This window comes from Rhinoraja longicauda, chromosome 13 (genome assembly GCF_053455715.1).
Source record: "Rhinoraja longicauda isolate Sanriku21f chromosome 13, sRhiLon1.1, whole genome shotgun sequence".
In the NCBI taxonomy this organism is placed as follows: domain Eukaryota; kingdom Metazoa; phylum Chordata; class Chondrichthyes; order Rajiformes; family Arhynchobatidae; genus Rhinoraja; species Rhinoraja longicauda.
Window position 1 is genome coordinate 37,376,999 of NC_135965.1, and position 143,498 is coordinate 37,520,496.

The following is a 143,498-nucleotide window of genomic DNA, read 5'->3' on the forward strand; positions in this document are numbered from 1 at the left end:
GGAGTCCATAGCAGGGAGGTTGGTTTGTGTGATGGTCTGGGCTGTGTCCACAATTCGCTGCAATTTCTTGCGGTCTTGGATGGAGCTGTTCCCAGCTGGTTGATGGTGAATGCCGATATGATAGTGGTGTTTAAGAAGCTTTCAGATAGGCATATGGATGAGATGGACAGATAAGATCAGTATATCTTGGCATCAGGTTCGGCACAGTTCAAGTGGGCTGAATGATCTGTTTCTGTGCTATACTATTTTAAGGTCTATGTTCTTTGTTGATCTTAACCACATTTGAGGAAACATCTTGTGAAACTGCAACTATGACCTTGCCTTTGCAATTGTGTCTGGTGTGAAGTCATTCCTCTCTTTTTGCAAAGGTCAACATGCGCAGAGAGGGTTTCCGATCCCAGAGGGTTTCCTCCTTTCCACCTCATCCGCCAAGGTCTTGAGAGAGCACGAGAGAATCTCCGAGTATGGTTGTACCCACGTTCTACTGTCTCTCCGGACGAGCTGCACAGGCTTCCACAACTGATTATAGCCGCAATTGACCTTCAAGAAATGCAGGCTTGGTTTTGCTCTGTGCCATCGCGTGCTAGAGCCGCCCACTCAAAAGACTCAGATGATTTGTACACCAAGGCCACCAACAGCACAGTTAGTACTGTTTGCTCAATCAAACCCTTTTATTTTGTGTGCAGTCCTTCGCTGTATCAAATGGATACGCTGATCTACATTACAGACCCAGTACAACTCTTCCAGCGCCCATCTATCTCTAAATGCTGTTCTGAAAGGTTTGGAGGAATCCAGATAAGTACATATGATGGGTGCGGAATTGGGCCATTCGGCCCATCAAGTCTACTTCGCCATTCAATCAAGTCTGATCTACCTTTCCCTCTCAAACCCATTCTCCTGCATTCTCTCCATAACCCCTGACACCTGATGTCCTTGTACATTGAAAGTTAACATACCGAGAAAGCAAACAATGAAGAAGAGATTACCCTTTGCTGCAAGAGGATTGAGTGCATGAGTATTAAACCTTTAATGATATAGGCCCCTGGTGAGCTAACATTGGTATTCTAAACCACTCAAAGTGCTGTGGTTCTGGACCCTTTTTAAGACTGATTCTATATGAGTCAATCAGCAGTATTCTATATTTGCGTCTGGGGCCTACCTAAGGAAGTATATACTTGTGATAGAGGGCGTACAACAAATTCTGCAAATTAATTTCTGGGATGGCAGATATCTCCGAAGAAGGGAAATTAAACAGAGGACAAAGAATCGGAGATGTTTGAATTGAAACGTTCAAAATGCTTGTTTCGCTGAACATCTTCGCTCAGTCTGCTTGGACCTATCTGATCTTCCAATGCCAAACACTTTAATTCCCCTTCCCATTCCCACACTGACCTTTTTGTCCTAGGCCTCCTCCCTTGTCAGAGTAAGGCTAAATGCAAATTGGAGGAACAGCATCTCATATTTCACTTGGGCAGCGTACAACTCAGGGCTATCAATGTTGATTTCTCTAAATTCATAACCCTTGCATTCCCTCTCTCTCCATGCCTCCCCCACCCAAGTCACACCAGCTTCATGTTCTCACCTAGCAAACAGCTAACAATGGTCTTTTTTCCCTTTATCGTCATTACTTTTTGCATATCATTCATTCAATTGTTCTGTACCTCTCTACTTCATCTCTTTCTCTCGTTTCCCTTTCCCCTGACTAGTCTGAAGAAAGGTCTTAACCCGAAACATCACTCATTCCTTCTCTCCAGAGGTGCTGCCTGTCCCACTGAGTTATTCCAGCATTTTGTGTCTATCTTTGGTTTAAACCAACATCTGCAGTTCCTTCCTATACATACTTATTTCTGTGACCTCAATTCTTAACATTAAAAAAATACCCCTGCACTAGTTTGATCCAGTGACCCAGTGAGGTGACAATTGTGCATGTATTAGTTAAGAAGTCGTACATGGATTAACTGTGAATAAACTTGCACAATGTATCATCATGGTGGCGATCTCAATGTGCCAGTTCTCAACTGGAACCACTGTTGGAAATGCCGAGGTACCACTGTTCTTGGAGGGCTGGGATGAGCACAGGTGTTGGTACCTGCTGCTCCAATGGGAATTGTGGCAGAAGAAGACACCTGGGGGAGAGAATCTGAGGAATCAGAGTCACTCTCCTTGTACAAAATGCCTGAACATAGATGAGAAATCTGGTCCATTTACAGCATGAGAGCTGAATCTTTTCATGTCCTTACTCCAAAGACGTACAGGTATGTAGGTTAATTGGCTGGGCAAATGTAAAATTGTCCCTAGTGGGTGTAGGATAGTGTTAGTGTGCGGGGATCGCTGGGCGGCGCGGACTCGGTGGGCCGAAGGGCCTGTTTCTACGCTGTACCTCTAAATCTAAAATAAAACATAAAAAATCTACTGACGGCTTCTCAATAATAGTTCACATCAAGTCTGCTCCTGTAAATCATCCACTAGAGGGCCACTTTGTTCAATTGCAGCCTGTGTTCAATTGCAGCCTGCATTTCCTATCATTACCTATGTGATATTCTCATCACACATTCCAATGATGCATCAGAAATTGGTTGAGAGATTTCTAGCATCCGCAAGACAATCAAAACTTTGCAGGCACCATGGAATCAGTTCTCATGGGACCCATATCCATACACATGGATGTCAGCAGATATCATCTATCTCAATGCATTGGCCTCCATTAATACATTGAGCCCCAATCCATGGTCATGGACTTCATGATAGTGAGTTCTTCGTCGGCACTCCTCCCAGCCCATCAAAAAGTTCTAAAGAGAAATTTCAACTGTAACTTATGAGAGAAGTTTGGGATAACAGTGCATAAAATAGTTGAGGAATGTTATGTAGAAGAAAAAGAAGATAAAATGGAGTAAGCAGAAAATGAAAAACAGTAGAAAATAATAAACTTTTAAAGATACAAAACGATTTGGCAAAAATAAGTTTAGACCACTTGAGAATAAAGGAACGAATTTAGTGGAGGAGAGGGAGAAGTTGAGTGGAAATATCAACTCTTAAGTTTTGCATGAGGTTTTAGAAAATCCTGAAAGTATGAAATTAAACCAGAAAATAATGTAAGAACAATAAAAGTTTTTTCAAACATTTAAAGGAATAACTTTGGTTATTTCAAGAAAAAAGGAAAAAAATAAATAAAAATTCCGATGTGGAGATATCAATTCCAAAATTGATGTTGAACACGAGAAAAACAGGTTCCTGAATGAAGGAGAGTGGATCTCTGAAGACATGAGCTGTAGAAATGGAACCCGTTATAAGTCACTGAGCTGTGTTGATAAGCACTAGTTTGTTGCACTTAGTCGGAGAGATAATAAAGGCTTTCACCACGTTTTTTACTGTTTGTTAAATATGCAAATTCTGCAGCAGAGCTGCTGTGTAGCCATTAAATCATAAAATGATAAATCATTTCTCTCCTGGCCTCCTCCATTGTCGGAGTGAAGCCAAATGCAAATTGGAGGAACATCACCTCATATTTCGCTTGGGCAGCTTACAATGCTGCGGTAAGAATATTGATTTCTCTAACTTCAAGTAACCCTGGCATCCCCTCTCTCCATCTCGCCCCCACCCAATTCATTGTACTAGGTTCAAAGTCGTTTTGTTGAGTCTCATTTTCGCCTAGCCCAGAGCTAACAATGGGCTGTTGGACCATTCATCATTACTTTTTTTTGCAGATCTTTCATTCATTTGTTCTACATCTCCCTATATCACTGTCAATGTCTCTCATTTCCCTCTCCCCTGACTCTCAGTCTAAAGGAGGGTCTCTACCCGAAACGTCACTTATTCCTTTTCTCCAGATTCGCTGCCTGACCGCTGAGTTACTCCAGCTCTTTGTGTCTATATTCAGTTTAATCCAGCATCTGCAGTTCCTTCCTACACATTCAGAGAACATGTTTTTATAATGTTCGATATTTTGAATCGATATTTCAAGACAATGAGAAAGCATTTGAAAATCATATGCATTATGAACTTGTGCATTGATGATTATTGAAGAATATCTTTACTTCTGCAATTGTTGACAATGGGGGGGAGGGAATTTAATGCCCCTGGGGAGGAGAGATGGGGGTGTTTCTGATCCCACCATAATTGTGGAAGAAGTGCTGGTTTATGCAGTAGCCCATGCATTTTTGCCAATCTTCAGTTTGAAACTCTTGCAGGTAATTTATGGTTGAAACTTTACAATACAATGGATTTATGAAGGGGAAATCCTGCTTGACTAATCTTCTGGAATTTTTTGAGGATGTAACAAGTAAAATGGATGAAGGAGAGCCAGAGGATGTAGTGTATCTAGACTTTCAGAAAGCCTTTTATAAGGTACCACAGGAGGTTGGTGAGCAAAATTAGAGAACATGGTATTGGGGATAGGGTATTGACATGGATAGAGAATTTGTTGGCAGACACGAAGCAAAGAGTCGGAATAAACGGGTCCTTTTCAGAATGGCAGGCAGTGGAGAGTGGAGTGCCGCAAGGCTCGGTGCTGGGGCCGCAACTATTTACAATACAATACAATATATCTTTATTGTCATTGTACAAGGGTACAACGAGATTGGGAATGCGCCTCCCATACGATGCAATAAATTAATTAGCTAGTCAGTATTAATTTAAACAACCCAATGAAACAAATTGTAACAGTTTTAAATAGAATAAAGTGCAAGTAGATCTGTGCCGGTTCACTGTGCGATGTGACCATCCGGCTCAGCAGGACCAGTTCATAGCAGCTATGGCCCTGGGGATGAAGCTGTTCCTGAGTCTGAAGGTGCGGGCGTAGAAGGCCTTCCCGATGGTAGAAGTTCGAACAGACTGTTGCAGGGGTGTGAAGAGTCTTTGTGGAGATAATGACAGGTTAAAGATCCTGGTGAATACCTCAGCCAACTGTTCAGCACAGTCCTTAAGTACCCTTCCTTGAACTCCATCTGGGCCTGCAGCCCATTTGACCATAATGTCCATTTGTCATTAAAGTGTATCAAAAACTTGGCAGCATATTAAGCTCCTTATTAATTAAACAACCCGAACTGAAATAAGTAGATGATGCATAGCTCCTACTTGTGTGACACCTACAGAAGAAGGAACAAACTGGAGGCTTGAGTCCCACCCCACTTGCTGATGAATTGGCAGGATTATGGAGTTGAAGCAAATTACATCTGTCTCTTGCAGCTAGGAACAAAATATTAGATCTGGTGGTTTGAGATTTCATGATGTCTACAATTTCCATGTCCATGATTTTCTACCTTGGTTTAGTTTATGTTTAGTTTGGTTTAGATACAGCCCCGTAACAGGTCCTTCGGCCCACCAAGTCCACGCAGACCAGGGATCCCTGCACACGAGCACCATCCTACACACTTGGGACAATTTACAATTTTACAAAAGCCAATTAACCCACAAACCTGTACGTCTTTGGAGTGTGGGAGAAAACTGGAGCACCCGGAGAAAACCCACGTGGTCACGGGGAGAGCGTACAAACTTTGTACAGACATCACCCGTAGTCAGGATCGAACCCGAGTCTCTGGTGCTGTAAGGCAGCTATTCTACCACTGCACCACCATGCCGCCCTATAGAACGCTGTAAAAAACAATATGACCTTGTGTCCTAAAACAAAGGAACTTCATTCTAAATTTGCAGTTTACTAAATTTGTTCTCAAAAACAAAGCTTTGCCTTTGCAAAATTGAAACTGAGTAAACATTAGTTCAGCAAGAGCACAAACCCAACAAAAAGGCAAAAAGCACATTTTTTACCATGATGATCATTTGAGGATTATGGTTTAGATCTGATGTGCGTAAAGACTGATGCAAAGCAACACTCATTTAGCACTGATGTCAGTAAACAACACTAAATATAATTTATTTCCAATAAAACACAGGAAGTTGTGGTAATGTTGAACCAAATAGGCAGACATCAGTGAACATCTGACAGAACATAAAATGTGTTTGGCTTAATGATTGATTGTCTGTTGAGTTGGAAGATTCAGGGCTGAAGTCCAGAGACTTGAGCAAAGGTTCCAATGCTGAGAAAGTGCTCCACTGTGGGAAGTGATGTGAAATGAATGATATTTGTGAATATTCACAGTGGTGGGGAAGGGCATGGAAGCTGACCAGTTCAGGGGAGAGAACACTTGTATCCTGAAGCATATCAATATTACAATGGAGGAGGTAGTGGGCTTGAAGTGTACAAAGGTGAATAAATCCTTGGCGCCAGATCAAATGTACCCTGGGACATTATGGGAAGCAAAGTGGAGATTGCTAGGTTGCAATTGCAAAGATTTTTGCATCCATGGATGGGGTACCAGAAGACTGGAGGGCGGCTGATATTGTGCCTTCATTAAAGAAAGGCTACAATGAGAAGGCAGGGAACCACCGGTTAGTGGGTCTATTGGAAGGTATTCTGAAGGACAGACTGATGAGTGATCATCAGCATAGCTTTGTTCATGGAAGATCATGTCTCACAAATTTGTTTATTTTTTGAGGCGATGACGAAGAGGATTGACGAGGGCAGGGAGATGGATTATCTACATGGATTTTAGCAAGGCCTCTGACAAGCTCTTGCGCAGGAGGATGAGGGGTGATCCTATAGAGACGAATAGATCGGGTAAATGCACAGTCTCTTGCCCAGAGTAGGTGAATCGAGGACAAGAGGACATGGGTTTAAGGTGAAGGGGAAAAGATTTAATAGGAATCTGAGGGGGTAATTTTTTCACACAAAGGGTAGTGGGGGTATGGAAGAAGCTAAATCAACTGGGGAAAGTGGGCAAGGAAACAGCAGGTGGCATTTAACTCTAACAAATGTGAAGTTATGCATTTTAGGAAGTAAAACTGGGCCAGGACATTCACAGTGAATGGAAGGGAGCTGCATCATAAGGTCATGTGATAGGAGGAGAATTAGACCATTCGGCCCATTGGGTCTATTCCGCCATTCAATCATGGCTGATCTATCTCTCCTAACCCCATTCTCCTGCTTTCTCCCCATGTTTTTTTACTTTCTCCTCATATTGACCATCACTGTCTGTCCCTCCCATGGAAAGAAAGTGAGCTGATTACTCAGGAAGCTGCACGTATGCTGTTAGTTTTAAATGTCCTGCTGTAAGTAAAGGATCCTGGGTAGCTCAGGTGGTAGAGCATTAGGCTTTAAATCTGCAGGGTCCAGGGTTCGAGTCCCCGTCTAGTCCTAGGTGAAGTCCATCTGCTGACCTGTCAGGTTCAAGTGGAACTGCTCACTTCCTCAAGCTGACTGCCCTCTCAAAAAGGCGGCACGTCGACACAACTGGTCGACCCGCTGCCTCACGCTGCCTCACAGTACCAGAGGCTCGCGTTTAGTTTAGTATCAGAGATACAGCATAGAAACAGGTCCCTCAGCCCACTGAGAATGCGTCGACTAATACACATACACCCTAGTTATCCTACACGCTGGAAAATTTAGAGAAGCCATTTAACCTACAAACATGCACGTCTTTGGAATGGAATATAATCCTTATATTCTTATGTAGAATTATCTGCAGGAAAAAGAATGGTGCAAAAACAAGAGTGGTAGGTAGCTGGAATGCACTGTGCCAGGAGCGGTGATCGAAGCAGATACGATAGCAATGTTAAACAGGCGTCTGACAGACATAAGAACAGACTGGAGATGGAAGGAGTGCAGAGGCAACTTTATTGAGGTTTATAAAGTATTGAAGGGCATTTATAGATTAGATTGTCAGTCTCTTTTACCGGAATAGACGAGTTTAATACAAAAAGTGAGAGTGAAAAGAATTAAAGGGGATTTGAGGGGCAAGTTTTTCCGCACAGAAAGTGGTGGATGTATGTTACAAGCGGCCAGAGGAAGAGTGAAACACATAGTGCTGAAGTAACTTGGCAGGTCAGGCAGCATCTCTGGAGGACAAGGATAAGTGATGTTCCAGGTCTGGACCTTTCTTCTGACTGACCTAGGGGGGAGAAAACTTTAAAAGTGGTGGGGGCGGTACAAAGTCTGGCAAGTGATAGGTGGATACTGGTGAGGGTGGTTTGGATAACTGATGGGTGGACAAAGGCTAGGAATGAAATGAAGACAAAAAGGGTGTCAGATAAGGAGAGAAGAGAAGTAAACTGTAACGCCAGAGGGAGGGGTATAGGTTGAAGGGAAGGGGATGGAAAGGGGCAGGATAGTGGGATCAATGGATGTGCACCAGGGTGAGGGGCAGGGGCATATGAGGGAGGTAAAGAGGGGATATTATCTAAAATTGGAGAATTTATTGTTCACACTACTGACTTGTAAACTACTCAAGTGGGTGAGGTGCAGCTCCCCCAGTTTGAGACGGCAGTCAAACTAGAGGAACAGCATCTCATGTTGGTCATTAATTGGATACAATTAAACTGCCATAGCATCTATCCAACCAAACAAAAAGTAACAGACAGGTGGTTTAAGTTGTGGTTGTTCACTTTTCACACTTCACCTCTGCACGTCAGCCTAGCTACAACGCTCTGGTTTGGCTCTTACTTAAACAGCTCTTCGGCCGATCAACGGCAAGAAATATAATGGAAAATGGTTCCATAGTTTCAAATGGCACACTGTTCTTTGAGAACACACTGTTTGTTTCTGTGTATGGATTGACGATTGCAGTCGGATTACCTCTGAACAGCTTTTCCTTATGGGTGTTCTGCAAAAAGTTGAAACTACGAACGGCTCCAGTCATTTACCTGACTAACCTGGCGATTTCAGATCTACTCTTCATTCTCTCATTGCCGCTCAGGGTGTATTACTTTGCAACTAACCGGTGGATATTTGGAAATGTTGTTTGCGTTGTGACGGAAACTGTGTTTTCATTGAATTTCTATACAAGCTCTTTCTTGATTGCATTGATCAGTATTGATCGTTATCTGGCTGTAGTTTACCCGTTGAGGTCGAGCTTTCTCAGAAGTCGTAAAGCAGCCATCGTCGCCTGTGCTACTGTTTGGACGATTGTCGCTCTGATGAGTTTTCCCATCGCTTTTGCATATCATCAGAATGATCCGAAAAACGAGACCAAATGCTATGAAGGATATACAAAGGAAACTTGGCAATCTGCTGTAACCCTCATCTTACTGATAACAACCCTTGGATTTGGGGTGCCTTTTGTAATTATTATCAGTAGCTTCTTGGCTGTTGTCAGATTTTGGTTTCGAACCGGAAAGGAATCTCAAGCTTTTAAAAGATACAATATCATACCTTTGTTTCTACTGAATATTGGGGTCTTCATCGTGTGCTTTTTACCTTTCAATGTTGCTTTGGCATTCTACGGACTGCATCAAGCCGGATACTTCTCGATGAAAGGGAGCTTCCCAGTTCAAGCTGTCACCATGTGCCTGGCCAGTATCAGCAGCTTTATGGACCCTATTGTTTACTATTTTACCTGTCAAGCGTTCACAAACATTGCAATAAATAATGTGAAGGAGACTTGCAGTGCAATGGATTTAGCAAAAAGAGGACATCAAACTACTAAAGAAAACCCCTCACTTGGCAACTGAGTGAATTGCAGGTTTGGACGAGCATGAATAAGAGCTGGAATTAGTTGAATTATGGATGTGCATTTGTGTGATATGTAACTATTGAAAAGCAACTATGTTGAATTAAATCCTTACCTTTTCTATTTTGATCAAGTGAAACACGCTCATTTCAATGGTGCAAATAGTAAGCGAGCTTTTTTTGTTATTAAATTTGTCTAACTGTTTTACAAATACCCTGAATTTCTTTATTCAGTGGTGAAGCAAATGGTTCTGCAGTTCGGTCTGATTGGAACTGAAATGAGCTTCAATGAGTTGGCGTTCAGTGAGAGAGTGCTGCATGATTGCCCCTTGAAACCAGATTGATGAGCAGAGAATTGACCTGATACATTTTACCTGCTTTTTGAGGGTGCTACAATGAATATTTTCTACAGAGAGAGGGGGGCCATTGAGAACTTATTAATTGTGAACGAAATTTGTAAATTGTTTTGCCCCACTTGCAGCTTTTGGTTTGTAGCCTTGTAAATTGGAGTGCTTCAAGCAATTGTCCAAATACTTTTAAAATATGATGAAGGATTCTGTCCACGTCCGCATTCTGAGTTTTAGAACCTTCCCACTTGCTGAATGGATTTATTTCTCGTCAACTTCATTCTAATAATTCAACCCATTACTTTGCTTATGCCGGGGAACTTTCTATTTTGTCAGATAGATGCCATTAAACTTTAGACTTTAGAGATACAGCACAGAAACAGGCCCTTTGCCAACTGAGTCCATACCAACTTGCGATCGCCCCGTGCACTAACACTATCCTACACACCAGGGACAATTATTACAAACCTGCATAACTTTGGAGTGTGGGAGGAAACCGGAGCACCTGGAGAAAACCCACGCGGTCACAGGGAGAATGTACAAACTTTGTACAGACAGCACCCGTAGGCAGGAACGAACCCAGGTCTCTGGCGGGTCTTTTTTACATCAGCAAGACCAAGTGTAGACTAGTTGACTGTTTAACCAAACTTGCACGCAATCCGCTGAGGCCTGCCAGATCTCTCGGTTGCAAACCATTTTAACTCCCCTTTCCATTCCCATATTGACTTTTCTGCCTTGGACCTCCTTCATTGCCAGACTCAGGCCACATACAAACTGGAAGAACAGCGCATTAATGCAGTTTATAACCCAACAGTATAAACATTGAATACTCCAACTTTGAGTGATATCCCCCTACCACCTCTTTCTATCCTGCATCTCCCACGCACAGTCACACTTGTGCTTTCCCATCATTTGTATATTCATCTCCCCTCCCCCTGTCCCGATCCACCCACATCACTTTCTTGGTTCAGTTGAGTTTATTGTGGAATAGAATACTTTATTGTCACATGTGACTAGACACAGTGAAATTCTTTGCTTGCATACACAATGTACACAAATGGCAGCCACCTACGGCGCTGACAAATTTACAAAGCACGCCGGCTCCCCCTTTTGTTCTCCTCCACCCACCCCAGCGGTTCCCCCACACCAGGTCCCCATTGTCCTTTGTTCTCCCACCCTCCCCAATTGTCCATTGTTCTTCCCCTCCCCCCTCACGGCGGTCCCCCCATGCCGGGTCCTCCATTGTTCTTCTCCTCCCCCTTCACGGCGGTTTCTCCACACTCTCATCGAGGCCTCACTGCTGTCGACGCCCCACTTCATGCCTCCGTGGTGCCAACCCGGGCCACAGCCGCAGGCTCCGTCGGCCACTCGGCCAACCCGGACTCTGACCAGCTCCGCCCGGCCCCTCCAACTGACCCGCGAAGCCCCGACCTGGGCTTCTACATGGCAATCCAGGAGGCACGTGTACTTTGGGTTTGCTCTTCACTCCTCATCTCCTTATCTGACACCGTTTTATGTCCTGTTCGCATTAGGTCCTGACTCAAAACGCTGTCTGTCCATTCGCTCCCCAGATGCTGCCCAACCCATTGAGTTCCTCCACCACTTTCAGCCTGGCTGAATATTGTTTTTTTAAATGGTTGTTTTAGTTTTAGTTTTTAGAGATAGAGTGTGGAAACAGACCCTTGATGAGTCCCCGCTGACACGCAATCACCTATGCACTAGTTCTATCGTACCATTAAGGACAATTTTTTTTCCTTTACTGAAGCCAATAAACCTACAAACCTGCACACTTTTGGATTGTGGGAAGAAACCGGAGCACCCGGAGAAAAACCACATAGTCACAGGGAGAATGTGCAAACTCAGTACAGCCAGCACCCGTAGTCAGGTACAAAACCCGGATCTCTGGGGCTGTAAGGCAGCAACTCTGCCACTATAACTATGTTAAATGTTATAGACCCCAAGAGATAAGGACCAATGTGGATATGGTGGCATTTTGATTGTCACTACTAGTTTGGTAACCAAGAGCTTGGGCCTACTGATCTGGAGACATGAAATCAAATCCTACTGCAGTTGTTGTATTGAATGAAATATAGTTGAACAGATATGCATTGTTTTCTCTGGAGTGTCAGAAGCTGAGAGGAAATCTCATTGACGATGCAAACATTATGAGAAGCATAGACAAGGTAGATGTAAGAAAATAACTGCAGATGCTGGTACAAATCGAAGGTATTTATTCACAAAATGCTGGAGTAATGCAGGTCAGGCAGCATCTCAGGAGAGAAGGAATGGGCGACGTTTTGAGTCGAGCGAGACCCTTCTTCAGACTGAGGTAGATAATCAGTTTTTTATCATGGAGTAGAAATGTCAAATACTAGAGGGTCGAGCTTTAACATGAGATGGGGATATTTAAAGGAGACTTTCATAGCAAGTGTTTTTTTATTTAAAACTGCCTGGAACTGGCTGCTAGGACAAATGGTGCAAGCAGTTGTGACACGATTAGGAGCCATTTAGACAGACACATTACTGGTAGTGAATTGAGGGATATAAATCACGTTTAGGTAGATGTGCTGTTAGCACAGACATGGTTCACGAAGGGCCACTTCCTGTTCTGTAGATCTGAAATAAAATATTCCGATTAACAAAGAGAACTACACCAAATAATCCCATTACAGTTCCATCTATAGAAGTACATGTGTTGATTATATGAATGATTGTTCTTGTGTTTAAGACTGAGATAATAAACATTCTTTGGTCAAACAGCTTCACATCATTCAGAATGTTTTGATGTTGATCGACTTCAAATAGCATTAAATCATCTGAGTACAGTGATAGTGTTCCACTGCTTATGTGTGTATCCACACATAGATACACAAATATATTAAAAAATATATAAATATATATGTATGCGCACACACGTGCAATATACGCATCCACTCATGCTCTATGTATATACACACACACACAGGCAGCGCAGCAGTAGAGTTGCTGCCTTAGAGCACCAGAGACCCAGGTTCAATCCTGACTATGTGTGCTGCCTGTACGGAGTTTGTACGTTCTCCCTGTGACTACGTGTGTTTTCTCCGGGAGCTCTGGTTTCCTCCCACATTCCAAAGACGTGCAGGTCTGTGGGTTAATCGGCTACATTGGGTTAATTAGTATATGGGGTAATAGTCAGTCAGCATGGACTCGGTGGACCGAAGGGCCTGTTTCAGCGCTGTATCTCTAAACTAAACACACAATATATACACTATATACATACACTATGCACACACTTATATTTGGATGTTCTTTACATACTAGTGTGCACACACACACACACACACACACACACACACACACACACACACACACACACACACACACACACACACACACACACACACACACACACACACACGGAAGTTGATATCAATAACTCACCTTGTTTCCTGAACAAATCTGAACAGCAGTCTTCACCACTGACGGAAACATCCGTTGGCCATATCAGAAAAACAAGCTAAACCAATTGACAGGAAATGCACTCTATAAGATGAATTAATTTCATCAATATTTCTTAATGAGACATTTTGGTCCATGTGCTTTAAGTTAAGGTCAAATGATCAAGTGCCTTCAATGTATGAAGAACCTTTGACGTAACGTCCTTTAGATTTGGCTCGGGAATTTTCAGCCCCAAGGCACTTTGCCCAGTCAAAAGGTCACAAGCAGCATCTTCATGAAGGGGCACTGTTCTGAACCATTGATCCTCTACAGACACTGCTCACAGATTCTCAGCATCTGCAGATCTCTTGTTGAAAATCAAGAACTAAGAAAAAGAGAACTGAAAATGACAGGCAAGTTCAGTAGATGAATTCTGTGTGGGAAATAAATGAAAGGAAAGAAAGATGAGATAAGAGAGAAAAGAAAGACAGGAGAACCAAAAAAACAAATAAATTAGTAATTTAAAATATGATATGTTTAAGGATTCAGAAACTAAGGGAATTTAACTTGACATTCACAATAGATACTTCGCTGTGCCAGAAAGATTCGTAGTCAGTAACATTTAACATATTATTAAAAGGAAACATTAAATTAAAATCTCAAGACTTAAAACTTGTGGGAAGTTTTACTGGGCCATTAATAGATAACAGGAAGTTTCTTTAAAAAAAAACCATGTTAAAGTCAAGTTATATTTTTTCAAAGCACACACTAAAACATGAGCAATTCACACTTTGCTATGCATCTGTCCCTAATTTGGTGCTGCTGTATCCCCTACCATACATTTTAAGTGCATTAAGAAACACCTTGCGGAACATTGAGATCTGGTGCTATATATATATATATATATATATATATATATATATATATATATATATACCATGTGCCATTACCATAATCAAATTGCCTTGATATTCAATAATGCCAAAATCTAAATGTAAACAAGGTGATGAAGGTACCATCATGTATGAACGTAGACAAATCTCCAGGGCCTGATCAGATATCTCTGAGGACTTGTGGGAAACTAGAGAGTAAATTGTAGGAGCCCTGGTTGAAATTTATGAGTCGTCTTTCAACATAGGAAATAAAGAGGTGCCAGAAGACTGGAGAGTGGAAAATGTTGTGTTTCTATTCAAGAAGGGCTGCAGGGAAAATGCTGGGAACTACAGGCCACTGAGCTTAACATCTGTAGTCAGAAAGTTGCTGGAAAGTATTCTGAGGGATAGGATATGCAGGCATTTAGATGGACAAGGGCTGAATTGGGATAGTCAGCATGGTTTTGTACTTGGGAGGTCATGTCTCACAAATTTGAGTTTTTTGAAGATGTGACCAAAAAGGTCGATGAGGACAGAGCTGTAGACGTATATATGGATTTCAGTAAAGCATTAGACATGGTTCCACATGGTAGGCTGCTCTGGAAGGTTAGATCGCATTGGATCCAAGGAGAGATAGCTGAATGAATAGAAAATTGGCTTCATGGCATACCTGTGCCCAAGAAGTCTTCTCCATCCTGCTTCAACGACTACCGCCCTGTAGCGCTGACTTCAACCATCATGAAGTGCTTCGAGAGGCTGGTCATGAAGCAGATCAGATCCAACCTCCCCCCCTCCCTGGACCCGTTTCAGTTTGCATATCGAGCTAAGCGGTCCACTGAGGATGCCATCTCCTCTGCTCTACACCCAGCCCTCACCCACTTGGACACTAAAAACTCATATGTTAGGATGCTGTTCATAGACTTTAGCTCAGCATTTAACACCATCATCCCCCAGCAGCTGGTTTGTAAACTAACAAATCTGGGCCTCAGCCCCCTTCTCTGCAACTGGCTGCTGGACTTCCTCACTGCCAGACCCCAGTCCGTACGGGTCGGCAGCAACACATCGGACACCATCACGCTGAGTACGGGTGCCCCACAAGGATGTGTGCTAAGCCCCCTGCTCTTCACCTTGCTGACCCACGACTGCACACCCACCTACAGCTCCAACCACTTCGTCAAGTTTGCGGATGACACAACAGTGGTGGGTCTCATCAGCAACAACGACGAGACCCACTACAGGAAGGAGGTGGACCAGCTGGCCGCGTGGTGCACAGACAACAATCTCTTCCTGAATGTGGAGAAAACAAAGGAGATTGTTGTCGACTTCAGGAGAACGCACACCCAACACCCCCACCCATTGACCATCAATGGTGCTGCTGTGGAGCAGGTGAGCAGCACCAAATTTCTGGGGGTGAACATCACCGAGGATCTCTCCTGGAGCAACAACATCACGTCCATCGCCAAGAAAGCCCAGCAGCGCCTCTACTTCCTCCGCAAACTGAAGAGAGCGGGAGCCCCCACACCCATCATGTACACTTTTTACCGAGGTGCCATCGAGAGCATCCTCAGCAGCTGCATCACTGTGTGGTTCGGAAGCTGCACAGCCTCCAGCCGTAAGACCCTGCAGCGCATAGTGAACACTGCTGAGACGATCACTGGCGCCTCACTCCCAACACTCCTGGTCCTTTACACCACCCGCCTCACCCGCAAAGCATTGAGCATTGTGGGTGACCCCTCCCACCCCTCCAACAGCCTCTTCACCCTCCTGCCTTCAGGGAGAAGGTTTCGCAGCCTGAGGTCAAGCACCACCCGACTAAAGAACAGTTTTTTCCACCAGGCTGTCAGGATGCTGAACTCTCTCCCCTCCCTTCCTCCTCTCTCCCCTGCCCCTATGGGACCTGGACTTTAACACCCCACACACACGCACATCCAGCACCAGACACTTTAAAAAAATAAAAAAATTTGAAGTGACTATATTTTATATTTTATATTTTATGTTGATTGTTGTTTGCTGTGCCTTTTGTTTTATGCACTTTGTTCCTCGGGATTGTGGGAAACGGTATTTCGATTTTCTGTCTGTGTAAACTGGCTGAGGATTGACAATAAAATTGACTTTGACTTGACTTGACTTGACTTGACTTCATGGAAGGAAGCAGAGGGTGATGGAGGAAGGTTGCCTCTTGGACTGGAGGTCTGTGATTAACGGTGTGCCTCAGGGTTTGGTGCTGGGCCCGTTATTGTTTGTCAACTACATCAATGATTTGGATGAGAACATACATGGCAAGAAAGTGGGTGGTTTTGTAGATAGTGAAGATAGTTGGGAAAATAGCAGCAGGATCCTGATCGATTGGCCAGGTGGGCTGAGGAATGGTTGATGGAATTTAATACTGAGAAGTGTGAGGTGTTGCATTTTGGGAAGTCTAACATGAGCAGGGCCTACACAGTGAATGGTAGGGTTCTGGGGAGTGTTGTACAGCTGAGAGATCTAGAAGTGCAGGTGCATAGTTACTTGAAGGTGGAGTCACAGGTAGATAGGGTGTTCAAGGCCAGGGCCTGATCAGTCTGAAGAAGGGTCTTGACCCGAAACATCACCCATTCCTTTTCTCCTAGATGCTGCCTGACCTGCTGAATTACTCCAGCATTTTGTAATACCTTAGGGTGTTCAAAAAGGCTTTTGACACATTGGCCTTCATCAGTCAAGGTATTGAGTACAGAAGTTGGCAGGTCATGTGGCAGTTGTATAAGACATTGGTGAGGGCACATTTAGAGTGTTGTGTTTAATTCTGGGCACCATGTTATAGGAAAGATGGTGTCAAGCTGGAAAGGGTATAGAGAAGATTTACGAGGATGTTGCCAGGACGAGAGGGTCTGAGCTATAGGGAGAGGTTGAGTAGGCTGGGTCTCTATTCCTTGGAGTGCATGAGGGGTGATCTTATAGAGGTGTATAAAATCATGAAAGGAATAGATCAAGTAGATGCACAGAGTCTCTTGCCCAGAGTAGGTGAATCGAGGACCAGAGGACATAGGTTTACGGTGAAGGGGAAAATATTTAATAGGAATCTGAGGGGTAGCTTTTTCACACAAAGGGTGGTGGGTGTATGGAACAATCTGCCAGAGGAAGTAGTTGAGGCTGGGACTATCCCAACACAGTTAGACAAGTACATGGACAGGACAGGTTTGGAGGGTTATGGACCAGATTTAGGCAGGCGGAACTAGCGCAGCTGGGACATGTTGGCCGGTGTGGGCAAGTTGGGCCAAAGGGCCTGTTTCCACGCTGTGTCACTCTATGACTCTGTAACAAAAAATGCATGAATTAAGGGAAATGATAAAGAGAGAATTATAAATGATAGAAAAGATGGAAAAATAGATCAGATATGATTGAATGGCGGAGCAGACGCAATGGCCTGAATGGTCTAATTCTGCTAATGCAGTACCAGAGATTGTTAAGGGATTGGACAGGCTAGATGCAGGAAAAATGTTCCCGATGTTGGGAGAGTTCAGAACCAGAGGTCACGGTTTAAGAATAAGGGGTAGGCTATTTAGGACTGAGATGAGGAAAAACTTTTTTATCCAGAGAGTTATAAATCTGTGGAATTCTCCGCCACTGAAGGCAGTGGAGGCCAATTCACTGGATGTTTTCAAGAGAGAGTTAGATATAGCTGTTAGGGCTAATGGAATCAAGGGATATGGGGAGAAAGCAGGAACGTGGTACTGATTTTGGATGATCAGCCATAATCATATTGAATGGTGGTGTGACACGAATGGCCGAATGGCTTACTCCTGCACCTATTTTCTATGTACCGCAAGCCCTGTGATCCTGTGTCACATAGCAACCCATGCATGGTGCCATATTAAAATGCCTTTTGAAAATGTAGATTTGTTATATGTGCCAGTTACTCTTCTGTAGCCTGATAGTTTACTCAGGAAATTCCAGTCTACGTATCAGAGATGATTTCCATTTTATTAAACCACAGGATTCTGCCAAATCAGTTTATGATTTCTTTTAACCACCATTTATGATGTCAGGTTAAAAAACCATCGGATCTCTTCTTTCCACTTTGTTTCTTTAATGAATGTCGGTGTTCTATTTGTGGATTTGCCCACACGGTGAAATTTGGACGGTCATCGATAATGCGTCTAACATCTCTGATGATATCTATCATCTGCAGGTCATCCACTTCATTTTAAGATCTGTTAAATTTTCCAGTTCTTTCTTTTAAATTATTTTAAATACTATAAGTTTCATTTTTTCCGAAAAACCTCCATGTTCTGCCATGTTTATTGTTTCTCCTGCAGTAAGACAGGTAGAAAACATTTAATCAATACTTTAGCCATTTCTTTGTTCCCCATTATAATTTGTTCTGCTGCCGTCTCTATGAGACCCATGTTTATTTATATTCCGCTCTCTTTTTACATAGTAGCAGAAGGTATTGGTTTAATATCGTCACGTCTACCCAGATCCAGTGAAAAGCTTTTGTTCGTGTGCTATCCAATTAAGTCCGCTAATGCCTTACATGAGTACAATTGAGCCATACGCAAGTACAACGGGCAGAACAAAGAGAACAAAACCAGGGTGCAAAATATAGTTTTTCAGCATTGCAGCTTTAGAGTTTCAAAGAAAAAGTCCAATGTCTGCAATGAGTTAGGTTGGAAGCCCACCCTACCCTGTTGGACGACATCTCATTTCATAGTTTTTTTGATTATCTGTTACTGGTTCCTAAACTTGTCCCAATCCTTGCACTTTCCACCTTTCCTGTACATTTTATAAGCTTCTTGTAATCTAATATCATCCTTAATCACCTTACTTCATTACAGATATACCACCATACAATCAATTTTAATTCCCATTGTTAAACAATATTTTTTGGAAGTTGTTCCCCATAGCTGCGTAACTTCCTTTAATTAAATTTCAAAGTATATTTCCGACTAAACTATGCCCTTTTTGAGCTGAGTATATCTTTTTAATGCTAAGTAGCTCAGAGAAGAAACCACTTGCTAGTCTTCAAACCACAGGAAGTGTCACGCTTCAGTCACATGCACCGAACGTAGTAGATTGCATGCAGGAAGGAACTGCAGATGCTGATTACACAGAAGATAGACACAGAATGCTGGAGTAACACCAACGGGTCAGGCAGCATCTCTGGAGAAAAGGAATAGGTGATGTTTCGGTCGAGAGCTCTTCTTCAGACTGAACTTCAGGGGAGAGGGAAACTAGAGGTATGAAAAGGTACTGAATAAATCATAGCAGGCACGGATGACCCAGGAAAGGTGGAGTACGTGGTCTTAATGAATTTCAGGAAGTCGGTACCTCCCACTCCTTCATCCTGTTTTAATGTGACAAACACTAATTAAGATCTGAATCGACAATCTGTAATTCACAGAGACAGCACCCAACAGACTGGAGGCAATGATGTAAACTGGATTACTGCCAAAATTAAAATGTCACACATCCACAAATCTAAATGGAGTGTCAGCATGGGATGTGTTTCGCGAACACACATATTTTTCAGGGCAAATCTACATCGTTTATCAACCTCACTGACTGGAAGTTTTGGCCTTAACACAGTGGGGATTAAACAGTGGTGGAAACTGGACAGAATGGCAGCTCTGTTGTCAATGCTGCTGCCTCACAGCTCTGAGGATCTGGATTCCATCCTCACAAAATTATGAGAGGAATAGATTGGGTAGAACCAAAGAGTCTCTTGCCCAGGGGAGGGGGGATCAACCTCCAGAGGACCGATTGAAGCTGAGGGGAGGGAAAGATTTAATAGGAACCTGATGGGTACGTTTTTCACACAAAGTGTGTTGGGTGTATGGAAAGAGCTGCTGAAGGAGGTAGTTGAGGCAGATACCATTGCAGCGTTTAAGAAACATTTAGACAGGTACATGGATAGGACAAGTTTAGAGAGATATGGGCCAAATGCAGGCAGGTGGGACGTGTAGAATGGACATGTTGGCCGGTGTGGGCAAGTTGCGCCGAAGGGCCTGTTTCCACTGTAATACTCTATGACTCACCTTAGGTGCTCTCTTTGTGGCCTCTGTGTGTTTTCCCTTTGATCACATGGGATCACATGTACCAAAGACTTGCTGGCTGTTTGCTTAAGTAAACAACAATGTGCTGGAGGAACTCAGCGGGTCAGGCAGCATGCGTGGAGGCACTGTGCATCATGGATTTACGAAGGGGAAATCATGCTTGACTAATCTTCTGGATTTTTTTGAGGATGTAACTAGGAAAATTGACGGGAGAGCCGGTGGATGTGGTGTACCTCGACTTTCAGAAAGCCTTCGACAAGGTCCCACATAGGAGATTAGTGGGCAAACTTAGAGCACAGGGTATTGGGGGTAGGGTACTGACATCCACAGTTTAAGAATAAGGGGTAGGCCATTTTGAACGGAGATGAGGAAAAACCTTTTAAGTCAGAGAGTTGTAAATCTGTGGAATTCTCTGCCTCAGAAGGCAGTGGAGGCCAATTCTCTGAATGCATTCAAGAGAGAGAGCTAGATAGAGCTCTTAAGGGTAGCGAAGTCAGGGGGTATGGGGAGAAGGCAGGAACGGAGTACTGATTGAGAATGATTAGCCATGATCACATTGAATGGTGGTGCTGGCTCGAAGGGCCGAATGGCATCCTCCTGCACCTGTTGTCTATTGTCTATCAGGGAAGAGGGATGGTGTTATTTGAAATTGGAGAAGTCAATGTTCCTACTGTTGGGTTGTAGGCTACCCCAGCAGAAAGTGAGGTGCTCTTTTTATTCCAGTTTGTGTGTGGCTCCATTCTGTTCCTAGAACCTATGAACATGAACCCTGGCTTTACATTTCACTCCCCGGCTCCTTTCCTTGTCTGACACCCTTTTACATCCTTTGAATAAAATGGGTATGGGGAGAAGGCAGGAACGGGGTACTGAAGAAGGGTCTCGACCCGAAACGTCACCCATTCCTTCTCTCCCGAGATGCTGCCTGACCTGCTGAGTTACTCCAGCATTTTGTGAATAAATCGATTTGTACCAGCATCTGCAGTTATTTTCTTATACTAATGATCACATTGAATGGCGGTGCTGGCTCGAAGGGCCGAATGGCCTCCTCCTGCACCTATTGTCTATTGTCATTTACTCCACCCATCTGCCATTGATTCTCCACCCCCTCCCTCCCCGTTTATTAATCTGAAGAGGATCCCGACTCTAGACACTTTGTTTCTTGTTCGCTCAAGAATCCCGCTTTATGTCTGGCTGCTGTATGGCTTGCCTCCTGTAAATAACCAAATACCCCTCTGGTGGAGGTTTGCGACCAACAGAATTCAAACTGGGCATTTTGGGCATGTGACCTCGAGTGAAGTGCAGGAAGGAAATGGGACAAATGCGATTGATTGTTCTGCTGGAAGCTGGCATGTGTCCAGTGGGCCGAATGACTTCCTTCTGTGCGGTGCAGATTGAAAACTGGACTCCCCAGTTTGAGAGGCTTCACAATACACCGCCTTATTCCAAAACCCTTGCGTGAGGGATTTCAAATGCCATTTTTTTAAAACCGTGCTTTGGCTTGTGTTATTTTTTTCCATAACTACCCCTGTTTTTTTAATCTCTTCCATGCAACGTTAGAAAAGACCAAGCGAGCCGTGTCGCCAGCCTGGTCGTTAATTGCAGATAAGCACGCAAAAGGATTCATCACAATTACGTGACCGCAGCCTTGGGCAAACGGGACCTATCTGATGTTACTGCTTGAGGTTCAACTGAATGTGAAAGCAACGGAAGAGCGGGTGAAGTTGGAGAAATCAGACTGACTGCTCTCTCCACGACCATGACGTGCAGCATGAACACCACCACCGACTCCCAGTTTGTGAAGACCTTCCAATACGTGGTCCACATCCCAACCTTCGCCCTGGGACTGCTCATCAACTCAGCGGCGCTCTGGATACTTTGCTTCAGGTTGAAGAGTTGGACGGAGTCCATGATCTACATGACCAACCTGATATTTTCCGACCTGCTGTTGCTTTTCTCGCTGCCGTTCAAAATGCACGCCTACCAGAAAAGTGGAGAGTGGCGCCTGAGTCCCCGCTTCTGTGAGTTTGTGGAGTCCCTGTACTTCGTCAACACCTACGGCACCATCCTGTTGATCATGCTGATCTCCCTGGACCGCTACGTCGCTATCAGGCATCCCATTCTGGCAAGAACCATCCGATCGCCAAAGAAAGCCGCCGTCGCCTGCACTGTTGTGTGGCTCTGTGTGTGGTCTGCCAGCATTCCCAATTACCTGCAGGCAAATCCTCTAAACCACCAGTGTTTCTCGGGTTTCGGTGAATTTTGGGACCGCGGAGCAATTCCCCTGGCCATGCTCGCCCTGTTTGCGATTGCTGCGTTTGTTGTCATTGTCTGCAGTGTGCGGATTCTGCGAACTTTACGACGGGTGGTCGTGGAGAGAGAAGGAATAAACATGAGCACGTCTATGAAAATAATCACTGCCAATCTGATAACTTTCCTTCTCTGCTTCACACCGTATCACGTCGCCATGTTACTGTACCTCTTGGCAAAGAAATGCTACATGCCAGTCGATTACCAGGCACCGCTGCGGGTGTTTCTCCAGATCTCTCAGTTTCTGGCGACGACAAACTGTTGCCTGGATGCCATGTATTACTATTTGATCATTAAGGAGTTCTGGAAATCGAAACAGCGAAGGATACAGTGAATTGTTGAATTATTTCAGTCGGTATAAGATGACTTCCAAAATGAAGCGACCCCTCATGTTAGTGGATCAAATGTTTCTCTCTTAATTTTGCTCTGCAGCTCTCGAGACAATGGGAGCTGGTGATGAAAGTGGACTCATGGAACTGTACCAACGCATACATTCAAAGTGTCTTCCTAATGCTTTGTAACCTATACTTTTGTTGTTGAAAAAAAGTTACTGGGGGTCTTATTTCTACAAGGCAGACCAAAGAGGACCCTAATGCTTGACTATATTGTTTCAGTGGTTGGACCAGTCCTCGACCTCTGTATATTTATTCCAGCTCAGCTGGAAAAGCAGTCTTTCCAAAACACGCAGTGTTGGAGGAACTCAATGGGTCAGGCAGCATCCTGTGGGGGGAATGGCCAGGTGATGTTTCAGGTCAGCATCCATCATGGGTCTTTGCAGCTGGTTTCAGAGAACAAAATGTGAAATTTCAGATCTCCTCTAGGCTGATTCCTGATTCCTTTGTGTGGTTGGAAATTGGTTTAGAGCAGACAGGAAGATGCTGGGGTTGCTGCATCACTCAGTAAAGTGAAACATCATGTTTCCACCCTTGCATAAAAAATGTGCTCCAAATTATGCTCAGTCTGTCTCAACCAGTTTGGTCTGTGCATCAGATTGAGTGTGATTTATGGCTCTTTTTCACGTGGCGATTTTGTATGGTGACTTTGCATCAGTTAAGGATTTGTGAATAAGCTGTGAATGAACCTATGCAAAGTCTCATCATGGCTGACTGGAATGGACCAGTGATGGAATATTGAGGCACCAAGTTTAGAGGGAGCTGTTCAGGGAGTGCTGGGATGAACGCAGGTGTGACTACCTGCTTCCCCAATGCTGGACTGGAGGTTGTGTAAGAAGACAACACCTGGGGAGTGAATCCAAGCAATCAGAGGCATTCACCCCCCCCCCCCCACAAAATCCAGAGGGACTCACTTGAACAATGATGAGAAATCTAGTTCATTTGTTGCAATGGAGTTGCATTCATCAATGTCTTTTGTGATCGACTTCTTAATAATGATGCAAGTAAAATCTGTTCCTAAATGTTACCCACTATAAAAATCTACTTTCTTCTGTCACAGCCTGCATTACGCATCTGATATCTTCACAAATTCGCAATCGAATGATGCAGTACCAATTGCTTGTGAGAAATTTGTTTTTGTTTAACCAGTAACACAATTGATAGGCATTGTGCAATCAGTGTATCCATCCATCTGAAGGTCAGCAGACATCCTTTATTTCAGTGCAGTGCTCGGCACAGATACACTCCATGGCAATGGAGCTCTTCGTCAGCAATGCTCCCAGCCCGAATGGAACTTCGAAATAAATTTTGAGTTAAGAGGGAGGCAAATGGTAAAGTTTGTGTGACGGTGCGTCAAGTAATCATGAGGAATATTAAACAGAAGAAAAGGCAACCTAGATTGGATGAAGCAAAATATGAAATGAAACAAGGAAATCATATAAGAACAGTAGAATACTTAGAACATTCAAAGGAATTGCTAAAGCCAGGTGTGGTTATCTCAACTATAAGGGGCAAGTCTAATAGAGGAAGATGTAGAGATATCAATTCTAAAACTGATGCTTAAACTGAAAAGATAGCCTTCCATTAAAAGATTATGGAGGTCTGAAAGGGCTCGCTGCAGAAATTGTTATTATTGAGTTACGGGGCTGAAGTCTGAAGAAGGTTCTCGACCCGAAACGTCACCCATTCCCTCTCCCCTAGATGCTGCCTGACCTGCTGAGTTACTCCAGCATTTTGAGGTACCTTCGACTTGCGGGGCTATATTGACGCACACGCTGGGCTGTTAAATGAAGCCAAAGAGATGGCTGAGTGTATGTCCACATGTTTGGAATGTTAAATATGTAAATTGTGCAGTGGGACTGCAGAGGAACCGCTTATTAGTTAAAAAATACCCCACAGAGAGCAAAGGCAATCTTTGTTCTACTGCTTTAACTAATTCTGGGAATCCATCATTCAAAACAAAATGAGTCAGCAAGTGCAAATTCATAGAATGATGGTGCTTACCTTGTTGATTCTTTGCTCTTACAAGCACTGCAAAATGCTTGTATAAACATGATAACTGTTGACACAGGTGGGTTGGATTGAACCTCCTAGAGGGGATATTCAATCGCACCGTACTTGTGGAGAAAAAGGCAATGTCTGGTGCACCCCCTTTGCATTTCTGCCAATCTTCAGAGATGAAAATTTAAACAAAAATTCCAGATGGTGGAAATCTGAAATAAAATCAGAAAAAGTTGCCTGGCCTGCAGATTGTGTACAGCACCTGTGGAATAGAATAGAATATAGAATAGTTCCTTTATTGTCATTGTAACATGAGCCATGTACAACGAAATTGTAAAATGTCAGCCAGTCAGTGCACCATTCAAACATTTCTAAAAGCTAACGATACATACAAGGTAAAATATTTTAAAAAAGATAAACAACTAAAATAAATATCATGAAAATAGCACGCATAAACACCCAACCCTACATCCTTCTGTCGATTTCACAGTCTCTTATTATGTATCGCCCCTGCGTTCCTTGGCGGCTACATTTAGTGCCTTTATAGCAGTGGGGTAAAAACTATTTTTAAGTCTGTTTGTCCTTGTCCTTGTAGATCTGTACCGTCTGCCTGACGGTAACAGTTCAAACAGGGAGTGTCCGGGGTGGGAAATGTCCTTTATAATACTCTGGGATTTTTTGATGCAGCGGGAACTGTGTAAGTCCTCCAAGGTAAGTAGAGGGCAGCCGACAATCCTCTGGGCGTTGTCAATGGCCCTCTGGAGCGCTTTCCTCTGAGCCGCTGTGCAGCTGGTGTACCATACGCATACACAGTATGTTAGGATGCTCTCAATGTAGCACCGATAAAAGGACAACAGCAGTCTCTGAGTGATGTTATTCTTCCTGAGCACCCTCAGGAAGTGCAGTCTCTGCTGGACCTTTTTCAGCAGCGCAGAGGTGTTCACGCTCCACGTCAGGTCCTCCTCAATATGGATTCCCAGGAAGCGGAAATCCGCCACCCTCTCCACACAGTCCCCTCTGATAGTTAATGGTACCATGTCCGTTTTATTCTTTCTGAAGTCTATTATTATTTCCTTTGTCTTTAAGGTGTTGAGGAGCAGGTTATTTTCTCCACACCACACTGTCAGCTGCTCCGCCTCATCCCGGTAGGCGTACTCGTCCCCCCCGGTGATGAGTCCCACCACCGTAGTGTCATCCGCAAATTTGACAATGGTGTTGCTGTGGTGGGCGGGGGTGCAGTCATGTGTATAGATGGTGTAGAGCAGGGGGCTCAGCACGCAGCCCTGTGGAGAGCCGGTACTGAGGCTGAGGGCCGTGGATGTGTGATGGCCCACTCTGACTCTCTGGCTGCGAGCTGACAGGAAGCTATTTATCCACATGCAGGTGGAGTGTGGAAGTCCCAAGTCCCCCAGTTTGTCCACCAGTTTATGGGGAAGGATTGTATTAAAGGCAGAGCTGTAGTCCACAAAGAGCATCCGCACGTAGCTCCCCGGCTGCTCCAGGTGGAACAGTGCAGCATGGAGGGCTGTGGCTATAGCGTCCTCTGTGGATCTATTCGCTCTGTACGCAAACTGGTGGGGGTCAAAGCTTCGGGGCAGGAGTGATGTGATATGACCCCGGACCAGTTTTTCAAAACACTTCATCACCACTGGTGTGAGTGCGACTGGCCGGTAGTCGTTGAGGCTGGAAATGTGGGGTTTTTTGGGCAAGGGGACTATGATTGCGGACTTCAGACAGGATGGAACAGTGGACTGGGCCAGAGACTGGTTGAAAATCCTCGTACAGACTCCAGCCAGCTGGTCAGCGCAGTCCTTCAGCACGCGTCCAGAGACGCCGTCGGGTCCAGTAGCCTTCCTTGGATTGATGGCCCGCAGCGTGCGCCTCACCTCATGCTCCTCTATCTTGAGGGTTAGGCTGCTGTGGACCATGTGGTGTGATATGGCTGTCTCGGGTGGCTCCACTTCAAAGCGAGCAAAGAAGAGGTTCAGCTCCTCTGCCAACGAGGCGTCACCTTCAGCAGCTCCAAGGTTGGTCTTATAGTTGGTTAGATACTGGATCCCCTGCCACACCTGCCTGCTGTTGTTACTGTCCAGGTGGTCCTCTATCTTCCTCCTGTAGTCTAATTTGGCCTCTCTGATGCCTCTCTTCAGGTTAGCTCGGGCCATGCTGTATAAAGCCCTATCGCTTTATAGAGTGGATATTAAAGACCTTTTCATCAGCACTGGAAAAATGAGAAAAGATGTAAAAACTGCAGAGAGTATTGGGGAGGGATAGGAGAAGGGATAAATGATAAGAGGAAGCATGGGTTGCTGAAGTGATGTTTCAGTTACTGGATGTTTTTAAGAGAGAGTTAGATTGATCTCTTGGGGCTAACAGAATCCCCAGGGATATGGGGAAAAAGCAGGAACTGGGTACTGATTTGGATGATCAGCCATGATCTTATTGAATGGCAATGCTGGCTCGAAGGGCTGAATGGCCTACTCCTGCACCTATTTTCTATGTTTCTATGTTTCAATGAAGCTTTTGTAAATAATGTAAGAATTCATGGCAAAGAATTGTCACAAAAGTACACCAACAGCGTGCTATCATGTAACGTTTGTAACTGAAAGTGCAAATAAATGTGAGATTTCAGAATGTATTTGAGATTCACTTTAAACTGAGACTGGTCTGTTTCCTATCTGCAAAATTAATAGTTCCCCAAACTTCAAATATTCTTTGACAGAGTTGCTTCCTCTTCTGTAGACGGAGGCATGGTGTGCAGAATTGTAAAGTGGCAAACTGCTAAAAGTGATTGTGCTTCTTTTACATTTTCTAATGTATATGCGTGTACTTGTGCTCATTAAGATTGTTTACATTTGGTCAAGGCAACTGAATCGAGTAATGGATAACTAGTAATGTGCGGAGTTCTCGTTGGTCTGAACTCGGTGGGCCGAAGAGCCTGTATCTCTAAACTAAACTAAAAAACTAAACTCAAGTGGTGAAACAACATCTCTGGAGAAAACAAAAAGAGATGCTGCTTCACCCGCTGAGGTAATCTAGCATTTTGTGTCTATCTTCGGTATAAACCAGCTTCTGCAGTTCCTTCCTACACAAGTAATGGATAACCCTAATGTACGTCTTCCAACTAGCCAGAATATTTAGATGTTAGTCTTTAGAGATACAGTGTGGAAACAGGCCCTTCAACCAGCGATCGCCCCCTACACCAGCATTATCCAACAAACCAAGGACAATTTGCAATTTACAGAAGCAAATTGATCTACAAACCTGTATGTTTTGGAGTGTTGGAAGAAACTGGATGTGATCTATATCCCTTCTTCAGACTGCTGTCGGGAGTGGGCGGAGCAGAGATAAAATGTAGTCGGAGACAGTAAGACTGGTAGGAGAGCTGGGAAGGGATGGAAAGGGAGGGAAAGCAAGGGCTACTTGAAGTTGGAGAAGTCAATGCTCATGCCGCTGGGGTAGAAGCTACCAAAATGACATATGAAGTGCTGTTCCTCCAATTTGTGCTGGGCCTCACTCTGACAATGGAGGAGGCCCAGCACAGAAAGGGCAGTGTGGGAATGGGAGGGGGAGAAAGTGTTGAGCAACCGGGAGATCAGGTAGGTTTAGGGATTGAAATTATTCCTCCTCCACTGCATTCGATCATTTCTACCCATTAACGTCTTATGCTAGGGGAGTTTTTCGCTTTGTCAATGTTGGTGTGTACATGAACATTTAAGCAGGAGATGCACATGTCCCCCTTTAGAGATACAGCATGGAAATAGGCCCTTTGGCCCACCAAGTCCACGCCGACCAGCGATCCCCGTACCCACCAAGTCCACGCTGACCAGCGATCCTCGTACACTAGCACTATCCTACACACTGGGGACAATTTACCATATTTACCGAAACCAATTAACCTATAAACCTGTATGTCTTTTTTGGAATGTGGGAGGAAACCGGAGCACCTGGGGAAATCCCACACTGTCACTGGGAGAACGTACAAATTCCATACGGACAGCACCCGTAGTCAGGATTGAGCCCCAGTCTCTGGTGCTGTAGGGCAGAAACTCTACCGCTGTGTCACAGTGAGATGTTGTGGCCTACAACCTTTGTCATATACGGTGAATTCATGTGTTTCTTGATATCATGTGCAGTGTTTTATTTTTAAAAAGAGTACTCCAGCTTTTGTACTAAAGAGCTGACTCAATCAGTGAATGAAAATAAAACAGAACTGCAGGTGCAGTATGCTCATTGAAATTGATATTAGCTTTTGCTGCACTGGCACAGAAGTGAAGCTTAAGTGTGTGAGGCTTGATGTGTGGGAGATGTGAGTCAAGTCAAGTCAATTTTATTTGTATAGCACATTTAAAAACAACCCACGTTGACCAAAGTGCTGTACATCTGATTAGGAAAAAAAATGTAACATGCAGTAGCACGCAAACATAACAGCACATACAAAACAGTTCACAGCGCCTCCTCAATGAGCCTCAAACGTTAGGGAGTAGAAATAGGTTTTGAGCCTGGACTTAAAGGAGTCGATGGAGGGGGCAGTTCTGATGGGGAGAGGGATGCTGTTCCACAGTCTAGGAGCTGGTGGGTGTAACATCACCAAGCAATTACAGTATAAAATGACAGGCAAATGTCGGTACACATCTCATTCTGTTCATTGCGTAGTGTCTTAGTGGTTAGATTTGACATTTCAAAACTAAGTTGGAAGCAAAACGTGAGGTATTTTTGCAGAGCTTTGGGCAAAGTTATGTTGGGGGTATTTAGGGGAAGTATGCCAGTGACTGAACAGAGAGATTAGAGGATCCTCAATATTGCACCACAAGTTTCATTTCATCGTGCGTGGCATGATGCGAACAGAGAGCGGGTAGAAGCTACCTCTTCTCAAATCAAACGATCGATTGATAAGAAAAAGAACCCACACAAAGCGCTGGAGTAACTCAGCAGGTCAGGCAACATCTCTGGCGAACGTGTATAGATGATGTTTCATGTGGGGACCCTTCTTTAGATCCTGAAGAGGGATCTCTCTCCATTTAGATAATATGCTCCTTGTCTTTACATTTCCTGCCAAAATGGATCATTTCACCTTGACCTGCGTTACACTCCATTTGCCAGATCTTTGACTGCTCATTTTACCTATCTCTGCCTCTTTGTCAGCACATTTTGTCATTTTCACAACTTGATTTCCTTCAAAGCTGTCATTCGCATATTTAACAAAAAAAGCTGAGGCCCCAATAGCCATCCTGTTGCTACCCCTGCATGTACAACCACAAAGCCAAACACTGCTGCAATCTATTTTAAAACAGCATCAACGTGCTTCAAGAGGAAGGTGGGGGGGCTCATGAGATCACCAGGCACCAGCATTCAAGTACCTGCACCATAGTTAATCCAGTAAACTTGTCTGCACATGCTTGGTCTTAGTACTCAAGAAGGGGACTGAATTCACAGGTTAAAAGCAATCGACAATCACCTCATTCAACTCTTTTTGTTGCAATCTTCTCTCAGTCAAGCATTGAGATTATTTTGCCAAGTCCAGCAAATGTGTCTCTTCCACATCAATCATGTGCCCCTTGCATTTTTTTCCCCATTCCATGGAAACAGATTCTTAATGAAACAGTATCCCATTGTAGAGGGTCATGGCTCATCCCACAACCCTTTCAGGTCCTGACCCGAAATGCCACCTATCCATGTTCTCCAGAGATGATGTCTGACCCAATGTGTTACTCCAGCAAGGTGTGGTTTTCCTTGGTAAACCAGCAGCTGCAGTTCCTTGTTCCTACATGGAAATGTTTTTATTTGCAGTTGTGTCCTCCCTGAAGCTCAGCGTTCAGTTCATTAAGTAACCATGAATGACATTTGAGTTGTGGTTCAAAACTATTTTGTGCACAGTAACATTGAGAGCCTTTCACTTGCAGTTCTCAGCTTGCCTTCGGCTGATGCAGGGGTGAGCATGTGATGAACGGTGTGGAAGGAGCAGTAAATGTCAGTATTGTTCTGCTGAATTGAGGAGATGTGCTGTGCTCTTCGTGGTTTCCCAGAGCGTTCAAAGTAGACTCCACCAGTGGAGCTGAGCAGAACAAACCTCTGAAAATGTGTGACAATCCAAAGTTGTTTCCACAATGTGACTGATGAGAGAAAAAAGTCCACTCCAACTGCAAGAAGACTGAGACAGGAAACCAGCTGATTTTTTTAAATTCAAGAAATTTTATTCTCAGTTTTCTCACGCTGCATGTACAATCTAAATGCACACAACACTTATTTTTGGCTGAGATGTACATTTCTCTCCTTTCATATTAATGTTTTGTTACATGGGGAGGGGGTAGAAGTTAATCATTTTAATCGTGTTAGAAACAATATAGTAGTATCTGTGCATCATCCTCCACTCCTGAAATTTTGTTCGACTTAAGGGAAAGAGAGATCAGCCATGATTGAATGGCGGAGTAGACTTGATGGGCCGAATGGCCTAATTCTGCTCCGAGAACTTATGAATAGGATTGAGCACTGATTTAAATAGAACCAAATAGTCCTCATATATTTCTCTGCTTCTGAAATTTGAACCAAATTTCAGAAGCAGAAATGTAGGAGCGCAACTCAGTGGCATATTTAGTGAAGGACAAATTTCCACTCATTTTATCCATTTTAAACTGAAACATTTTAATGATACCGTGAATTACATACTCCCACTTCAAATGTTCGATAGTGTTAGTCGTGCAGTATTGGAGAGGGAGGAAAGACGGTCCCTTGTTACGATTTGTTCTTCAGCATCGAGTGTGTTAACTGCAAAAGCAACTAATGCAATGTTAAAATGCTCATGTGACTACTTAATTAACAGCGTTACTGAATCATCTCAAATACATGAACAAAGAGTGCGGCAAACTAATACAGCATTCACTGCAAGTGCACAAGTAACCTCAAGCAGCTGTGCCTGAAAAACACAGTCAGTGTGAGCGGTTGGCTTCACAACTTCACTCCTTTTCACAGATGGATGCCTCGACGACAAATATGTTGACAAGATGCCGTATACGACGGCAATTCTTGACGTCACGTTTATCAATGGCTGAAACACAAAATTAAATTATTGTTGCCTTCTAGATATGGAGACCTGTTGACTCTTCAATTAACAGAGGAAGGATTCAAAAAACCCTTACTGAACAGTTTACTTTCACATCTTTCTTTTTTTTTCTACCTTTACTGGTTATTCTCTCACCTCAATATACACAATAATCAATAAGTGTAATGGCTGTGTGAAGGATGATTAGATTAAGGGCATTCATTAGGTCAGGGAATGCTGATATAATGTACTCCCCATTTCAAATGATGATGCTCTATAAGACTTTGGTACGGCTGCATTTGGAGTATTGCATGTGGTTCTGGTCTCCCCACCTATAGGAAGCTGTGGAGGCTTTGGAGTGGGTGCAGTAGAGATTTACCAGAATGCTGCCCAGAGTAGACGGTTTCAGCTACCGGGATAAGTTGGATAGGCTTGGATTGTATTCTCTGCAGCGATCATAAGTCGAGGGGAGACTTGATAAAAGTATGTAAAATAGCCAACACTAGAGGCCAAAGCACATTACAGTGAAAGGGGGAAAGTTGAATGGAAATGTGCTGGGCAAGTTTTTTTTTTTTACAGAGAGAGAAGTGGTGGACCTGGAACTCATTGCCAGGAATAGTGTTGGAGGCAGAAACAATTGTGCCGTTTTGCCAGACCAACAGAGATCACGGCCTCCGAGAGGAAGCGAACAGTCCGCCGAGGAGCCAAGATATGAACTCGGCCTCTGAAGTTGGCTATGGGACCTGATCTACTGGCTCGGACCATGCGGAGTTCCAGAGCCCCGGCCGCAGAGGGCAAGTTCCACTCGCCGATCGGCACTGAGGTTCCAGGGAGGTAGAGGTTGGACACTTTACCTGGCCTGGACACCACATTTTCAGGGGGATTACAAGTGCGCTTTTGTAATTTTTTCCCTATTGAAAAGGGTGCCGGATCACCAGTTGCCAGAAAATCGGTGGTGGCCCCCATAGTAACATGTATAAATGTTTTTCAAAGCATGTGGATTTAGCTCTTTCTTCTCATCCAAAACAAAATTAACCTACTGATGTCAAATTATTTCCAGTCATAAAAACATATTGATAATTGTTTTGAACTTCATCCTGCAATTAAAGCAGGGTCCAATCAACAGGCAGGTTTATTTGCGTAGCACTTGGATCAAATGCAATGCTTGGATTAATGACATGGGGCATTGGACAACTGGCATTGGGTTCATGGGCTGAAGGACCTCCTGTGGTGTACGATCATCATTCAATGCATGTTCTGCACCAACTAATAGATGTGGCTCGGTACCCATTGTGCTCAGTTAACCAGTCTGGTTCATTTCCCTGCATGCTAAGGCATTCAGAACGGCTGGTTCAATAAAATGAAGACTGACTGCAATGACTAGTACCCTGACTGCAGGTTGAATCAATGGACTATTTGCCAGGATCGATGGGCATTTCCAGTATCAGCAGCACTAGCGATTTGCCAAGTAATATTGGAGATAATTTGAAGAGGAAATGAATACAATTGTATTAGCATTGGGCCCTTCTAACAAATTGATAATCAGTGGGTAAAGGTCACGTCAACACTTCTGACTCATGTGAATGTAATTTGGCTGAAATGATCAAGTACTCCGGGTGCCAACAATGTAAGAAGCTGCAGGACTCACTTCTCTGCACATTCTTGCGTTTCAGTTTGTAAGTCTTCTTTCCACTGCACAGTTGGCGGATGAAGGATCCCAGCTGGTGTACATTGCCGATTTGTTCTGTGACTTCCATCTCCTCCTGAATTATGTACGTCTGAGGCAGATAGGTTCCCAGCTGTGAAGATCAAAAATTGAATGTGAACTGTTAACTCTAAACCAGCGATAAGAACACAAGCCTCTACCTTGGGACAATTTGTTCTGGAGTTAGCACTCATTTCGAGTCTTATTTCATTTTAATAATAATAATAATCCATTTATTTTATATAGCGCCTTATCACATGCTCAAAGCGCTTTTGAGTCTCATTTCGAGAGGGGAGTGATAAATTAATGGTTTATCATCTGATGAATGACAAAATGCTAAATAGTTATGTTATGAGGAATGGATAACATCAGCAATGGCAGTAGTTATTAGACTCTAGAGGTACAGCATGGAAACAGGCCCTTCAGTCCATCGTGTCCACACTGACCAGCAATCCCCATACACTAGGACTATAGTAAACACTAGGGACTATTTCCAATTTTACCAAAGCCAATTAACCTGCAAACCTGTACATCTTTGGAATATGGGAGGAAACTAGAGCACCCGGAGAAAACCCTTGCGGTCATAGGGAGAATGTACAAACTCGGCACAGATACCAAATACAGGACAATGTGACATCACCACCCCGTGCCCCATGTGACCTCACCCAGCCAGCGGCCGCATGCTCCCGCTACACCAATGGCGGCCGCCCAGGCCGGGAGGCGGGTCGCTACGCAACCTCCGTTAGGCGGACCTAGGTCTACACTGTCCGGAGCTAAAATGTCGGAAACCTTGAGTGTGGGGGCCCAAACTGTCGGGACCTACAGCGTCCGGGCCTACAGTGCCCCCCCCCCGGGACTAATACGGGACAAGGGCGGTCCCGTACAGGACAAACCAATTTAGCCCAAAATAAGGGATGTCCCGGCTAATACGGGACAGTTGGCAACCCAACTTGCGAGGCATCCACTGAGTGAGAGGAGTGTACAGGATTTGGATGAAGTACTGAAGAAGACTTTGAAAGATTGTGAACAAAGATGGTGAAAGGTGGTATTTCAGTATTTCACAAATACTGAAGCTTCATGCACAGTGTACCAGCAGAGCAGAGAGTGAATATTTGAAGTGTTGGTTTTGGTTATTTGATAATGAGAAGGCTTTGGTGAACAAGCTAGTGGGTCAACCAGCTCAGAAAATTGTCAGATAAATTGCAGAGCTTCAAGAAGACAGACTGCAAGGGATAGGGATTGGTAGAGTGCTTAAAAATGTTTAAAGTCCTCTTCATGTGTTGTAATAATTATGTGTTTTAAAGAAGGTTGAAACTGAGCATGTGTAACTGAAACTCACTGCAGTCTACTTTAGTCAGTTTCTTTTCTCCATTGCCAAAGGACAAATGGCAATCGTAAAAAAAAAAAATAAGGTCGAAAGGGGAACAGGACATTTGCTTATCTGTAATGGTGTGGAATTGGGCTGTGTTTACTCGGCTGTGTCTTTCAGTGGTGCATGATGTATATTTGTTACAAGACCATTTGGAAGATGGAAAAGTACTAACGTGCCTTCTGCAATCAATAAAACTTCAAAGGAAAATTCTGTATATAAGGAGTGGATGAATCTTTGTTTATTGAGCAATCTCCTAGATTGCTCCCAGTGATCACTGTATTTGGTGCTCTTAAATAGAGTCTTGATTGTCTTGCCCGATCTTTGTGTTGTGTTTTAATTTTTTTGAAGGAATATTCAGCCGCTAACTTACTTGTGTAACTGCGGTGCTTATTTGGCTGACTGAGTTATGTTTTGTTCAATGGTGACTCTCGCGATGGTTTTGATGGGAGATTTAACAATGCCAATCTTTTTACTCTCAGAATACGTGGTTAGTCTCCCTGGAGATGCTGTGGCTGATAACTGTGTAACTTGAATGCTTATCACTCTGTCAGTTCAAGCCTAAATAGCATGTCTGTGAACAATTCAGGCTAAGTATCCCCTGCATCAAGACCAAGGAAAAATGGCCAGTACATAGCAGTCCGAGGGCATGATGGAACAGAGGCTGGGAAACTGAACCATATGGGCAGTTATAACTAGATTGGGAGACAGGGAGTGAGAAGAGATGGGAAAGGAAGAAGAAATCTGGGAGGGGGCAGGGGGTGGGGGAGACTAAAGGGCCTGTGCCACTTAGGCGATTTTAAGGCGACTAGGCTGTTGCTGACAGTTCGCCGGGGTGTCGCGGGCATGATCGTGAGGAGTCTTCAAAGAATCGTAGTGGATCTCGGCATGTCGCTAAGAAATTAACCAGATTGAAATTTCTCGGCGACAGCTGGCTTGTCGCCAGGTATCGTTGCTTATTGCGGGCGCTGTCGCATTCTGTCCCCAGGTTTGCTAGGTTGTCGCAGATGCATTTAGAAGCACGTAATATTAAATTAAGTAAAGTCACTTGAAGATACCATAAAATACTTGTGTTTAACCAATTTATTTACCGTCAGGACATTTGACAGGTAGATTGGAGGCGACCGTTTGACGGTCAGGTAAGTGTGGGAATTTCGCAAAGTTTATAGCCATCAGCGATTACTTTTAAAGTAGGCTCCCAACCCAGATATGCAACCCAGAAACCAGATATGCATCTCCCGTACTTTTTCATAGAATGCCCACACTCGCACAAAAATTCATTTAACCACCTTTAAAATTAAATTTCTTAATACTGCTATCAGTAAACTGGAAGTCAATCCAGTTTATGCCTTGTTACCGTGAAGCTTGGTTTTCAAGTAACCCGGGCAAGATGTTATATTTCAAAACTCTCAAGTAATTACAGACTAATCAGTGATTTCAGCGAAAATTAGGACACCGGAGAAGCATTGATATGCGTGGGAATTTCGCGATGTTTCCGAAGACGGTGTAATCTCTTAGCCAGGGGCTAGTTTCACAAAAAAAGTGACTTGTATCGACCTGACTCGGCATTGTCGTGGTCGTTGTTGTAGGGTAAAAGAAAATTTTGGCGATCTGCTACGACTTTGACAGTCGCCGGCAGTCCCCTAAAAAATCACCTAAGTGGGACAGGCCCTTAACACTGGGACTGTGGATTACCTGAAATTGGAAAATTCAACATTTCCGTTTCTGACCTTTTGCTGGAGTGACGCTGTTTGATGAAACAATTAAAGATGCTGGAGACTAGGACACTGCCCTGAGGATCCCCAGCAGTAACGGCTTTGGATTGAGATAAGTTTAACATCATATTTTGCAATCAGTGTGACATCAGCCCACGGAGTTTCCCCAACCACTGTGTAGGCAGTGCTGCTGGTAGATGCTTCACAGCGTCTGTGTGCAGTTTACACGTTCTCCCTATGACCGCCATGGGTTTCCTCCGGGTGCTTCAGTTTCCTCCCACATTCAACAGACTGCAGGTTTGTGGACTAATTGGCCTTTGTAAAATTAGCCTGACTGTGCGGGGAGAGGATGAGAAAGTGGGATAAAGTAGCATTAGTGTGAATGCTACATTAGCGCTGGTCACTATGAACTTGGTGGACCGAAGAGCCCGTTTCCTTGCTGGATCACTAAACTAAGCAGTTCAACATGCGTAGGAAGGATCTGCAAATGCTAGTTTATACCAAACATAGACACATATTGCTAGAGTAACTCAGCGGGTCAGGCATTATCTCTGGAGAAAAAGAACAGGTGACATTTCAGGTCGGAAGAAGCAATTCAATATCCGTTCAGGTTTACTACTATCCCGTGATGTCATGTGGGCCAAATGCTGCTGTGACATTTGTCACCAGGTAGAACATCATGTGCTTCACTAGGTGACAGCAGTGAGGAATCGTATTGAGGCAGTCAACAGTTAAAATATTGAGTGGAATTGAAATTATATTTAAAATAAACATGCCAGTGATGCCATTAAAACAAAGGAACAAAGCAAGGAAATTTTAATTAAATATATAAGCACAATTTATAAAACAGTTGTTTTAATTTTTGTGTTAGAGATAGAGCATGGAAACAGGCCCTTCGGCCCACTGAAGATCACCAGTTCTATCCTACACACTAGGGACAATTTAAACAAGCCAGCACGTGTATACAAACCTGCAGGTGTTGAAATGTGGGAGGAAACTGGTGAAAACCCACATGGTCACAGGGAGAACGTGCTAACTCCGTGCAGACAGTACCTGTAGTCAGGTCTCTGGTGTGGTAAAGCCGCAATCTACCATTGCGCCACAGTGCTGTCTCTTCCTCCCAGCTCCATTTGGTTGTTAGGTTAATTGGCCACCATAATTTACCACTGTGGTGTAGATGAGTGGCAGAGTCTGGGGTGGTGGGGAGTAGGACTTGACGGGAATGTAGAGAAAATAGAAAAGATGGGGATAGGACTGGTATAAAACTGTGTGCTGAATGATCAGCCCAGACTCATTGTGCTGCAGAGTTCAAACAAGGTATTTTATAGATCTTAAAGAGTGCAAAAAATTGAACTTACCTTCATTTTAGCAAGCAGCTCCCAGAGATTGCGAGGAGGCAAAATAATGGTTCTGTTGAGCTCAATGATATAACATCTATCCAACGAGAGGTCATGGTAAGCTGTCAAACTCTGCAACAAGAGGCAATTATTGTTTTACAGAGTCGGAGTCATACAGTGTGGAAACAGGCCCTTCGGCCCAACTTGTATACCGACCAACGTGTCCCATCTACACTTGTCCCACCTGCCTGCGTTTGGCCCATATCCCTCTAAACCTGTCCTACCCATGTACCTTGCACTGGAAGTTATTTTCTCTTCTGCTTCCAAATGCATTGTAGATTGGATTTAACAAATTCAAACAGAAGTGAAAAGCTTAATTATTAGGCAGAATCTCCCTCCTTATTTCCTGCAATTTTCTACCATCCTCCTGAGAGTTTAGGCTCCCAATGACAGGCTCCACGGATAGTCTCAAAGCAAATTAGTGCATAACTATCCCTGTTCCTGTGAAACCAGCAAGTACTTCAGAACATTGGAAACGCAACTGCCCTTGGCTTAAAATCTCTCTCATTTGGCTAAACGTCGGACATTAGAAGGAGCCAAAAGGATCTAAAATGACTGTGAGGCTGCGCCCTTCCAATGGAGCACAGATTACTTGCATCACCAAGGAGATGCAAGAAATCTGAGCCTGTGTTTAAAGTTTGGTATTTAGCGACCAATGTTTCTTTGGGTTTTTCCCTTCATACCAATCAAATTACTTTTAGATTTGTTCAATACTCACTTGGTAGAAGTCATGGATGATGTTGGCAGCATCTCCACCTTCAAACTCAGGCACAGGGACATTGATCAACTCAACGTCATCATCCAGGCGAATTTCCACATCCTCCTCCAGTTGCATCCGCCCTCCTTTTTGTACAGAGATGGCGTCTTCATCATACAGGACCGTACAGTGAAACAAATTATCTCTCGGGGCCTATACAAAGCATAGAAACAAGTGTCAGAAATCTCCAGTGTAGCTAACAAGCATGAATAATACAAACATCCTCTGCTGAATCCTTTCCACATGAAAACATGGAAGAGAATATAATGTATTATGTCTAGAAATTCATTCTCAGATGGCAGTGTTAAATGTATTATATTCTCATGGTCAACACTTTGTACTCTGCCCTTAAAATTCACTCCATTTAAGGACCGATTTTCAAAGGCAGATTACAAAGCAGCAACTTATTATAGCTCTGCCAAACGGGAATTCATTTCTCAAAAAGCTTTTTCCTAACTTTCCATATACCATCAATCCAGCCATCTCACAGATTTTCCAAAAGATATTGTCAGGTAGATAAAGGGGAAACTCCCAGCATATCTGGGTCCAATCCTAATTTTTCATTTCAACCTCCAATCTAATTTCTTGCATCGTTACTTTGAAGAAAATTTCACTGACCCCCCTCTTCCTAAATCTCAAAATAGCTCAATGTCTTAAAAGGAAGACTGATATCTCTGCAGAAAGTGTTTTTGGTTTAATAGTAAACGGCAACAGAAACTAGGTCAATGGAAAATAACAATTAGACTATGGATATCCAGCAAAGTAGATCCCACCAATGTCCCGTGATTGCTCTGATGTATTAGAAAAATATAGGAAGCAGAATTCTTAAGGCCCACTGGTCCCCAAACTGTTGACATCTCATCCTACTTCTTGCTAGGGCTCCATTCTATTCTCCCCGTCTGTGTGATAGAGACACGGAGATCTGATTACTCAGGTGAGGTGGAAGATCTAAAGAGACAACTACTGGCCTATGCATAAATCCTTAGCACTAAAATGTCATGTAGTCAATATTGTTTGGTATCACATGAGATCTTACCATACGGAAATTAGCTGCCTTTTTTTCTTACACTATCACATGGGCTACATTTCTAATGTTTAGTTTGTTTGTCACATGTACCGAGGTACAGTGAAAAGCTTTTGTTGTAGGCTAACCAGTCAGCGGAAAGACAATACATGATTACAATCAAGCCATCCACAGCATACAGATATATAATAAAGGTCATAATGTGAATAACGTTTAATGCAAGATAAAGCCAGTAAAGTCCGATCTAAGATAGAGATAGTCCGAGGGTCTCCAATGAGGTAGATAATAGTTCAGAACTGTTCTCTTGTTGTTGGTAGGAAGGTTTGGTTGCCTGATAACAGCAGGGAAGAAACTGTTCCTGAATCTGGTGATGTGTGTTTTCACACTTCTATACCTTTTGCCAGATGGGAGAGGGGAGAAGAGGGAGTGGCCAGGGTGCGACTCATCCTTGATTATGCTGCTGGCCTTGCTGAGGCAGCATGAGGTATAAATGGAGTCAATGGAAAGGAGGTTGGTTTGTGTGATGGTCTGGAGTGCGTCCAAAATTCTCTGCAATTTCCTAATGTTCTTCCTTATTGAATAGCATTTGGGATTTCCAAGGTGAAATATAACTTGAGACTTTTTAGATGATGAGACAGCCTTTTCATTAACAGTTGTAACTTGCTCCATTTTCTACAGCCATATCCCACAGCATAAGCTGATGGCATCATGGATAGTCTTGGATTTGACGAGATGAGGATGACCCTCGTCTGAAGAGGAAACTGGCATTGCTTTGGTTGGTGTGGGGGCAAATTAAAAGAAGGTGGTGAATGGGGCCTGGAATGGTGTAATGGTGCACCATTCTGTAATGGTGCAACAAAGTGCAAAATGAACCAAGAGCGGCTTCCACCTCATATCATGAAAATTAAGCAAAAGAAAGATCGTTGTTAACAAATCTTCCAGTAAATCATTTGAACATCGCCGGTTAAGCTGGTTTTGGCCAGTATCAATTATATCAGGATCATGTTTCAATAACGTTCACAGAGGCAATAGCAGTTGCTACTAGAAACTCAGGTCATCAAAGCAATGCATTGGGCATTGAAGAAGTGATTAGAAATTCATCGAGCCATGGTTTCACGGGTTGGAAATATGACATAGAGCAAGATTGATGTTGGATTGATATTCCATTTCACACAATGCCTGCAGCATTGTGCACTGTAAACCCCCTCCCCCGAAATTCTCAAACGTGCACGAGCTAGTTCCTCTCTGCTCTCGAGTCGAGGTTATTGTTAAATGCATGTCCATCATCCCAACAGGGTAGAGAGTGCTGGGCGGATGGATGGAATTAGTGGGGTACAATAATCAGGAGGAAAAGATTATGGTGGAGAGGGGAGGATTTGATTTCTGGGGAGAGGATAAAGGAGGAGGAAGTGGAAATTGGAGAAGAAATAAAGCAACTTGGGAAGGAAATGATTGGCGATTGTGGGTACACAGTGAAACAGTAGTATAGGGGAGGAGATTGTGGGGACACAGTGAAACAGTAGTATAGGGGAGGAGATTGTGGGGACACAGTGAAACAGTAGTATAGGGGAGGAGATTGTGGGGACGCAGTGAAACAGTAGTATAGGGGAGGAGATTGTGGGTACACAGTGAAACAGTAGTATAGGGGAGGAGATTGTGGGGACGCAGTGAAACAGTAGTATAGGGGAGGAGATTGTGGGGAAGTTGAGTGGTACTAGTGGTGGGAATACCCAAAGTGCCATTGAGGGCATCAACAAGGAATGGATACCAATTACGACACAGGAGTATGTTGGTGAGTAATGTTGTGATGTGGCTAGGCGATGAAACCCATAGAGAAAATAAAAAGGAGCCCAAAGTATACAAGATCACTGCCTAAAGAACAGGCTCCTTAATCCTTCAATTAACACCTGCTTCTTTGATTAAAACCAATGCCATTCGTGAACCACGTACGTACAGCCCAAAAATGCACTAGCACTGTAATTTATAATGTAAGAAATAGCTGGCCAGTCACCCATAAGCCCATCCCTCCAGTCATCATAATCACAGCTGATCTTCTAGTTCAGACACCATTCTCCTGCCCTATCTCTGTATCCCATATCGCTTGATTTATTTCTCAAAAGTAAACCTAAATATAACCTATCAAACTGTTTTGAATGAACATCATGGCTGAGGCCGTAGAGAATGCCAAAGATAGACCACTCTCAGTGACAAGAAGTAGTTTCCCTCATTCCAGTCCCGAACATCCAACCCCTCCTCGCCTTGATCAGCACAGGTTGGTCTGCAGCAATAAAGTAAATGCAGGCTGGCTGCGAAAATAGGTTGGGCCAACCAGTGGTGAAATATAGTGGATGTAACATTGTCTAATTTCAGAGACCAACACGAGTCGCCCTCATCTAATCCTACAGGTATCAACCCTGCAGGAATTTTGTGTGTTTCAAGTGAGGCCAGCATTCATTTTTCAAATTTCCAGAGAAGAAAGGCTGACATACTCAGCCTCACGTCGGAGAGTCTGAAGAAGGGTCCCAACCAAAAACATCATCCATCCTTTTTCTCCAGAGATGCTGCCTGGTCTGCTGAGTTACTCTAGCACTTTGTGTCCTCTATGTCTCTCCTCAGATAACCAACTTGCCACCTGGTGAACCAGTCTGGTGAATTCCTGCTGCATTCTATCAAAAGCAAACATCTCCACTTCGAGGGTGGCACAGTTGGTGCAGCTGGTAGAGCCACTGCCCCACAGCGCCAAAGACCCAGGTTCGATCCTGACCTCGGTGTGGAGTTTGTACCTTCTCCCAGTGACCCCGTGGATTTCCTCTGGGTACTCCGGTTTCCTCCCACATCCCCAGGACGTGCGGTTTTTCAGGTTAATTGGCCGCTGTAAATTGTCCCTCATGTGTAGAGTGGCCGAAAAAGTGGGAATAACGTAGAATTAGCGTGGAATGGTCAACATGGACTCGGTGGGCTGAAGGGTCTGTGTCCATGCTGCATCTCCAAATTAAACTAAAGTAAACTAGGTAAGGAGACCAAAACTGCATGCAATATTCCAGACATGATCTCACCAACTCACCATGATCTCCCAAATGATTGTAGTAAGGCACTGAATAACAATTGATATGCTTCTCTGCATGTGTCCTAAACACACAGTGATCTGGGACAAATTTACATACGTACACTATCGTGTACGCAACACAAAATTTCTAACGTTTCGCAAACAGGTTTATTTTAACATATTTTAAAAATTGTAATGTGTACAGAACGTGTTAAAAAAAAACAATGCTCTAATTTTTTTGCATAAAAGTGATGGATAGAAAATGAAAATCATCCCTTGCTAATCAATGCCACGGACTCGCTGATGCTGAAGCCTTTTCTATGTTTAAAGTTATCAAGCAACACGTTTGCATTCTTTAGGAATGATCAAACTTTAGACAATGAGATGTGTGCAGTACCTGAGTAAGATGGTAGTACTTGTAGGTGCATATTATCCCCAAGACCATTGTAGAAAGCAGAATAACCAATGCAATTGTAACACACAAAATGCGACTCAGGGTGGGCGTCTGAGATCTTGCAGGGACCGTCTGCACATCCTGAAAAAAGAAAAATGATGTGACTCCAGTGCACAACTTTCATCAAGTGACACAGATATATATATGCCAATTAGCAATGTGGGCCACGCATGAAGCATCTTCCATTACATCGATCATCTGGTAGCTTAACAATGGGAACAGGCCTTATTGTGCTTGTATAGATATAGCAAGTATCCACAGATGAGGGAACAGTTCCTTATTGCCTCGTAAACTTTTGGGCTCAAAATTAAATCAACGAATCCAATGACTGAAGCAATAAGGCACCATTGACCATTGAATGGGACACAATTTCTGTGATCTCGCAAGAGAATTCGGAGGAAGAATGGTAACACCCCCAAAAGGTGATGCTACGGACTTCACCTTAACCCCTCTTAATTCAAATTTTAATCCACTTTCTGTTAAAATATGTAAAATATTAATAAAATAGTTGTTTTTTCACTTCCTGTTTTGCTGCCTGTGTGAATCCTTTTGGACTATTTTTTCATCAATTGCACACTTCAGTATGAAACTGGGAACCTCATGGAAATTGTGTGTCCATGTGTATGAATACACCTTATTTTCTACGCTGTATCTCTAAACTAAATTTAAAGAAAAAAGTTATATTTTAGTTAGAGCTGAGAGCTAAACAAAGCCAGAGAGCATTCTCTTTATTTACTGTTTAACTAGACCAAGTGGGCCCAAACCTCTCCTGCATTGGTGCAGCACCCTCTCCTCCCCCTCCCCTCTCCTCCCCCTCCCCTTCCCCTCCGCACCCACTCCATCCCCCTCAACCCCCCTCCTCCCCCCCTAGGAGATACATTTAAACTTTAAAATGTGAATAACGTAAAAAATATAACACCGATTTCAATGAAACTTCTTCCATTAGCACCAAAGGGATGACGGTGAGTAAGGTGGGCCTAAAATTGTCGCGCTATCGTGTACCGTTTTGGCTGTAGTTCAGGAACAAACAAACGAGTTTTAGTATATAGATGGGTTAAACTTCTACCAAACTCTCTAAAAAGTCTTAAGTTAAACAAGAAAGGAATTCTGGTATGCGGGACGCTAAAAGTAAATTCTAGTCTGTATATTTATTTTGTGATTACAGCAGAGGAGGTCATTGGCTCCCAGTGGAAGAATATGCCATCAGTCTGACTTCCTCTTGTTTCCCGTGTCACCCTTGAGTCTTACACACTCTTCAATTCCCCTTTGATTCTTTTGTCACTTACCTACACTGAGTGCTAACTAAGAGCAGCTCATTAACCTACCATCAAATCTTTGGCATATAAGAAGAAACGAGCGCGTGACAAAAATCCAAGTGGACACATTGTATGCTTACTAATTACACGCAGACTGCATCGAAGGTTAAACCCAGGTCCCAATAGCAGTGAAGGGTCTGCACTAAATGCTGCATTCCTATGCCTATCAATCCCCAAAATAGTCCAAATATTTTTCTTCTTGTTCTATCCATGGATCAGATCTTATCCATCCATTGCAAGGGTCTGAGTTCCTCACTAATTCTACTCCTATTTCTCACCATAACAGCATTAGTGACAACATTATGATCCCTTACATAAATCACTGGCAGAGAGGCAGTGCTACAGTTTTAAAGGAGAGAAAATTGCAAGGCCAAAACAAAATAAAAGCCGCAATGCATGATCGTAAGTGATAGGAGTAGAATTAGGCCATTCTGCCCATCGTCTACTCTGCCATTCAATCCTGGCTGATCTATCGCTCCCTCCTAACCCCATTAATCTGCCTTCTCCCCATAACCTCTGACACCCATACTAATCAAGCATCTATCTCTGCCTTAAATATATCCACTGACTTTGCCTCAATAGCCTTCTGTGGCAAAGAATTCCACAGATTCACCACCCTCCGACTAAAGAAATTTCTCCTCATCTCCTTCCTAAAAGAACATTTTTTAATTCTGAGGCTATGACCTATCAATCAATCAATCAGAGTTATTTTAAAGACCCAGCACTGACACCAATTGTCAAAAGGTTTCTTTATGCTGTGGGATTTTGATAGCATTCCATCGATCCTCCTCTAAAACAGGGGACGAAATCGTGAGCATCAGCTATAGGGGACTGACTGCTTTCATATTAGAACGAGAAGGTGTACGAATAAGTTAACAGTTCATAACACTACATTGATTAAGTGCAATTCCAAATATTAAGCATCATTAATTATCTGTCAAATTACTGACCATGTGAACTCTGTAAGCACAATCCCAGCATCAGGCATCACTTTCCCCTGCAACCGCAGGAGATGCAACACCTGTCCCTTTACCTCCCCCATCGACTCCATCCAAGGACCCCGACAGTCTTTTCAGGTGAGGCAGAGGTTCACTTGCACCAACCTCATCTACTATATCCGCTGTTATAGATATATCTGCTGTTCCAGGTGTTGAGCAGGAATGATTTCATTCAACCAGGCTCGGCAATCGTTTAGCTGAATACCTCTGCTCAGTCCGCCTAAACCTACCTGATCTCCTGGTTGCTCAACACTTTAACTCCCCATCCCATTCCCACACTGACCTTTCTGTCCTGGGCCTCCTCCATTGTCAGTGTGAGGTCAGTACAAGTTGGAGGAACAGCGCCTCATATTTTGCTTGGGTAGCTTACACCCCAGTGGTATGAATATTGACTTCTCTAACTTCAAGTTGCCATTGCTTTCCCTCTCTCTCCATCCCCTCCCTTTTCCCAGTTCTCCTTCCAGTCTTACTGTCTCCGACTACATTTTATCTCTGTACCAACCACTCCCCTGACATCAGTCTGAAGAAGGGTCTCGACCCGAAACGTCACCCATTCCTTCACTCCAGAGATGCTGCCTGTCCTGCTGAGTTATTCCAGCATTTTGTGTCTATCAGGCATCACGACAGGCTGAAGGTACCAGTTACCTCTAATGATGATGAAGTATATCATTTGGTTCAGAAAACTATCTGTCCAGATTCAGCCTCGCAGCATTGTTATGAGGTTTGTATTACCATGGAGAAAGATGAGGCAGTACAGTTCGTCCTGAATTTTTTTTTTTTTTCCTTTTTGGAAGGAAGAACTAATTGGTGAATCATTTATCTCAAAAACATGGCAGAACCATGAGAATAAAGATCTGAGACTCGCAGGTCAAAACATTCATAGATCTTTATTCTCACACAAATAAAAGTTAGTAATATATCATCTCATGATTTATGGATGCGAGTTCCAAGTTAAAATATATATCTTTCCTTTCCCTTTCTTATAGAGACTTCAAAGAGGAAGCGGCACGGTGGCGCAGCAGTAGAGTTGCTACTTTACAGTGCCAGAGACCCGGGTTTGTTCCTGACTATGGGTGCTGTCTGTATGGAGTTTGTAAGTTCTCCACAGGTTCTGACCTGTGTGGGTTTTCTCCAGGATCTTTGGTTTCCTCCCACACTTCAAAGACATATGGGTTTGTAGGTTAATTGGCATGGTAAAATTGTAAATTGTCCCTAGTGTGTGTAGGATAATGTAAGCGTGCGGGGATCGCTGGTCGGCGCGGACTCGGTGGGCTGAAGAGCCTGTTACCCCGCTGAATCTCTAAACTAAAGAAAACTTAGTTAAGTACTATACTGTACAACCTAACAATATTGTCTCTTGGCTGTATATTTTCACTCCTCTATCAGTTTTAAGCTCCAATGTCACATTTAATTTTTTATGAACTATATAAAAAATTTAGTGATAACTATATTTTTTCAACTTACAAAAAAAATGGATTACAGAACACATCCAGAATATTGAGTCATTGTGACACAATTTTCAAGCAACAAAAAATCTTTCCTTTTCTAACTTACGCAAATGAAAGATATTCATTGCTTATCAATCCTGTCAAATTACAAATTCTGTAATTTGTCAAGGGACACGCGGTCACAGGGAGAACGTACAAACGCCGTATAGACAGCACCTGCAGTCAGGATCACACCGGGATATCTTTCGCTGTAGGGCAGCAACTCTACCGCTATGCTACTGTGCCTCCGGAAGCAGGAAGAATCAATGGACGTGTCATTGTTCAATTGAACCAGGACGAGTCATTGTTCAATTGAACCATTTTTCTTTTGCATAGCCTGTTCCTGTGAGATTAATGTCCAATCTGACAAAATGAACTATCCTGTATTATATTTGCTGCACTGTATGCCATCATATGAACCGTCCCCTCAACAATTACACTTCAATACAAAGTCAGCCTGAAGAATGGTCCCAACCCAAAATGTCATCGATCCATGTTCTCCAGAGATGCCGACTGACCCACTGAGTTCCTCCAGCACTGTGAGTCTTATTTTAGCTACAATTAGTCATCAGTTGGAGCTGGATAATACATTAACAACATGGTGCACACTCAAAAGTTCAGAGTCACAGCTGCTCTTCCTGAAAACAAACACATCAGCGTAAAGATACTCAATTCCACGACGAAAATGTCAAAAATCCACAACCATCCTTGGCAAAAATAGTGAGGCTTCAATGCCTGTGATTTATACTGAACACAGCATCTGGTCTTTCAAAATGACACACACAGTCACTGAAAACTTTTCATCTCCACGACAGAATGACAAATCAGAATGGTCATTCCTTCTCCCTGCTCAGATCTGGCAGAAGGTACAGAAGCTTGAAGGTGTGCACTACCAGACTCAGTCACAGCTTCTCCTGAATGGTTCTTCCATAAACCAGGGTAGTGCCAATTCACCTCTGCCCCATTGAGGATATTGGACTTTGCCTATTGAACTGATGCGCTACAATGCTGAGAACTGCATTCTGGTCATAACTCACTTTTTGGTCATAACTCACTTATTTTGGTCATAACTCACTTCTCTCTGCCGCCCTTATCTATGGGTGAGGTATTGTGAAGAATGCAATGGCAAGCTGCATGCATATCACTGTGCAGCTGGAGAACATGCATGGGTGCCATTTTAATTTGGGATCCTTCTTGAGCTTTTCTACATTCATGCACTTGGATCTGTTAGATATGATCCCTAAATCCAAGTCATCGATACAGATTGTGAGCAGCTGGGCTGCAGACAACTATTCTTACAGGTCACAGTAAATTTCCCCGGTGTGGGACGAATAAAGGAATATATTATAGAATACCAAACCAAAAAGGAACTATTTATTCTACTCTCTGTTTTCTGTTTGATACCCAGTCCTCAATTCAGGCCAGTTTATTACCCACATTGTGTTCTAATTTTGTTTAACACTCTCTTGAAATTCAAATACACCACATCAACGTAACATTCTTATCTGGTCTCATTTGCCTTTACTTAAGATTACAACCTAAATAAATAAATGCAAAAAGACATAAAGAGCTGGAGTAACTCAACAAGTCAGGCAGCATCTCTGGAGAACATGGATTAGCAACATCTTGGGTCGGGGTCAGTGGGCCGAAGGGCCTGTTTCCACGCTGCATCTTTAAACTAAACTAAATAACGTAAATGTTACTGTAACATCTAATTCACAAATAGAATAGATCAGGTACTTGGAGGAAAAATAAAATACAGATATTTGTGAATAGAACTATGGATTGTTACTAATGAAATCGCCCCTACTTTGGGGCTACATATGTTCCTTCAGCTTTGTACTGGATCAGCAAACTCTCATTCAGCAGAAAAGCGAGATTCTGTCACAACTCAAATCAGAAAGCTGTAGAATCTGCCTTTTTGCAGATTCATAAGAGTAGAATACAGAAAAGTAATTAGAAGTTAAGCTATGTGCATCGAGCACTGTGATCCCCATTGTTGTGATGAACCAAAGCCTAGTCTTTACTTTGCATTTGAGGACAAATTGTACTGATTAAATTGTGATTCTAATTTTAACTGTTGGCCATTATGTTTACGTGCTGTAAAAGTAAGCAGCTTAACATTTCAATTCCGGCCTCATTCACTAAGTGTCTCCGCAGTCTGTCTTTCGTTTAGTTTGGAAATACAGTGCGGAAACAGGCCCTTCGGCCCACCGGGTCCGCGCCGACCGGCGATCCCCGCATATTTACATTATCCTACACACACTAGGGACAATTTACACATACACCAAGCCAATTAACCACCAATCCTGCACGTCTTTGGAGTGTGGGAGGAAACCGAAGATCTCGGAGAAAACCCATGCAGCTCACGGGGAGAACGTACAAACTCTGTACAGACAGCACCCGTAGTCAGGATCGAACCCGGGTCTACGGCACTGCGTTCGCTGTAAGGCAGCAACTCCACCGCTGCGCCACCGTGACCGCCCTTGTCTTCAACAAAAAAAAAGCAAAACTGCACATGGAGGCACATGCAAAAGACATGTTGATCAGATTCAAGGCTGCAGCAGTACACTTGCTTCACCCATGAGATGTAACCCTCGGTCGGGTAGTAGAACAGACTACCCGGTCCGGTTAGTAAGCTTGCAAATGACAGAAAGATTGGTGCAGTTGTGGATAGTCAGAAAGATTATCAATGGATACAGAAGGATTTAGCCCAGTTGGAAATTTGGGCAGATAAATGACAGATGGGCTTTAATCCAGATGTTGCACTGTGAGAAATTAAATGTAAGAAAATATTATACAGTAAACGGCAGGATCCTCAGGATTAGAGGGGGTGGAGGATCTCAGTCTGAAGAGGGGTCTCAACCCGAAATGTCACCTATTCCTTTTCTTCAGAGATGTTGCCTGACCCGTTGAGTTACTCCAGCCTTTTGTGTATGTCTTCGATGTATAGAGAGTCTTGGGCTAACTTGCTGAAAGTGGTGACACAAATGGATAGGGTGGTGAAGAAAGCTTGTGGAATGCTTGCCTTCATCAGTCGGAGCACTTGGTATAAAGGATAGGAAGTCACGTTGCAGTGTATAAAACTTTGTTTTGGCCACATTTGGAGTATTGTATTCAGTTCACACCACTGGAAGGGTGTGGAGGCTCAGGAGAGGTTGCAGAAAAGGTTCACATGAACATTTGTGCAAGAAGGAACTGCAGATGCTGGTTTAAACCGATGATAGACACAAAAAGCTGGAGTAACCCAGAGGGACAGGTAGCATCTCTGGAGAGAAGGAATGAGGGTCCAGTTTTTTGTGTCGTCACCCATTCCTTCTCTCCAGAGATGCTGCCTGTCCCGCTGAGTTACTCCAGCCTTTTGTGTATATCTTCGGTTTAAACCAGCATCTGCAGTTCCTTCTTACACATTTTGTCTGCTCCACTGCGAAATCTCCTCAAGGTATCTCTACTTTCAAGAAGTTCTCTTCCTCTCTCCGACGAGAATTCTGCAAAATCCTCTCTCGCTGCTCCCCCTCTGTGATCTCTCGTTTCCCTTATCCCTAACGAGTCTGGTCTCGACCCGAAACGTCACCAGAGATGCTGCCTGTCCCGCTGAGTTATTCCAGCTTTTTGTGTCTATCACCTGAACATTGCCTGTATTGGAGAGCATTAGCTTCAAGAAGCGGTTAGACAAACTTGGACTGTTTTCTTTGGGGTATCGGAAGCTAAGGGAAGACCTGATAGAATTAAAATTATTTAAGAATTATGTGTACAATTATACGTATAGATGGGGTAGATCGTCTTAATGTTTATTCCAGGGTGGAAATGTCAATTACTAAAGGGCATCGTTTTAAGATGAGCGGGGGGAAAGTTAAATGAGATTTGTGAGACTTTTTTTGTTTTTACACACAGAAAGTGGTAGACGTCTGCAACACACTTTATGGAAGAAGGTGGAAACAGATGCACAAACAACATTTAAGAGGCATTTATACAGGCACATGCAGGGAATAGATGGTCACAGACCAAGTACAAGCAGATTGAATTAGGGTTGGCATCATGGATGGCAGTGTGCTGTATAATTCTGTGCTCTGTGAAAGCATTGTTATGTTTTATAGCAGAGAAAATAATAATGGTTTTAGTTAACCGAAGTATATGTGAAACAACCTCATTCTTCAAGGTTCAAATAACCCTCTGAACTATAGTAACTTTCATCCAACAAGGTAACATATAAGGAAATAACAATTATTATAATCAAAAAGGAAATATAAAACTACAGGTTCTGCAAATCTGAAATAAGAACTGAAAATACTTAGGGAAATAAAATTAGCAGGTCAGGTAGCCTGTGTGGAGAGAAAAACAGGATTCATGTTTAAGGCTGATGAACTTTCATCAATTCCAATCAATGCAGCCTCAATAGCTTAAGTTTAGGTTTATTATTACCAAGGTACAGTGAAAAGCTTTGTTTTGCATGCTATCCATCAAATAAGATAATAATATACATACATACAATCAGGTCAAACCCAAGTCCAATACGTTCTCCCCCTGACCTGCGTGGGTTTCCTCCCACACTCCTAAGACTAACAGATTTGTAGGCCAATTGACTTGGTATAATTGTAAATTGTCCCTAGTGTGTGTGTGTGTGTAGGATATTGCGTTAGTGTGCCGGCATCGCTGCGTGGCACGGACTCGGTGGGCCAAAGGGCCAGTTTCCACGTTGTTTCTCTAAACTAAAAAAATGAAAAAGATAGAGCGAAGGCAAAGATACAGAGCGAGGAATGTAACTCTCAGCATCGCAGCGCATTTCCAGCTTACTTGATTAAAAGATTGTCACATAGCATTTTGTCACATGCTGAATATATTTCTACACGTACAGCTGATGAATTCAGGATCAACTGCGTGATAAACCACCCAAAGCATTGGGTTGAGTCAAGAGATTTGAAGATATGCCTGGATGTGGCCAAGTGTTTTGGTGTGCTGCAGGGTGGAACTTAACCACAGCTGTAGCTGAGACTGAGCAACTTGTATTGAATTCTAAAGCTGCTTGTGGTCCTCCATGAGTTTGTGGTCCTCCATGAGTTACAGCACTAATAGAATAATAACTAAAACAATTATAAGCAGGAAACTTAAAAACATGATCATATTTCATTTTACAAATTGACAACAAACAGAAAACTTAGCAGTGTAACTGGGAGAACTGGGATGACAAATGTTTCAGTCAGATTGTTCTTCTGATAAGAACTATGACGGCAAAACTGCCTGCTATTATAGGTCTAGTAAATAGTGGGACTGTTTATACAATTGTAGGGGGCTTGATTCATTTTTTACATGAACATTTAGAATCTACAAAACATTTCATGGTGAACAACAAAAGCCAGAGAAAAAAAATTACTCTACATTGCAGAACTAATTATAAAAAACTAAAAAAACTAAAAAACCATAGGGCCCAAGGTAATACAACATTTTGGATTGGAGACAGACTCACTGACAGGAAGCATGTGGTTGGTGTTGGGCTATCAGTATTTTAGTGACTGAGGTGGGGTTTACGGTTTAGTGCTTATCATTCATGATACACACATTGTAATCTGGATTTAAATGTAGGGAGTGGTCTGAGTTTAGTTTAGTTTAGAGATACAGCGCGGAAACAGGCCCTTCGGCCCACCGAGTCTGCACCGACCAGCGATCCTCGCACATTAACACTCCCCCACACATACAAGGGACAATCTTACATTTATACCAAGCCAATGAACTTAGAAACCTGTATGTCTTTGGCGTGCGGGAGGAAACTGAAGATCTTGGAGAAAACCCACGCGATCACGGGAGAATGTACAAACTCTGTACAGGCAGCGTCCGGAGTCAGGATCGAACCCGGGTTTCTGGCGCTGTAAGGCAGAGGCTCTACGGCTACGCCTAAATATTTCATATTATATTTGCAGATAAAGGAAAAAAATGCCTGTGTCGTTGCGAGTGAGTGAAAAGGAAAGAAAGGTATCAGGATAATATCAATGTATTGGTCAGGTAGTGATAAGAAGTGATAAATATAATTTAATTCAGGAGAAATGAAAGGTAATGCTTTGGGACTCAGCAAACAGGGTTCATGTATAATCAATAAAAGATAAACTACTGATATTATTAAGAAAAACTGAAACATTGAAATGCAAGTTGACAAATTACCAAGGGCAGAAGTACAGGAGATGAATCAGTTATGAAAGCAAACAAACACTTTATTGTGACGATAGACACAAAAAGCTGGAGTAACTCAGCGGGTCAGGCAGCATCTCTGGAGGAAAGGAAAAGGTATTTCAGGTCGAGATCCTTCTTCAGACTGAGACTCGGGAGATTGGGGAGTGAGATATATATACTTTCTTTTATTGGAAATAGCTCCTGTGCACATTGGCCTATGTTGGCTACCAGTTAAACAATGCCTTGAGTTTAACACTTTCATCCTTGTTTCAAATGATTATGTCCTGTCTTCTTTCATTTCCGTAGTCTTACTAGCTCTATAACCTTCAAAACACAGCACTTCTCTAATTCTGACCACTTGCAGTGAGCTGTCAAATTTTGGTTAATTCCCCGTGAAGCACCTTTGCATATTTTACTACATTAGAGTCTCTACATTTACCAAGTTTTTGTCCAAGTTTTTTATCATAAATATAACGTCCCATCTTATTGAAAGGCTCAGTTCACAGACCTAAGCTTTTCATGTTCGTAAGTTCTAGGAGCAGAATTAGGCCATTCGGCCCATTAGGTCTAATTAGCCATTCAATCATGGCTGATCTATCTCTCCCTCCTAACCCCATTCTCCTGCCTTCTCCCCACAACCTGTCTTTACTAATTAAGAATCTGACAATCTCTGCCTTAAAAATATCCGTTGACTTGGCCTCCGCAGCTGTCTGTGGCAATGAATTCCACAGATTCACCACCCTCTGACTAAGGAAATTCCTCCTCATCTTTCTAAAGGTATGTGTTTTTATTCTGAGGCTTTGCAACAGTTCTTCTTTAAAGCAGCTTTGAACATAGATTATAGAACAGCACTGCACAGGAACTTGCTCTTCAGCACATGATGTCCATGTTGAACAAGATGCCTGTTTAAATGAATCACTTCTGCCGACAAATGTTCTGTATCCCTCCACTCCCTGCATATTAATGTCATAAGTGATGGGAGCAGAATTAGACCATTCGGCCCATCATGTCTACTCCACCATTCAATCATGGCAGATCTATCTCTCCCTCCTAACCCCATTCTCCTGCCTTCCCATACTACATTATATGTTGTAGAATAGAATGGAATACTGATTCACTATTTCCATAAAGGGTATATAGTAACAAGAAATCATAGGAACATTTTTTTTAAGGCAGCAGTTGTCAAGTCAACCTTTTGAGCTTGTAATTCAATACATTCACAGCTGATCCACTGTCTCAATGCCGTATTCTAGCTCTCTCCCCATACCCCTTGATACTTTAGTGTGAATAATCTCTCTGTCTCCTGCATTAATCGTCAATGAGATCCCCTACGCTCTTTGCTGCTACCAAATCTCATAGGTTCGCTATCACTGAGCACACACAGATCTTCTCCCTTAACTTCGTCCAAGGCCCCTGGCAGTCCTTGCAGGAGAGGCAGAGGTTCACTTGCAATTCATCCAATCTTATCTAATGTATCTGCTGTTCCAGGTATACATCGGCAAGAACAAGCGCAGACTCGGCGATCGTTTCGCTGAACATCTCCGCTCAGTCTGCCTAAACCTACCCGATCTCCCAGTTGCTAAACACTTTAATCCCGCCCATTCCTGGGCCATCTTCACTGTCAGAGTGAGGCCCAACGCAAATTGAAAGAACAGCACCTCATATTCCGCTTGGGCAGCTTACAACCCAGTGGTATGAATATTGACTTCTCTAACTTCAATTAACCCTTGCTTTCCCTCTCTCTCCATCCCTCCCAATCCTAGTTTTCTGACCAGTCTGACTGTCCACCTTATTAAATTTTACATTGTATACCTCGTCATCATCTTCCCCTAGTTAACAATGATTCTACATTTTCCGTGATATTCGTCCCCTTTGATCTCTCGTTTTTTCACACCTTACCCTTCCATATCTCTCGTTTCCATCTCCCCCGAATCTCAGTCTGGACAAGGGTCTCAAACTGAAACATCATCCATTCCTTCTATCCAGAGATGCTGCCTGTCCCACTGAGTTACTCCAGCATTTTGTGTCTATCTTTAGTCCTGAATTTCTTACCCCATATCGTGAGACTGTCACTCCTGGTTCTAGAGCACCCATTCACCCCACCATTCACCCCCCCCCATCTTCTGTCTTCACTCCCTCCCTCCCTCCCGCCCGCCATTTCCTTCCCCTTCCCCCACCCTCTCCCTTGCTACATCAATCAGGGTTTGCATTATTTCTCATGCAGTTTTACCTCTACTGGATACATTGCATGGAACACTGTAATGTGGGGAAGGACTACCATCAAGACTACCTCCAAACTGAGATAGTAGCAACATTATGATCTGCACTATCGATCAAGCTTGAGGAACATTGTATTAAATGCCAGAAACAGCTCCCTTTAGATTATTTTACTCAACATTGAAAAATTAAAAGATTGAATTCAGATGTGAAATATGACTTTAGACATACCAGAACGAAATAAAACATTACTTTTGTATTTTTCTAAAGCAAAAAATTGGGTCATAACAGAAATTATGTAGACAATCATCATCATCAATTAATAATTCCAACAACAGATTTTTAAATAATTAATTGAACTACAAGACTTTTTTAAAAATCTATTGTGCTTGTTGCTCGAAACGGCAGTTAACTGCAAGAGATTGCAGATTTTATAAATTAGATCAGTAGAGAATATTTTCTGTTTCAGCTGGGATTTGTAAATTTGTGTTATCCATTGAGGAAGAGTTTGCTATAATGAGATGAAAGGAAAAACAACGAGAATTATGAATTGTAGTTATTTTGCGTTAACTGAATAAGTGTCTAATTAGTCAATAATTCACGACATAACATTTAACAAAGGCTAAGGTGCACAGGGGTGAACAACACTAATTTATTTATGAAACACTGCCTTTCCATCTGCATTTACTTTTGAAATAGTGCCTTAGTCCTTCCTTAGTCCCGTGTGTTTGTCACCAAAACTTCCTGTCTGAAACTTAGCCTTCAGCACTTCCTACTGAATTATAAACAGTGATGTCATTTCTTCCCAAGGTAATTTAACCCAAGAAAATATGTCCAGTTCCTGAAACAACAAACCTATTAACTACTCCCAGGAGGGGGGGGGGTTTAATGGATTGTAAATAACTAGCGTCAAAAAATATATTTATTTTAACCTGTTGGCAAAGGTAAAGCCGTTTCTGGCGCATGAATAAAGTTTAGTTTGATTTTAAAAAAAAATGTTTTCAATATACCGCAGAGTCTTTTTTTTAAACCCAAAGATACACTGAGCAGTAGACATTTCCCAACCCCTAGAATTCTCTCCAACAACGTCATTGGTTTGTTCATTAATGTGAGTTTAAGAAATCGAAACTCAGGATTTCGCACATCGACTTAAACACGAGCGAATGAGCTTCACAACAAAGGAAATGTATTCGCCTCAAAATTCATCCTTGTGTCCGATATGAGGGAAGTGGGGAATGGAGAGAAAACGAAAGAGGGAAGCACCGCGGTTAGATTCAACCCCCCCCCCCAGTCACTGCCTTCCCAAAGCCGTGTATTGCACCTTTCCCACAGTCAGACCCTGGGTTGTTGCCACATCCCGCGATGTGCTTTGTTGCCGGGTTGCCCACTGGACCGTGGACGTGAGCACTGTGATGTTTACAGCGGTAACTCTGCCCCCCCCCCACGACATGTATCTGACAAACACTGAGATGGACTCACATCAGCCGCAGGGATAAGGATTTCGGTTTTGTCAGCTTCGCCTTCTGCTTTTTCTGCCTTCTGCCCCAAAGTCGCGGGGAGCGAGATCTTCACCATTTTGAGGAAAGATAATGAACACCCCTCTCTCCTTCTCCCTCACACTCTCTTTCTCTCTCGCTCAGCTTTGGAAAATAAAACACAACTAAAATGTCGCCAGCTATCTGCGCTTCCTGCGTCTGATCTGATCCTTCGGATTCCGGAAGTGTGTGCCTGTGTTATGTAGACAAGGGAAAGCCTTTGAGTTGAGTCTCTAAGGCGAGCAAGCGAAGGGGGTTGCACCTTTGGAAGGCAGGTGAAAGCAACCTTCGCTTAGTCACGGGAAACTGACAAGAACGAATAAATGCGACAATTAAAAAAAAAAAAATTACACTTCTATTTTCATTTTATGTTCGAATATTGAATATCAACTCAAAATTTGCTTGGCTGTAAATCAACCATACAAAGCAGACCTACAATCAGACCATTTCCATCTTGTTTGAAGGGGGATATCCATATCATCAGGATACATAATGTGTGCAAAACAAAAACATTACTTAAAGCAGCACAAAACAATATTTGACGCATCTGTAACAATTTATAAGAGCTTTCTTAGCCTGGGTCATGATATCAATAATCCTGATCTAAAAGCTAGTTTTGTTCATTCAATGAATTTACAGTATTCCCTGTAAAATTAGAATGGATTAACCATTGCCAAGTTTTCAAACTACAAAAAAACAAAAAAAATGTCAAACTTCTATAATACTGAGCCCAAGTAATCAGGATTAGCACACCCTTCACATATTCTCATAACTAACTTGTACAAGATTTAATACGAAGCTGCATTACATTTTTAAAAATATCTCCCTCCCCTCACAACCACAAGCTAAAACTATATTCAGCTAATTAAGGAGATTTAATGCAAAACATTAGAGAAAACTTAATTTTGTATTCTTATTGTACATCAATTGTATTAAAATTAATATGGAAGCGACAATCTTGTTGGTGGGCTTGGGGGTCACTTGTTCTGATATCTCCCCTTCTACCTCATAAGGAAATCATTGAGTCATTCAGCAAAGAAAAGGAGGCCCTTCAGCCTACCATGTCCATGCTAGCCCTCAATGACCAACTATGGTAAACCAAGATCCCAGCATTGAATCGGCAGTCTTGCACACCTTGGCCTTCAGTTTATTGTCACATGTACCAAGGAAGGTACAGTGAAAATCGTTTTTTGATGCATGCTATCCAGTCACCGCTAAGACTATATACGATAACAATCAAATGCATCCACAGTGTACACATACAGGATAAAGAGAATAAAGTTCAGTGCAACATAACGTCCAGTAAAGTCTGATTAAAGATAGTCCGAGGGTCTCCAACGAGGTAGATGGTAGCTCAGGACCACTCTCTAGTTGTCTAGTAGTTGCCTAATAACAACTGAGAAGAAACTGTCCCTGAATCTGGAGTTTCACTAGTCTCTTCTAATGATTTTTAATGTGCACTCTCCCATTAAGTCACCACTTTTTTTAAAAAAACTATATAAATGTTGATGGACTAAAGTTATTGTTTTTAAACATAACCTCTTACCCTAAATCCTTGCCCTCTACTTTTAGCTACCTCTACTATAGGGACAGGTTTCCTACCACCTACCCTTTCTATGCACCTCATATGTTTTACTCTTCCCTTGGGACTGCCACAGCACTCTTCCACCCTAATATAATTAAAGAGCTAAACCACTGTGTTTAGTTTCCCTGATGGACAATTGTTGGATTGTGCTGACAAATGAAGATAGTAGCCATAAAGAAGAAAGCATTTCATCATTTGGAGTTATACCTCGTACAAAAGCATATGATTGTTCTTGTTGGAGGTCAGTTATCCACATCCTAGGATTCAGGATGGCAGCTGCCATATTCAAGAAGGTAGTTCATCACCAGCTTCTCAAGTTATTCAGGATGGGAAATGAAGTGCTGGCTCAGTCTATGAAGCCCACATCCCTTGAACAAATGATAAAAAATACTGCATAAGTTCATGAGGAATACATCCTTGGCCCACCAAATGGTAACATGAAATCTATTGAATCACACCGCATGTGCTCTGTAGTTGCAGGAAGGACGAGAGAGGGTGCAAGGATATTTACAAGGAAATTGCCAAGGCTGAAGAATGAGGAGAGACAACTGTGGAGGATTATTTCCATATTTTCATTAAGCAATTTGGATGGAAATGCAATGGGTCTGATTAGTTACTTTGCAAATAGCCCAATCTTTGGTGGAATTGCATTTTGGTGGAATTGGGAAAGATTGAAATGACATAGATCTGTTGGATGGAGATCTTTGACGCCTCAACTTCAGGGTAGATGTAATGCAAGTTTTGTCAGTGTGTGAGTTGATGATAATTTATTGATGGATGGATGGATTTATTCTCTTACCACCCATTTATAGAGGGGACAATTTCCAGTGACCTCCCAACTAATTTTAGAATATGGGAAAAAACTTGTACATACCCAGGGAGAATATGCAGACAATGATAGACACAAGGAACTGCCGATGCAAGTTTACAAAAAAAGAGACAAAGTGAACATGCATAGGGGATGTTTTAAGGTCAGGGCCCTACAGAGCTGGAGGAACTCCGTGGGTCAGCCAGAATCTCTGGAAGGCATTGATATGCAACATTTCATGTTGGGACCCTTCTTCGGGCTGATTGTAGTGAGAAGAATGCTGGAAGAGAGGTGGGGGGTGAGACAAGACTGGCCAAGTGATAGGTTGATGCAGGCGAGGGAGGTTTGAGTGGCAGATAGGTGGACAAAGACCAAGGAGGCACAGGAGACAAAAGGCTGCAAGGACAGAGGAGGTGTGGAGTGCAAGGCCAGAGGAAGGGGTATAGATGGGGATGGAAGGGGTATAGATGGAAGGGGACAGGGGGAGGGGTGGGTGGGACAAGATAGTGGGAGAAAAGGGAGTACATTCAGTTTGGGTGCAGTGAATGGAGGAAGATGGGCTTGTTGGTTAGTTACCTAAAATTGGAGAATTCAATGTCCTGTAAATCAATCATTCCTTTGAAGATCAGTAACATTTCTGAATATTTATCTATTTCTTTGACTATAATAACTTCTCCGAGAGATTCTATTATAGCAAGTTAAAAAAAACATTTACTGCAAATACAAACGGGTCTTTAACCTGCAGTAGTATGATGCTTAAAATTAAGTACAGACCATCTGGAGATAAGTTACCGTGATCTTACACTTTATGGTTGCTGTAGGATTAATGAAGAACGACTTGGAAAGATTTAGATGACGGTCTATGATTCAAAGTAGTTTTCCTTGGTACTGCTCCAAGAAATGAACTCTGAGTGGTGTTAAATACCCTTGGGTGTTTTTTGTCAGCATACTTAGCCAGTATTAATTATAAACTGTTTATACCCAAATAAAGTTGAATAATATAAATCTTCTCCGACATTCGCATTTTTAGTTGAATGCTGTAGACTAAGGAGCTGAGAATGATACGTTCGGTGATTAGGTATCATGCATTTCACATTTTCCAATCCAATTTGGTCCAAGAGAAAAATAAAGTGTGTTGGTCTTTAACCAAAAAACACAAACTTTGTTCTTTAAATTCCAGTTTCTGGTATCTGAATAAGGAACTCTTTTGGGCCATCTGGAGAGTTGCTGCATCACATTGGGACAAAGCATCTAATAATAGATGGGGACCATTTTAAATCAGCCTAAGGAAACTGGTTATTTGCAAGAGATTCAAAAGAGAGAAGTGCAGATATTAGATACACATTACTGCTGAAAACATTCAAAATGATTCAATTGCATTTTCCTCGACATAATTCTTGGTTTAAACTAGAAAATCAAAACACTGAAACATTGGATGTTTAATCAAAATTTATTTGTATCCTTGGGGCCAGAGGTTCTGATGTTAAACTATGTTTTCTAATGAGACAGGACATGTTTAAAAAGATTTACTATTTGTAAATCAGTTCTAGTTGTTCAAAAATTGTGCTCATATCCTGCAGAAATATCTTTGGAGGGCAATATTTCACAATTACTTGAAGATTCCAGTGTAACAGCTTCATATTATTTATAATTGCAGCATCATTTGAATATACATATGGCTAACCTGTATCAGCTTATGAAGGTTTTAACTAGACTCATGCTATCTTAAGTTGTTCATATATTTGGCATCTTCCTAAAGTGAACTCATGCTTTCATATACAACCCAATTGTGATTATGGATTGCAAAGCAAGTTATTACTCAGTAATGCATGGCTTCCAATTCTTAGTACAATGGCATACTTGCAGAACAGCCAGTAAAGTAAATGCTTTCCATTGAGTATGTCGCCATCAAATAAAAAACAATGCCTATCGACATTCCTAATAAAACAAAAGCCGTTTCCAGATACAGTGGCGGCTCTACATATATCCTTAAAAACTCTGTGCATGTGTGAATGAGGTGGCTAAACCGTATACAGAAACACAGAATGCAGACATAAGTATCCAGGTGTAAAATATAAGCAATATCACTGCCAAGTTGCAGACGAGGGATAGATTATTAACTCCTCCCACACTGACAAAACTTGCATTACATCTATCCTGAAGTTGAAGCGTCAAAGATACCAATATTAAAGGGATCTTTAAATAATCTAGTTCTGCAGTAACTCTATTTCTAGAATCAGAAGCACAAGATCCTTTGATTTAATATGCAATTGACAAGAGGACGATAATAAAATATTTCATGGTGGTTTTTGCAATGTTTTAAAATTATTTTTCTTTAAAGAGTGTGGTCAGTGTACATTGGCTGTGGAACATTTACTATATCTATCTCAGTACATCCCAAAAGAAAACATTGTAGCAAGGATGTTTTTTAAAAAATTATACAAACTTCTTTCAGATATTTTCTATCATCCGAGTTCACAAAAGTGAAAAGCCTGTTGCTCTGGAATCTAAAAGCCAACACACATTTCAAGGCAAGGTCTCAGTGTTTAAAAATTGGTATGGTAACATTCGATATTACAACCTTTAGGTAAACTTACATTAAGGACACATAAGCAAAGAACTTTTCTGCAGGATTATTTAGCCAATTTTAAGGTCTCAAATATAGTACCTGAATGTGATGGGTTCACTGTTAGTAAAGATAAATCCAGTTTTTTTTGGCAAGGTGAGAGATGAAGGGTGGTTGCATCCAGTTAATATGTTAGCCTATCCTGATCATGGCAGCTCTTCAACAAATAGCTTAAGTATGGAATTTGTGTTTGAGTGCTGTTCTACTACAAATATTAAATCAGCAATTTCATGGGATCAGCAGAAATATTCAAATTACATACCAGCATTCATATGCAAAACTCAATATTAAGTAAATAGTTAGACTAATACAATAACATTCCTCCACTGTACAAAATTATTTTTAGAACTGAGCGGCCTAAGAGTTATGTACAAGGAACTGGCAAATCCCTCCAATGAAGTGCAGAGTTGCAAAGCTAACTCCAAAACAGAAAATAGTTTTAATTAAAATTAACATGGCTAAAATATGTTCGAATGCATCTATTCTGTCAATTGTTGAAAATCAAATGACCTGCAAAAATCTATAAACTAATGAAATGTGTATGTACATCATTCTCCCTGCAAGAACAACCCTTATCACACAAATTTGTTCTCCTTAAAAGTCAGCGAATACTCTCAGGGAGACTATCACATCCCACAGTGGCCTGGGGTGGGGTTGGGAGGGAGGGACGTTTCACAGATCGACAATTCTTTGCCAGGATTATGAATTGTGTACAACTATGCAAAAAAATCCTGCTGGCAAACACACAACATTCTGTAGGAGGAATGTGTGTGTTTGTGGTGTGATGCTGGTGGGGGAAGGTGGGGAAGCGAAGCAAGAAAGAGAGGTTGGGAGGTGGTGGCAGCATTTTATCTGTATCAATTTCTTCATCAATAAAGTTTCCCTGGTATCACAGAAGTGCTGCATTTGGGGCACACTTGACTCGAAAAACACCAGGGAAAACTCTATGCCACAATATTGTAAGCCAGATTCCCCCAGGGCTGTGAAACACAGCATTGCATGATGGAAAGTAGGGTATTCATTAAATTCTCTCCCCACTTCACATTAGGGTTGAGCCTACTTTAAATTATATTGTGAGCAAATGCTATTAAAAGACTTGAGCAAACAGATCGTAGAAAAATATTCCCAACTAAATTAAATCACAAGTTCAAAAAGAAAAATCAACAGCATGGCGATTCAACACTTTAACCCCTTATGACTGTGGTGAGGGTCTTTAACTGTTAGTACAGATCAAATCCATTACCAGTTTATATCTCAGTTGCTAAGTGGATTAAAAACCTGGCATGCAACTTTGGTTTTACTGTTGTTTACCTTTTATCAACCATTCTAATTTTCTATCTCTTTACATAAAGTGCCCTCCATGATGTTTGGAACAAAGATCCATCATTTATTTATTTGCCTCTATCCTCCACAATTTGAGATTTGTAATAGAAAAAAACCATGTGGTTAAAGTACACATTGTCAGATTTTAATAAAGGAATTTTTTAATACATTTTGGTTTCAACATTTAGAAATTACAGCAGTATTTATACATAGTCCCCCCATTTCAGGCACCATAATGTTTGGGATACATGGCTTCACAGGCTTTTGTAATTGCTCAGGTGTGTTTAATTGCCTCCTTAATGCAGGTACAAGAGAGCTCTCAGCACCAAGTCTTTCCTCCGGTCTTTCCATCGCCTTTGGAAACTTTTGTTGCTGTTTATCAACATGAGGACCAAAGTTGTGCCAATGAAAGTCAAAGAAGCCAAAATGGACTGAGAAACAAGAATGAAACTGTTAGAGACATCAGCCAAACCTTAGACTTACCAAAATCAACTGTTTGGAACATCATTAAGAAGAGAGCACTGGTGAGCTTAATAATCGCAAAGTGACTGGCAGGCCAAGTAAGACTTCCACAACTGACGACAGAAGAATTCTCCCTATAATAAAGAAAAATCCCCAAACACCTGTCCGACAGATCAGAAACACTCTTCAGGAGTCAGGTGTGGATTTGTCAATGACCACTGTCCACAGAAGAGAACAGAAATACGGAGGCTACATCGCAAGATGCAAATCACTGGTTATCCGCAAAAATAGGGTGGCCCGGTTACAGTTTGCCAAGAAGTACTTAAAACCACAGATCTGGAAAAAAGTCTTGTGGACAGATGAGACGAAGATTAAGTTATATCAGAGTGATGGCAAAAGCAAAGCATGGAAGAGAGAAGGAACTGCCCAAGATCTAAAGCATACCACCTCATCTGTGAAACACGGTGGTAGGGGTGTTTTGGCCTAGGCATGTATGGCTGCTGAAGGTATGGCTCAATTATCTTCATTGATGATACAACTGCTGATGGTAGTAGCATAATGAATTATGAAGTGTATAGACACATCCTATCTGCTCAAGTTCCAAAAAATGGCTCAAAACTCATTGGCCGGCAGTTCATTCTACAGCAGGAAAATGATCCCAAACATACTGCTGAAGCAACAAAGGAGTTTTTCAAAGCTACAAAATGGCAATTCTTGAGTAGCCAAGTCAATCACCCGATCTGAACCCAATTGAGCATGCCTTTTATAAGCTGAAGAGAAAACTGAAGGGTACTAGCCCCCAAAACAAGCATAAGCTAAAGATGGCTACAATACAGGCCTGGCAGAGCATCACCAGAGAAGACACCCAGCAACTGGTGATGTCCAAGAATCGCAGACTTCAAGCAGTCATTGCTTGAATGATTGCATGCAAAGGATATGCATCACAATACTAAACAAGACTACTTTCATTTACATGACATTCCTGTGTCCCAAACATTATGGTGCCCTGAAATGGGGGGACTATGTATAAACACTGCTGTAATTTCTACATGCTGAAACCAAAATGTATAAAAATGGCCTTTATTAAAATCTGACAATGTGTACTTTAAGCACATGTGATTTGTCTATTACAAATCTAAAATTGTGGAGTACAGAGGCAAATAAATAAATGATGGGTCTTTGTCCCAAACATTATGGAGGGCACTGTTTTCTAAGAACCCCTTCACCAATGTTAAACCATAAGACAGTGTGTTTGATTCGTTTCAATAACAAAAAAAAACTCCAGAGAAAGTCCGTGTTGTGCTCTAATGTGCAGGAAAGCAGCAGCTAAATTTCATCTTTGAGTTCAAAACAAAAAAAAACAAAAACCGTTCACTGGACAGCAGATTAGCAGTAATCCTTAAGAATCGAGTAAGGGTGCTTGATGTTCAATAATAGACAGCAGTTGCTTAAGTTCTGTTTGATAACATAGCTTTATGATTCCTGGGGAGCCGGTCTCTTTAGATCTCGGATCTGTTTGACCAAGTAAGTCTTCTCATCATTGAATTGTTCATCTTCGGTCCTGTCATTCTGGAACTTGCTGAGAAACTCTATGAGTTTAGTCTGGTTTTTCAGCAAGATATCCAGAATTGGCTGAGTCTTATTTGGATTGGCCACAAACACCTAAAGAGAACACATTAGATCTTTGGATTAGCATTCTTCAAATAAATTGCTGAACGTATGTAAATACTAACCTTATTTCAAACAACTGTATATTTACACAAATTCAATCTTTTGTTTTAATTAGCAACCAACCTGCAATGATAATGTAGGAACTAAATTCCTCATGTAATCATTTTGATATACATATACAGAGTTCAAAAGCTTAAATTATTCTTTGCCAACATGTTTACCAATGAATTTTGACAGATGGAATTTACCTCGATCAAAGTGTTGCATTTTGGCAAATTAAACCAGCCTTACATCATAAATGGAAAGGCACTAAAGAGTATTGTAAATCAGCGAGATCCAGGTAGAAATACATAATTGTCTGAAAGTTGCAACACACATAGGGAGGTGAAGGTGGTGTCTGGCACATTTGCTTGAATTGGTCAGTACATTGAGAATAAGAGTTGAAAGGTCACATTACAACTGTATTAGAGGTTGGTGAGACCACACTAAGGATTAGTGTGCATAGTTGTGGTTACCTAGCTGTAGAAAGTATGCCATTAAGCTGCAACGGTGTAGCAAAGATTCACAAGGACCTTGCGCTACAAGGAGAGATTGGATAGGCTAGGTCTTTTAGCTCCAGAAGAGGCTGAGGGTGACCTTACCAAGTCAGTAAAAAAACACAAGAAAACAATAAGGGGAATGGTCACTATCCTCTCCTAGGGTAGGGGAAATCTAAACTTAAGGGGCATTGATTTACGGTGAGGGGAAAGATTTAAAGGGATCTGAAGGGCAACTTTTTTTAAACAGAAGGTGATGGGTATGTGGAACGAGCTGTCGGAGGAAGTGGAAGAGACAAATACATTTACAACATTTAAGTGACATTTGAACAGGCACATGGATAGGAAAGGTTTAGAGGGATATGTGACAAAAGCTGGCAAACAGAACTAGTTAAGGTAGGCAACTTAATTAGCATCGACAAGTTGGGCAAAAGGGCCTGTTGTGTTGTATCACTTTATGACTGATTAATATACATTGACAGTTGATACCAAATATCCAGTTAATACACAGTTTTATCCATTCTTAAACAGAAATGTATAATGCATTGGTTTTTACAACTAAATGCACCTATTGTGCAACTGGTTTAATTGGATTCAACAGTAGTTTTGTTTAATCCCAAATTTTGCTATCCATTGCAGCTGGTGGAGTACAATATTGGAGAGTAAAATGACGATGCACTTGATCACATAGGTTTTTTTCCCATTCACTGTTGGGTTCAGTGGATGGTTTGCAGTTACACTTCAAAGGAGGCTGTTGCTGTACAAGCTAAGTGGAATTCTTTCTCCTGCACACCCTCAAAAAACTAACTGCCAACCACATGTGGTGCTCGAAACATTTTTAACCCATTAAATTAATCTAGTAATTTAACTGTTGTGGTGAACCCTCAGCAAAAAACACATCGAACTCCCAGTGAACTAAAAATATGGTAACCAAGTTCTACCCAGGGGAACGGAAGATGGCTGTGCTGAATTTTTCAAGCAGACTATAAAGTGACATGAAATCCTAAAGAACTTGATGGTACAAACACAAGACTCTCCCTGGACGCTTGCATTGTGGTAACGCCACCAGAAATGTACAAATGGGCATATAAACAAGGTGCTTCTGTTGTGCCTGCTTCTAACCCCAACAGACCTTTGAAGTGGTAAAGTGGTGTAAATGTTCAAAAGGTCAGAATCACTGTAGTGAACCGCATCCACCAACCTTGCAGAATGTAAAGATGATTATCACTCAAAGCATCTTTATTGTGATAATCAAACATTTGGACACAATCTTTAGCAGATAAACAAAATGACAGTTTCAAAGCAGGTTGTGAACAAAGTGATGATGGGTGTGCACTTTCGGATTGGAAAGCAAGATGAGTTTAGGACAAATCTTGGCGCCGAGCAGATAGTCAAGGATGAGTAAACTGCCTGCACAGTCAGAGTGAAGTATATTTGGTATTAACAGCTTGTAAAGGAACTGCAGACAGAGCTGACAGCACAGAGTTAGATAAATATGTGTTGTAGTTGTCATTTGGTGAAGTGTTAAGGCTGTTAGATACAAAGTGCAGAAGTCAAAATAATGTACAGCCGTTTATAGTATTTTACATGTAATCTTCAGTAGTTTCTTGTCATCTTGTTTCTTTTTTGCAGTGTTTTCCCTGCTTTAATAATGTTTTTAATAAAAGAGATGGGTTGTTCTGTTCTGTGAGATTTGACTAATATTATCACAAAGGGATTGGTTTCAGCCATTACCTACATTGTTGGGAAATGGTAAAAATCATTGCCACAAAATAGACTCAAAAGCAGGGTAATTGTATGCACTACATTCATGCACAAACCAAAATAGATAAATTCAATAAGGTTAGATAATTGGCATCTAGCAGCAAGTTAGTGCTGTGCTACTCACTTTAGGTAGAAATAGAAAGATGTGTTTTTGATTTAAACAAAGACAAATAGCAGAATTGGCTTTTCCCTAATCCAGAGGGTTGACACAGGCTGAAATGTTCATACTTGCACGTTATTTATAGAGATTGCTTATAATAACAAATAAATAATGTCATTATACCTCAAATTCTTCAGAAAAGTTCTGTTGCTGATTGAATGTGTATTTTGAACAAGGGAATGATAGAGGACCATTTAGCTTCATGTTTATTCTGACAGAGATCGTGAATGATCTGTGTTAAACATCATGAACCATTCTACCCTTGATGCATTGACAGATCTTTGATAGTCATTTAAAATTAACAATCGACACACAAAATGCAATTTGCAGAGTAGCCCATAAACAAAAAGCTCACTTACTCTATCAGTTTTCCTATATACGATAACTATTAAATCACACCTTGATATTCTAAATTCTACCCAGCTCCAATTTATGTAATCTTTTAAATGCAACCCTTTGTAGCCATCTTTCACATTAGCCTAAACAAATTCATTTTTCAAAGTTTGACACGTATTCAATTTAGTCTTTGAGAATATAGAACAGCAATATTTTTTTCAAAACTGCTCAATACAAAAATTAATACTCAACAAGCAATATTGGCTAAAATCTCAATGCTGGATTACTTTTTTGCAAAGACCAAATAAACCAACTATGCCACTTTTCCTTTTGATATCATACTACAAATCAAAAGCCAAATACCTCACAAATTGTTTCTGCTCTGTTGACACAAAGAGCACCCAATTTGTACACAAGCAGCAACGATTAAGTAATTGCAATTATTTCAGTAGTGCATATAGAAGACTAGTGGAAAAGGCTAGTGTTCTCCTGTGTCCGAGACAAAGCCAGGACACAGGAGAACACCCCTATTTGTTCTGTGGAATTTTTTTATGGCCATCTAAACAGAGAGACAAATTCTTAGTTTACTATCTGCTTGGCACTGGCAAATCGTGGTATATTCGTGTTAGTTTGTGTTTAACGTCAAGTGGAATTTCTGCTCATGACTCTGACACAGAGACAAGAGCCAGAGTGATACTGACACATAACCAAGACATCACTAAGCTTTGTGCTTTATAACTTTGCGTGCTCCTATCCCCAAGGTAAATGATTGTATGGTTTTACCTTAAACACATGGAAGGCCTCAAACTGAATGTTGCGGCTTTTGTCACGCAGGAGATTCATCATCAACTTCAAGTTCTCTGGTTTGCTGATATATTTTGTCATAATAGTGAAATTATGTCTATCCAGTAAAAGTTCCCCAAGTAACTACATAAAAGCAAATAAATTGTCATTTTAAAAAACTGATCAAGTTAACAAAATGTAGACATTTGCCAATGGCTGATACATGAAAATTCAAAATATAACATTTGTAATTATATATTTATTCCAAACTGGGAGCTCCATTTCAAAAGAACAAGATATTTGAACAGGACAAGGGGAGTCCTGATTGTTAGTCTTAAGTTATAATCATTTAGAGACAGTCACACTGTTTTGCTTTATCCAAGGGACCTTCTCAGCATTGACCAACATGTGTTGCCCATCTAAAGGTGATAGTGAGTCATCTTCTGGAATCATTGCAGTTGCTCAAGAAAGTTGAAGGTGTTTCATCACTGTACAAATTTATTCTTAATAAGTGCAGAAGGGTCTTTGCAACTTGAGGCAAGTCACTCACCAAAGAATATGCAACCTTTGGATCTCTTCAATGGTGATAATAATCATGCCACTAAATATCAAGTGCAACCTATGTGGGAGATGGTAATTTGTCTGCCACTTGTACAGTCCAAATTTTACTTGCCTCGTTATCAGTCCAGGTCCAATTATTCTTCAGATCTTCCTTTATGTTCCATATCAAATGTCTCTATTTGATATGTCTCTATCAAATCAGATAGAGAACTCAATGTCATCATTTTTGACTTTATAACAAAGGTAAGATAATTGAAGCTGAACGTCCTTGTACCTACAACAATGCCATTGGGATTCCTGCAGCTATCAGCTTGATGAATGAATAAGTTTATTGGCCAAGTATGTGCATATACAAGGAATGTGCCTTGGTGCTCTGCTCACAAATGACAACACAAACATTAGAACTTCCTCAGAAGTGGCTTTCACCATGTTTGAGAATATACGGTCATAAGCGAGTGATAGGAGTAGCATTAGGCCATTCAGTCCATCAAGTCTACTCCGCCATTCAATCATGGCTGATCTATCTCCCCCTCCTAACCCCATTCTCCTGCCTTCTCCCCATAACCTCTGACACCTGTACTAATCAAGATTCTATCTATCTGTCTTAAAAATATCCACTGACATGGCCTCCACTGTGGCAACAAAAAAAACACAGATTCGCCCCCCTCATGACCTCCAAGCAACCAGTTTACCACTTCACAATTATTTTTGAGGAGCAAATTATTTATTTTTGCAGGCTAAAATGTAAAGAAATTAACTAGGGCATACAATTCAAATCCATTGCATTCAAATTGCATAAAAAATATTCAACCCAAGGATACAGCCGTCCTGATGAGAAACATAACATGGTTTCTGGTTTACTTTCGGTCTGGTTGTGATTCAGTAGTAATTACACATATCAGAGCAGCCATTTAAACTAGTATTTTGAACATCCGTGTACTGGCATTGTATGCAATTATGCCTTGAGTGCAAGATACATGTAGTGGTGCCTGGGACAATTTTACGTTCCAGCGTCTTTGCATCAACATACTTACATTTATTTTGCTAAAGTTATTAGATATTATAACTCTGCTGCTCCACGTGCAAAATGACTTACCTTCAGAGACTGCCTTTTTGTGACGTAGTTTTCTGAATGGAGCAACTTCTCATATTCGCTAAAGAACTGCAATAAATTACAGATGGTTAACCCGGTCAAGTATCATGACTTGTAATGTTAAGACAGAAGATAACTTATTCCTCTCAAAGCAGCACAAACTTATAAATGCATAGAACAATAGTAGACCAAATAACATGCCAACATATTTTCACCAAGCTCAGGTTCTGTTTCTACAAGGAAGATAGAACGATGCAAAGAATTATCACAAGAGGGCAGTCTTGTGCCAGTCACAACAGCTTTCATATACTTGAACCATTTGAATCAACTTTACCCTCGTTATTACAAGATAGATTTTTAAAGAATCCGCAAGTGATTGATAAATGTATCGTTTGAGTTTACATTAGGAAGCTCAACATTTATCTTACAAGTTTGTTTTGCAACTTTCTCCGGCACTGCTTTATCTTTCACAGGGGATAATTGTTCTAATACTTTTCATTCTCCTTTGTCACAGATCACTACCATAGAATATTATTTATGACAAAGTATTCTCAACTGATCTGTTTCTTTGTGTCTACTTTCAAATTTCAACTGCATCAAATGTGTAAAATACAAAAAATCATGAAAGGTGATTGCATTCTCATGGAAAATGGTGATGATTTAAAAAAATAAGTGGGTTACCTTTTTGTCTGGGTATATAAATTGCATGTTAACTCTAGCATCCTCAGTTTGCCATTTTATTTATTGGGCATAATAAAGCCTTCATATAATTGTTGGAAAAAAGTTAAACTGGAATTGAAGAACAATGTCCACAATGATTTATATTGAATTTTTTACGACTCAAAGTTTAACATGGTTGGAAGAAACAGGGCAGATAACTTATTCACATAATAATAGTAATATTTTTCCAACATAACATTACACAGGGACTATGTCTGCCTTAAACATGTAACAACTTTTTATAAACTATTAGCAATACATTATAACCACATATGAAATCTATTTCCCGTCTCCCACGTGCAAATATGACTAGGACGTAAACGTAGACGGGTTGGTTAGTATGTTTACAGATGACACCAAGATTGTTGGGGTTGTGGACTTGAGGACGGCTGTCAAAGTATACAGCAGGTTATAGATCAGCTACAGAAATGGGCAGAGAAATGGCAGATAGAGTTTAATCCGAGCAAGAATGAGGAGTTGCACTTTGGGAGGTCAAAGGGAAGGGGAAAATATACAATAAATGGCATGACCCTTAACAGCATTGAAATACAGAGGGAACTTGTAATCACAAAGACCATAATTCCCTGAAAGTGGCAACACAAGTAGATAGAGTCGAAAAGAAGGCATATGGTTTGTTTGCTTGCTTTCATCGGTCGGAGCATTGAGTGCAAGAGAAATGAAGTCACGATTTTTAGGGTTTTGGTTAGACCGCATTTGGAGTATTGTGTCCAGTTCTGAATGCCCCATTACAGGAACAATGTGGAGGCTTTCAAAAGGATGCAGAGGTGGTTCACCAGAATGAAGCCTCGATTAGAGGGTATTAGCTACAGGGAGAGGTTGGACAGACTTGGATTATTTTCTCTGTAAAGTCGGAGGTTGCGAGGAGACCTGATAGAAGTCTATAAAATAAGAGGCAGTCAGAATTTTTTTTCGGGGATGGAAAAAACAAATGTTAGAGGGCATAGCTTTAAGGCGAAAGGGGCAAATTTTAAAGGAGTACGTTTGTTTTAAAATAGAGGATGGAGAGTGCCTGGTACGCGACTCCGGGGGTGATAGATGAGGCAGATACATTAGTGGCATTTAAAATACTTTTGGACATGCATATGGATATGCACATCTCCTTAAAACCTTGCACCTCTCACGATACAGGCTATATTCCTTTTGATTTCCTCCTCGCTAGCTGCCATGACAATGCCATGTGCTCTCCATAAACATAAGTTACATAAAATACCTTATTGTAAAATTCCGCAATCTCCACAGAAAAAGTCCCATTTCTAACCAATTTCAATGATTCGGTGATAATGAACGAAGTTGGATTTTTTTTTTAAAGCTAGTTCACCCTTTTTTTTTTTTTTTAAGGCTTTCACAAGATATCGCTTTTTCTTGCTCAACTGATATTATCCTCTAATTTAAGACAAATTATGTGACATGTCAACATAAGAAACATGAACAGGAATTGGTGAGTCAGCCCCTTGAGCCTACTCTGCCATTCAGTAAGATCAAGGCTGATCAAATCTTTGCCTCATCGCCACTTATCCACTCTCTCCCCATACCCCTGATACAAATTAACCATCGCTACAGTAATTCTATTTAATGTCACAGGATGCAATCCATCAGTTTTAGGGAACTTGTTGATTTTCTGTCCCACAAGTTTGCTTAGTATTTTTGAGTGAGAGATTGCTCCCTGCAGCCTGCAGACAACTATTGGATATCTTTGAACTGTTTTTTAATGTGAAGACCAATCCAAAATAATTTAAAAACACTGCCTGCCTCTGTAACACTACCCCAACAATGCTCTCTTTCCCAACTATGTATATTCCCCCCTACCATTTTAACCTGTGCTAATCCCTTCTACTGGGAGGCTCTAAGACCAGAGGACACAGCCTCAGAATAATAGGACGTAGCTTTGAAAGGAGACAAGGAAGAATTTCTTTAGTTAGGGTGGTTAGTCTGTGGAATACATTGCCACAGATGGTTGTGGAGGCTAACTAATTAGGTATTTTTAAAATGGAGATTGACAGGTTCTTGATTAGTAAGGGTGTCAAAGGTTACGGGGAGAAGGTAAGGGAATGGGGTGGAGAGGGAAAGATATAACAAACAAGATTGAATGGCAGAATAGATTAGATGGGTCAAATGGCCTAATTCTGCTCCTGTGATTTATGAACTGCCACACAAGCAATGTGTGCATATCTGCCTCCCTCCCTCCATTTCAGCTCCACAGATTATGTTTCCCTCCCTAAACATCCAGTAAGTATTAGTATGTTTTAATTTACCAAACATAACAATCCAACTTCAAATTCCATTAATCTTTTCATTTAGAGTTACGGAAACATCCAAATTCAGTTGAAAACTGTGTGTAATTTAGTTGATCCTTTTCTGCAGATTAAAATTTAAAGATACTTCAAAATGCAAAAAAACTTAATGGCATACTAAGCATTGGACAGTGGAAAACACAATGATCTTTCAATCTCCTTTCCTTCTCTTCTCTCCCACACGATCAATGTTTTAGACATTCAGAGCTTTTCCAAACACCTATGCTCCTTAGATGCTATTTTAAACATGAAAATAATGAGCAAAAAGGTTATCATCGTACGTCCACAACCAAAAGCAGAATACATTTACTTACTCGGTCATAATACTGTTCTAAAAATTCTGCACTCAGTAGTTTGTGTCGTGTAAGTAAATCCTGAAGACAAATGAGATATATTATAACTTAGTCACAATGGTACAAAATTAGAATGACTATAAAGGATTAGTTTAAAAATTACTGAATGTTATACAATACTTGGAGAATGTTAAACTTGTGCAAAATTCCCTGCACTTGTGAAAAAAGGTTGCATCATCGCAGCGTTTCAATGTGCTCCCTTAAATACTTAACATGCCAGTGCAAAAATACAAAACCCAATTTCTAGAAAACGAATTTCTAGCTACCTTGAATGTAGCAAATGCATCAGAAGCAATGTCAAATGTTGACATTTCCACATATCTGAAGAAATCATAAAATGGCTCAGTCCACAGTATAATTTTTCCCAATGGTTCATGTCGAATACATTCCCGCAGCATGATGCCACAATTAAGAGCAATTTCTGGTGATTCGTACCTACAAGACAAAAATACAGCTTTGTGAAGTGAGAAAAAGGACAATTTTCCCCACAACATGCAAGATTAAAAACATTCAATTTTGAATGCCCATCTGCACAAGTTTCGAATTAGCAGCAAGGCAGTTTTATTTTACCAATAACAATGTTTTGAGCATCATCAAGAGTCTGCCTTTATATTAAATTTTGACAAGTAATGTGAATAACTATTACTTTCAATGCCACAGGCAAATGTGGATAAAAGCTTCAGTTTTCTTTCAATTCGATCTCCAAAGTACCTGTTATAATAAGTAATGCATTACAGTCCGGATTTTATTGAATATTAAGATATTCTACTTCATCTTTGGAACAGTAATGAATAAGAAAGCTGTAGAATTTATATTCAGGAACATACAATGCAATCGCTAAAGTGTCACCAACCATGTCCTCTACACTTTAATTTTAAATATAGAGGACCATAATCAACATAATTACTAACACACTGAATACCCCACCATTTCGATTTGCAAACCATTGGGAAAGTAAGGAATACATAATATTTGCTTTCACCTAAGACACCTTAGCAGGAAATAATGACTAGTGTGTTTCTTGAACAGAAGTATGTTAACAGTTCAAAATACAAAATAATTTGTAGCATCAAAATATTTTCATTTTTAGCAAGTACATGTTTGTCAGATTGTTGTTCAGGAAAACCTTGCTAAAATTTGTGGCCAAGATACAGGATACACTCCGCTGCAACAAATATTGCAATCCTACAATACGTTTTCAAATTACTATGGAAAGGTGTATACTTAATTGTCCTTTGAATTTGTTTCTAAGGTGCCTGAAATTATACCATGACATAAAGCAGTGTAAAAACTCCACAGTAAATTTCTTTGGCTGAACAAGAAGTTTAAAATTTAGTATAGGCAACATCAAGTGTTTTTTTTCTATCTGAACAGCAATTAGGATAAACATCACACCCTACAAATTTGCCGCTGCCATTCTCATGTCTGTCGAGCCATTGGGTCTCAGAATATATGCTGGTCAATGTAGGTCAGCAGGTCAAGCAGCATCTCTGAAGAACATGGATAGATGACGTTTTGGGTTGAGAACCTTCTTCAGTCTGACATCACCTATCCACGTTCGCCAGAGATGCTGCCCGACCTGTTGAGATACTCAAGCACTTTGTGTCATTTTGTGTATTAACCAGCATATGCAATTATTTGTTTCTACTAGTCAATATAGGTGAAGTTTGGTCCAGATAATAAAGCGTGCAGAAAGGAACTGCAGGTGCTGATATATACCGAAGATAGACACAGTGCTAGAGTAACTCAGCAGGTCAGGCAGCATCCCTGGAGAAAAAGGATGGTGACATTTCGGGCCAGTACCCTACTTCAGAGCGCCTGAAGAAGGGTCCCGACCCGAAACGCCACATATTACTTTTTCTCCAGCGATGCTGCCTGACCCACTGTGTTACTCCACCACTTTGTGTGTCTACTGTGATCAATATTTTGATAGCAGCCAGTTTTGCAGGTTAATCCTTGCAAACTTTGTTAACTGGAATATCTTGCAAGAAAATTATTCAAAAATACATAGCAGATCATGTTGCAAGTGTACAAGACGATAAACCACACACCCTTTGAGTAACATAAACAATATATTTTGCTGAGTACAGATGTATTCGACTGTGGGTGTGCGTGTTCCAATCTGTCTTCTCAGGATATTGTTAAAAATCTGAGCCACATCTTTCTTGCCCTGTGAATAGGAAGAAAAATAAATTAGATGTGGATTCTAAATTTGAGGAGAAATCAAGACCAGAGGCATAGCATACATAACTCCTCCAGCAAATACTGCACCATGTTCGCACTCTTGAATTCTGATAGACTACCAAAACCCAGCAAAGCTAATGAAATGTAATTGCATTGAACAAAGAACAAATGCCCTCTTGCTATCAAATCAGAAACTCAACTTCATCAGATAGTGTCTTGCAATTTATTAAACTCCATGCAAGGCAAACTGCACATCCAGATACTCAGGTTTCATTTTCATTACAGATGGAATAACACAGTACCCTAGGTTTTTCAACCCAGTGTGCTAGAAACAAGAGCAATACAGCAATAGGTGGGAACAGCAATTCAATTTGTGGCAGATGTGTTTTCCTATTAACTTGTCTTAAAGGGGAAATTAATGAAACTCCACTGAGTAACAGATTCACTTATCTGAAGCTGGACAATATTTAGTGATGAATACAAAGTCCTGGATAAGTCTGAATTAATAGAGAACATCGAACCATTGAATAAGGTTGCCAAATTATTGGCATTTTAAATTTTCCATCATTTCAACTGTCTCCACTTACCAATTTCTTGAGCATTTCCCTAGCTGCTCCTGTGTTATGCAAGATTATTTGCCCGACTTCACTTCACCTCAATCCTATAGCCAGATATGCCATCTGCCCTCTCTCTTATTACCCCTATGGTGATAATCTGTCCAATGTACACTTCAAATGTAATACTTTTTAAAAATTCATTCATCCATGAAACATCTTGATTCTTGCAACATAGTGAATTTTATTAATCATCGTTTTAAGCGTTTTTCGCATTATGTCATGCCACAATAGACTGCAAGTGTTTTTTTCCCCAGTTTACTTTGCCTGTTCTTGTCCTCCTGAAAGTCAGTATTTTTCCTCAATCCTTTCAAAATTCATTGCAGTTAAATTGTCCTTAAATATTTCTTAACTTTACTGCATTATTACAATTTTGCATGCAAGCTCCTGTATTCTTTCACCACAATCCATTCCTCCCCATATTTATTTTGCTCTTGTTCACTTTCCATGACCAGATCAAGCAGTATTCCCTTCATTTGTTGAACTACTTGCGGTCTCCAAGTATCTTGAATATATTAACTTTATTACCTGGATTTTTTTGGGCTAATCTTTTTGCCGTTAATTTGGGCAAGATAAAATCTTCCTTGATAAGGTTACATCATCATTTTACATCTACATCTATTTCCTTTCCAGTTATCACATAACAGAATCATCTAGATGCTCACATGACCCTTTGATTTTTTTCAGAATGGCTCATTCCTCCTATCATCAGTCAGGAAAATTAACTTGAGGCCTCTGTTCAGAGCAGTAGGATTGTATTAAATAGCAAAGCAAATCAGTAGCAAAGCAAGCTTGTAATACTATTATTTTTTTCAGAATAGATTTCCTTCAGAATCAACAATAAAACAAAAATAGTACAAACAAGCCATTTGGGCCCTTTTGGCTGCTTGATAAAATCAGAGCTGCGCTTTTTAACACCACTTCCCTGCACTAATTGCATACCCCTGAATGAGAAGACATTTAAAACATATCCAATAAAATAATGCCTGGCTTATTGGGAGGAATAGCCAAACCAAAGGACATATTTAGTCAAGTGAGAGAAGCCTTCTAAAATTGCTAACTTAAAAGTATAAAGAAGTCATACAACCCAAGCCTGCTTTGCTACTGGTCTGCTACTGATCAGAGGCCCCAAGTTAATGTTCCTGACCGTAATGCTCGATTCTTCTCATTCACGACTTAGGCATTTGAACTTGCTTCGCAGACCTTCCAAGGTGCAGAATTCCAAAGATTTGGAGCCTTGAGAAATTCCTCATCAGTTCAAAATCCAAATCTAGAAACTGTCTTCCAATAGATTTACTGAAAGTATTTTCCAGCACTGTTCTCAACATTTGCTGAAGTTGCTTGAAGTCATTGTGGAGCCTATTTGGGAAAGCTAATTCTTTCTATTGCTTACTTCAATATTGGATTCTGTAATTGTTGTTCATGTTTAGCTGTGGAATATTAGGAATAGTTTACAAAAAAACTTGAATTTATCTCACTGATTTTAATCACATGTTTAAAATAATGCAAAGCAGATATGAAACACAAAAACAAAAAATGGAAATGCGCAGCAGTTCACACAGTTCTGGACTTGAAACAATAAATGTTTCCCTTTCTGAGGTGCTGCCTGTCCTGCTGAGTATTTTGTTTTTGATTTTCATTCATTGCAAAAAATAAAATGCTGAAAGGAATGGATTTTAACAGTTTTTACTACATAGTACTAAAGGCAATACATTTTTGTCAATCATTCTCATGCTGATCGTGCAATTTGAAGTTAAAAAAAGATAAAGGGTCGGGTGTGCACTTTGTCAACCCAATTACTACATTAAACCCATTTCTTCTGAATTAATTACAAAAATTGATTCAAGGAAACACCCAAATTAAAAAATATATTTGGAGAATGCTGGCTATAGATGCTCATATCCATGCCCAAGTGTGATAGATTTTCAGACAACATAGGAAATTAAACGATATTGAGAACAGATGGGAAAGTCATCAACCTGAAATGTTTCTCTCCACTCAAGATGTGTCTGAGCTGCTAAGTGTTTCCATCACTGGTTTTATTATAGATTTTCAGATCCAAACTACTTTGCTTTTCAAATTACAAAATGAACCACACTACTCAAAGTAAATAACTTCGCATTTTCATACAACGTCCTCAAACTTGTTCTCGCAGATTACTTCTCCGCCTAACATTTTGTATTGTTTAGCCAGCTTCAATACCTGGCATTCAATATTTTCTTCTGCATCACTAATGTTGGTTGGAACTAATCCTGGTCCCAATGTGTAGGAAGGAACTGCAGATGCTGGCTTAAACCAAAGATAGACACAAAAAGCTGAAGTAACTCAGCGGGTCAGGCAGCATCCCTGGAGAGAAGGAATGGGTGATGTTTGGGAAACTGAGTTACTCCAGTTTTGTGTCTATAATCATGGTCCCAAACTGATCTTTGCTGCACCCTTACTCAGAATAGCATCACACCCAAAAAATGACACATTTTCTGTCAGCTGATTAACCAACTAATAGATTATACCGTACCCAGTGAAGCTTCATTTTGTAAAACACTTCATGTGGCACATTATTATATTCATATTGGTTTACTGTCATATACACCAGGATGCAATAGAATCCCTGTTTTCATGAATCTCAGAGTAAACAGTATACATACATACTTAAATACAATAAATATGACAAAGCTAAATAGTAGAATAATGCAAAGATTGAAGCACAATCTAAATTAGTGCAAAAAACCCCGAGGTACAATAAGTTAAGAGCAAGCATATGTGGAGCACCTCCAAGAAGGGGATGCGAAAGAGGTGAATGGTTCAGGGATCTGATAGAATTGGGGAAGAAGCTGTTCTTAATGTGGAAGTCCGAGCTTTCAAACTCAATCTTCTCCCAGAAGTAAAGGGAGAAAAAGGAATGGTCGGGGTAGCATATATCTTTTTTGCATCTTTGCCACTTACTTCACAATAGATTCCAGCATTTATTAAGGTGCATTACTGACAGCAGGTGCTTGAGGAACCTCCCCACTAAACCATGCTGCTCTACTGGAACCTGGTTGAGGCCTCAGTCCTGTGCAGGCACTCTTTCCGCAGTGCAATAGTTGAAGCAATCTCATTGTGTTGCCCGGCCCGTTGCATTGCCCTGTGCTACTTTGGGCATGGCTCAAATAATGATCCAGATACTATTACCGGTGCCAATCTGTGGCTTGCTCTTCAAACCTTCTTGAGGAAAAAAAATTATATACCTGTATAGCTTCTGAAAAGATTACAGCACAGATTCTCAGAATCTCAATTCTTCTCCACCCAAGATGGGCGCAGGTAGGTAAAGCCCAGGCTGAAACTTCACGTGTATATTCTCAGTGACACTATCACCTATCATACGTCATGTTACTCTCCCAATTGAATGGGCTTCTGTAGTACAATGCCAGCTAAGACAGCTGTTCCCATCTTGAATTGATTTCTGCCATGTCAGAAAACAGCTCCTGGTCATTAGTAGAAAAATCCAGGGACTATATGCACTTAATTAATAGCTCACACAAGATATAAAGCACTCCAGAAAAAGGTGTTCTCCAACTTGCACTTAATACTTCGATTTTTGTCCAATTTGTGAAAGAAAAATGAATGCAACTTAAAGAAAGCTATTTGATCATGACTGCCATTTTGCTTCTCACCTCAAAGTCAATGAGCTGCAAATCTGCTATTAAAGTACTAAGGAGGCCGCTGTTGTACAGCTCCTGTGCAAGCTGTGCCACTGTTTCAGTCTGGGGTTCTTTCTCATTTGTGCCATACAAGATCTCCTTCATGGCCACAAGATTCTTCGACACTTCTTCTGTCGCCTAATCAGAAAACAAAGACAGATTCGCTTATCATCAGCTAAATATTATTTTTAAAATATCAGATTAAAAACAATGCTATTGTTATTTAAATGTGTAATTAGTTTTTGATTTAATGGTAATAAGAGTAACTTCAAAAACTCAACCATACAATTTTACATGTGGAGGACTGTGCATTCTAGTTTTTGTAACAAATTGTGTAGAGGCAACATTTCTTTACCGCTCCATATCACAACCATTATTGATTATTGGGAATTTTGTAATAAATCAAAATTATTTATTTAAGGCAACAGGACTTGTTTCATTTATTGTACCATTTAAGATAGCACATCATGAAAGCTCTCCTTTGAGAAATTAATTGCACCAATCACACATGAGTTTTTGCCAGCTATTTCTCTCTAATACACAGCAAAGGCAATGGAGGGGCTTTGTAGCAAACACATCATTTAGCAAAATGTAGAAACAAGGAGCTGCAGATACCAAAGATAGCCATAAAATGCTGGAGTAACTCAGCAATTCGGGCAGCATCTCTGCAGGAGGAGGATGGGTGATGTTTCAGGTCTGGATCCTTCTTCAGACTGATAGTAGGGGGGTGGGGGAAATCTATACAAAATACATTTCTGAAAAATTTACCAATTATGTACAATTTTCCTTTTGTGCCTTAATCTATTATTATGAACTTTGCGCACTGATTATTAATTTTCATTTACTATTTTCACTAAGTTAAAAACAATGTTCCTGTAAAGTGAATAACTTAAAAGATATATTTTTAAAACATTCTATTTGACACAATGTAGGTGTAATCCACACAGGGAAAGCCTAAAAATGGGGCTTTAAAATATCTAACGATTGATAAAACGTTGTAAGACCCTGTGTAAGACTGCCACTTTGGCCATGGCATCTTCTTCACATCCAGAGGCAATGTCACTCAGCAGCAAATTGTCAGCAAAATAACAGGATAAGGGCTTTGCCTCTTGTGGAAGAGTGGCAAAACGCTGGAGAGTTCAGAATACAAAGTAACCTTCCTGCTGGCTGAGTGAAAAGACTCATGAACCAGCAGTTCAGAAAGGCAAGCCGCACACATGATTTCCAGGTTTCCAGATTACCAGTCAGCGGTAAAGAAGGCAAGGGTAATGCTCGCATTCATTTTGAGAGGGCTAGAATATTAAAGCAAGGATGTAATGCTGAGACTTTATAAGGCACTGGTGGGCCCCATTTGCAATATCGAGAGCAATTTTGGGCCCCATATCTAAGGAAGGGTGTGCTGGTTCAGGAGAGGGTCCAGAAGAGGCATATGAGAATGATTGGGTTAACCTAAGAAGGGCGTTTAGGGCACTGGGCTTGCACTCGCTAGAGTTTAGAAGGATGAGAGGGGAATCTCATTAAACCCTTTCAGATAATAAAAGGCCTAGAGTGGACGAGTCCAATAATAGGAGAGTCTGGAACCAGAGGACGCAAACTTAGAATAAAAGGATGTACCCTTAGAATGGAGATGAGGAAAAATTTCTATTGGCAGAGGGGGGTGAATCTGTGGAATTCATTGCCACGGACAGATGGGGAGACATTGGGGTATTTATAAAGCAGAGATTGATAGGTTCTCGATTATGAAAGGCATCAAGGGAGAAGGCAGGAGAATGGGGTTGAGAGGAAAAAATAGATCACTCATGATTCAATGGGCTGAATCTGGCCTGAATCTATTTGTGTCTTATGGTCTTATGGAACACCATATGAAAAATACAACCATAAATATAGAAGTCAGGCTGACCATTAAATCTATATTTATTATAAATGTATATTAAGTCTATAGAAATTTTACTCGCCTGCTTTGAAATACAAATCATACCAGTAATTTCACTTCATATCCGAGATGTAATAGACAGGGATTAAGAAGGATTGCATTAAGTTGAAGATCAAATTATAGAAGTAAAGGAATATGAACACATGCATATATTTTGCCTGAGCTACATTTTACAAGCAGTGTATATTTAAATAAATTGATTTAAAAAGAAGTGTTCTGGAGTGCAAGGTTTAATTTTAGTTAGATTCCAATACCTCTCAGCTTAATTGCCCTGTAAAAATCACCCTCTGTCATTTGAAATGCGTTGCTCAGAATACTTTCCATTGCTGACAACACCAAAATGACTTATCATGATGCGACACCCAACTCTTGCTCACCAATGGAGTATAATTGCTTACATTTAAAAATAAGTCAGATTTAAATAGAAAAGGAAAGCATTTTGGACAAGTACATTCACTTCTGTTTTTTTGCATGCAACGAACTACAGATTTAGAAACCTTGGATCCATATAGTTATTTCCTAGTAACATTATGTACACGTTCATATTAAACTTGGCTTATTCATTGTAAGGCCATTTCAGATCTTGGTTGGACCAGGTAAGAATTGAAGAATTACAGTGCAGCACACGAGTGAACAAAAATCGGGTTTCTGGTGTATTAGTCCAGGATCTGGATTACTGATCTGGGAACTCAACCACTGGAGATTCACTGTATTCATGCTCAAAAGATAGCATTGAGAAAATAATATTGAGCAGTATTTTCATACATAGTGTAATCTGGCAATGTAGAAATAAATTATGCATTAATCCCAAACTCAAATTCCTCCTATCTCAAAAAGTGCAGCAGCCATATCTGTTTACAATCTAATTCTAACTGCCAAAATTTACATAAACAAAATGTTATAACTGCCTAGAAACATAGAAAATAGGTGCAGGAGTAGGCCATTCGGCCCTTTGAGCCAACACCACCATTCAATATGAACGGCTGATCATCCAAAATCAGTACCCCATTCCTGCTTTTTCCCCCATATCCCTTGATTCCGTTAGCCCTAATTGTTAAATCTAACTTTCTCTTGAAAACATCCAGTGAATTGGCTTCCACTGCCTTCTGTGGTAGAGAATTCCACAGATTCACAACTGTCTGGGTGAAAAAGTTTTTCTTCATCTCAGTCCTAAATGGCATCCCCCTTATTCTTAAACTGTGATTCCTGGTTTTTGACTCCCCCAACATCGGGAATTTTTTTCCTGCATCTAGCCTGTCCAATCCCTTAAGAATTTCATGTTTCTATAAGATCCCCTCTCACCCCTCTAAATTCCAGTGAATATAAGCCCAGTCGACCCATTCTTTCATCATATGTCAGTCCTGCCATCCCGGGAATTAACCTGGTGAACCTCTGCTGTACTCCCTCAATAGCAAGAATGTCCTTCCTCACATTTGGAGACCTAAACTGCGCTTAAACTCAAATCCTCTCGCTATGAAGGCCAAGATGCCATTAGCTTTCTTCACTGCCTGCTGTACCTGCATGCTTACTTTCAGTGACTGATGTACAAGGACACCCAGGTCTCATTGCACCGCCCCTTTTCCCAATCTGACACCATTCAGATAATAATCTGCCTTCTTGCTCTTGCCACCAAAGTGGATAGCTTCACATTTATCCACATTGTACTGCATCTGCCCACTCACCCAGCCTATCCGTCACCCTGCAGCCTCATAGCATCCTCCTCTCGCAGCTCACTCTGCCACCCAGCTTTGTGTCATCCGCAAACTTGGAGATGTTACATTTAATTCCCTCGTCTAAATCATTAATGTAGGTGCTCCTCAACGTACGATAGGGTTACTTTCCGATAAACCGATTGTAAACCGAAAATATCGCAAGTCAAAATGCATTTAATACACCTGATCACGTGGCCAGAGGCTTGCTGCGGCTCGCTGCCATTACCCAGAGTTTGCACCATCGTAAAGTCGGTATATCGTACGTCAAAGCATCGTAAGTCGGGGAGTATCTGTATATATATTGTAAATAACTGGGGTCCCCGCACTGAGCCTTGCAGCACCCCACTAGTCACCGCTGCCATTCTGAAAAGGACCTGTTAATTCCTACTCTTTGCTTTCTGTCTGCCAACCAGTTCTCTATGCATGTCAATACCCTACCCTCATTATTATTAGTCTTGTATTAAGAAATTTCCTATCCCATTCAGATCTCTCTATTAAACAAAATAAGAAATGTTTATTTTTTTATCATCCAAGTTTTGGACAGAAAAATGAGAGCATCTTTCATAAATTCAAGCCATGCCAAAAGCACTTTATAGCCAAGAAAACACATGAAATACCCCACTACTGCAATTTAGTACAGGCAATTAGCAATGCAGCCAAATTGTATATAGTGAACTACACAAACCACAATTAAATAGGCAGTTATTTTAGGTGATGATTAAAGGATAAATATTGGCCAGTTACCAGAATTTTTCCCATTTTTATTGAAGAATGCCATTGAATCATGGGTGCTACATGAGAGACAAGAGTCGGTCATACACCAGATACAAGCACTTTGGCTCACTGTCCCCCATGCTGAATATAGAGTACCTACTTATACTAATCCTACTTCCTAGCACATTGTACCCACCTCCACAGCTCACTGTCAGCTTGTTCTATATACCCACCCAATATTGCCTCATTGCCTTTTCTTTCCCTTCTCACATTAAATCTATGTCATCCAGATTTAGACCCTCCTACCCTGGGAAAAAGACCTTGTCTACACCTCTCATGATTGTATACACCTCAATGAGGTCACGCTCTCAACTTCTTATGCGCCAGGGGAAAAAAGTCCCCCCTATCCAGTCTCTTTAGAATTGGAGCCAGTAACATCCCTGTTTTTTTTGCACCCTTTCCAGATTAATGTCATCCTTCCTGTAATTGGGTATACAATACTCCAAATGCTGTCTCTTAAACGACTCGTATTGTTTCCAGTCTCTCTTTAGAATTGGAGCCAGTAACATCCCTGTTTTTGTTTTGCACCCTTTCCAGATTAATGATATCCTTCCTGTAACTGGGTACACAATACTCCAAATGCTGTCTCTCAAACGACTCGCATTGTTTTAACATGATGTCCCAATTCCAGTACGCAATGTCTTGACCAATGATAAGTGTGCCAAATGCCTTCTTCACCATCCCGTCTCCTTGTCTTCACAAAACTATGTACTAGTACCCCCAGATGTCTCTGTTCTACAACACTATAGGGCCTTACCATTTACTGTGCAAGTCCTGTCCTAGTTTCGCTTATCAAAACATAACACATCGCACTTGTGCAAGTTAAATTCCATATGCTATGCCTTGACCAACTCCCTCAGTTCATCTAAATCCTGCTGTAATCTTAAATAACTCTCCACTGTCCACTATACTGGCATGTTTTAGTGTCATCCACAGAATAGCTAACCAAGCCAACCAATGGCACCTTTATCTAAATCGTTAATCTAAACAGTGGACCCAGCACTGATCTAGGTGGCATACCACTGATCACAGGTATCCAATATGATTAGGACTAAAAAGGAAGAGAGTGAAAATACTTCACTCCTAACTACTTTTGCAGGTCCACCACCGATTTTCTGGCACGCTTGGTCCAGAGCCTTGCCATATCATCCATTTTGCCAGGCCAACAGAGATCACGGCCTTGGGGCTTTGGCAAGATACCCAACTGTAAAGTCGGCCGTGGAAGGCGCAAATTCAACCCGCCGATCTGCCGGAGTTCCAGTGCACCGGCCGCAGGGGGCAAATATGACCCGCCGATCGGCATGGAAGTCCAGATAAGATCGAGGTTGGCTGCCTCACCCGGCCTGGGCGCCACATATTCGAGGGGACTTCCGGAGGGATTTCAATTGCGCTCTCGTAATTCTGTCCAGATTAATGGATTCCCAAAAAGTTCCCTCACCCCCTACTCCCCCCCACCCCTCCCCTTTCCCCCCAAACCCACTCCCCCACCCCCAATCCCCTCCCACCCCCACTCTCCCCTCCTTTCCCCACCCCCCCGACCCCCACCCCCCCGACCACCACCCTCCTCCCACTCCACTGCCCCCCTCCCCCGCACCTTAACCCCCTCCCCCACATCCCCTCTCAACATCAACGGGCCTCACGCTCCTCAGTGAGGCGAGGCCAGCGGCGAGAGGCGAGGTGAGGCCGGGCCAGCGGCGAGACGAGGCTGGGCCAGCGACAAAGCGAGGCCGGGCGAGCGGCGAGGCCGGGCCAGCGGCGGGGCGAGGCCGGGCAAGGTGCAAGGTGAGGCGAGGCTAGCGGTGAGGCCGGGCCAGCGGCGAGGCGAGGCGAGTACAGTGGCAAGACGAGGCGAGGCTAGCGGCGAGGCCGGGCCAGCGGCGGGGTGAGGCCAGGCTAGCGGCGAGGCGAGGCGAGGAGGGTATAGCGGCAAGGCCGGGCCAGCGGCGAGGCGAGGCGAGTACAGCGGTGAGGCAAGTACAGGGGCAAGACGAGGCGAGGCTAGCGGCGAGGCCGGGCCAGCGGCGGGGCGAGGCCAGGCTAGCGGCGAGGCGAGGACAGCGGCGAGACGAGACAAGCGGCGGGTCGAGACGAGAACAGCGGCGAGGCGGGGCGAGGCGAGAACAGTGACGAGGCCGGGCCAGCAGCGGGGCAGGGCGAATACAGCGGCGAGGCCGGGCCAGCGGTGAGGGGCGGGGCAGGGCGAGGCATGTGTTTTGCGTAAAAATGTGAGGCGAAATCGGAATGGTGGAAATGAAATATGAAAGCGGAAACTTTCTGCCAAATTCGGAAGGGTTGGGAGGTATGCAGAGGAAGTTTATAAGAAAAATCCCAGGAATGAGTGGGTTAACATATGATGAGTGTTGGACGGCAATGGACCTGCACTCGCTGGAGTTTAGAAAGATGAGGGGGGACCTCATTGAAACTTACCGAATAGTGAAACGCTTGGATAGAGTTGATGTGGAAAGGACGTTTCCATTAATGGGAGAGTCGAGGACTAGAGGTCATAGCCTCAGAATTAAAGGGTGTTCCTTTAGGAAGGAGATGAAGGTGGTGAATCTGTAGGTTATTTGGCTTGGTATAAATGTAAATTGTTCCTAGCACGTGAAGGATAGTGTTAGTATGCGGGGATCCGGATTCCATCCCAACTTTATGGTGGAGTAGACTTGATGGGCTGAATGGCCTAATTCTTCCCCCATCACTTCTGACCTAAAGGAGGCACTGGACCAGCTGTTACTGGAAAATCAGCGGTGGACCTGTATATTTTTGGTAAATATAACTTCCTTGAAACTTGTGTTATCAATGCATGCCACGATTCATGGAATGCCTCAAGCCCTTATCTTCAGCTGTTACATCTTGGTTTAGAGTTTTTGGAAATAGTTCACTGTGCTATGTTTTTTCTGGGATCACAATGCATTCTTTATAAGTCCCCATATGAAATACAATTCCAGAATGGGGAAAGTTTAACATTGTTCTTTTGACTTGATTGGACATTCCCTTATCTGCAGATTAGTCACTACACTGGAGCAATGCAAGCTTTAGATTTAAACGCAATGTATATTGGGCACTGAAAGCCAGACAAATCCAAGACAAATGTAAAATGAGTTGTGAAGAGATACTATACCAGCAACAACCGATTTTTTTCAAAATCAATTCAACATGAGCCCATTTAGTTGTCATATTTTCTTCAAACCTTCCATAGGTTGTACATGCAAATAAGATATGATTCATAAAATAAACTACTCTAAACAAGAGCCATAATCTGATTAAACATCTGCAGTCAAGGAATAATTCAATCCAAACGTGAGAGAATATTTGTACAAGGTGTTCTGGTGCCCTGTTAAACTAAATGCCCTATGATATAAAATCTTCAACATAAAGGGGGTGCCAAATTCAACATTTTTCAAGTCGGCACTGAAAGTAACCAACCAGCACTTAAGATCTCTCATCTAAAACAGCCACCATGCATGACAGGAAGTGCTCTCCCTGGGAACATAGTAATCTGGGTAGAACATTAATTTTGTCCATTTTCTTTAAGCAATTTCTTTAAACATATCTTAAACGATTTTCTTTAAGTGATAATTCACATGAGCAACCATTAATCCAAACCCCACTGCAGAAGCAGATACAATTACGACTTGCAAAAGATATTTGGGTGGATACATGGATAGGAAGGATTTGGAGGGATATGAGCCAAATGTGGGCAAAAGGGATGAGCCCAGAATGCCATCATGCTCGGCAAAAACAAGGTGGGCTGAAGGGCCTACTTCTATGCTAAATTGTTATTGAACATGTCCAAATCACCAATACATTTCCACCACAGCCCGATGCTGGTCAAATCCAATAATATAATCTTTAATATAATTTTTAGGAATGAGTTAGTATGTTTACATACATTGCCATGTAAACAATCTTACTACCTTTATTCCCAACAAACGTCCACCTTTCGTAAATAAAACAGAACAACCCACTAACACCATCACTATGTGTACTTTGATATTTAATTGGCTTTACTTAAAATGATTAATTCAGTATTGCCACTCACACTTTTTTTCATGTAGACTATTGGAATCAAAAATAAAGTTTAACAGAAATGAGATCTCAATTATAGTGACAGACTGTTTTTAATATTAGTGCCCAAAGTTTAGACTTTCCGTATTCCAGAGCGAAAAATAACACATATTATTCAAATTATCAAACTCAATTTTAAAATGTAGAGCAACAATTAATGTGCTGTGAATTTTGAATTGTGTGAAATCATGGAAACACCAATTAATCACAAAATTATAATAAACTCTTCATTAGATTTTATGCATCAGCGTTTCACATTGAGGAACTGTTAATTGGACAGCTTCATAAACAGCACATTACATCCAATGTTTCTGAATTTCAAGGCCAAATGAATTCAAGCAGCTTTGATCATGATATACATGAACAGAACTTTCAAAATTATTGGACATGGTATAAAGTGAGCTGAAACGTGCTGATCCAATTTATTAGCGCAATGGGTTTTCTGTTTAAAATGAACTATTATGTAAATCAACGAAGCAACTGGTCAGTGGAGCAAACATGAAGTTTCATGGCTGCAGTTATACTTTGAGTTAATCATCTAGCCAGGTGGCATTCTCCTGAATTAGCCTTCGACTCAGAAATGCATCAACCTTCGGCTTGAATGAACAATGGCTGAAGATCCACAGTCCTTGGAGGTTGTGAACACCAACGGTCCAGTGTCTTTCAAGTGAATAAATTCCTCAGTTCCCAAAAGGTATACTATTCCAATGACAATAGACCCTGGTTCTAGATCCTCAGCTACATCCTTGCTACATGAACCCGATCAAGGCATGCAGGAAAATTTTGGATTCAATGAGATCGCTCATTCTTCAAAATTCTCCCTGTTGTAACATTTGGATAGGATGCAATTTCATAATTTTAAGTACCTTACTGTTACCTTCATGTATTGCTGGTAACATTGGTCTGAATCTTGCTCAACTCTGCCACATCCCTGCCTTATTTCCTGTCACACTTACCACTTGTGGCTCTGCACCTCGAATAAAGCTCAAAGTCTGGCTACCACAGACATGCCTGTGCTAACTGTGCCCAGACAATGAATCACCCGGCTTCACCTCTTGAATGCTTTGATTGTCTTTAGATAGTTCATGGTGGTTGAAGACTTTTGAACCATTTTAAATGTCGCCATTTAAAATTAGTTCAAATAAATGAAACTTTTTCTTAAATTTGCTAAAAGAAATTGAAAACAAAGTAAAAAGAATTGAACAGACCACTTATTTACAAAGCTTAAAATCATGTTCAGTGTTACCATTCAAATGAATGGGTTCCTGCTCCCCACATCAGTCATTCGTGATCCATAGCCAAGGTACCAGCCAGCAGATTTGTGCTCTGCAGCTTGACCCATTAAAAAATGTCATTTGAAAATTGAACTGAATCAATTGCCATTGAACAGAATCCCAAAGCTAGCTGGAATGGAAATGCCATCACACAAAATACTCCGAACAAATCTGCAATAGTAACATTCTGAACGACTAAGGAGAATACATTTGGTTGGGCCTCGAGCATTCACACCAAACGTGTGGATTCCCAGTAAAATTCTGCAAAGCACACTGTCACTGGAATGAGAAATACATCCTAAATCAATGCTTGCCAGTACTGGCCAACTTTACTCCTCTGGACAGACAGTCAAATGCAAAAGGAATTGTTTCACCAGGATTGCACTAATTGTAAAGATAGTTAAACTTTTTATTCGTAAAATGAATCAGGGTCAGGCAATAAATGAAGTCTGAAGTCCCAGATAATTAGATTAGTCAAGGAATGGGAAATTTAAAATCATGGTATAATTTAATTAGGAACCAATCCAAGTCGGTAAGCACAGAAGAGATGTCTCAATGGGACGTGCACATTTTTAGATGGCCTCGTTTTTACACAGAGGCAAGAGGGTGGCCAGGTGAACAATGGAATAGGCAGATAGGAGGGTGGTGGAAGATGTCCTAGGCTGCAAGATAGGTGACTCAAGCACAGTATAAAATACTCAAATAAATGTAGGTACTGGAATGTGCAGCCAGCCACAGTGATTACATATGGAAAACCTACCTACAGGATTTCAAAACCAGGAAAAGTCAATGTAAAATATCACAGATTGCCCTTCCCCTTGTACCATCAAATTGAATTGAATTGAATAAACTTTATTAGCCAAGTAGAAGGTATTTATTTCACAAAATGCTGGAGTAACTCAGCAGATCAGGCAGCACGGTTTGGGCCGAGACCTTTCTTCAGACCCGAAACGTCACCCATTCCTTCTCTCCAGAGATGCTGCATGACCTGCTGAGTTACTCCAGCATTTTGTGAAATAAATACCTTCGATTTGTACCAGCATCTGCAGTTATTTTCTTATTAGCCAAGTATGTATGCATACACGGAATTTGCCGTGGTGCTTTGCTCGCAAGTAACAACACGACATACAGTAAACAATTAAGAATAAAACATTATAATTTAAACATGTGAAGAATGAAATAAAATGCCAGGGCAAAAGGAGGCTACAGACTTTTGGTTGTTGAGTAGAGCTAAAAAAGCTGTTTTTATGTCTGGCTGTGGCGGCTTTGACAGTCCGGAATCGCCTTCCAGAGGGAAGTGCTCTCTAACTCAAACAAGAATATCACCAACTGGGTGGGGTGGGGTTTTAGGTGGAATTGTGATCCTATACATTTGAATGCTGGCCCCCACTGCAAACATCAACCCTTCAAGTAATAAATAACAGATGCAACATTCAAACTGCATTATACCATAGATGCTGGAAATATGAATGACAAAATGGGAGCATCTGTGGTGAGAAGAACTCACCAATGGCCTTTTACCATTTTCAATGGCCTTTTATCATTTTCACAAGTCCTTGAAATAATATCCTCCGCCTTCCACAGATGCTGCCTGAACTGATATGTAGATGCAGAGTGTGCCCTTTTTATAATGGAAATGTTGTTTATAACTGCAACATGGCTGCCGAGGGCAACTACGTAGCATAAACACACTGTACCTCTGACTGCCAAGTAATCAACCTTGAAGTATGAACTTGATAGTGATGTCAAACAAAATTGTTGATGCGAAAACAAAATCTGTGGCCAAATTCAAATATTTGCAATACATTCACATCTACATTCACATTACTGGAACCATTCACCAAAATTTGAGAATCCAGTTATTCTCCAAGTGATGCAAGTCCACAAGAACGTTATGCAAAAATAGCTTAATTTTCTGCAAGCTTTAGAAAATTGTTTCTGCTCTACATTTTCACCAACAAATGGTGTAGATTCCTCTCGAGTCAAAGCTGCATTAATTAGAGCAATACAAACATTAAATTACTGAATGTAATATTGTAGTATTAGGTGAAAATGCAAGCAGTTCTACAGTGATAAGTGAGATATTTCATGTAATTTTAATTTCCTGCATACAGAATAGGGTATTTGTACTGTATTGCATACTTTACTACTACACTACTACATATTTAGCTCTTAGTGAACCAACATACCTGACTAATTGAGACCCCTATTTTCCATGGATGTCTAACAAAGATTTCACCATATAGATTTATTCAGTTCAAAACAAATGAATGCTTTCTAAAGAATGAGTATACAAATCTTGCACATATTTGTCCAGAATATCTCAGAGTTGCAGGAGCTTAATTACTCCTCTGGAATTTCATGTATAATAATTGCATTACAAAATTGCAAATATAAAGTTTTAATACAAGGAAAGGTTTGGTTTCTTAGAATATCAAAGGACTTTCACAACTTCGGTTTTCTACCTTTGAAGCTCAATTTTATGTATATTATGCATAAAATGTCATAGGAAAAAATTAGTAAACAAAGTAATTAAAATTCTCAATCTGTAATTAATCAAAAAGTGAATCAATTTTTACCATACTATACCTTTTCTGCCTTTTTGTCAGAAATATCTTGTTTTTCTAATACTGCCATACTTTCCTTCAGATTTTTCACAATGTCTGCTGGAGACTTATGTGACTTGCCAAATGGAAATGGCATTGTGAACCCGACTTTTCCACCTGCAAATGACAGGCAAAAAACAATTTCAGAAAATCATAATTAAATACTGTCCACATTTGAGGATTTTCCATGGATATCAACAAAATCATACCTTTAAAATAGGAATTTGCCCGCCAGTTAATATATAGAACTATAGATAGTTATACTATAACGTGTTTCCATTCTGAGAATTGACTAGTGATTGATGAATTAGAGAATCCTATTTGGATTACGTGAACTGAATTGGTTGTAACACGATTTCTAAAGAACTATTTTAAAGTTACTTTGGAAATTGACAAGTGTCTAAGGGGGAAAAAACTGTTTCTATGTAATCATCCACTGTAATAAGACACCGTTGTCCCCAAGAACACAGCCTCGGGTGGCCATTGAAAATGACAAACATTCACACTTGTACAATGATACTCTCTTCAACAATGTAATATACTGAGCTTGCAGTAACAAAAATAAATTTAAGGCTATTAAAATGTTTATTTTTGAAAATCCTGCAGGGGAAGAGAGCGGGGCGGGGGGGGGGGGGGGGGGGGAGCCATTGTCTGAAATACGCACCTAACCCACTTTTCAAAAGAAGTGCAGTCGTAATATGCAAACGGTTCTTCAACTGCCTAACTGGCAGCATATAATGATCCATATTGTATTTCAGCGATCCAAGAACCGTACACCTTAATGACAGTGTCAGTTCAATTATATCTAATTGTGAACCAAGCTGATCTCCACAAAACACTATTTCTTGCGAGATAAAGGGAATGGAAGGTGGGTTGCATCCTCAGCAAACAGTCCATATTGCGATTTTCTATTAGGCAAAGCTGCATCATAAAAATAAGATTGTATTCATTTACTATTTTTACACATAAATTGTGAACGCGCAAATTTTAATCACTATCTCAAATTTTTGGATAATGATTTGTGAATCCTTCACGGGCAAATTTTACCCAAGCGGCTAAAATGCTGAGCTCAATGTAGAGCTTACCATAATTCTTATCGCTTTTGGATTTTTCCCCATATGGAGAACTGATTTTTTTTAACGTTTTCCCTGATTCTAGGTCAAAATTAAAAATTATAAACATTCATTCGTATGCTTTCTCAAACTATTCAGTTGCAACTTGTAAAATCTTATGTATGATGCAATTTACATTACATTTAAAGTGACAAAAAGTCCAATTTTTTAATGAAAATAATATTTAGATTCAATAACAATATTAGTGAATTAAGACTCCAATGTAGCCACATATATTTTTCAACGATGAATAAAAACCTGAGTATTAGGCATTGTTGGGCATGCGGAGTGATGTTAAGAGTGTACAAATCAGGAGCATAATTGACCCAAAAATCTTAATCAGTGTATTGCTGTGACAGCTGCATGCAAACTGCAGTAGTGATAAGTAGTTAATGTGGCTAGCGAAAAAGAACGAGGACCAATTTTGACAATTAACAAATGCGCAAGTTCCAAAAGACACTCAGTGCTCCAAATGATTAATACATTAATTAGACCAGCATGTAACAAAGAATTTTAACTTTCATTTAGATGGGGATCAGTAGACCAATTCAGTTCAGAAATACAGGGATCAGAGGGTTTTCCGTAAACGCATTACCCAGGAGACTAGAATCTATGAAACCTAAAGATCAACCTCATGTGTTTAGTTTAGTTGTTTTTTTTTTACAGATACAGCATGGAAACAGGCCCTTCGGCCCACCGAGTCCGCGCCGACCAGCAATCCCTACACATTAACACTATCCTACACACACTAGAGACAATTTACATTTATACCAAGCCAAACCTTTACTTATTTGGAGTGTGGTAGGAAACTGAATATCTCGGAGAATGCCCACGCAGGTCACAAGGGGAATGTACAATCTCCACACAGACAGCACCCATAGTCATGATCGAACCCGGGTCCCTGGCGCTGCGCTACTGTATTTGTATAAGAGCTGTAATTTTTAAGTCACGGCCTCCTCCCCATGAGGAATGATCATATACAGTAAGCAAATATTTAAATACAATCACCTCAATGTTTTCAGTCACATTCGTATGATATGCGATTTGCTTTAAATTCATAGCTTTCTCCCAAAGATGTAGAAAGTCACTTTCTTATCCCCTACTTTTCGTTGCCAGTAGTGTTAGGTATTTTATGTATAACTTGGTACATTGCCACTTGTTTATATTGGGCATGTAAAAAATATAATATCAAGTAATCTGAAGACACAAGAGACTGCAGATGTTGGAGTTCCACTGCAATGTACATTCATCAAAGTAAATCCATTGTTTTGGTGTGGGAAGCAACTGCAAATGCTGGTTTACACTAGACACAAAATGCTGGAGTAACTTAGCGGGACAGGCAGCATCTCTGGAGAGAAGTGATGCTTCGGGTCGAGACCCTTCTTCAGCCCATTGCTTTACGTTGGTCTTATCATCTAGAATGTTTTCCTTATCTTCCTTATTCGTTCTTCCCCTCAATTAGCCCACTTACACCTTTAACATCTCTGATGCTCTCTCACATTTCAACAGTCCCTAGGCCACAATTAGCTTCATGAAGGACATCCAGTCCCTTTACACCTTCATCTGCACGAGAATGGCGAGGGCCCTATATTTGAACGAAGGTTCAAACAGTTCAATTTCACCTCTACATTCATCACTTAGGTGAACCTTTTCTTAGCATTTAAGTTCCTCCAACAGATTTTATTGATCTTCTTATTATCCGTTTTACAGTGACGATTTTCGGTCTACACAGGAGCACGATAATCTGCAGGAACATTGTTAGGGGAAAACTGATGCAAGATCAGTGTCACCTCTTCAAACACAATGCGTGATATGTGAATTAAGAATTCCATTTACCAAAAACGTGGAATCAAAAGGTAAATCATACAAAATGGAAAATGTAATAGGCACTGGCAATGGAGAGATTAAAACAATAGATAATAGAACAAAGAGCTGGAAAAGAAGAGTTGCACAAAATCAGCACCAAAATTATCGCACAAGGAAAGAGCGGGTGGTCGGGTACAATGTAAGTTCTTTGAATACTGATGTAATGCTGCAAATGAAGAGAAATTAGAAAATGGGTATGAATTTAAGTGCAAAGATAAACCTGATTGCCTTCTTTTCGACAAGGTGGCCAAGGGGTAAAGGTATTCTATCAACCTTCAAAAAGCACTTGTGACAAATTCCGTAAGATGCAGCAAACTGAATTGTTTGGTCATGAAACTGAAAGTATTTGACTGGCCTGATTAGGAAACTAATTCCATCTCCAGCTGCTCAACAAAGGGCAGATTTTCTAACTCAGTCTGTCTTGGGGTCAGAACTGCCCACATTCAATGATAAATGGTGTAGAAATCCAACCATTCAAGTTTGTCAATAATACTAAACCAGTATTGGGGGAGAAGTTACATATATAAATATTAAAAAGCAATAGGTGACATTTCAGGTGGGGACCCTTCTTCAGACAAAACATCTCCGATGCATTTGCTCCAGAGATGCTGCCTGACCCCCTGAGTTACTCCAGCATTTGGTGTCTATCTTTGGTATAAAACAGCATCTGCAGTTCCTTGTTATTACATCAAAAAGCTATATTAGCCTAAGCATTTCAGCAACATTGTTGAATACCAATTTCAGCATTGCCTTAGCAGATTCTAACTCTGCTCCCTCCAAGGACAGCAGGATTTTGTGTAGCTGTTGTATCCGCTTGGATGGTGACACTTTCCACGTCAGTGCTTCTGAAGTGTCTTTCTTTGCACCAGTGGTTTTCCCTCCTCAGGAAATTACAAAGTTGTGAATGCAGCCCACTGCTTCACATCAACCAGACTACCCTCTGCAATGACATCTATATTTCACACCTCTCGGGAAAGCAGCCAACATGATGAAGGATCGCTCGCACCCATTCATTCTCTTTGCCCCTCTTCCGTTGGGTAAATTTACAAAAGTCTGAAAACACACACGAGATTCTAGAACAGTTTCTTCGGTGCCGTTTGTAAAACTCATGGACAAACCACTCATTTGCTATGGATGAATTTGTGATCCTTCAATCTAACTTGTTGTGGTACTTGTACATTTTTTATTTGCACCCTCTCTCCGTAGCTCTATTTCACACTGTTCATTTTCTCTGCTGCACTACCAGATGTACTTATGTATGGTGTGATTTATTTGGATAGCACACAGAACAAAATTTTGTACTGAACACCAAAGGCAAACTATGATTTAAGAAAAATATCAATTTGGATCCGATTCCCTGGGATTTAGATGGCAAAGGGGTGATTTGATCTAAGTTTAAGACTCAGAAGAATTGATGGGTGAAATAAATCTATATATTTGAAACGTTCAAAGGATCTGGAGACAACGGCCAAAAATTAGAGCCAAGCTTTCAAAAGTTATGTTGGATAACTTGCATGCTAAGTGGAATATGTTTGAAAAGTTCTTCCGTAAGTGGCAATTGACGAGAGGTTAATTGTCAATTTTAAATCAGAGCTTGATGGTTTTTGTTTAAAAAAAAACTACACTGGGGCAAAAGCAGATACATTGAGTTATGGTCATAAATCAGCTCAAGAGAAAACGTATCTAGTTATTCATCGAGATATTCTTAATCATAAGGTGGGGACCTTAATCTATATTGCACATAGATGAAAAGCAGAATGAGAATGAGAACAAGCTCCCCTTTGCTGAGAATGGTGGATCCCTTTTCAAATAAACATTAAGTACTTAGATCATTTGGATTCAGTGTGCATGCACCAACATTTTAAACTAGAATGACAGCAGACAAGTAAACAAGGCCATCAGACCCACAATGCTAAATAGTTGATGGTTCTATTTGACAACCCCAAATTATAATAACATTTGCAGACTTCGAAGATTATACATTCAAGCAAAACTGGCACAGAACTAGGCACAATATAACTTGTCTTGGGTTTCTAAGCTAAGATAACAAATGATTTTGTGCTGCCAATTATCTAGAAATGTGGACAATGTATATGAATGCCAAAAGGATGAGCTCTCATTGCCTGTGTTGCTCAAAGCAACAATAGGGCTTATTCATATTTCAAAATGCAGTAATCTGAGAACAGTTGTTATTTTCTCAGGAAAGGGAAATAATTTAGTTGCCTCTGAGTTTTCATTTATGATCTAACTAGGGACTCAAATTATTTCAAAGCTGGCAATAAACTAATCTAAAATAAAACTTGAGAGTACAGAACAAAAGGCAAGATCCAACACGATAATGATTTCCAGTTATAAAAACTATTCTTTTGTTAAATGACATTAAAATGTATAGAAGGGCAGATTTTCTAACTCAGTCTGTCTTGGGGTCAGAACCCAACCCAATTTGAAGGGTCTCGACCCAAAACGTCACCCATTCCTTCTCTCCAGAGGTGCTGCCTGTCCTGCTGAGTTACTCCTGCTTTTTGTGTCTACCTTCGATTTAAACCAGCATCGCAGTTCTTTCCTACACAGTATGAATATTGATTTCTCTAACTTCAAGTAACCCTTGCATCCCCTCTGGTATAGATGCATTAACAGTGAAAAGAACAAATTGTTCAGATACACCAAACTTTTTTGTAGCAATCCTGATACTCCCAACATCATTGAAAATGAACGGGGGGAAACAAAATAGGTCAAACAGATAGACTTAAAATTCACTCTCTTCTCAATCTTCTCCAGACTATGCCACCTCTGATGTTCTTCTGCACTGGTGGTTTTCTCCCTCCCCCAACTTCCTCTGCTCCATTTTCACAAGCACAGCACGTAAAAGCCACAGCTTTAGGAACTTCCTGCCCATAATACCTCAATCTGTTCTCCCCCTTTCCAACATATGACTATCTTCTGAGAACTATTTCTTAGAGCAAGCTCTTAACATTATCTTCCCTTCTGCAAAGCACAAAGAACATGAAGAAATCGAGAAACATTTACAATAGAAGGTGCTCATTTACCTAATTTGTGCCGATCAATAAAAAGAGTCAGCCTCATCCCACAACGCAGTGAAGTCTGTAGCCCTGCAGGTCATGCTCTTCACCAATACTTAATGTACAATACTTATTACAATGTAATCAGGATTCTGCTTTAACCACCCTTTCAGACAGTGAAATCCACATCCCCACTTTATTTCCACTCCCAATCTTCTACTTTTAATTCTACATCCTGTTTTTTTGGACCCACTGCTGAAAGAGAATCGTCTTTCCAATTTGCGCCATCTTGGCACTCAAGTCTCCCTTTAGCCGAAGAGCTTCAGACTCTCCAATCATCTAAAACTGGCAACACCTCAAACCTCATCCACATATTACCAATGCAATCATATTATTCCATACCCTACACAGTAGTCAAGCTGTGATCCAACTAGCATTGTATATAAACATAGCACAAAAAGCAAGGAAATTTGTGTTTGGTAGATTATTTATTTGTTGTAACAATGCTTCTTGGCAATAAATCTTATACCGTTGGAAAGCCTGTTTATTTCCCTTTTAAATGGTGCCACATTTGTAAGGAACATGCATTTGTGGGATGAGCAGCAGAGCTGAGTATATGGGTTGCGCCCATGAAAAATTTGCCAAATCTTCTCTGCCAATGCCAAACAGCTTATTCTGCTGTTGCTATTGACTCTTGTTTTGAGCTTCTGGTACCCCCAGGTGCTGACAATCAGGTGCCTGTGAGCATCTGTGAGCATGGGCCCTGCTACAGTGGTCAGTAGGTGTCTGCTCCAAGAATCGGCATGCCACGTTTGACTAATCTGGATAGGGCCCGTGTGATAGGGCAACTTCAAGCTGGTGTTCCGCAAAACCAAGTTGCGGCATTATTTGGAGTGAGCCCTAGTACCATCTCCAAAGTGAAGGCCAAGTTCCATATAACGGGGGATGTCAGAGACAGGCCGCAAAGTGGGCATCCCAAGAAGACGACACCCGAAGAAGACCGTTTCCTCACCCAGACAATTCGGAACAGACTGCACGCAGTCGATCTCCGGTCTCATAGGGTGCCAGGCTGTTGTGGCTGTGTATGGTTCTTCCACACGTTACTGAGGCTCCTGTTTATTAAATGAATAAATTGTTAAATTGCCAATATGTCTTGTTTCTTCAGACTTCAATCATCCAATCCACCAAACAACACCGAACAAGAGTCAATGACAGAATAAGCTGTTTGGCATTGGCAGAGAAGATTTGGCAGATTTTTCATGGGCGCAACCCACATACTCAGCTCTGCTGCTCATCCCACAAATGCATGTTCCTTACAAATGTGGCACCATTTAAAAGGGAAATAAACAGGCTTTCCAACGGTGTAAGATTTATTGCCAAGAACCATTGGCTCCACTACATTAATATCCTCCCAGTTTCCTTCCCTCCTTGTACCGCCTTGAATGCATTTCCTTGGATTAAATTGATACATTTTTCATCCAAATGATCAGATCACGTTTCTCTGCCCAGTTAACTCAAATTCAATTTGGTATCTACAGACTTCTTTCTCACCTCTCTACATTCAAAGTTGCGAGGCCTTTTCTTCTAAATAAAAACATTTAAAATGCCTCCAATAGTCAAGAAGACATTTAAATACCCAGATGCTTTAATTTCAAAAGCAGATTAAAACATTACAAAATTAAAAATCTCTCTCCTAATCAGCAGGTTGTAAATTCATATCTAAATGAATTGGGGCTCCAACCTTGCGCTAAGTATTGCCAGCTGAGTATAGAAGAGGCAAATTTACTGGCATAATGCAGGGGAATTCCACCACTACTAACCTCTGCTGTTGGACTCCATGAAGTTCAGTAATGAAACCAGTTGACAGATGTACATGCATCAGTTACTTAATACTTCCCAGAGAGAGACCCATGGAAGCCTAGAAATCTACTAGCTGAGAAGTTGATGTGGTTCCCTACAGAATTACCAGCATCTATATTTCTAATAAAACAAAATGTGTATTTACAAATTAACTAGAAAAACTATTGTGGGTAAACTTGAGTGAGGAAGTGAATCACTTAGATTTGTGCATGGTAATTCACAGAAAACACAAGATAACTGAAGTCTTACAGGAAAAATAACATCAAATCATGTTACATGGAATAGTTATTGACACCCACTTCCATTATTTTGCTAGATTAACTCCATTTTAAGAGCAGCCAGTTTATTTGAATTTCCCACCATGCTTTCATCTAAACTAATGACACCAGAAATAAACCAATAAAGTCTCTTCCAGATTAATGACTAGGGTAGTTCACATGCAATTGGTCCACCTTCCTCCCAAAATTAATCTGTATTATTCTCCTGTGTCTCGCTTCTAATCCCTCTCCAAACACATTTGTTCTCTCAAGTTTGTACCCATTTAACCACCAACAGCCAATTCTCCTTCCTTGCTCCCAAATGCCCCACATTTTTTAATCTCCCCTTGTAAATTACCACTAAGTTCAGGTATCATTCTATAAAGCCATGACCCTTCAAATGACTAATAACATTCCCGAAGTGTGATGTCACAACCACTCATTGTACTCCAGTACAGTCCACTCAGTGATTCAATGGTACTTTATTGTCACATGAACTTAGGTTCAGTGAAATTCTCTTTTTTTGCATACTAATCAATAAATCGTACTATATACACAATAATACCCAAGTACAAGCATGCAATAATTGTTGTGTAAGAATAGATTATACCGAGGCAGTGCACAAAGAGGCGCTACATTTCCAGCACCATTTTGTAATCCTTCAAGTTTCAAAGATTTTAAAAGTGTAGTCTTATCTTGGCCTTAAAGACCAGTGGCCCTGTGGCAATACTGGGCGGTGTTGCAAGGGTCGGCACTCAATGATATTGCAGCCCACCTTGAAGGCACTGGAGGCAATGCCCTGGTCCCTATCCTACACAACCTTTATAATTGCAGTGCCCTCCATAATGTTTGGGACAAAGACCCATCATTTATTTATTTGCCTCTGTACTCCACAATTTGAGATTTGTAATAGAAAAAAAATCACGTGGTTAAAGTGCACATTGTCAGATTTTATTAAAGGCCATTTTTATACATTTTGGTTTCACCATGTAGAAATTACAGCTGTGTTCATACATAATCCCCCCATTTCAGGGCACCATAATGTTTGGGACACATGGCTTCATGGGTGTTTGTAATTGCTCAGGTGTGTTTAATTGCCTCCTTAATGCAGGTATAAGGGAGCTCTCAGCACCTAGACTTTCCTCCAGTCTTTCCATCACCTTTGGAAATTTTTATTGCTGTTTATCAACATAAGGACCAAAGTTGTCCCAATGAAAGTCAAAGAAGCCATTATAAGACTGAGAAACACGAATAAAACTGCTAGAGACATCAGCCAAACCTTAGGCTTTCCAAAATCAACTGTTTGGAACATCATTACGAAGAAATCCAAGACCGCAGAGGATTCAACACCTGTTCCTTTACCTCCCCCCTCGACTCCATCCAAGGACCCAAACAGTCTTTCCAGGTGAGGCAGAGGTTCACCTGCACCTCCTCCAACCTCGTCTATTGTATCCGCTGTTCCAGATGTCAACTTCTCTACATCGGCGACACCAAATGCAGGCTCGGCGATCGTTTCGCTCAACATCTTCGCTCAGTCCACCTTAACCAACCTGATCTCCCGGTGGCTCAGCACTTCAACTCCCCCTCCCACTCTCAGTCTGACCTTTCTGTCATGGGCCCCCTCTATTGTCATAGTGAGGCCCAACGCAAATTGGAGGAACAGCATCTCATATTTCGCTTTGGCAGCTTACATCCCAGCGGTATGAACATTGATTTCTCTAACTTCAGATAGTTCCTCTGCCCCTCTCTTTCCCCTCCCCTTTCCCAGTTCTCCCACTGTCTTCCTGTCTCCAACTAGATCCTATCTTTATCCCACCCCCTCCCCTGACATCAGTCTAAAGAAGGGTCTCGACTCGAAACGCCATCCATTCCTTCTCTCCCGAGATGCTGCCTGACCCGCTGAGTTACTCCAGCATTTTGTGATACCTTCGATTTGTACCTGCATCTGCAGTTATTTTCCTACACATCATTACGAAGAGAGAGAGCACTGGTGAGCTTACTTATCACAAAGGGAATGACAGACCAAGGAAGACCTCCACAGCCGATGACAGAAGAATTCTCTTTATAATAAAGAAAAATCCCCAAACACCTGTCCGACAGATCAGAAACACTCTTCAGGAGTCAGGTGTGGATTTGTCAATGACCACTCTCCGCAGAAGACTTCATGAACAGAAATACAGAGGGTACACTGCAAGATGAAAACCATTGGTTAGCCGCAAAAATAGAATGGCCGGGTTACAGTTTGCCAAGAAGTACTTAAAAGAGCAATCACAGTTCTGGAAAAAGGTCTTGTGAACAGATGAGACGAAGATTAACTTATATCAGAGTGATGGCAAGAGCAAAGTATAGAGGAGTGAAGGAACTACCCAAGATCCAAAGCATACCACCTCATCTGTGAAACACGATGGTGGGGGTGTTATGGCCAGGGCATGTATGGTTACTTATTTCATTGATGATACAACTGCTGATGGTAGTAGCATAATGAATTCTGAAGTATATAGACACATCCTATCTACTCAAGTTCAAATAAATGCCTCAAAACTCATTGGCTGGCAGTTCATTCTACAGCAAGACAATGATCCCAAACATACTGCTAAAACAACAACGTTTTTCAAAGCTAAAAAATGGTCAATTCTTGAGTGGCCAAGTCAATCACCCAATCTGAGCCCAATTGAGTATGCCTTTTATATGCTGAAGAGAAAACTGAAGGGGACTAGCCCCCAAAACAAGCATAAGCTAAAGATGGCTGCAATACAGGCCTGGCAGAGCATCACCAGTGAAGATACCCAGCAACTGGTGATGTCCATGAGTTGCAGACTTCAAGCAGTCATTGCATGCAAAGTATAAACAAAATACTAAACATCACTACTTTCATTTACATGACATTGCTGTGTCCCAAACATTATGGTGCCCTGAAATGGGGGGACTATGTATAAACACTGCTGTAATTTCTACATGCTGAAACCAAAATGTATAAAAATGGCTTTTATTAAAATCTGACAATGTGCACTTTAAGCACATGTGATTTGTTCTATTACAAATCTCAAATTGTGGAGTACAGAGGCAAATAAATAAATGATGGGTCTTTGTCCCAAACATTATGGAGGGCACTGTAAGTGTGGATCTCACTCTAAATATCAAGCTTAAAACATCTGATACTACAAAGAATAGAACACAATCATTTAAAACACTGAAAAGTTGCTTTCTTTGTTTTCTTTTAAAACTCAGTTGAATAACTTTAAGACTCAGTGTGTGAATAAGTCAACAAGCTAAACGAATCACTGGAAAATATTACACCTAATATTGTCTCCACATCAAGCAGCAAACGTAGTTTAATTGATGAATGGAAGAACAAGCATCAATACTTGACACTTATCAAAACATTTCACAAAAACGTAAAATTTGTTGGCAGATCAAAACCTCGTTATTTTCAAGGTATTTGTGGCTATAAAAATCAAGTGCTAAAAAGCAGTCATTCTAAGAGAACACAATATATTAAAAGTGAAATGTAATTTGTCAGTTGCCATCAAATACCTTGTCCCAGATGACAAAATAAAATTGCAACGTACCATATCACATGCCATCTAGCTTTGTTTTAAACAAACAAGCAAGATTAAAGGTAACTGGCTGCAATGTTATGCATCATTTTCGGTCGGAAGGCTTGACAGGTCACTTCAAGAGCAATCAGCTCTTCCCACTTCCATGCCTTCTCCGTAGCTTTACAGGGCTTAATTTCCTTTCTGGTACTTATCTGGATCCCAGATCCATTCCCTCTCTTCAAAGAAGATCCTTCTTTAGGTAGGAAATCCAGATGGATTAATGAAAGGGAAATGATGTTTAGCAAAACTGTTAGCCTTTTGAGGTTTAAATTAGCAAACTAGAAGAGGGCAAAGAAGTAGATGTGGCATATATGGACATGGTGACCTTATATAATTGAAACAAGACATTATTCCTGCAATCAAATTCTCTTGCAAAAACAAACACCATCCAATGTTCTGACTGTAAGCTTTCAATGATTTCCATACAGGCCTATCCTAGCTCCCCTGGGCCGTTCCATTTCTGACCAGTTGAAAAAATAGCCTGCTTTATTTATTTTCTGCCAAGTAGGTAAGATCACATTTTTCTGCATTTTGCTCCAAATGCCGCTTCCTTACCCATTTACTTGGTCTGCCTATATCCCCCAGGTGCCCCTGTGCACCTGCCTCAGCTCAGACCGTCAGCACATCGGCAAACATTGATACATTGTAGTTGAACTCCGCAGCCTATCCCTGAAGTAGTTTGTGAACAGCTGAGGCCCCAGCACCCATCCCTTTGGCACTCCACTAGTCACAGCCTCCCAAATAGAAAATGAGCTGTTTATAGTTTCCTTTTCCTGCAAGCAATTAAGAGGCCATTGCTCAGTGTTTTGTACGCAATTCATGACAGGATATAATGCCCAACATTATGTTCTCCTTTTGTTTTAAAAATTCAGCTTGAACATAGTACCTGATAAAAGGCCTCCTGAATGCCCAAATTTGCCTATCCACTGGTGTGCTCTCTTTTAGTCTGCAAATTTAAACCTCAAAAGACGAACTGATTTGCTAAACATCATTTTCCTTTCATATATCCATGCTGATTCTCGTCAATCCTATTATAAAGTCAATATTCTGCAAATATATCTGACTATATCATATACATACATGACTATAATACACCATTAAACATTTCAGAATAATCCCAGCATTTTCCCCATTCCAGACTCATGGCCCACAGTCCCCCAATTTCTCTCCGCCACCCTCTATTATATTTGTTACTGTTCAATCTGTGTGTACCATTCCATTTATCCTGTATTTGTACACTGTGGGCAGCTGGATTGTAATCTTGTCTAGTCTCTCCACTGACTGGATATCATTCAACAAAAAAACTTTTCATTGTACCTCGGTAAAATAATCTCTGGAATATTGATCGAAGACAACCAGACAGTGCATACTGTTTCTCCATATTCACCACCTTCAAAAACCTAGGGTGCAAGTTATCAGATCCTGGAGATTTATTGGCTTAATAGGTCATTTAGAACTGAGATGAGGAAAAACTTTTTCACAGAGAGTTGTGAATTTGTGGAATTCTCTGCCACAGAAGGCAGTGGAGGCCGATTCACTGGATGCATTCAAAAGAGAGTTAGATAGAGCTCTTAGGGCTCGCGGAATAAAGGGATATGGGGAGAAGGCAGGAACGGGGTACTGATTGTGGATGATCAGCCATGATCACATTGAGTGGTGGTGCTGGCTCGAAGGGCCGAATGGCCTACCCCTGCACCTATCGTCTATGTATCTATGTAGCTCTATTAATTTCAACAATAAAAATGTTAGTTTTACAAATACTAACCTTTTTACTAATAATAATTGGAATTCTTTAGTCACTGTAAAGTGTTAGCACTCCACTATTTCTTTGCCTTTTTTGAATGAACGTGCAGCAAACTATTTCCCTAGTATTTTGTTATTCTCTAATATTAGAATATATTTCCAAATGCACCACAGCCAACTTGTGTCTTGTTTTAGTCAAATCAAAGAATCTTGTTTGAGCCAACTACACCACATCACTTTTGATTTTTTGTGACCGTTATTGCTAGTTAATTCTCCTTATTATACAATGTTAAATTTAAAATAGCCAATTTCCTCATACTACTGATTTGGAAAACCATCTCCACTATTTCATCTTCCTCACCACTAGTTGCTTATTTAGTTTCTCCAGGAAGTAGGTCACAGATTACGAAATGTCCAATGACACACCAATAGGAGAAATACATTTAGGAAATGATTGGAATTACATACCTGACATCTGAGCTTTATGTAAATAAATCTCAATCAATAACTAATTCATAATAAGTGGCACAAATAAGGGACCCAGAAATAGCTCATTCAAGGCAGATATTTAAGACAAACTCCAAGTATTGCAAAATATTAAAGGTGTATTGAATTACCTAGCCAGAACCTCACTGAACATGAAAATACCATTAAGGGACTAAATGGCATATGTTTATCCCCATATTATTTCAGCATGCAAATCAAATTAATATGAAGTAGTAGCAAGGACTTTATTGGAAGGATAGGCCTGGATAGAGTGGATGTGGAGAGGATGTTTCCACTAGTGGGAGAGTCTAGGACCAGAGGTCATAGCCACAGAATTAAAGGACGTTCCTTTAGGAAGATGAGGAGAAAATTCTTTAGTCAGAGGGTGGTGAATCTGTTGAATTGAGAGTCACAGAAGGCTGTGGAGGCCGTCAATGGATATTTTTACAGCAGAGATAGATTCTTGATTAGTATGGGTGTCAGGGATTATGGGAAAAAGGCAGGAGAATGGGGTTAGGAGGGAGAGATGAATCAGCGATGATTGAATTAGACAGAGTAGACTTAATAGGCCGAGTGGCCTAATTCTGCTGTCACATGAACATGAACCTATTGGCATTTTTCTTCATCTTTTGAGAATTTTAGTTCACAGATTAGATTCTAAACCATGTGGTATGACAGAGCAGTTATTCTTTTTTACTAATATGAGCAAATCAGAATTAAAAATAGCATTCTATGCAAGTTTGACAACTTTAAATGACCAGATACAAGGTAAATAAACGTCGTCTTGGGTCACAGCCATATACTCAACAATGGGATGCCTTGCAATTAAAGTGTCAGAAATTGCACAGCCCAAGGGAACATTATTTAGTTGACCACAGAGTTGTGGATGAAGTGTTTTAATTTTAGTTCAAATGTGGCCCAGTAGAAATTAAACCACAGAATATATTTGGATGCTCAACCTAATTTTAGGCTGCAAATACCAGCCAGTTGATTCTTGGGTTCAGTTGGAACATGGATGTACAGACATGAGGCTTCTGTGTACCTGAATACCACTTAGTTTCAAGAGAGTCATACAGCATGGAAACAGGCTCTTCGCCCCAGCTTGCCCACGCCGACCAACATGTCGAGTCAAGTCAAATTTTATTTGTATAGCACATTTAAAAACAACCCACGTTGACCAAAGTGCTGTACATCAGTTCAGGTACTAAGAACGAACATACAATGGCACACAAACATAACAGCACATACATAAACAGTTCACAGCGCCCCCTCAGGGGGCCTCAAACGCTAGGGAGTAGAAATAGGTTTTGAGCCTGGACTTAAAGGAATTGATGGAGGGGGCAGTTCTGATGGGGAGAGGGATGCTGATCCACAGTCTAGGAGCTGCAACCGCAAAAGCGCGGTCACCCCTGAGCTTAAGCCTAGACCGCGGGATAGTGAGTAGCCCCAAGTCTGCTGACCCGAGGGACCTGGAGATAGAGTGGTGGGTTAGAAGATTTTTTATATGGGGGGGGGGGAAGCCTGTTTAGGGCTTTGTATGTGAATAGGAGGAGCTTGGTTGATTCTGTACTGTACTGGGAGCCAGTGGAGAGAGGCCAGAATCGGGGTGATGTGGTCCCTTTTACGGGTATCCGTCAGGAGTCTCGCTGTGGCGTTTTGGACCAATTGCAGGCGGGACAGGGATGATTGGCTGATCCCAGTGTATAGGGAGTTGCAGTAGTCTAGGCGGGAGGAAATGAATGCGTGGTCCCATCTACACTAGTCACACCTGCCTGGGTTTGGCCCATATCCTTCTAAACCTATCCTACTTACCTGTCTAAATGTTTTTTAAAAGTTGTAATAGTACCTGCTTCATCTCCTCCGGCAGCTCGTTCTATACAACCACCACCCTTCATGTAAAAAAAGTTATCCCTCAGGTTCCTATTAAATCTCCCCCCCACCTTAAACCTATGTCCTCTGGCTCTCGATTCCCCTACTCTGGGCAAAAGACTGTGTTTACCTAATCTATTCCTCTCGATACAGAAAATGTGAATAATTTGTATTTCTAAACTCTAACAAATAAATTAGGACATGAACTGCACTGCAAAATAATGCAGATTGGACAATTTGTGTAAAAATATTAACTTCTGTGGCAAAGTAACATGAGGAAGTCTGCCAAACCAGAGACGTTGCTTATGTTCCTCTTTCTTCCTTTTCAACGATTACAATTCCGTTTATTATGTTTGTATTTCCGCTCAGAGTCAATAAACAGTCCAATTATTTTCTTAAAACACACAGAACTGAACCTTATGAAGGCCATTTTCCATCTTAGTGCATTTTGTTTGAATCTATTAGTTAGTTTTACCATCCTATGCACAATACAACCAACACAGTACACAATTAGTTCAGCATTAAATATATTAAACAGTCAAAGTCACCCTCTTTAGAGTTCAGCAGGCCATGCTTACTAAGGAACCCAAAAGAGAAAATAGCAGTTTTAAGATTGCAAATAAAGTAAAATTACAGAAAGTTCAGTCACCTATACTACACATTTAAAATGCAACTCATTGTTTGACAGAGCTTCCATACATATCACATGCATTGAAACATGCACAAGTTTGACCATGGATTAATAGCATCTTGCAGTAAATGGCTGACCTGAATATTAGATGTTCTTTCCTCCTAGTAGTGATCATGTTCTCAGATGCTCTATCAATTGAGTAAACTCTCATTGGTTTAGGTGTACAAACTGAAGGCATTAGCAAGGGTGCTAAATTAGTACGGGTGACAAAGAAACAAGACTTGCTGCGATTCAATACCTTACTATTGAAAATAAGTTGTTAAAAGCAAAAATCCATTGCCTCTCAGCTGTCTTGTCCATCCAAAATGGAATAACTTCCAGAAGGTTTTACTGCGGGACTTTTAATAGATCAGATCTATTTTTATAACTGAAAATAACTTGGCTGACTTAAGATAGACACAAAACACTGGAGTAACTCGGTAAGGTCAGGCAGCATCTCAGGAGAAAATGGATAGGTGACGTTTTGGGCCGGGACCCTTCTTCAGACTATTGGCTTGACGAAAGATTACTTTTAAAGATTGGAATATTAAGAGCACATGACACCAAGGACAACTGCAAAAAAAAAGGAACTACCTTTGAAAGCACTTCCTCCAAACGCTTACTTCCCCAATTTTGTTCTGTACAGATAATAAATATATAATCCGTGGAATATCAAAAATCTAAGAAAATGCTTAACAATCTCCAAAGTCTAAAACGTAACAATTTTTCTCCACTCACTGTAATTGTATTTTTGAATCTATATTCACAAAATTCAAACTGCCAGTAAGACATTCCGAAGTATTAGCACAGTATTCTTCAGTATACAGGTTGATAGCAAGTTTAGCAATTCTTCAGATGTTCCTAACAGGCAATGAAGAGCAATAAACACAATAGGAAGTATCTAGCTGAGTTACATGACCTCTTACATGCAGAAGTGCTAATGTGAATGATCCACTTTAGCCTCTCCAAGATCCACACCATCAGATGGTAGTCTTCAGCCAATTTGATTTATTCCCTTTCAGATCAACGTGCTGTTGTTAGAGCCTTAGGTCTGTGGAACATCTTGGCCTTTACTACAGTTAATTGTGCTGGCAGCTAAACATGCATGAAAAGCAGCAAAGATCCAATCTGGTCCATCTCCATCAATCCATTCTCAGTCAACACTAGCCCACAGTGCCATCAAGCATCACAGACTGATCAAAAGGCTGCTTAATACACTGGCAAATTCTGACACCAGTCCCCGCTGCAATTCTGGCTCAAAAGGGATCAGAACAGCTGAATTTCAAAGGTACGTTGAGCACGACAGTACACATCAGGTCAGTATGCAACTCGAAATGGCACCAAGAGCCTCCATAAAACTAAAATCTAAAGGAGTAAGGGGAAGCTTGCTTCACATTGTGATTTAGCTAATGTAAAATGGTGTTGCAAGTATCACAGCTCAAAGATAACACTATAAACACTCTTCAAGTGGTCCCAGGTCAATTGCTTTGAAGATAATCTCCCTCCATCAATATCAGATGTTTGGATTTTTGTTGATAATTGCAGTACTCACTTCCACGTACCATTCAACAGTAACCAATCACGAACAACATCATCAAAACATGGACAAATTCCAAACTCAAATTAATCAATAGAAAATATTTATCCCATTCATCATCTCCAATAGAAGAAACAAAACATCTCCCCATGCCACAGTGACACTAGCTTCACAGAATCCTCTAACACCCTGGAAGTACCACAGTGAAGCACCACACTAAAACTATGGCTGCTTGAGATCAGAGATTGCAAATAACTGTCCCAAAATCACATAAAGCTTTCCATCATCTACAAAGCACACAAAGAACAAGATGATACTCTCCATCCACCTTCCCAAAGAAATTGTAAGTCATTAGGCCTGACACCATCCAGAACTAAATAGTAAGCAGCATCCAATTCACCAACTTAATATTCTTTCTCACCACATTCCGAAAAAAGAAACAACAATATATTTGCAAGTGAGAACCTCCTGTGCATGATTTGGCTGGTTTTGCCTGACAGATTCTGCACTTCAAAAGTACGGGACATTGTTGTAACTGCAATTCTTATCAATTGGTGCAACATGGTTGGACTGTTTAACACCTGCAAGATTTATTTCATTTCATTAAGACCTCAACTAACATTTCTCACATACAATGTTCACCTACAACACGGGCAACGATTGCAGGCATATGGAGCATCTCCTCCAAGTATTATGGGCAGCAAGGTGGCGCAGCAGTGGAGTTGCTATCTTACAGCGCTGGCAGCGGGTTCGATCCCGACTATGGGGGCTTTTTGTACGGAGTTTCTACGTTCTCCCCGTGACCGCATGGGTTTTCTCCGAGATCTTCGGTTTCCTCCCACACACCAAAGATATACAGGTTTGTAGGTTAAGTGGCTTTGTGTATGTGTAAAATTGTCCCGAGTGTGTGTAGGATAGTGTTAATGTGCGAGGATCGCTGGTTGGCGCGGACTCGGTGGGTGCTTCCGTGCTGTATCTCTAAACTAAATGAAAAAAACTAAACCAAAGACTGGGATTTTTTTCTGTACGTAATTGCCTACTGTAACAGTGAAAAAACAAGTGTGCACGACCACCTTTTCGAAGTCACTTGGGATAAAAACTACAATGACCTTGATTTGGACCCAGATTATTGAAAATAAATAAATTCAACTAGAAGCTAAGAAAATTCACTACTGTCCATTGTATATAATTTCAGGAAGAGGACCCATGCTTTAAACACATTAATTTAGAATGTAACAAATTTTGTCCTTTAATCGGTTTGACTAATTATTTTGACACCATCTGTAACTCCTGTTGAAGTTATTTTAAGCTGGTTTTATTTCCTACAAGACTGATTGTTAATCTTAGCACAGTTGCTTCTTCAATGGCTCCTCCCAAACCCAAGTCCTTTGAGGACTTAGTCAGAAGACACATGGGAACATAATCCCCATCCAAGTCAGAGCCCATCCTGAACATTATTCCTTCAATCTTTTACTGGGTCCAGAAGCTTACAATTCTCTGCATAATAGAGCTAAAGTAGCTTTTACCACAAAAATTGCAGCAATTATGGAAGGGTATTTAAAATGTTGGTCTTAACAAGCACAATTATTTTATGCATGAATAAAACCGTACACATTGTGGCACTCATTTACTAAACAAAAGTGAAAAAGAACTACATTCTTAATACTTTAGCAAATTAAATTTTGAAGCATTGACGATTTGTAGAGTCAAATTCAAAATGAGGTGCAAATGTTAAATTTGTTTATTCATTGTCAACGTGGCATTCACCAAAGATATTCTTTGATAAATTAAAGTCTCTTTCCCACCTTCTTGGTGATGTGCCTACAAGGAATGGTGCAGCCCCAAAGGTAATCAATTTACATGGCTAGGGAGCACTGTTTTTCAAAACATCTTGTAAACAATGAATTCAATCTTAATGCCAATCAGTTCACTTATTTTCTTCTGGAAAATAAATCAGCCCTACCAAACCTATGATTCCAACAACCATATCTGCCATTGGTTTCATAAATTTACTTTTAACTACAATGCGACCTGCTATGAGATATACTTGATGGGTCTCCATAGTAACAACTCAAGCATAACATAATAAACTTTAATCTCCATGGCATATTCACCCTTGCTCATTCCTCACCTCTGACAGTTAAAAACTCCACCATCATAAATTGGGATAGTTCTATACAAACGAACCAAAATAACAAATTTCAATACAACATCCTCTACAGTTGTCAGAAAAGGCCTGATACTGAAGGCACGGTGAAGTGATGTAATGTGGCCATTATTTTGAGTGCCCGCAACATACGTGGATTCATAAACTGAGAACAAGCAACACCACTTCATAACAACTAAGCCGTCAAATTTATTGTCAAATATACAAATACGGTGAGGTGCTGAGGTACAGGTACTCTGAAGATTTTGCTTGCAGAGGCATCACTGGCATTAAAATTAGTGCAAAACACAATTAGAAACAAGTCCATGGTCGCGCAAGAGGTGATCTGTAGTGTTCTTATGCCGAGGTTGGTTTTGGGTTGTGCAAGAATTTGATGGTCATAGGAAAGTAACAATTTTGAACCTGGTGATGTCAGACTCAAGGCTTCTGTACTTCCTGCCCAATGGCAGCAGTGAGAAGAGGGCATGGCCCTAATGGTGAGGATCATTGATGATAGATTCTGTCTTCTGCCTCACGTAGATGCATTGGATTGGAGGGATGGCCGCGCCCTTGGTGGACTGGGCTGAGTCCCTCACTCTCTGCAGCCTCTTACCTTCTTGTGCATTAGGATTGCTGCATCAGACCATGATCAAGCTAGCTTCTACGATGCATCTGTAAAAGTTTTCAGTGCACGCTGAATCTCTTCAAACTAATTCACAATTACATCTATGTGGTCAGCCCAGGACAGGTCATACAAGATGTTAATGTCCAGGAATTTGAAGTTGCTAACTATCTCCATCCCTCCAAAGAAAACTGGCATGGGGTCTCCCAACTTACCCTTTCTAAAGTTGACAATTAGTTCCTTGGTTTTGTTAATATTGAAGGAAAGCCTCTTGTTTGCATCAGCAATCAATCACGTCTCTGGTGTACGCTGACTCATCAGCACTTGTGATTCGACCAACAACAGTGGTGTCATCAATTGCAATGGAGCTGTGCTTAGCCAAAGGGTGTAAGGAAAATAGGGCATTCAGCTAAGCACGCAGCCCTGAGGTGCACCTGTGTTGATGGTCAGAGAGGAGCAGTTGTTGTTACAGATCAGTAAAGATTGAGGTCTGCCGATGAGGAAGTCAAGGATCCAGCTGCAAGGGAAGGTAGAGGCCCAGGTCTAGAAGCTTAGTGGTAAGTTTGGAGAGTAGGATTGTGTTGAACATAGAAACGTAGTCAATAGACAATAGGTGCAGGGGTAGGCCCTTTCAGCCCTTCGAGCCAGCACCACCATTCACCGTGATCATGGCTGATCATCCACAATCAGTAGCTGCCTTCTCCCCATATCCCTTGACTCTACTATCATTAAGAGCTCTATCTAACTCTCTCTTGAAAGCATCCAAGGAATTGGTCTCCACTGCCTTCTGAGGCAGAGTTCCACAGCTTCACAACTCTCTGAATGAAAAAGTTTTTCCTCGTCTCCGTTCTAAATGGCCTACCCCTTATTCTTAAACTGTGGCCCCTGGTTCGGGACTCTCCCAACATCGGGAATATGTTTCCTGCCTCTAACGTGTCCAATCCCTTAATAATCTTATATGTTTCAATAAGATCCCCTCTCATCCTTCTAAATTCCAGAATATACAAGCCCAGTCGCTCCAGTCTTTCTACATACGACAGTCCCGCTATTCCGGGAATTAACCTCGTGAACCTACACTGCACTCCAATAGCAAGAATGTCCGTCCTCAAATTTGGAGACCTAAACTGCGCACAGTACTCCAGGTGTGGTCTCAGTAGGGCCCTGTACAACTGCAGAAGGACCTCTTTGCTCCTATACTCAACTCCTACAGTCAATGAATAGCAGCCTGGCGTATGTGTTTCTGTTATCAAGATGGTCCAGAGCAGTGTGGGGAGCTTGTGAAATAGCATCTGCTGTCAACCTGTCATGACAATAGGCAAATTGAAGCTATTTCTATTGACTACCAGACAATAGTCATTGAGATATGTCACTGTGCTTTTCTTGGGCACTAGTATGATAGATGCCCTTTTGAAGCAGGAGGGAACCTCAGAAAACAGATTGAGGAAGAAATCTTTCCCGGAGCGAAAGATTGAAGATGTACTCGAATATTCCAGCTAGTTGTTCTGCAGAGGTCTTCAGCACTGCACCAGGTGCACTATCTGGGCCAGATGTTTTGTGTGGATTCACTCTATTCTTCTTTTCAAAGAATGCATAAAAGGCATTGGGCTTATCTGGAAGTAATACGGCTTTGCCACTTATGTTACCCAGTTTCACTGGGTTTCTAGTATGACTGGATTAGCAGTCCTAAATAGCACAATCCTAAATAGCCTACATATCTCGTGGATCATCCAGAGTTTCTGGTAAAGGCTCAGAATATTTTCACAGGTACGCACTCATCTCTGCATTTCTTTATGAAGTCGCTGATGTGTGGCATATTCATTTAGGTCCACCAGCGAATCTTTGAATCTGACCCAGTCCACCAATATGAAGCAGGCCAATAACTGCTTCTCTGCTTCTTCTAATCAGTTCTTCATAGTTCACTTTGCCAATGCAATGCTTTGCAGTCTCGACCTGTACCCAGGAAGCAGCAGCATAGCCAGGTGATCAGATTTTCCAAAGTGCAGGCAAGGAATGAAGCAATAGGCATTTCCGATGGTGCTATGGCAGTGGTCAAGTGTGTCATACCCTCAGATGTTTTGATTGTAGTTAAAGACTTCTTCAAGCCAACGTGTTTGCTGTCCCCTGCGATGATGAGGAAGATGTGTCTTTCAATTAACTTTCATCCCAAAGATAATTTCCAATAAAAACAAATGTATCCACAATCAATAGATTAAAGGCAAGCAGCAAAGTTGTGGACATTTAGTCAGGAACAATAGAGAACAACCAGGCACTGACGTGATCTTTGAGAATCGCCATCTTTGATTCTGGTAGCACAAATCCAAGTTTGAAAAAATCAAAGATGGACAATCCAAGCATGCTAATGTTTGACATTTTGATAGTTCCTAATCTAATTATTGCAGTGCTAATGAGAATTGATATATCCAGGTGAAGCCAATCACCTTATCCTCCTCAAAGTAATGAAAGACACAATTGGCTATGCTATCAATTCATCATTAATTTGCTTCATGAGATTCAGTTTAGATTCTTAAACTCAAAATCCCAAATCCTTCACATAGACATGTTCGCAAAATATGCAAGAAAAGTTCAATCAAATTCAATTACTATCAAACTTGGCATCGAGGAACATTAGCAAAATAAGCTTCAATGGGAACATCATCCAGTTATATTTGACACACGACACTGGTTGTCCAGGCAAAACACCATGCTTCGAGAGCACCCTCAGTTCGTTGCTTCCTGTCTTAAAGTGCCAAGGATACATGACTTACAATTCTACAATGCTCAAATACATTCAGAAACACTCTAAATGGAGCCAAACACACTACATCACTGCATAATCAGAAAATTATGCCTCAATCCAGAACATGCACCACTTCATCCAGATCACCAAGAGTAGCAACTTCATAGGCCAACTTCCACAGACCAAGTTTTACAGCTGACTTTGCAAATATCTGCAAACTTCTTTTCATGATCATCCTGGAATTACATACTTGTCCCCAGCCAATTTGATTTGCACCGCATAATATCAAAAACACTTGAAACAGCAAAATCTAGAAGACCTGATAGCATCATGCTCCAGCACTTTAGACCTATGCTCCTTAACTTCCTACATCATTAGCCAAGTTAATCCATTACCGTTACTTGACTGCATTGTCAGTTGCCAAAACAATGTCCAGGCACATCTTGCTCACGATAAGGACAAATCCAATTCATCTAATTATCAACTACCCAAAATACAGATTGCAACATTCCCTTTTCATGGCAGGGAAGCAAATTTTAAACTGGTGTGTTAAAGTGTAATCGCCTTCTTCCCTCAAGACAAACTTGCTTCATGGTCCAACGCCATAGAAGGCAGACGCTCGCCTCTCACCCTGGCTATCAGTATATCCTGGCAGGGTGCTGATCAACATAGGACTATGCACCACAGCTTCTCTTCTGCTGATGACACATTTGAAACTTCCAAGATATGTGATGGCATTACTGCCAAATTCCGCAGCACTATCTCACAGCTCCAGAATCACACACACCATGATCTGGCACTACATCTTTTCATTATGCAATCTGAAGGGAGGATGTTTAGTTTAGTTCATTATTGTCACATGCACCGAGGTGCAGTGAAAAGCTGTTTTGTTGTGTGCTATCCATTCAGCAAAAAGACATCATTACATGATTACAATCAAGTCGTCTACAGTGTACAGATACGGGATGAAGGGAATAACATGTAGTGCAAGATAAAGTCCAGTAAAGTCTGAAGGCCTCCAACGAGGTAGATGGTAGGTCAGGACTGCTCTTTAGTTGGTGATAAAATGGTTCAGTTGGCTAGTAAGAAACTATCCCCAAACCTGGAGGGATCAGATGACCAGCGTTCAATTCCATTCACACGTTTTCAGTGTGAAGTGGCCCATGCCTGAATTCAGCAAGGGGGACACAATTCAGCCTCTTTTTTGCCCAGTAACCTGACTCCTGCCACTCTAACCGATGGAGTCACCATTCCTTCTGCAAACTAAAATTATAGAGCAATTTCAATGGCTAGATATTGTCATTGATTACTGCACGACTGATGTATGATAGATCAAAAATACACTGGAAAATAAATGCACAAAGGGAACTGAAGCAACTGCACAGTCATGGAGCTTGCTGAAACAACATCAAAGCATGACATTTTGTGTACACAATTTCCTAACTTGCAATCACTGCTGTTATCATTGGAAATTTGGTGTCTCACCAGCAGAGTTACTCCAGCTTTTTGTGTCCATCTTCGATTTTTAAAGACTGTTCGATATTTCCCCCATTGATAACACTACATATATTTATTTCCTTTAAAAACAACTGATTGCACAGTAGCACAAATTTTTCAGTAAACCTAGCGTGTTTAAAGGGAGCAGGAAAATGAGCTCAGGGGAGTTTAAGAGGAGCAGAAACTCGAACACAGTACATTTCTGCTTGAGTTTTTCCAACATCAAAACAAGTGTTCCCTGACCCCAGTCCGCACTCCAAAATAATGCGGGAGTTAGATGCCAAATCATCAGGATTCCTCAACAATCAGTTAACGGTTTATCAGAATTGTACTGCAGTATCGTTTAAAACAATGAATCAATTTATTCGTTAAAATGCAAGAATTGGGTACAAGGTCATGAGGATTAGCTTTCCTTTCAGTTGAGGCAACTGGACAAAAGAATCAGTAATTTAGCGTAGAACATTTAAAAAAATTCTAACTTTATATCTAAAATAAGGTAATGTTTGCATTAATACACACCTAATACAGGTAGTTCACCTATAACCAGATAGTTGTGTTCCTAAGAAACCTCCTGTGACAAAAAATCAAGTGAGAAAAACAATTGACAATGTGGATGGGGAAAAAGCAGTTTCAGGGGGAAAAAAATAAACTCGCATACCATACAAGATTTTCAACAAGGTCTGTTTATGAACATGCTTTTGGTACTGAGAGCTAAAAATACTGAAGTTACATTACTGAAGTAAGTTACATTGTGCGATGATTATTGAACAATGTCAATGGAAGTGATTGCGTGTTAATTTTAATGACTACCTGTGGTGAACTGACATGACTGTGTTCTTATGAGACATTGGTGTCTTGATTACTGTGGGAAGGTTATATAGAAACGTTTCTTTCCTTTAGGTTTTTTTTTTACAGGAAACAGCGATGTGCTAAGTGAGCTACCAGATAATACAAGGCCTTGCACTCACCCACAGTCAAATTAGTTAGACAAGATTGCTGTATTCGACTATTTTTGTGGCATACTCTTGTCAACTGTATCTAGCACTGATCAACCACACACCAGTTTTACAAATAATAAATATAAGATTCAAATATTACAAGTGAAAACTTAACACCAGCACTTTGCAGGTTAACAGAATCAGTGGCATATTAGTGGATCATGCAATTCAGATGACAGCTCAAAATAACAGAGTAAAACCCATGTGCTAAGTCACAATGTTAAGTAGATGGCAATAAAAATATATAAAATTACTCAAACGCTCGTAAAAAGCAGATTTAGAAAGCTATCCAGATTGACCTAACAGATCAGAATATGCACAATCAGTTCCAATTGCAAGCTACACGACCACGCAAGCAGCAGGGAACAGCGGGCAGGGGTAGCTTGCTGATGCAGCAGGTAACACGGCTGCCTCAAATCCAGAAATCCGCATTCAATCCCTTTCTCTGCTGCTGCCTGTGAGGAAAATGCATTTTTCTTGTGCTCTCGTACTCGTTACCTCCAACATTCCAAATATATAATGTTGAAACAAGGAACTGCGGATGCTGGTGTACTAAGGACACAAAATGCTGGAGTAATTCAGCAGGTCAGGCAGCATCTCTTGGAGAATATGGATAGGTGACATTTTGGTCGAGATCCTTCTTCAGACTGAATTCGGGGATGGGAGGGAAGAAACAGAAGCGTGCTCTTTCCTCCCATCCCTGCAATCAGTCTGAAGAAAGGGTCTTGACCCAAAGAGTCACCTGTCCATGTTATTCAGGGATGATGCCTGACCCGCTGAGTTACTCCAGCAATGTGTCTTTTCAAAGATATAATCATTGCAAGGTTAATCGCGTAGGTTGGTCGGTGAAGCATCAGAGGGGAGATGATGTACGCATGCAAGACAATGAGTACCAGGAAACAAGCAGAGAATCAAATTGTCAGCGTTTCTCAAAGCAGGAATAGACTCAGTGGGCAATATCACTTCCTTCTATGTCATATTATAGTTAACATTGTTGCTAACTTTGCAGATGAAACTAAAGTTGTCATTATAATAAAGCTGTCATTATAATGTGTAACAGTCTGAGGAAGCAAATCTCAGTTTACAACAGGATCCAGATCATTTGGGAATGTGGGCCAAGGAATGGCAAATGGAATTTAATTTTGGCAAATGTGAGGTATGCACATTGATACATCAAATCAGGGCAGGACATACACTATAAATAATAAAACAGATTGGTGTGGAAGAGAGAGGTCTGGGAGTACAGGTGCAACACAAGTATCAAGGTGGTAAATGTAAGAAAACAACTGCAGATGCTGGTACAAATCGAGGTATTTATTCACAAAATCCTGGAGTAACTCAGCAGGTGGTAAATGTGGTGTTTGATGTGCATATCTTCATTGTGAATGGTATTGTGTACAATAGTTGGGACATCATTTAATGGGAAAGGGCAGGGGGAACCAGGAGGTGGGAACATGCAGGAGCCTGCCGGACACAGGCAGGGGGTAAATCGGGTGGGGCGGGGGAGGACGACGTTGGAGGGGAAAGAGCAGTCAAGGGCCAGAAAGACCAGAGGTTGGAGGCCAGAGGGATGGGCAGGGAGATATAGTGGGGTGGAGACGAGCACACACAAGCCATGGTGCATAAGGGGTGAGGGTCCATGCACAGCCACAGGTCAGGGGGACAGGGGTGGGGTGGGGTGGGGTGGGGTGGGGGCGAGGAAAGGGCAGAGGCCTAGAGTTCGTGAGGAGGGTTGGGGTAGGGGGAGAAAGAGATGGATCGGGTAGACGGCTGTCCGTGTAATCGGGCAGCGCTCCCCTCCCCGCTGGGCACAAGTCGGTGGCCGCCCTCCGCCGGCTGTGTGGGCAGAGGGCGGGGTTGCCCAGTGCAGTGGGCGACGGGGAGGCCGGCCGGCCTGGCGGGCGGGCGGAGCTGGAGGAGCCGAGGCTGCGGGCCTGCTGCTTCAGCTGGCGACTCACCGTTGCTGGGGTGAGCTCCCTGGGCCTGGCCTCTGCGTGCGGCCTGCGATGCCGGTGGTGCGGCGGCGCTGCCTCCTCCCTCCTTCCACCCTCCCTCCTTCCACCTCCTCACTCTCTCTCCTTCCTTCCCTCTTCCTACTCACTCTCTCTCTTTCTTTCTCTCTCTCTCTCTTTCTTTCTTTCTTTCTTAATTTCTTTCTTTCTCTCTCACTCACACTCTCTCCCCACCCCGGCTCTGCTCGCCGCAGCTTCCTTCTCCTCACGCACCACGCACGGCAGGAGACGCATGGGGCAAGGAGTGACGCGTGACGAAAGACGCACGACGAGGGGGGGGCGGCGCACGACGCCCCACGTATCGTCGTGAGAGGAAGGGCGTGACGCAAGACGCACGACGCCCTACGTTTCGCGTCACCAGGCAGATGGTCAGAAGGAAAAGGTTCAAAGGTCTGCTTATTGTCACGTGTCAAGTCAAGTTTATTTGTCACATGCACATACACGATGTGCAGTGAAATGAAAGTGGCAATGCCTGCGGATTGTGCACAAAAAAAGAATTACAGTTACAGCATATAAATACAGTTAATACAGAGAAGACAAAAATTAGTCCCTGGAGTTATAAAAGTTAACAGTCCTGATGGCCTGTGGGAAGAAACTCCGTCTCATCCTCTCCGTTTTCACAGCGTGACAGCGGAGTCTGTGTACCAATTAAGGTACAGAGAAACTCGAATTACCATACAGCCATGCTAAAAAAAAAGCAACAAGACACACAACTGCCGAAAAGTTAACATAAACATCCACCACATCGGATTCCCCACATTCCTCTGCGATGGAAGGCAATAAAGTCCAAGCTTCTTCCTCTTTATTCTCCCGCGGTCGGGGCAGTCGAACCATCCGCAGCCAGGGCGATCAAAGCTCCCGCAGCCGGTGATCGAAGCTCCTGCATCGGGGCGATCAAAGCTCTCGTGTCTGGGCGGTCGAAGCTCCTGCGGCTTGATGCTCCCGAAGTCGGTCTCTAACCAGGGACCACCAGCTCCACGATGTTAAAGTCCGCGGTTGGAGCTCCGAGGTCGATCCATGGCAAAGGGATCACGAGCCCCGCGATGGTAAGTCCAGTAGGTTCCCTCACTTGGAGCTCCAAAGTTGGTCTCCAGGAAAGGCCGTCAACTCCACGATGTTAGGCCGTGGTGCGGATGGAGATACGATCCAGGAAAAAAAATCGCATGTCCGTTGAGGTAAGAGATTAAAAAAAGTTTCCCCCAATCCCCACCCCGCACATAAAACAAACTGAAGAACACTAAAACATACATTTAACACATACTAAAAAAACAACAAATAAGGAAGGGACGAGACAAACTATTGGCGAGGCTGACAGATTGTTGGCGATGCAGACTGTTGGTGAGGCAGACAGACTGTTAGGAGAAGAATTAGACCATTCGGCCCATCAAGTCAATTCCACCATTCAATCATGGCTGATCTATCCCTTCTAACCCCATTCTCCTGCCTTCTCCCCAAAACTATTGACACCGTACTAATCGAGAATCTATCTATCTCTGCCTTAAAAATAACCATTGACTTGGACACCATATCCTTCTGTGCTAAATAATTCCACAGATTCACCAACCTCTAACTAAAGAAATTCCTCCTCATCTTCCTAAAGGAACATCCGTTAATTCTGAGGCTATGACTCTAGTCCTAGACTCTCCCACTAGTGGAAACATCCTCTCCACATCCACTCTATCCAAGCCTTTCACTATTCTGTACATTTCAATGAGGTCCCCTCATTCTTCTAAACTCCAGCGAATATAGGCCCAGTGCCGTCAAACGCTCATCATATGTTAACCTACTCATTCCTAGGATCATTCTTATAATGTTCCTTGTAATGATCCTCCAGCCGACAGCCACTCCGTCACGAATTGTGAGTGATCACCTGCCCACTTAAGACATATTCGTCATGAAGTCATTCTTTGAATTCACTACTAATTTCCATCCTGCACTCAACTTCACTTGGACCATCTCCAACATCTCCCTTCCGTTTCTTGATATCACTATCTCCATCAAAGGAGATAGACTATCGACTGACATCTATTATAAACCTACTGACTACCACAATTATCTCGACTACACTTCATCCCACCCTGCCTCCTGCAAAGTATCCCTTATCCCCTAATCCAATTGCTCCGCCTGCGCTGCATCTGCGCCCAAGATGAGGTGTTCCATACCGGGACATCCCGGATGTCCTCGTTCTTTAGGGCACGTGCGTGCCCCTCTTCCATCATAGATGAGGCCCTCACACATGTCTCTTCGGTACCCCACAGCTCCACTTTTGCTCCCCTCCCACAGTCCCTCCCTTGTCCTTAGCTTTCACACCATCAGCCATCGCATATAGCACATAATTCTCCGACATTTTCACCATCTCAAACGGGATCCCACCACTACATCTACCCATCTCCTGCCCTTTCCGCTTTCTGCAACTCCCTGGTTAACTCATCCCCATCCAAACCACACCCTTCACAGGTACTTTCCCCTGCAACTGCAGGAGATGCAACACCAGTCCCTAGAAAACATAGAAACATCGAAAATAGGTGCAGGAGTAGGCCATTCGGCCCTCCGAGCCAGCTCTGCCATTCAATATAATCATGGCTGATCATCCAAAATCAGTACCCTGTTCTGGCTTTTTCCCCATATCCCGTGATTCCCTTAGTTGTAAGAGCTAAATCTAACTCTCTCTTGAAAACATCCCGTGAATGGCCTCCACTGCCTTCTGTGGCAGAGATTCCACAGATTCACAACTCTCTGGGTGAAAAAAGATTTTCCTCATCTCAGTCCTTAATGGCCTACCCCTTATTCTTAAACTGTGATCTCTGGTTCTGGACACCCCCAACATCAGGAACATTTTTCCTGCATCTTCCCTGTCCAATCCTCTAAGAATTTTGTATGTTTCTATAAGATCCCCTCTCATCCTTCTAAATTCCAGCAAATACAAGCCCAATCGACCCATTCTTTCATCATACGTCAGTCCCGCCATCCCGGAAATTAACCTAGTGAACCTACACTGCACTCCCTCAATAGCAAGAATGTCCTTCCTCAAATTAGGAGACCAAAATTGCACACAATACTCCAGGTGTGGTCTCACCAGGGCCCTGTACTACTGCAGTAGGACCTCCTTGCTTCCAAACTCAAATCCTCTTGCAATGAAGGCCAACATGCCATTGGCTGTCTTCACTGCCTGCTGTACCTGCATGCTTACTTTCTCCTCCTCCCTTGACTCTGTTCAAGGACCCTGACAATCCTTTCAGGTGAGGCAGAGGTTCACTTATCCCCAACATCTACAATATCCACTGTTCCAGGTGTTGACTCCTATACATCGGCGAGACCAAGCGCAAGCTCGGCGATCATTTCGCTGAACACCTCCGCTCAGTCCGCCTAGACCTACTTAATCTCTTAGATGTTAAACAGTTTAATTTTCCTTCCCATTCCCACACTGACCTTTATGAATGATGACTTTATGTTAATGAATGATCTTCCCACATTCCCTCACTGTCAGAATGAGGCCCAAAGCAAATTGGAAGAACAGCTTCTCATATTTCACTTGGGCAGCTTACAACTCAGCGGTATGAACATTGACCTCTAACTTCAAGTAACCATTGCTTTCCCTCTCTCTCCATCCTTCCCCCATTCTAGTTCTCTGACTAGTTTGATTGTCCTTCTGATTAAAAATTACTTTGTGTGCCTCGTCACCTTCCCCTGGCAAACAATAATCTATTCTACATTTTCCTTGAGCTTCGTCCCCTTTGATATCTCGTTTTCACACCTTATCCTTCCATATCACCGTGTCTCCCTCTCCCCTGACTCTCAGTCTGAAGAAGGGTCTCGACCCGAAACGTCACCCATTCCTTCTATCCAGAGATGCTGCCTGACCCACTGAGGTACTCCAGCATTTTGTATATAACTTTGGTGTAAACCAGCATCTGCAGTTCCTTCCTACACTAGAATCTGGACCAATCAGCCTCTCAACCACAAAGAATTTAGCAATTCTGGTACAAACCACTAGATGGAGAAATATACAACGGCAGACCATTCTATCTAGTTTGTGTAGGAAGGAACAGCAGATGCTGATTTAAACTGAAGATAGACACAAAAAGCTGGAGTAACTCAGCGGGACAGGCAGCATCTCTGGAGAGAAGGAATGGGTGACGATTCGGGTCGAGACCCTTATTCAGATTCTATCTAGTTTTATTGGAACAATGGAACTTTTCATGATCTACATACATTGTACTCAATTAATGCAATATTTTGAAAGTTATTGCTGTATGTTGCTAGTCATATCATATCATATCATATATATACAGCCGGAAACAGGCCTTTTCGGCCCTCCAAGTCCGTGCCGCCCAGTGATCCCCGCACATTAACACTATCCTACACCCACTAGGGACAATTTTTACATTTACCCAGCCAATTAACCTACATACCTGTACGTCTTTGGATTTTCCCCATGAATATTACTGCTGATGGCTCTGTCTTTAATTTTTCTTAGACCAACTTCCAACACTCCGTGCCACTCCGTTATGATAGTTAATTAAGAAAGAAATTGTACTTGAACTAGCAAACTCAATCAGAAATTGAAAAAGGTAGATGAAAGTAAAACATTGACACTTGCACTGACATTATTTGTCCTGCAGAGGACATTATAGTACAAATGAAATATGAAACCCACTGAGTTTCTCCAGCACTTTTTATTCACAAAATGCTGGAGTAACTCAGCAGGTCAGGCAGCATCTCGGGAGAGAAGGAATGGGTGACGTTTCGGGTCGAGACCCTTCTTCAGTCTGAAGAAGGGTCTCGACCCGAAACGTCACCCATTCCTTCTCTCCCGAGATGCTGCCTGACCTGCTGAGTTACTCCAGCATTTTGTGAATAAATCGATTTGTACCAGCATCTGCAGTTATTTTCTTATTCTCCAGCACTTTGTTCCTTGCTCAGGATTCTAGCATCTGCAGGCTCTTATGTCTCCATTTTAAAACAATCACCTTTAATGTGGTGATGAAGGATTGGGAACACCTTCATTAGTCAAAAGACGTGTGAGTCTGTAGATCAATTGGTCTTTGTAAAATGTCCCTAGTGTGTCAGGAATGGATGTGCAAATGAGGTAACATAAAATTAATGCGAATCAATGGTCGACGTGGACTCAGTGAGCGGAAGGGCCTGTTTCCATGCTGTCCTTTCAATCAATCAATCAATCAATCAATCAATCAATCAATCAATCAATCAATCAATCAATCAATCAATCAATCAATCTGTAATCTTTCTCCTTTTCCTTTTTAAACAAAGTTACCATATTAAGCACCAGTCCTCCTGCACCATACCTATAAAGGTTTAAAAAAACCCCACCTATAGTCCAAAGTGAATTGGAAAATGACATTCGAAGCATGTGCTATTTTCCATACTGTATCTTGAATCAATCAACATTGAGTCTGAAGAAGGGTCTTGACAATGTTGATTGGCACAAAATGCTGGAGTAACTCAGCGGGACAGGCAGCATTTCTGGAGAGAAGGAACGTCACACATTCCTTCTCTCCAGAGATGCTGCCTGTCCCGCTGAGTTACTCCAGCATTTTGTGCCAATCAACATTGTTGATGGCAGGAGCTACTATTAATAATATGAATAGATAAATTAAAAGGGCGTGGCGTGGCAGCAGCTCTACTGCCTAACTGCACCAGAGACCCGGGTTTGATCATGACTACCGGTGCTGTCTATAAGGAGTTTGAACGTTCTCTCTGTGACCTTCGTGGGTTTTCTCCGAGAGCTTCGGTTTCCTCCCACATTCCAAAGACTTCCAGGTTTGTAGACTGATTGGCTTGGTATAAATGTAAATTGTCTCTCGTGTGTGTAGGATAGCGTTAGTGTGCGGATTTCGCTGGTCGGCCCCTGGGCTGTAGGGGTTGTTTCCGCACTGTATCTGTAAACTAAACTAAAACATAGAAAACACATATAGTTCTAAAATCAGGAGGTAGTGACAGACTGACTATGTATAAGTAGATATGCTGTAAGACGATAGACACACAATGCTGGAGCAACTCAATGGGACAGGCAGCATCTCGGGATAAAAGAAAAAGGAATAGGCGATGTTTTGGGTGGAAACCCTTCTTCATGCAGGAGTCAGTTAACAGAACACCTCTGAACACCCAGGGGAAGATGAAAGCAGGTATACCCTGGAGAATATCGAGTGGGACAACATGGTGACTTGGATGACTGAGCAAATTCCTACAGGGGCAAAGCAGGTGAGAATAACTCCATGCACCTAAATTGGCAGGTCAAAGGATAACTTGGTAAATTGGGGATAATAACATCGCAGAGTTCACAGTCTCGGGTTGAGACCGGTCGGGATCTCCAAAAACCGCACGACTTTCGACAACCCCGACCAGGGGTAGATCGCCTGGCATGGGGGAGCTGAAATCCCCCCCCCATCCGATGCAGGAACTTGATCGCCCCGACGAGGAAGGCCCGCTGCCGACTACGGGAGTCAAGATTGTCCCGTCAACGGAAGGTTAGCGGCTCCTGATCGCTGGAGGACAAAGAAGGGAGAGATTGAACTTTTTTTCGCCTTCCATCATAGTGAGGAATGTGGAGGAGTTCATGTTAAAATGCATTTTGTGTATCCTGTTGCTTTTTATTGTTATGACTGTTTGGCAAATGAAGTTCCTTGTATGTTGCAAAACATACTTGGCTAATAAAGTATTATTGTATTATTATTGTATTGTATTGTATACGTCCACTTGACTTGTCCTGTCACGAAGATCACAGACCAGGAAATACATGTTGCTGTTCCCACCAATTGAGGTCTCCTCATGCAAGGTACTCATGCAAGGTGAAGGCTTACTCATGCCCCAGCTGAAATATACTCACCACTGTAAGAACCCTACAGTGAGAAGGATACAGAGAAAGAGAGATACAGAGAGCAGTGTGAGAGAGAGAGAGAGACAGAGAGAGAGATGGCCACAAAGAGAAATAAACATATTTATATAAAAGTACATAATAACAACAAAAAAACATTCAATAAGCAGTGACAGCAAACTAAGAAAAATGGCTAAATGTTCCCATACCAACTGTGGGAAGGGAGAAAAAATGACGACTAAAATTTGTGTGTGTGAGAGGGAGAGAGAGAGAGAGAGAGAGAGAGAGAGAGGGATGGATTGGTATGGGACAGCAAAATGAGCTAAAGGGTAAATGAAAAGAAGATGGTAGATAACTGGGTGCCTACTGAGATTTAATATATTTCTGCAGCTTTAGTTAAGTGACATCTGATCACGTTCATGCAATAATTATTCCTTGGATATTTGCTTAGCGTTTGAAAATGATACTGTATTGATCTTAATATTATAAATCTTGGAAAATTACAGTTGGCATTTTATTTTGATGGGCGAAATGAATTTTACAGCATTTAAATTAAGTTTTTAAAAAATACTCCCATAATGTTTTTGTGGTTTTGACCACAATGAGAAAATTCAATGTTATTACCTTCTAACTAAAGACTTCGTATGTTTTTAAATAGTGAGCTAAGAAATAATAAAAATAGATTTAATGGAATTCAGACTGGCACATCCCACAGCTACAGTTCAGCTTCAAAGGTGGGATGGGGCCAGGGGGCAGTGTGGTGAGGAAAGAAGCACCAAAACTGCTTGATACTCATAGAGCATATGGCACGCCACACCCTCGAGAAGTTGTAGTCTTCTTTCACCCCAGTGCTGCTTCTTATTTTGTCTCTCTTTTCCCTAATTTATATCGCTCTCTTCATTCAGCTAATGTTCAGTTCAGTGCTCTCTCTTGCTCCCTAGTTCCAATTTGTCTCTTTCTCCCTCCTCTATTTTATTTTTTCTCTTTCTTTATCTTTCTTTTTGCTATTTGCATTGATACATTCTCTACCTTTCAGGTTGCCCAACTCTCTGCCTCCCCTTCTCCAATTTGTTTTGTTCTCTTGCTCTCGCTCCCCAGCAAGTGCATGCCTCTCAAAATCTCTTCCTCTCCTCTTTTGTGTTCTCCCTCTTTTGTGTTCTCTCCCTCTCCCTCTCCCTCTCCCTCTCCCTCTCCCTCTCCCTCTCCCTCTCCCTCTCCCTCTCCCTCTCCCTCTCCCTCTCCCTCTCCCTCTCCCTCTCCCTCTCCCTCTCCCTCTCCCTCTCCCTCTCCCTCTCCCTCTCCCTCTCCCTCTCCCTCTCCCTCTCCCTCTCCCTCTCCCTCTCCCTCTCCCCCTCCCCCTCCCCCTCCCCCCTCCCCCCTCCCCCCTCTCCCTCCCCCCTCTCCCTCCCCCCTCTCCCCTCTCCCTCCCCCCTCTCCCTCCCCCCTCTCCCTCCCCCCTCTCCCTCCCCCCTCTCCCTCCCCCCTCTCCCTCCCCCCTCTCCCTCCCCCCTCTCTCTCCCCCCTCTCTCTCTCCCCTCCCCCCTCTCTCTCCCCCCTCCCCCCTCTCTCTCCCCCCTCTCCCCCCTCCCCCCTCTCTCCCCCCCCCTCCCCCCTCTCTCCCCCCCTCCCCCTCTCTCCCCCCTCCCCTCCCTCTCCCCCCCCCTCCCCTCCCTCATCTTGCGCTTGGTCTCGCCGATGTATAGGAGTCAACACCTGGAACAGTGGATATTGTAGAAAAGTGCTGGAGAAACTCAGTGGATCAGGCAGCATCTGTGGAGGACATATATAGGTGACGTTTCAGGTCCTGACCCAAAACGTCACCTATCCATGTTCTCCAGAGATGCTGCCTGACCTGCTGAATTACTCCATAGAAACATAGAAACATAGAAAATAGGTGCAGGAGTAGGCCATTCGGCCCTTCGAGCCTGCACCGCCATTCAATATGATCATGGCTGATCATTCAGCTCAGTAGCCTATATCTGCCTTCTCTCCATACCCCCTGATCCCTTTAGCAAAAAGGGCCACATCTAACTCCCTCTTAAATATAGCCAATGAACTGGCCTCAACTACCTTCTGTGGCAGAGAATTCCACAGACTCACCACTCTCTGTGTGAAGAAATGTTTTCTCATCTCGGTCCTAAAAGACTTCCCCCTTATCCTTAAGCTGTGACCCCTGGTTCTCCAGCACCCTCCTTTTGTCTATTAGTCCAGCATCCATAGTTCTTTGTTTCTCTATCTCTCCAAGAGTGCCCAGTTACATGTGGGCAAGCATCTTCACTCCAGAACATAAAGAGAGCATCTGGTTATTTGCTCGTGAATGTTGTTGCAACATTTTCAAAGCAATTAGTTACCTGCTACTGTTGTTTCAGTGGTACCAACCAATATTAAACAAGCCATATATGTTGCACCTTTCCTTCAATAATGAATAACAAAAATAAATTAAAAAAACAATGATCCAAAATAATGACCAACCTCTGTCCCCCTTACTTGAGTTATTTTACTTGAGTTATTTCTGTCTCCTTTACTTGAGCACAAAGTTCTTCCGACACCTGGAATGATAGAGTGTCTTTCCTCCAGGTCTGGTCTTGACTGATGATAGTTCTCCCAGGGCCTGTTGCTGAGCTGTGGTGATTTCTACAAAGGTAATGGTGAATCCTTCAGTGTCTCTGCATCGGTTTCCATCAACCAAGTCCCTCTGGTATTCTTCCAGACACAGTGCAAGTCTTTCCATGTAATATAGGATGCCATTATTGATCGTGCGTCTTCACCAATGCCTTCTGCCGTGCCAGGGATTAATATAATAATGAGTTCCTTCTCACTGTGTGTCCAAGCCTCAATGGTGGTAGCAGCTCATTGACACCACTGGTTTACCATTTATTCTGAATCAGTGGAATTCATTGCCACCGATTGCTGTGGAGGCCAAATCATTGAGTATTTCTAAAGTAGAGATTGATAGATTTGTGATTAATAAGGGTGTCAAAGGTTACAGGGAGAAGGCAGGAGAATGGGGTTGAGAGGGAAAAATGTATCACCCATGATGAATGGTGGAGCAGATTTGATGGGATGAATAGCCTAATTCTGTCCCTATGTCTTTTGGTCTTATGGACCCCATATTCTTGCACTTGTGCTTTTTTGTTCTATAAATGGCACTTGCACATTTATCCATTACTAATGGAACTGAAATGATTTAAATAATCTTCATTATGATATACCTTCAGGTATGGAGTCACATGTGACAATGAGCTCCACGTCGTGGTGATCTAGATTATTTTGGTTCACCACCGTTGGGAAGCCTACCTGATTGGTGTAATACAGTCTTCGTATACACCGGTAGATCATGACCGATTTGTTTTACCCTTGTGATTCATAGCTTCTGCGAGGACATTACGCCTTTTTCCTGAAGCAAACTTTTGAGCAACTAATTGCTCTGGCACCAACATTTTGGCATGGATCTTTCTTGGGGGCGTTTGTTCCTGGTACATCGTGTACAACTGCTACTCTGAATCTTCAAACTCTTCTGATGTCCTCTTTTCCCAGTACCTTTGCGAAAATAATTTACCAATCCGCATCATGCACAATTATTCCCAGACTTGGGACTCTTCACTCTCAGCCACTCACGTTTCCTTTCACAATCTTTCCAATGTCTTGGCCACCTTGGCTGCTTTTAGTCAAAAAAATCATTTCACTCTGCCACCATGCATGTTTGCAGGCACTTTTCTAAAATTAATTCTTTCTCACACAGTGGACAAGTTGAACGCCTGGATTCCACAAATAACCTGACTGATAATTGAGTCCTTCAAATATGTGAAACTGCTGCTACCCACTGGCAATCTCAGCTCTGTTCAATATCAAACAATTCTCACTGCTCCTGGTTGTAAGCAAGGAATTGGTAATTGCCTCTGTTCCGTCTCTCAGTGGGTTGCAACATACTAGTAACACATTCAGTGAATTCTTCATTGTCTTATTTGAGGGTTTTGTGGGATGGTATCATTCTCTGTTATTACCAATGAAAGTCAATAACAACTTAAGTTTATTTTAGAGATGCAGCATGGAAACATGTCCTTCAGCCCACTAAGTCCACACTGACCAGCGATCCCATACACTAGCACTATCCTATATACTAGGGACAATTTATAATTTTTACCAAAGCCAATTAACCTAAAACCTAAGATAGATACAAAAAAGCTGAAGTAACTCAGCGGGACAGGCAGCCTCTCTGGAGAGGAGGAATGGGTGGTGTTTCGGGTCTCGACCCGAAATGGGTCTGAAGAAGGGTCTCGACCCGAAACGTCACCCATTCCTTCTCTCTGGAGATGTTGCCTGTCCCGCTGAGTTACTCCAGGTTTTTGTGTCTATCTTCAGTTTAAACCAGCATCTGCAGTTCCTTCCTGCACATTTAACATAAAAACCAGTACATCTTTTGAGTGTGGAAGGAAACTGGTATACTTGGAGAAAACCCACACGGTGACAGGGAGATCATATAAACTCCATACAGACAGCACCCGTAGCCAGGATCGAACATGGGTCTCTGGGGCTGTAAGGCAGCAACTCTACCACCGCCCCACCATGTCACCCCACTTTTGTCCTGGTATACCTCCCATAGTCAGTCTGAAGAAGGGTCTCGACCTGAAACGTCACCCATTCCTTCTCTCCCGAGATGCTGCCTGACCTGCTGAGTTACTCCAGCATTTTGTGAACAAATCGATTTGTACCAGCATCTGCAGTTATTTTCTTATAATATTAATATATAACATTTTCTTTTCGCTGTGACTAACATGTTATTCTTTGGAAATCCAGGAACTTTGGCATCTTTATATAATACATCAAGTACTATTTCAGTTGAATCACTTTAACTCGCTGTCTTGTGATACACTTCAACATTTAGTATTGAGAGACAAGAGTGTTTAGTTGTCATATGTACCAAAATGGAACAATGAAATTCGTACCTGCAGCAGTATAACAGGTCTACAAACACAATACTCAATTGATAGCATAATAAAGCAAACAGAAAAAAGTTCAAACAAAAAAAGGGCTATATTAATGCAAAACAAAACAAAAGCTCGAAGCCCCCAGTTCAAACAAAACAGTTCATAGTTCGGAAGATAGACCCAAAGTGCTGGAGTAACTCAGCGATTCAGGCAGCATCTCTGGAAACAAATGATGGGTGGTGTTTCGAGTCATGACCTTCTCCAGACCTGACCCGAAATGTCACCCATCCTTTCTCTCCAGAGATGATGCCTAACCTGCTGAGTTACTCCAACACTTTGTGCCTATCTTTGGTATAAACCAGCATCTGCAGATCCTTGTTTCTACAGTTCGGAGTTTAGTTGGTGTTAATGTTCAATAGCCTGGTGGTTGTGATGAAGAAGCTGTTTCTGGAAGTCAGAGTTTTCAGACTCCTATACCTTCTATTCGATGTCAGGGGTGAAATGGGAGCGTGGCCACAGTGGGGTAGGTCATATTTTAAAAAAAATATTTTCATATTTCATATTTCAGATACAGCGCGGAAACAGGCCTTTTCGGCCCACCAAGTCCGCGCCGCCCAGCGATCCCCGCACATTAACACTATCCTACACACACTAGGGACAATTTTTTTTAATTCTTTTTTTTTTACATTTACCCAGTCAATTAACCTTGATGATACCGGCTGCATTTTTGAGGCAGCGCCTCTTATAGATCCCTTTGATGGTGGAGAGGTCAGTACCGTGATGGACCGGGCAATGTCCACCAGTTTTTGTAATCTCCTTCGTTCCTGGTTGTTTGAGTTACTGAACCAGGCCATGATGCAATCTGTCAATATGTTTTCCACCATACACCTGTAGAGGTTCAAGAGAGCATTGTTTAGGAAGGGACTGCTGAAGCTTGTTTAAACCGAAGATAGACAAAATGCTGGAGTAACTCAGCGGGTCAGACAGCATCTCTGGAGAAACGAAATAGGTGACGTTTCAGGTCGAGACCCTTCTTCAAACTTCTCAGAGTATTTATTGACATACTGAATCACCTCAATCTTCTAAGGAAGTCGATGCATTCGTGGAATTTCTTTCAGATACCAAGTTCAATTTTAATAGTTTAGTCAACCTGCCATTCTGACATCAAGTCTTAGTATCCTCAATAGACAATAGACAATAGACAATAGGTGCAGGAGTAGGCCATTCGGCCCTTCGAGCCAGCACCACCATTCAATGTGATCATGGCTGATCATTCTCAATCAATAATATACTAAAGAATAGACAGTTATTTAAACTAATAAAAGTAATTAGTTTTACTTATGAAATAAATTACATGATGCTGAGCATGGTGCTGCAAGAGGCTCTGCAGCAGCCGGGCAATTGTACGGGTCAGATGCCACTGGAGGCCCCACAGAGGTCAGGCGAGTGCCCGGATAGGATGAATCCTTCAGCGGTGTGGAGCGGCAGTGGAGAACCAATAACATTGCACCATCACCTTCCTCTCAGCCAACATTTCCTTGAGCATCGCCTGCTTTGATCTGTCCTTTTCACACCTCACATGCCCTTTGTACCCTTCCATATCTCTAGTTTCCCTCTCTCCTGACTCTCTGTCTGAAGGAGGGTCTCGACCCAAAACATCACCCATTCCTTCTCTCTCGAGATGCTGCCTGTCTTGCTGCAGCATTTTGTGCCTATCTTCGGTGTAAACCAGCATCTGCAGTTCCTTCCTACACATTCTTCAAGTGGAAATTTGCCAGGACTAGTCCCAAGGTGAATATCTCATTGCTGAGGAGCGATATCCAGAATTAAAAGTGGTTGAACTAGTCCTTCATATAACCAAAACAAGTGTAACTCTTGAGATACCCTACATTACACTTGCTTTTTATTTTTTTAATGTATTTTTTTCTGATTTCTAATCATTGGGCTCCAGTATTAATCATTACAAACATTACTTTGTTACATTTTCCCATTTTTCTGTCCCATCTGTGATCCTTGAATTCCTGCCAGGATACAGTTATACTGACATCAATAGCTGCCTGTTGTACCTCTTAAAAGAATGGAATCTAAAACTAAGTTGTAAGAGATAGCATTCACAGCTTACCAAACTACAGTGGGCATTGCAATCAAATCTGACCCCATCCTCACCCTACTTTAGTGCAGTCAGGAGAGGGACCAGTGGGTGATTTTACCCTGTTTCCAGTAGGCTAAAAATGGTCTCAGGCTGTCAAAGATCGGTTACAATCACAAAATATCAGAAAAATAAGGCATTTTTATTTCTACGGATGCGATGCAACATAACTTATTGCTGTTCTTTTGACATTGTTCTGAGTCAATAAGAGTTGATACTCTTGAACTCAAAAAAGTTCAGTTGATACTTTGGTCATACAGTATAAAATGTATTTCTGAACACAAAATATACTGTTAGTGCTTTTATTGATCTAGATTGATGCAAAATCTATTGTTTATAAATGGACTGTTTAGAAAAATGCATTGATAACTTTCAATTGAGTTTTGCAATCAAAATGTAAAACCCTCTGTTTACAATTCCAGATGGTGAGATAAAGTGAGTTTAAGATTGTAATCTAAATTCACCTCAATTAGGAGCAGAGCTGGAGAGCAGAGAGGGATGAATGGCTTGTTTATCAAAGGCCTATTGTCTAGGGATGTTTCCCACGCTCCAGCTGATGCAATTGAGTCGCGTGTCCAGATGGTTCAAGGGTACTTAAAAAATATCAAATAGAAGTGCCAGACAAAGTTTGCCAACCAACTAGCCCAGTGCAATACTTAACCATGTAAAATTACATCAGTTTCTGCAAAAATTGTGATTAAAATATTCATCTTCCTAATAAACACTGATGCTGAGAAGAAATAAACCTTATCTCCTTTGCTCAAGATTTACAAATTTTCTTTGACATGTTGTGAAGTTGATTAGCATCTTAAAGAAAACAATGTTTTGCTGGACTTGGAAAAAATGGCGGGGATTTTCTCCTTTTATATTTTCTTAATCTGTTTGGGGGTATCCTGATAAACACCCTTGGTTATCTTGACATAAATAACATTAGTCAATGACATCTAAATCTTTTTTTATTTTGAAGTTATGTTGGAATTCATAATGATGTACCACAGATCCAGAGATTTAATGGTGCAGCCTCCAATATGACAAATGCGAAGAACATGTTCACTACAACACAAAAGTGCATTGTCAAACGTTGGGTTTTGTATAAAAATGAGTGGGCATTAAAAAGGGTCTTGACCCGAAACGTCACCCATTCCTTCTCTCCAGAGATGCTGCCTGTCCCACTGAGCTACTCCGGCATTTTGTGTCCATCTTCAGTGTAAACCAGCATCTGGAGTTCCTTGCTACACATTAGGGCATTTGGTGTTGGCTTTCATTGAAAATTAGCATTAGGGCATTTACTCATGCTAAAAAGCACTAATGGTTCTTCCACATTTTTAGGAATCAGTTACCAGTTCTAATAAGGACTGGCAAATCTACATGAGGCCTCACAATGTTATAAGAAAGTAACTGCAGATGCTGGTACAAATCGAAGGTATTTATTCACAAAATGCTGGAGTAACTCAGCAGGTCAGGCAGCATCTCAGGAGAGAAGGAATGGGTGACGTTTCGGGTTGAGACCCTTCTTCAGACTGATGTCAGGGGGGCGGGACAAAGGAAGGATATAGGTGGAGACAGGAAGACAGAGGGAAGGAAGAGGGGAAGAGAGGGATAGGGGAACTACCTAAAGTTGGAGAAGTCCTCACAATGGTATAGATCACTAAAGGCTGCAGTCAACAAACAAGTTTCTACAGCAAAAAGCAAAGTGCTGGAGTTACTCAGCATGTCAGGCAACAACTGTGGAGAGAACGGATAGATGACATTTTGGGCCAAGACCCTTGTTCAGACTGATCGTAATCCCGACCTGAAATGTCGTTCGTTCATACCCTCCATTCCCCGCCTGGCCCATTTGAGTTTCGTGTTCTCTAAAGATGCTGCCTGACCTGCTGAGTTACTCCAGCACTTTGTGTCCTTCTTTGTAAACCAGCACCTGCAGTCCCGTGTTCCGCCTGCCTTTATATTTTTTTTGCTCAAGATTTGAGCATCTGCAATCTCTTGTGTCTCCAAGTGAGTTTCTACAATTTACTGAACTGAATTGGAAGCCAACAAGTGGGAGTGTTCCTTTTGAACCCAAATGAAATCAGTACAAGCTGGTGCCAGCCTACAATCACAAGTGGATCCACCAGCCTGTTGGCCCTGGCCTCTGCTCATAAGTTCATAAGTTCTAGGAGCAGAATTAGGCCATCCAGCCCATCAAGCCTTCCCCACCATTCAGTCATGGCTGATCTATCTTTCCCTCTCAATAACATTTTACTGTCTTCTCCCCATACCCCTGAAACCATTATTAATCAAGGATCTTTAAAAATATCCATTGACTTGGTCTATGGCAATGAATTCCATAGATTCACAGATGAAATAAATTCCTTCTCATCTCCTTTCTAAAGGTTCATCCTTTTATTCTGAGGCTTCGGCCTCTGGTCCTAGACTCTCACAATAGAGGACACATTCTCTCCACATTCACTCTATCCAGGCCTGACCCTGACCAGGAATCCTCTCTTCCCCTCACTTTTCATCCTCCACCACCATCAACCTTCCTCTTCTTCTTCGTCAGACCCTTGGGATGGAAGCTGATGTGCTTCCACTTTAAGTTTGTAGGTTCACACTTTCAATTACTCTATAACTCTAGGACTCCATGAAATCCAGACTCAATATAAACTGGTATCAAGCAAACAGAGGTGAAAGGAAGCACATTGATAAGAACGTGGACAGTGCAATCAGTACAAATACATTAATTCAGCAATATTGGCAGTGTGATTGTAATGATACTAAATTTAAATTGCTATCACCCTTGCATGTGAGACTGCAACATTCCCCAAATTTTTCTCAGTGCAATGCTGCATCCCATATATCAAAAGCATCCAACCGCAACAGGGTAACCTTCAATGTCAGTAGTAGATAGAACAGAAGTCTGAATTTCACAAGGGTCCGCTAAAGGAGGGAGGTGTCAAAAATATTGTGAGAACAAGTTGGGTAAGTGGCTCCAGAAAAAAAGGAAAGTTTTTTTTAGAAAGTGCACAGCTTACTGTGAAAACACATTGATGAGCAACAAACATGAATCTCTTTGTGTAGAGTGCATGCAGGGATACACTGGATAGTTTACATTGTGATGTAATTATGACACACTAATGGTAAACTAACATGCACAATAAAAGACTACAATGAAATGGCATAATTTGGATGGAGCTCTATTGTTGTGTGGCAATGCATGATAGGATCAAGTTACACAGTTCACCTCTTGGCAGTTTCACAACATGGGTGTGAGGAAATGCTGAGGGGAAGTTTGACGTTTCCAGTGGGGAAAATAGAAATATCTATAAATGAGTTCGCTGCAGTGAAGTAGACAAACATGATGGCAATAAAGCATATAAATAAAATACACTAAATGTGTTAATGACAATCATTCTCTCTTGGGGTTTCCGAGTATGGCTTCTGTGGTTTATGATGACATATTAAATTGAATTATCATGGGTTTTTTGTAATGGTATAAGAAGTATTATAGTGTGATCAGAACTAAAATAAATTGTAGTTGCCCAGTTATACAAATAATTCTCCAAATAAATTTAAAACTGTTTACATAGATCTCATTGTATTGTTTAATTTAATTCCAAAGTGTTAAAAGTGAAGCGCTAACTTTTTTATTTAATTCTAGAGGTTTGAATCATACTCAAAATGTAACCATTGCATTGTCGTTCACCTGAGATTATTTAGCGGATATGATATTATTTTCTAAACCCCCCCAGGTATATTATACTGCATAGTGTAAGAAGGAACTGCAGATGCTGGTTTAAACCAAAGATAGACACAAAAAGCTGGAGTAACTCAGCGGGACAGGCAGCATCCCTGGAGAGAAGGAATGGTGACGTTTTGGGCCGAGACCCTTTTTCAGTCTGAGTTGCTGCCTTAACCCGCTAAGTTACTCCAGCTTTTTGTGCCCATCTTCATATTATACTGCATACGCTCGTCTTGTTAACAGATTATGCAGACTTGAATTGCACCACATCCCCTGCACCAATTCCCCCCCCCCCCCCCCGCACCCCCATTCTGCCCCCAAGGATAATCCAGCTATACAGAGTTCCACTCACCAGCATTGATGTTTGAAGAAGTTTGTCTTGTCAATTAAGAGAGAGTTAGATTTAGCACTTAGGGCTAATGGAATCAAGGGATATGGGGAGAAAGCAAGAACGGGGTACTAATTTTGGATGATGAGCCATGATCATATTGAATGGTGGTGCTGGCTCGAAGGGCCGAATGGCCTACTCCTGCAGCTATTTTCTATGTTTCTATGTCTGCTAGTATTTAAATACCAGGTGCCTTCAGAAATGTTCCCAGATGTTGTGTGAACAGCTAACACAGGTTGCAGCTATAAGAGCGGACTACACAAGTGTTTGATTTTCACCTGAAGATGTGTTTATGTCGCTTGGTTGAATGATTTCACAACCAAATTACATTACAGTTTGAATCCAGTTCCATCTGAGTGGTTCATGTGGATGAAGACTATATAACAAACCAGCACATTAAACTATGTAATTTTCACAGGGATTCTCCATTGGAATGTCAACAAACCTACCTCTCCTCTCCCTGAAAGGCAGTATAATGACAAAAAATAGCTGCCAATCTCACTCCAATATATTCTTTGATGTTACATTTGAGATTGGAAGAATCCCATTAGCACGTCTACTATGTAATGATTTCCACCTTTGTGAATACTTCCTAGAGTTGTCATATCAGTGCCGTGATGTGCATAGTTTTACATATTTCAGTTACAGGTAACAACCAGGTCAAGAATCAAGCAAGAGTAGACACAAAATTCTGGAGTTACTCAGTGGGACATAGAAACATAGAAACATAGAAAATAGGTGCAGGAGTAGGCCATTCGGCCCTTCGAGCCTGCACCGCCATTCAATATGATCATGGCTGATCATCCAGCTCAGTAGCCTGTACCTGCCTTCTCTCCATACCCCCTGATCCCTTTAGCAAAAAGGGCCACATCTAACTCCCTCTTAAATATAGCCAATGAACTGGCCTCAACTACCTTCTGTGGCAGAGAATTCCACAGACTCACCACTCTCTGTGTGAAGAAATGTTTTCTCATCTCGGTCCTAAAAGACTTCCCCCTTATCCTTAAGCTGTGACCCCTGGTTCTGGACTCCCCCAACATCGGGAACAATCTTCCCGCATCTAGCCTCTCCAACCCCTTAAGAATTTTATATGTTTCTATAAGATCCTCCCTCAGTCTTCTAAATTCCAGCGAGTACAAGCCCAGTCTATCCAGTCTTTCCTCATATGCAAGTCCCGCCATCCCAGGGATTAATCTGGTGAACCTTCTCTGTACTCCCTCTAAGGCAAGAACGTCTTTCCTCAGGTTAGGAGACCAAAACTGCACACAATACTCCAGGTGCGGTCTCACCAAGGCCCTGTACAACTGCAGCAGAACCTCCCTGCTCCTAAACTCAAATCCTCTTGCTATGAATGCCAACATACCATTCACAGGCAGCATCAAGAGACGGAATGGGTGACGTTTCGGGTGGAGGCCCTTCTTCAGACTAGAATCAGGAGAAAGGGAAATGAGAGATATAAACGTGAAGTAGAGACATATAGAACAAATGAATATAAGATGCAAAAAAGTAAAGATGATAAAGGAAACAGGCCATTATTAGCTATTTGCTAGGTGAGAATAAGAAGCTGGTGCAACTTAGGTGGGGGAGGGATAGAGAGAGAGGGAATGCAGGGGTTAGAGAAATCAATATTCATACCACTGGGTTGTAAGCTGCCCTAGCGAAATATGAGATGCTGTTCCTCCAATTTGCGTTTAGCCGCACTTTGACAATGGACAAGGCCTAGGACCAAAAGGTCAGTGAGGAATGGGAAGGGGAATTAAAGTGTTGGCAACCTGGAGATCAGGTAGGTCCAGGCAGACTGGACGAAACGTGTTCAGCGAAACGATCGCCCAGTCTACGTTTGGCCTCACCGATGTATAAGAGTCCACATCTTGAACAACGGAAACAGTAGATGAGGTTGGAGGAGGTGCAATTGAATCTCTGCCTAACCTGAAAGGATTGTCGGAGTCTTTGGACGGTGTTGAGGGGAGGAGGTATAGGGACAGGTGTTGCATCTCCTGCAGTTGCAGAGGAAAGTACCTGGGGAGGGGGTGGTTTGGGTAGGAAGGGATGAGTTAACAGGGAATTGCGGAGGGAATGGTCTCTGCGGAAGGCAGAAAGTGGTGGAGATGGGACTAGTGGTGGGATCCCGTTGGAGGTGGCGAAAATGTCCGAGGATTATGTTTTGTATGCGAGGGCTGATGGCGTGAAAGGTAAGGACTAGGGGACTCTGTCACTGTTGCCATTGGGGGGAGGGGGAACAAGGGCGGAGCTGCGGGGTACCGAGGAGACATGTGTGAGGGCCCTCGTCTCTGATGGAAGAGGGGAACCCTGTTCCCTAATGAATGAGGACATTCGTGTTACAAATGTGTTACAAATGAATTGAAGAAGGAGAGAGAGGGGGGGTGAGGACTCTGGGGCACGTGCGCAATGGCCCTGGTCAGGTGGAACGAACGAATTTATCATAAAGGCGACTGGGTCTCTCTCTAATCGTGATGTTCAGTCTTGTGCCGGCCGTTATGGTAGTAACTAAATGAGTTCCAATTCATTGAGAATGAGCGTTAATCTGTTTGGAAAGGACCCGCGGTGTACCCTTCAGCTCCTGGGCGTGGAAGGATTTTGAACAATGCCGGGTCATGAGATGTGGTCTCACACAAACCTGCCGCTAAGTAGGGTGTCGGTGCACGTTCCCCGCACTGCCTTTTTAAAGCACATCGCACATTCTTCGTGGGAATGGCTAAAAACGTACTGCAACAGATGGGAAGGGGGCGATTTGTTTCAGTGCATTGGGTCAGAATGAACCCAAGGCATCGTGACCCACGTTGAATTCAGAAGACATTTGATGGGTTTTTTTCAGCAGATGCATTGAATTCGTTGTAGTTACCGAATAGCTAAATCAACATATGTTTAGATGCATTTTAAGTTATGAATCTAGCCGTTTAAGCGGAAAATCGTATTTGTATTAGTGCATACAAATAACAACAACAATTCTACGTGTTACAAGGGGCGGCAGTAAACGGGCTCCCTCTACTAAAACGTTATAAATGGTGCCTTTCTTAAAGGGCAGCACGGTGACGCAGTTGGAGTGCTGCTGCCTTACGATGGGTTCGATACTGACCTTGGGCGCTATCTGGGTGGAGTTTGCACCTTCTCCCTGTGGGATTGCAAGTTAATTGGCCTTTGTAAATTGTCCCTAGTGTGTAGGGAATGGATGAGAAAGTGGGATAGCATAGAACTACTGTGAATGGGTGAACGACGCTGATCGAGGACTGGGTGGGCCGAGGGGCCTGTTTCCTTGCTGTGAATGCAAACTAAAGTAATATTCTTACGTGGAAGCAGCCCCCCCTGCCCAACATGCCCACACCGACCGACCCAACATGTCCCATCTACACTAGTCCCACCTGCCTGCGTTTGGCCTAATATCCCTCGAAACCTGTCCTGTCCATGTACCTGTCTAACTGTTCCTTAAACGTCGCGATAGTACCTGCTCAACTAATACTAACATAGAAACATAGAAAAATAGGTGCAGGAGTAGGCCATTCGGCCCTAACATTTTGAATTTTAAGAATGTTATTTGTCAAATAGGTATGTCGGGGATTTGTATGTCCCAGATAAGTTGATGTACAAATCAACCAAATAACTGACCGAGGAAACAGGATTGATGGGCTGAATGGACTGCCCCTGTCTCCAAGGTCCCACCTCAGTCGATGCTGGGCGAAATGATGTGACTGCCTTCCGTTTTCTTGAAGAAATCAGTGACACTGGTCCATAGGAGGGAAGTGTTGCCGATATTTCATTCATTAAGAACAATACTCAAGGAATAAAATATTTAGAATTAATAAGGGGATTATTTAGGTAAATAAAAAATATACCGTTGCTGGACCAGAGTGGTGCATGTGTGTCCCGGTTACCATGGCGATTAAACTGATGTCACGCCATCTGAAAGGATTCACCTTATGGTCTACATCCACTCTCTCCACAGCTCTGCCTCCGCAGTTAATCTGGAAGGTTGTTAGGAAATATCGTGAAAGGGGGTTATTGTTCTGAAGAATTTCCCACGTTCGTCTCTGCGCCTGGCAGTCGCGTGTCTTAAGGCAAACAGAGCCACTGCGGTGAATTCGCCAAAAAAAAGGAGAAACGTTGTCCTGAATGAACGGACATCTGCTTCAGAATCTTGCACGTTGTATATAATTTTTTTAAAGTTCGCGTTTTAAAAACATGGGCAGGAGAGATTTACAATCCTATGAATTGTCAGGCCAACATTCTGTTCCAATGAGCTGCACCTGTCAAAGCGCGAATATGGAAATGCATTTCATTCCCAATATTTTACATCACGTTGCAGATTTGTGATTTAAATCCAAATATTGGTTTGATGTCCATAAGGTTCAAAATATGTCCGAACAACATAAAGATCTAAAGAGGTATTCGGTTCAGTTCATATAGT

The 143,498-nt window shown here is 41.7% G+C and overlaps 4 protein-coding genes across 5 annotated transcripts; 2 read left to right on the forward strand and 2 right to left on the reverse strand.

Annotated features, from left to right (window-relative positions):
- The first annotated feature begins 8,532 nt into the window (after window positions 1-8,532).
- On the forward strand, window positions 8,533-9,501 carry LOC144599257 (lysophosphatidic acid receptor 4-like). The gene has a single exon (XM_078410020.1). The coding sequence runs from the start codon at window positions 8,533-8,535 to the stop codon at window positions 9,499-9,501; it is 969 nt and encodes a 322-aa protein (XP_078266146.1).
- A 12,422-nt stretch (window positions 9,502-21,923) lies between these two features.
- On the forward strand, window positions 21,924-22,953 carry LOC144599085 (G-protein coupled receptor 35-like). Its single transcript, XM_078409806.1, has one exon. It carries the CDS (start codon window positions 21,924-21,926, stop codon window positions 22,806-22,808), a length of 885 nt encoding a protein of 294 aa, XP_078265932.1. The 3' UTR covers window positions 22,809-22,953.
- Window positions 22,954-31,044: 8,091 nt separating this feature from the next.
- On the reverse strand, window positions 31,045-57,308 carry LOC144599652 (integral membrane protein 2C-like). Its single transcript, XM_078410815.1, has 6 exons — window positions 57,033-57,308; window positions 43,317-43,454; window positions 38,811-39,002; window positions 38,054-38,164; window positions 33,555-33,705; window positions 31,045-31,912 (listed from the first exon to the last, which is right to left on the reverse strand). Exons 1-6 carry the CDS (start codon window positions 57,126-57,128, stop codon window positions 31,821-31,823), a joined length of 780 nt encoding a protein of 259 aa, XP_078266941.1. The 5' UTR covers window positions 57,129-57,308; the 3' UTR covers window positions 31,045-31,820.
- A 3,609-nt stretch (window positions 57,309-60,917) lies between these two features.
- Window positions 60,918-121,256, reverse strand: cab39 (calcium binding protein 39). Of its 2 annotated transcripts, none has more exons than XM_078410818.1 (9): window positions 121,004-121,256; window positions 93,010-93,143; window positions 80,633-80,797; window positions 76,233-76,351; window positions 74,448-74,616; window positions 74,143-74,202; window positions 70,800-70,865; window positions 69,143-69,286; window positions 60,918-65,554 (listed from the first exon to the last, which is right to left on the reverse strand). In XM_078410818.1, exons 2-9 carry the CDS (start codon window positions 93,121-93,123, stop codon window positions 65,366-65,368), a joined length of 1,026 nt encoding a protein of 341 aa, XP_078266944.1. In that variant the 5' UTR covers window positions 93,124-93,143; window positions 121,004-121,256; the 3' UTR covers window positions 60,918-65,365. The 2 variants fall into 2 exon arrangements, with proteins under 2 accessions (XP_078266944.1, XP_078266943.1); XM_078410817.1 differs by lacking the exon at window positions 121,004-121,256 and adding an exon at window positions 93,691-93,851.
- Between the last annotated feature and the right edge of the window lie 22,242 nt (window positions 121,257-143,498).

Bases quoted from the DNA above. Each gene is read 5' to 3' on its own strand.
- LOC144599085 (XM_078409806.1), top strand. From the start codon at position 21,924: ATGACGTGCAGCATGAACACCACCACCGACTCCCAGTTTGTGAAGACC.
- LOC144599652 (XM_078410815.1), bottom strand. From the start codon at position 57,128: ATGGTGAAGATCTCGCTCCCCGCGACTTTGGGGCAGAAGGCAGAAAAA. The intron at 33,706-38,053 runs GTAAGTTCAATT...TGATCTTCACAG, and splicing joins AGCTGCTTGCTAAAATGAAG to CTGGGAACCTATCTGCCTCA. The intron at 31,913-33,554 runs GTGAGTCCTGCA...TTTGTGTTTCAG, and splicing joins ACGCAAGAATGTGCAGAGAA to CCATTGATAAACGTGACGTC.
- cab39 (XM_078410817.1), bottom strand. From the start codon at position 93,772: ATGGATCATTATATGCTGCCAGTTAGGCAGTTGAAGAACCGTTTGCAT. The intron at 80,798-93,009 runs GTATAGTATGGT...TTTTCTGATTAG, and splicing joins CTGACAAAAAGGCAGAAAAG to GCGACAGAAGAAGTGTCGAA. The intron at 69,287-70,799 runs GTAAGTCATTTT...GCTTTTATGTAG, and splicing joins CAAAAAGGCAGTCTCTGAAG to TTACTTGGGGAACTTTTACT.
- LOC144599257 (XM_078410020.1), top strand. From the start codon at position 8,533: ATGGAAAATGGTTCCATAGTTTCAAATGGCACACTGTTCTTTGAGAAC.